General features: G+C 38.1%; 1 protein-coding gene across 4 annotated transcripts; it reads left to right on the top strand.

Annotated features, from left to right (window-relative positions):
- Positions 1–31,375: 31,375 nt before the first annotated feature.
- tnfaip8.S (TNF alpha induced protein 8 S homeolog) lies at positions 31,376–90,084 on the top strand. 4 transcript variants are annotated; one of them, XM_018236901.2, is made up of 2 exons: positions 31,376–31,790; positions 89,056–90,084. In XM_018236901.2, the coding sequence occupies exon 2, from the start codon at positions 89,121–89,123 to the stop codon at positions 89,622–89,624; it is 504 nt and encodes a 167-aa protein (XP_018092390.1). In that variant the 5' UTR covers positions 31,376–31,790; positions 89,056–89,120; the 3' UTR covers positions 89,625–90,084.
- The last annotated feature ends 29,235 nt before the right edge of the window (positions 90,085–119,319 follow it).

Below are 119,319 nucleotides of genomic sequence, written 5' to 3'. Positions count from 1 at the left end.
CAGAAATTCGAATCCACTCTCTCAACATACAGTATTATGCATTGGATACTGTAACTCTCTGTTAATGGGCCTTCGCCTCCATAGTTTGTCGTCACCATCTTCATTCCACAATGAATGCTGCTGCTAAGCTTATACACCTCAGCAACCCCTCCTACTCAGCAATACCACTTTTCCAGTCTTTGCACTGGCTTTCGCTATCATTCAGAATAAAATTCTAATGATGACCTTGATATTCAAAGCAGTTTTATAACTCTGTCCCACTTATGTTCAGGTACTCCCCAACTGTTACCTTTTCACATACTTGCATCCAAGACTTTTGGAATTTCCTCCCAGATTCTGTGACTTTCTCCAAGTTTCTCGGCATTTAAACAATCTTGGAAAAACACAGTTCTTTAGAGAAGATCTAGTTTAAAATAGCTTCAGTATACACTACATGCTGCTTAACACAATGCTCACCTTGCTGACCCTCCACCCTTTCTTATAACCCTTCTCATTTCAAATTGCAAGCTCTTTTGGGAAGGGCCCTCTTTAAATGTTATACAGATTATCGATTATTGTCTTTTGTATAGAATCTGTTTATTGTACAGTGATGCAAGATTTGTTGGTGCATTAAAAAGTATGTGTTAATAATCATAATAACAAATAAACTAATTAAGCAGTGCCTTATTTAAATTAGATTTATTTGATAAACTAACACAGTATGGGTAACTGGAAGGGTCATTATTTCAGATGTCTAAACTGATCTGTAACTGAGTGTAACTTCAGGAAACAGATTTTGATCTGCATTATCAGCATTGAAGAACAGGACTTCAGAACTGAAGAAAAAATTATGATAAGGAACTGGTTGGTTGCATCAAGTTTTTATTGCCTTTACATTGCTAATAATCTTGTTTAGACAAGCGTTTTGAGTTGAGAAACAGACAACAATAATTTCTTTAATATGCTTAGAACTGAGAAAAGCTCCTGAAAAGGGATGATCTAGCTAGATCATATACCATATTCATTTTTAAAGGTTATCTCTTTAAACATGCTTCATGTCCAACATCAATAGGGCAAAGCGCTGCATATACCCTATCATTTTCAAAGGTCAATAATGAGTTCAAATGTAATTATATGATAAGCCATCAGCACATTTACAAATGGAGGTAGAAACAACAATTCATTATTAGACAGCATATTGCTGGCTTGAAGAATACATTATCTTATAAAGACATGGTTTATAACTTGCAAGAAAATACATCTATACATTCAATATGTGAAACAGAAAATCGAATGTAATTTCAAATAGAAACAAAAAAAGGAACTTGCCAGTCCTCAAAGCACAGCGCTGGAAACGCTTTTCCAAACAGTAATGGTGATCTATGACCATCTCTCCCCTAATTAAAATCAAATTCACATCATATATTAATTTACATGCAGACCCCATTGGCTACAGAGCAGCAATACAGAATAACAAAATGCATAATACTTTCAGTATTTCCATATCTGGGTTTTCAAGCACTGCCAAATGCTTTTAAAGAAATGCTTATCTGCCCAAAAGAAGATTTGCCAAATAAAAAAAAGGCACCGTGCTGTGTCTTCATTTGTATATTCATTTATAATACACAAAAGCCATTAATAGCTTGTAAATTATATCCTTATAAACAGTGAGTACTGATGTTATCAGTTATAAACGGTGAGTAGTGATGTCATTTCTGTCACATGACTCACTGAAATTTGTGTATTATAATAAATAAAGTACCCCCTGTTGCAAAATATGAGGATATTAGAAGTTACCTCGGAGTTCCATGACCTGTATAAAAACACTCAGCACTCCACAGTAACTTATAATATCCTTATAATTTACAAGAGGGGGTACTTTATTCACTATATAAAACTCACCTACACTAAGCACAAAGGGTTTTCTGATCTGTTCTATTCTCTAGTGGAAACTCGGATAAGATACACATGGCTCCTTCCTCATCTGATAGAACATGCTCCACTTCCTGCTCCTCCATTTCTTTGTCTGAATCATTGTGCAAATCTCTTTCCAAGTTAATTTGCACTAGGCTTTAACCCTGTAGAATTCTCTTAAATTTTTTGTCCTGGATTCAGGTAGAAGACAATAAAAAGAAGTCACGTATTATAACACTGCATTTTCATAATAAAAAATAAAAAGAATGGATTCATTTCAAGTCAAAGCTACACTAACCTACCCAAGTCAACTGAAGACAGGGGTACACTACAAACGTGAAACAATACATAAATGTCCATGAAAATGTAAAAAACAAAACTTTGATAGTGATATTCTAAGACAATTTACAAATGCTCTTCTTTTTTGTTACTTTCCATGGCTTTTGAATTATCTAGATTTTTTTCAGCAGCTCTCCACTCCAACTTAAGCACTTATCTGGTTTCTAGGGTCCAATTTACCACTGGCAGTGGTTTGAATGAGCCACTTGAATATGAATAGGGAAGGCCTGAATGGAAAGGTAGGAAATAAAAAGTAACAATAATAATACAACTGCAGCCTCAGAGAACAATACTTTTTTGACTGTAGGTGGCAGTGCCCTGTATTAGAAAGGCAAATACAAAAATAAAAAAGGACCAATTGAAAAACTGCCAAGAAGCAGATGAACTACATCAAGTACAATTAATTTTTAGTATGTAATGATCACAACAACCGATGAACAGACTGACTGTGAGGTTTTAGTTTTGTCATTATCCTTATTTTCACCGTGTATCTTTCTATTTAGGTCATTTATTATTCATATTCAATTGTGACAATTTCTGCTGGGTTACTAAGTTCCAAGCCAAAGAGTTGCAGAACATAAAAAATATAATAATGAACAAATAAAAAGACAAAAAAAAAAAGAGTACTTGAGTATGTGTTGCTAATTACTGTCTAAAAGTTTTTTCAAAGTAAACTAACTTTTTAAAATAATCAACAAATGTTCTGTGTGTGTTTTTTTTAATTATGTTTAGTATTTGTTAGTATTTGAATGTTAGAGCTAAATATTCCCTGTGAGGGCTGATGCACAATAAATCATTTGTAAAACAACTGAATGTAGTTCTGGTGTGCCCTAAATTTGTAACTTACTTGTAACATTTGCCCTGTCTGATGTTTCTGATTAAAACTTTGAACCAACATTATATGCCAACTACTGTGGCCCACACAGCACTGTGGCACACTTTGTATGAACAACCCTCCCCCCAAGTTAGGGCTCTTAAACACAAGCTTTTTTATGCATTTATAACTGCATGCTGAGATCATAAACATTGCATATATAGCATTATATGTTAAGATAAGTGCGTTTTTGTCAGTTCCAGACGTAACCCTCTATTCTTTTGGTTTCTGAATGCACAACAAGCGCAAGAAAATGGCACATGCTGCGTCTAAACAAATGAGATGAAACGTGAATGGAGTAAACACAACTCTGAACACTCATGAGTACAACCAGGCAGAATATAAAGGAAGCAATTAGCTAATGCGTTTAGGTACATTAAAACCTGTCTTAAACACAAGTGAATTACACAAAAAAACACCCCTTTTAAGAGCCCACATTTACACAATAATGACAATTACTTGGATTATTACAATTCAAGCATTTTCAAATGACTGCGCATTTTCACTTGCCGTAGTACAGGTATGGGATCCGTTCCAAATTACACAAAGGCCATCTCCCATAGACTTTGTTTTATCAAAATAATCCAAACATTTAAGAATAATTAATTTTTTCTCTCTAATAATAAAACAGTACCTTGTACTTGATTCGGGTTAAGATAAATTTAATCCTTATTGGAAGCAAAACCAGCCTATTGGGTTTATTTAATGTTTACATGATTTTCTAGTAGGCTAAAAGTGTGAAGATCCGTACTGGTAAATGCTCCTACTGCGCATGCGCCAGAAGTTGCCGATTAATCCAGGAAGAAGACCGCTTGGGGGAAGATGGCGCCTGTGAGCTCCGTGGACAGGACCCGCGCAGACAGGTGAGTAACAAGTTAGGGGCATTTGCCCGGGGGGACAGGTAGCATCCCACATGATGCTGGTGTGGAAGCTGTACGCAAACTAATCACCAGAAATCCATTTTCCAAGGGGCCTCCAATTTAATTTTTGCTCACATTAATACAATTCATTTTGTATAAAAACTTTTTCAAATCACAGGGACAACGATTGGGGTAGAAAGTGGCCCCGGTATATGCAAATGCGTATATGTGCAAATTTGAAAATTATTATATATTTAGCCACCCTCTATTTAGACAATATGGTACCTTTTACAGAAGGTATATCGATGACCTGTTCTTCTTGTGGCTGGGTCCTTCCAGACACCTGGAGGAGTTTGTGGTGCAACTGAATACTTTGGAAAGCCCTGTGAAATTTACTGTAAAATATTACCTACAATGTATGAATTTTTTGGATGTTGAAGTGAATAAAGAGGGGTCTTTGCAAACATGCATCTACACGAAACCCACAGATAGAAACACCCTAGTACATTACCATAGTAACCATCTGAGAAACCTATTGAATTCTCTCCCCAAGTCACAGATGTTGAGGGTAGTAAGAATAGATAGCGATTCAGCCAAGAGAGAGAGAGAAGGACTTGATTGACATGCAGGATAAATTCTTGAAGGGGCTATCCAGAAAAATTACTATGAGATACCAAAGACTGGGCACTTTCCCTAGATCACACTGAGGTTATGTGTGAACAGTCGAGACTAAGAGGGTATAGTAAAACAAGTGGAAATAAAGACCTCTATTACGTTAGCCAATATGACGTGAACAGTATGTACACTAAAAAAAGTGTGATAAAACACTGGCCCATAGTAACCTCAGATGAGATTGTTTCTAAAAACACCTGTGAAACCGAAATTTAGTTTCAAAAGAGATAGAAACCTAAAGGAAGTCCTGAGCCCCTCGGACCCTGTGGATAAATATCAAAAGCTAAATGTACAGCATTTTTTATCTGAGCGGCCAGGAATGTATAAGTGCACAGGATGTGTGATGTGTGGGACTTTAATAAAGGGTACCCACTTCACTCATCCACAAAGTGGCAGAAAATATACTATCTGACAAAGGATGTCATGTGACTCAACAATGGTGATCTATATAATTAAATGTCCATGTGGACTTGGGTACTGCGGCAAAACCATCAGGCAATTGAAAGAGCGCATTGCAATGCACAGGTCAAGTATAAGAGCGGCCCTTGATCCAGATAGGTTACAGAAAATCAAAAACAAGAAACAGGACATGTCCCAGCAACCTGTAGCTAAGCATTGGGCGGAAGCAAGGCATAGTCCCGCGGCATTTAGATGCATGCCCATCAATCAGATATCCAAAAAACCAAGAGGGGGAGATTATGATGATATGTAATTAAAAAGCGTTCTGGATCCACAAACTGGATTGCTTGGTGCTTGAATGGACAATTACCGTATATACTCGAGTATAAGCCAAGTTTTTCAGCCCTCAAAATATGCTGAAAAACTCTACCTCGGCTTATACTCAGGTCAAGCGCACAAACGGTCGCCGGAGTCCAAGAATAGTTGCTGGAGTCCAAGAATAGTCGCCGGCATCCAAGAATAGTCTCTAAAAATATTCACCTGCGTCCAAGAATGGTCGCCGGCACCTCCAATGGGAGCAGAAACCCTCAATTTTTTGATTGAAACTTACCAGAAGCTGCTGCATTTCTCACCATAGGCTTATACTCGAGTCAATAAGCTTTCCCAGTTTTTGGAGGTAAAATTAGGTACTGTTTCCTAACTTAAAAATGTTTTCTCCTGTCTCAATTGGCAGCAATTATTAGAGAGAAACAAAACATGGTAAACATAGTAGCAAAATGTGCGACATAACTTATGTAGTAACATTGTTTATAATATTGGTTTGCATTCTTTTTTTTCTAGATGGTGATTTTAGTTCTGCTATGCTGAGACAAAGTTTGCAATAGATTTTTATATTGTTTTTAAACTCTTTTGTACACATTGTGTATATATTTTTTAAACCACAGATGATCACATAGGATTGTGAAAAATTCTCACAAAAATGGAAATCACAGTCATTATCATATACAAAAAAATGTAACAAAAATGGTACAATAGTGACACCTTGAGGTAAAATTCTAAATTGACACACATCATTTGTTTGACTATATAATGGCACTCATTTGCATTGATTGGTTGTTAATGACGTCATTTTGACGCCCATTTTGTTTGTATTTAAGTACCCACATAAGCACTTGCACTTATCCTTGATAAAAGCCCTAATGTGGGCCGAAACGTTGGACACATGAGTGATGTTTGAATAAACTTTTCTTTGATTGAAAATTTGGTGTGCTGGTCCACTTTGAAGATTATATGCCTTGATTGACCAAGCACCCACCGCTGACTAACAAGGAAGGAGTGCAGGTACTTTCAGAACTTTTATATATATATATATATATATATATATATATATATATATATATATATATATATATATATATATATATATACATACATACATATATAGATATATAGCTATATATATGCCTGCACTCCCTTCCAGGCAATCAGGACCGGGTGCTGCAGCAGCGCTTCACATACATCAAATCCACAGTTGTAAGCAGCGCACACCGGAGTTTAAAAAATATTTGTTTCTTTATTTATCAAAAGATTAAAACCATTGTCGCAAGGATCGACATTTCGGTCAGGAACTAACGGTCTTAGATCCTGACTGAAACGTCGATCCTTGCGACTATGGTTTTAATAAATAAAGAAACAAATATTTTTTTAAACTCCAGTGTGCGCTGCTTACAAATGTGGATTTGATATATATATATATATATATATATATATATATATATATATATATATATATATATATATATATATATATATATATATATATATATATATATATATATATATATATATATAGACAAATACAAGATTCCTCTGCACTCAACCCATTATCAATATATTTAAGACAGAGACATTTTGTGCATACTGCTACTAAAAATGCCTTACCCTTTAAACAAAACAGGGATTGTTTGTCCATATATTGCAATATATTTAAGCTGGCCAACTACGTCAAAGTCATCCCATATCTGGCCAGTCCTATGCTCAATTTTCATCTGATTCATTAAGAATTCTATGGTTTAATAGAACCCCCTCCAACTATAGTCAGGTGATCCCACTGGTGTCTAATAAAAGGGCAGCCAAGTTTGGGAGTTTTACTTTGAAAGCAGCTAGTAAGTTGCAGGTAAAACGTATTCGTCCCTTTTATAAAATGTATAATTAAACCATAGAATTCTTAATGAATCAGATGAAAATTGAGCATAGGACTGGCCAGATATGGGATGACTTTGACGTAGTTGGCCAGCTTAAATATATTGCAATATATGGACAAACAATCCCTGTTTTGTTTAAAGGGTAAGGCATTTTTCAGTAGCAGTATGCACAAAATGTCTCTGTCTTAAATATATTGATAATGGGTTGAGTGCAGAGGAATCTTGTATTTGTCTATATGTATTTTGTGGTCACACCCTCATTGCACCCCCGCCTAATGTTTTTAAAAACTAGTGGTGAGCACAACTTTCCCTTGTTTGTTATAGTTCTACAAGAGCAGTGACCAGCTCCATGTTGTAGCTCCCACCCCCTCCAACTATAGTCAGGTGATACCACTGGTGTCTAATAAAAGGACAGCCAAGTTTGGGAGTTTTACTTTGAAAGCAGCTAGTAAGTTGCAGGTAAAACGTATTCGTCCCTTTTATAAAATGTATAATTAAACCATAGAATTCTTAATGAATCAGATGAAAATTGAGCATAGGACTGGCCAGATATGGGATGACTTTGACGTAGTTGGCCAGCTTAAATATATTGCAATATATGGACAAACAATCCCTGTTTTGTTTAAAGGGTAAGGCATTTTTCAGTAGCAGTATGCACAAAATGTCTCTGTCTTAAATATATTGATAATGGGTTGAGTGCAGAGGAATCTTGTATTTGTCTATATGTATTTTGTGGTCACACCCTCATTGCACCCCCGCCTAATGTTTTTAAAAACTAGTGGTGAGCACAACTTTCCATTGTTTGTTATATATATATATATATATATATATATATATATATATATATATATATATATATATATATATATATATATATAGTAATTGGATAAGGACCCGCACTCCAATGTTTCGTGAAAAAAAGGGTTTTTATTTCAACTTGTGTATCCAACGTTTCGGCCCATGCCTGGGCCTTTATCAAGGATAAAATACAAGTGTTAGTAGGTGCATATTTATACACATGGCCCATCCCAAAAGGGGGCGCTCAATTATGACGTCATACATGTGAAACACATCTCATTAGAATAATTAGCTTAGTGAGCATATTAAATCAAATTGTGACACGTAATTAGCATTCTCACCACAAGATGCCACTACCGAGTGGAATAAGTGAAAATTCATAAAATAATCCATATTGCTGAGATTCCTTCCATGTATACCCTGCAAATACATACAAAGTATATATTGTAGTGTTGACAGTAGCGACAGATACACAATAAAGGCATTTTACCATAAACAATGTGTCATTTTTTCACTGACCACATAAACGATACATTTGTAACTTTGTTGCCTTTTCTGTCTGCTTAAGTGTCTTATATTTGCACATCGTGAAAACAAGTAAATGGCGGGGTAATTTGTCAGCAGCGGAGAGAGAAGGCATACGGTCCCTCAAAAACAATAATTCAATAATCATTAAGAAAGCTGACAAGGGAGGGGCAGTTGTCATCCTTGATTACAGCTACTACAGACATGAGATACTTACGCAATTGGAGGATATGACCAATTATGGTAAATTGACTTTCGCTCCCACGGACAAATTCCAGGATGAACTGAAGGACATATGGGACATTGCAGTTGCCAATGGGTGGGTGACGAAGGAAATGTTTGATTATTTTATGCCAAAACACCCAGTCAGACCGGTTATGTATACTCTGCCGAAAATACACAAAAGTTTGTCTAAGCCACCAGGGAGACCTATAATTTCTTCAAATGGGTCCCTGAATGAGGGCATTGCTGAATTTGTAGACACACTGCTGCAGCCATGTGTACAGGAAATTGGGAGTTATCTCAGAGATACAAATGATTTTCTTAAACTTTTGCGGAGTATAGATTTACCAGTGTCTGATATGATCTTGGTTACTATGGATGTTCAGAGTCTCTATACCTGCATTCCGCACGAAGCAGGTATAGAGGCTGTGAGGCAATTAATTACTGATAATTTGCTGTATACAGGCCCGCCGATTGAATTTACGCTGTCCCTACTGAGATTCATTTTGTTTAAAAATTACTTTAAGTTTGAAAAACAATTTTATTTACAACGCACTGGGACAGCGATGGGTTCAAAAGTGGCTCCTATGTATGCAAATGCTTACATGTTTGTATACGAACAAGAAAAGATATTGAGTGACCCGGTGTTTAGACAATTTGGCGCTTTCTACCGGCGCTATATCGATGATGTCTTTTTTCTATGGTTAGGTACTGCTGAGGACTTGGAAAATTTTGTCGCACGACTAAATAATGAGAATAGTCCAGTCAGATTCACCCTAAAATATCATAGAGACAATATCGAATTTCTTGATGTCAAAATATACAAGGAGGATGGCAGGTTGAATTCATGTATTTTTGTGAAGCCCACTGATAGAAACACCATTTTACACTACCATAGTAATCACCCGAGACACCTTTTGGACTCCTTACCGAAGTCCCAGATGCTTAGGGTGGTTCGTATTGACAGCGATTGGCAAAAAAGAAAAGAAGATTTAATGGTGATGTCAAAGAAATTCCTAGCGAGAGGATATCCACACAAATTGGTACATGACACAATGCAATGGGCCTTAGAGCTCGATAGGGAGGAAACGCTGCTTGAGCGAACAGATGAGATGTCTGTTAAGAAATACACTGATGATATGTACTATGTCAGTCGTTATGATGTAGCGGCTAACTATAGACGTAAATGTGTATTGAAACACTGGCCTCTGGTACAAAGTGATGGTGTGCTGACTAAAAAGCTCCCCAAAAGACCTAAGTTTAGTTACAGAAGAGGTCGAAGTCTGAAAGAGAATTTAAGCTCTGCAGATCCGGTATCTAAATACACTGAGCTCCAGCGACAGCATTTTGTAACGCCTCGTCCAGGCGTGTTTAAATGCACCGGTTGCAAATGGCTAGTGTCAGAGGGTTGATATTTGTCACCCCCGCCCTCTATGACGCTATAACGCTATAGGGCCCAAGGCAGGATGGACTATAAGGGCTAATGGTCTACTGTGGACAATGGTCACTCATATAGCTTATACTAGGCCATACAAACAAAAGATCATCACTCTGTTACTTAAATTCCAGAGTGTCAGCATAACGCCAGCCTGTCTGGTGGGGCCCCTTTTAGCAGAAGTGCTGCTGAAATTACTGGAAATACCACAATGGCCTTGGTTAGCCAATAGCTGATTGCGAGGTTGTGGACCGTTGGAGCTAGGCACAGTATGTTACAACATTCCTTTGATAACATGTAAGACTAAGTAAATCATTTAGACATTAATTGTACAAGGAGGAGTCAGACTATGTATGGTATTTCCGTGAACCCTTTTGTCACAATTACTGTAAATGCCTTCTGAAAGCTATATAACGCCTGGACCAAGAGGTGGGTCTTTGGTAAGTCCTTGGCTGACATTCTGTGTGTTACTCCAACAGCTTACCCAGACAAAACTGTTATGTTGTATTATGTATGAATAAATTGCCTGACTATTACTAAAGGTTTTCCTTTACTGAGTTTTGTCTTACACGAGGTCAAAATGGTACTACTAAAAATACCATCATATGGTGACCCCGACGTGATCCAGTTTTTTCCAGTCATTTTTTTCAGGCAATGGAGGGCTCCAGGCTGTGTGCTACTGGAGTGTACCCGAGGAGCTTTGCTCCCGGATGTCTGTAGTGTACCCGTGGATAGGGATGTAGCGAACTGCCGATTTGGTGTTCGCGAACGCCGTTCGCGAACACCGGCAAAAAATGCGAACGTTCGCGAACAGTTCGCGAACTTCGAACACCGCTAAAATCGTTCGATTCGAATGATCGAAGGATTTTAATCGTTCGATCGAAGGATTTTCATTCGAATCGAACGATCGAAGCCATTCGATCGAATGCTTTTCATTGGATCGAATGCTTACAATCGTTCGAACGAATGGAAATCGTTCGATTTTTAGCGGTCGAAGGAATTCGAAGGAATTCGAATGGTCGAATGGTCGAACGATCGAACGCGAACTCAAACTGCGAACGTTCCCAAACGTTCGCGAACATTCGGCGGACGCGAACGGTCGAAGTTCGCGCGAACTAGTTCGCGGGCGAACAGTTCGCTACATCCCTACCCGTGGATAATTTCTTCTCCCGGACGGTTTTCCTTGGAGCTTTACTCCCGGATGGTTGATTCACGCGCGTAAGTGCCCCTGGGTGGGGCATATATGTTTTTTCTAACTTTTTGCCTATTGTTTTGTTAATTGTTGTGTTAATCAGCTGAAATTATCTGCCATTCATGATAGGAATCCGTAGTTTCCTTCCTGTTTTTGTATTTTGTACGTCTCTTATTCCTTATCATGAAGTGTAGTCTAAAACATCTTGAAATAGAAATTACACGTGTACTGTATGTTGTTTGATGAATGCAAAAGGATCCATGAATGTTGAATGTTTGCCTAGCCGAGTGCGTGAATAACTTTAGTGTAACTGTCATCTGTGTGATGGTGTACATGAGAGAATTTGTGGCTCTATCTCAGAGTCTGCTTGCTGTTTAGGAGTTTTTCTGCGGTTCCTGTTTATGGGGCGACCTAGCAGGCCAGAAATACGGAAAACTAGGTTTTCTGAAGGAAATTCTGTAGAGTGTGAAGTGTGAATCACTTTCCTGTCCGTTTGAATTGTCAGATGAAAAACGAGAGCCCTACAAACATTTAGGTGTTGTCCATCTGCAACTTCAAACCTATTTTCTCCCTTTCCACTCAATTGTAAGCCTGTTCTAAATTACAGAGAAAAGTATAACATCATTTTTTCCTGCAGGTGACTCCAGTTTATATGTCTGTTTGTTTGCCCTGTTTGTTTCATAAACCAATGTTAATAGCTTGCTGCTAAGCTTTTTTGCATCCTACAGGTCTGTTAGAGCATATTTTGAATGTAATACTTGTGTGTATGTTAGAAAGAAAAGGACTTGACTTGACTTGACAGTTATATGACTTTGATGTGTCTGTAATGAATATGTTTACCTTACTGTTTTTGGTTCTCTTTAATGTTTATATGTTTTCATAGGTACCTCTTGTAATATAATATTTGTTCTATGTGTCTGTCACTAAAATATTGTCATTTTGTCTTAGACTATCATGTCACTATTCGTATCTTATCCTTACATTGTCTTCTTTGTTATTATTCTCGTAGTAACATTAGTTCTCTTGTGTATTTCTGTTTGTGAATGGGTTACTCGTGAATAAGGTTAATTCACTCCACTTGTCTTTCTTGTGTTAACAGAAATATTAGTGTTGTCTCTTTAAATGTTCTCTGTTATAGTTTTTTGTCTCAAACTAACCTTACTTCTCTTTTTTATCTTTATGTGTCAGATTGATAACTGTTTTCTAAGGGTATTATGTTTAATTTGTGATCTGAAGAAAAGAAAAAAAAAACATGTTCCATCAGTTTAGAATATCTAACAATCCTCCTAGATATGCTAGTTGAGTGCCCAAAACATTTTAAGTTTCAAAGCCTTTGTTAAGTGTTACAGTGGAGGGGACAAGACTGCGTTTTCCTGGCCAGAAGGCGATAGTATTCTTCCCTCACAACTTGAAATTCTACTGTGACAGATAAAGGATACGTGTAAGAGTAAATATTTTACTATACAAATTGCATGCCATTAGATCAGGGATCCCCAACCTTTTGAACCCGTGAGCAACATTCAGAAGTAAAAGGAGTTGGGGAGCAACGCTAGCATGAAAAATGTTCTTGGTGTGCCAAATGTGCTGTGATTGGCCATTTGGTGGCCCCTTTGTGGATTGTCAGCCTGCATTGAGACTCTGTTTGGCAGTGCGTCTGGATTTTATGCAATTAAAACTTGCCTCCAAGCCAGGAATTCAAAAATAAGCTCCTGTTTTAAGGCCACTGGGAGCAACATCCAAGGGGTTGGAGAGCAACATGTTGCTCACGAGCTACTGGTTGGGGATCACTGCATTAGATCTAGCAGGCTTATGCCAACCAATGGAAAATGATATTTCTCACATATACTTCAGCTGAGACATTACACCTATTCTCTGCTCCTTGCTCAGCAAACTTAGATCCAGTCCTTTATATGGATACTAAGGAGCAATTAAATGCCATTTAAATGTGCCTATTGGCAACCTTAGAGTGACACCGGGTTACACAATCCTAGAACTTTTGGTTCCACAGACGGCGCAGCCCCAGTAATGAAGATTCTTATTGAGCTAATGGTTCAGAATGTTTTAAGCTTATTAACAGTAGTACTTCCCCTGAATATTCTGAAGACAAACTTCCTGCCGACCAAATAAATCAGGATCAGTTGTTTCACACTGAAGTACTTAATGGTGCATTAGACTTCCAGCACCCTTTAGAGGAAATCTAATTCATAGTCCAAACAATAACAAGTAGGATTCTATTTGCTGGTACTGTCATAAAAACTACATTTACCAGAATCCTCCGTTGCACGATATTTCAGATGCTCAACTTCTCTCACTGTTTTGTAACTTCCTCTTTTGTCAGCCCGCTGGCTCAGGAACTTTTAACCACAGCAAATATTTTTAACTTTACCATTTCATACTCATCTGTATTTTTTTTTTCTGTATCTCCTGCATCTGGATCTTTTTCACCAACATGAAGGTAAACTTGATGCAGTTTGGATCTATACCCGATTCACTCATTGGTACAGGTTAAATTATTTTCATTATTCTCTAGACAGATGTGAATCTATTATTTCATATTATTGTACTGCATTTGCAGTACAACAAGAGGGGAGTATTATATTGTGGGTTATGTTGTTGTTACTATTTTTTCTAATTAAATAAGCTTCAGTTCATAAAAATGCAGCTTATGTGCTTGTGCCGCTGCTAAAAAAAAAAAAGAAAAAATTCTCCCGTAATCTTTGCACTTGTGTATCTTGCATCACAAGTCTGCAAGTGTAAGAAAATGCAGAAGTGACTTCGATTTATTGTTGATTTTGTCTGATAACCATTAATTTCACTACCAAATTTGTAGAAATAAATGATGCTACTAAAATGGGTCTATGTCATTCTCATTTAGGCTAAAAATATAAAAATATATAAATATATATAAAGGTACAAGAGAGAACTTGTTAAATGTTTTTCCTGGTTATGATTAATCAATATTATTTTGTTATAAGAAGGAAACAGTACAGGTTGTATTTGATAGTTTACACAATTACATTTTCAATTCTGTTACAAATTTGCAAATGACACTGATATTAAATGGAGTTGTGTCTTTGTACCATCCAACTTCCAACAACACAATTACTGGCAGCATTTGGTTGGATTTATTCCCAGCTGTCCTGTCAATTCTCCGTAACAATCCTATCAGGTGTTGTGAACTTTCTCCATTTGAATTAACCACAAGAAAACGAACGTCCTTCACTCATATCATAAATGTACAACCACTTCTCATTACTGACAGTTCATACAGTGGTTTCATTAGAGTTCTTTAGCTAGTACACTAGATTAGTCAGTATTATCAGATCACCAGATATTGTCACATTGTCTCTTTGTTTCCAGGTTGGTGATCTGAGCAAAATTCCATCAGTAGCTGTGAGATTATTCCAATCCATTCCAAATAGAACAACTATCATTGATCCCACCACTCATTGAAAGAAACTCTGCATGCATACAAAGAGCCATTTCAAAGTTTGCCATTCATATCTGTGATGCCTTTACATTTTTGCCTATCCTAATATCGAAACTATGGACGGATTATGAACTCTTAAAAAAAAAAACTGTACAGAGACTGCTGCATTGACTGAATACAAGTGACTGTTGAATATTTCTTCATATGCTTATCCACAGCCATGATGTCTCTTTGATTGGACTTTCCCTTATAATGAACTGATGGACTGATATTGAAACGGGTTAATTTTAAGTTTTCAATTCATACAGTATTGAAGGTGATATAGTTAAATTGTGTACAATTTATAAGAACAATGGGAATGTGATAATGTAACATTTTCTCTATATGTTTAGTTTTAGATTAGTTATGAAAACAACAAAGGTAAAATTGTATCTGTTTAAAAAAGTTTTTAGAAGGGAAGTTTCCTGTAATTACTTATTATTGTATTATTGCCCCAGGTCCTCAGCTCTATATGTAGCCGGTTGTGTGTAAACAGCACTGATGTAGAAAAAGAGAGAAAAAAATGATAGACCCCATAATAATAGAACTCTGTCATGTGCTAATATTAGTATTGAGTAGAGTCTAGATTCCAAGACTAGTCCCGCCCATAATGTTAAATCTATAAAAAAATATAAATCTTATCACCGTCATAAACTAAGCTCTATAGTTAGTATAGATATGGGTATATAGAATTTGTGTGACAGTAGGGAGGGGTGTGTGTATGGATGCTTGGTTTTCATTTGGAGGGGTTGAACTTGATGGACTTTGTCTTTTTTTCAACCCAATTTAACTATGTAACTATAAACATAGAGGTTGTTCAAATAAATAGAGTAGCTGACCAAAATAGTATGATTTTAGATTAGCATGTGTTTTGATAGGAAAAAGAAGGTTGTACTCATATTGTTTCTGAAATGTTTGTTGAATGTCATATAGTCAAAGTTTTAGAGCTGCAACAATAAGTGTAATCTTTTTATAGAACAGTTCAGTTATTCCAAATGATTAGGTAAATTTTATAGCTGGTTAAACAACTCCATTGGAAGTTTCATTAAGTCTATCCATGTCATCCTAGCATTAATACTTGCTCTATATTTCTCTGTTAGAATTTGTGATATAAGTACCTCCCCCCAACTTCTGCTCTCATTTGATTTACATCTATAAGATAAAGCTTTTCTCAGCCGTATGTGGGGAGGTTTGAAAGAAAGAAAGAATAATTTTTTACTTTTCAATAGTACTGAAATCGGTATTATTTTACAATATCAGTATTATCTTACTCAGGATGATTATTACTATGTCTCATTATCTCTATGCAATGATTTCCTTTTATTATCTCTCTGTAATTCTTTATTTTGCTTTATTTTGAAACCTAAGTTCACTATAATCATATATTTGCTTAAATCTTAGGCTACATGTTATATTCAGACAGCTCTTGCTTCATTGTGCGGTTCCAGCGGTCCCTAGTCAAGTTAGTTCCTCAAAAACAGGAAATACCTCTAGCCCCCTAGCTTCCTGTTTTCTTTGTTTTCACTCATTACAGCTTTTCAGCTGCACTTCTGTACTGGTGCTGCCATGACGTTGAACTGTAACTCACAGTAGCGCACACCACTGTCCCAATTATAATAGACCTCCCTTGTTCCTGGGGGTCCTCTTAGCACTCTTACTGTGCCTGTAATATACTAATGTGAAACATCTTTAAATGTTTCAAGAGAGGAATGTTTATATAATATATATCTGGAACGGTCTAAATCCTAAAACGGACGAATGGCTAGTGTCAGAGGGTTGATATTTGTCACCCCCGCCCTCTATGACGCCATAACGCTATAGGGCCCAAGGCAGGATGGACTATAAGGGCTAATGGTCTACTGTGGACAATGGTCACTCATATAGCTTATACTAGGCCATACAAACAAAAGATCATCACTCTGTTACTTAAATTCCAGAGTGTCAGCAATACGCCAGCCTGTCTGGTGGGGCCCCTTTTAGCAGAAGTGCTGCTGAAATTACTGGAAATACCACAATGGCCTTGGTTAGCCAATAGCTGATTGCAAGGTTGTGGACCGTTGGAGCTAGGCACAGTATGTTACAACATTCCTTTGATAACATGTTAGACTAAGTAAATCATTTAGACATTAATTGTACAAGGAGGAGTCAGACTATGTATGGTATTTCTGTGAACCCTTTTGTCACAATTACTGTAAATGCCTTCTGAAAGCTATATAACGCCTGGACCAAGAGGTGGGTCTTTGGTAAGTCCTTGGCTGACATTCTGTGTGTTACTCCAACAGCTTACCCTGACAAAACTGTTATGTTGTATTATGTATGAATAAATTGCCTGACTATTACTAAAGGTTTTCCTTTACTGAGTTTTGTCTTACACAAGGTCAAAATGGTACTACTAAAAATACCATCACAGTCTGATTTTGGGTTCAAGTTTTACTCACCCCCATACTGGTAAAAAATACGCGATTAAGCATCGGATGACGTGTACCACCACGATGGTAGTCTATATCATAAAATGCCCGTGTGGTCTCCTATATTGTGGGAAGACGATACGTCAACTAAAAGAGAGGATTGGGATGCATCGAGCCAGTATAAGGGCTGCACTAGATCCTGATAGGGACGATAAGAATAAGGGCAAGAAACAGGATATAGCACAGCAATTGGTGGCGAGACATTGGGCAGAGGCTAAACATAGCCCTGCAGCGTTCTGTTGCATGCCAATTGAGCATGTTCCAGAAAGGACACGGGGAGGAGATTCTGATAAGGCTTTACTCCAGAGGGAAGCCTATTGGACCTATGAGTTGGACTGTGTGGCACCGAAAGGGTTAAATGGCCAACTGGTGTTGAGCTGCTTTTTAAATTGAAGTATTAAACATTCTTGTTTTCACGATGTGCAAATATAAGACACTTAAGCAGACAGAAAAGGCAACAAAGTTACAAATGTATCGTTTATGTGGTCAGTTAAAAAATGACACATTGTTTATGGTAAAATGCCTTTATTGTGTATCTGTCGCTACTGTCAACACTACAATATATACTTTGTATGTATTTGCAGGGTATACATGGAAGGAATCTCAGCAATATGGATTATTTTATGAATTTTCACTTATTCCACTCGGTAGTGGCATCTTGTGGTGAGAATGCTAATTACGTGTCACAATTTGATTTAATATGCTCACTAAGCTAATTATTCTAATGAGATGTGTTTCACATGTATGACGTCATAATTGAGCGCCCCCTTTTGGGATGGGCCATGTGTATAAATATGCACCTACTAACACTTGTATTTTATCCTTGATAAAGGCCCAGGCATGGGCCGAAACGTTGGATACACAAGTTGAAATAAAAACCCTTTTTTTCACGAAACATTGGAGTGCGGGTCCTTATCCAATTACTGTATGCTAAAGCTTTGACCCAGCACCCACAGTAACTCCAAGACTGGATCAGAGTGCGAGCGTTTGTCTATATATATATATATATATATATATATATATATATATATATATATATAGTCAACTACAAGAGGTCCTCTGCACTCAACCCATTATCAATATATTTAAGACAGCGACATTTTGTGCATACTGCTACTAAAAAATGCCTTACCCTTTAAACAACACAGGGATTGTTTGTGTTGTTTAAAGGGTAAGGCATTTTTTAGTAGCAGTATGCACAAAATGTCGCTGTCTTAAATATATTGATAATGGGTTGAGTGCAGAGGACCTCTTGTAGTTGACTATATGTATTTTGTAGTCACACCCTCATTGCACCCCCGCCTAATGGTTTTAAAAAATAGTGGTGAGCACAACTTTCCCTTGTTTGTTATATATATATATATATATATATATATATATATATATATATATATATATATATATAAGGATTTAGGGATGCACCAAATCCACTATTTTGGATTTGGCCGAACCCCCTAATCCTTCGCAAAACATTCGGGTGAATACCAATCCGAATCCTAATTTGGAATTGGCGCATCCCTAATATGGTTATATTGAGGATACTGATGCCTTTCATACTGAAGTACTACAAGAACACTGCTTAGTGTACAATACACTCCATTAATAAAGGAAAATAATCAGATTTACAGTGGCTGTGATGGACACAGCGTGACAGTACCGAGCACAAAACCTCTCTCCGTTCCTATTCACTCTCACTGTTTTCAATGGACAGCCGGCAGCTGAGTCTGGCGTCACGAGGTAAGGGAAGTTGTTAGTGACCAATATGCACAACAGTGTAACCAGGGTACATTTGTATGTACAGTATGTATGTATGTATATTTTTATTCATATAGCGCTCCGTGAGGGCAAAGCACTGTACAGCAAAACAATAAATTAGTAGTAACAAACAAGGGGTCACTGCAATAATAAGTAACAATAAGTGCATTATTAGAAATACAATTTGCATAAATATAATTACAAAACTGTAATGTCAAGGATGGAGGCCCCTGTCACCTAGCCATAGGGCTTACAGTCTAAAGCGGAGGGTAACGTACAGACACAATTTATCGGGTAATAAGTGCTGTAGGTTACAGTATGTGACACTGCCTCATGAGTGCCTATGTGAGGAGTTGTCAAAATAAACATTTTCTAACAGACTTGCCTACTACTTATACAAATAGAAGTCATAGCCATTTTTTAAAGGGTTGTCAGTAATCCTGCAACATTCATTCATCTCATTTACTTACAAACACAGGACATTTTTTTGAGAATATCTGTCCCAGGCTATTTTGTTTCTGAAGAATTCTTAAAACTGCCTTACTTTCCAGAATATTATTCCAATATTTCAAGAGTGGTGTTTTCTTGTGTAAGATTCCAAATTTGCTAAAGTGGTGTTCTGGAGTGACAAATGTAGCTGCAAATTGTACAAATGGATTAAGGCTTTTTGAATTTGATGGTCTTTTAACTCTAGTTTAAAGGCAGTCTAACTTCAATAAACTGTTTTCCCCACCTGAGGTGTGATCTAACAGAGCCCCCACTACTGCTGGGAGTTTTTTTTTCCAAAAAAACCCCCTGTGAGCTCTAAACTCATCATGGTTGCCCACACTGAGAAGGAGCTCCTGGTGCAGGCAGCTATGATGGGGCACATGCATGCACATAATGAGTGAGCGCCCCAGCTAAAAAACATCTCCCAGATTACTTCAGTCAACAAGATTCTAAAAGTTATATTTTAGATGAACTCATTGATTGGAAAGTTTTTTCGAGACATTAGCATGCTTCTAAGTAAATTCAAAGACCATACCTCCCAACATTTTAGAAATAGAAGAGGGACAGAAAGATTTGGTGCATGGAGAGCTGTGAATTTTTTTTTTACCACGTCCACTTTTGTGGCCACACCCCCTAATTACCATGTTCATTTTACAAAATTTGGCAGGTTATGAAAGTTTGAACACATTTCTGTGGTTTTTATGTGTTATTACAGTTTCCCCAAGAGACCTGCTTATCTTAAATTGTTACAACTTTTTCTTTGCTTACCTTAAATTGTTACAAAAGTATCTAAGTGCCCCTGACACTATATTGGGTTCTTTAAGTTCGAAACATTGTATCTTTTTCTGGCTGTTCAGTGCAGGAAATCAAAGAGAAAGTTGGGACATTTCAGTAACAATCCGGAACTGCGGGTTGAGCTGTCGAAATCAGGACCGTCCTGTGAAAAATGGGACAGTTGGGAGGTATGAACGACTACTACTTGGAGCACATACATAACATTTGACCCATTTTGGCACATTTAATGCAATCATAACCACTGTAAACTGCAGCATATACAGTTCCTCCTATTTGCGGCTGTAAATTACATACTTAGATTGCAAGCTCTGTGACGGAAGGATCTCTTTTCTCTTGTCTTTTAACACATAGCTCTTACTGTTTAATGTAGCTATAGTTTGAATGCATTATTGTAATGACCCTGTTTGTTCTATTCATTTATTGCTCTGATGTACAGCACTGTGTGCATAAGTAGCACTACATAAATAAAAATATTCATACATGCATTCTTACTATGAGGACTGCAGCAGAAGTCCAGCAACTTATGTATAGAATATACAAGATAACAAAACAAAATTGTATTAACCCTAAACAAAAGTGGCAGCAGTATCTTGTTCTTTTGCTTTACGTATAAACGAAAGGCCTTTTTATTGCACAAATGAGGTAGAAACAGACTTTTTTTTCAACTTTATTTTCTGTACCTTTGTCTGAAGAAGGTCCATCATCATATGGTATATTTATCAAAGAGTGAAGTTAGAGATCGCCACAGTCCTCTCGAGGGAAATTCCGCCACTTCCATTAATTTCTATGCGATTTTTAAAATAGTATTTATCAATGGGTGAAAGTGAAAATCCCAAAGAAATTAATGGAGAGAGGTGAAATTTCACTCTACAGGACAGTGGCAATCTTTAACTTCACTCCTTGATAAATATACCCCTATGTGTCTGGGGGTAACATCAAATGCAAAATCCAAGCACATATAACAAAATCCAAATTAATATGATCAGGATCATGCACTGTACTTGAATTCATTAGTTAACGCAGCCACATTTTTTCCATTTGTACATTTTAACAGGCGGTTTGTTTAAGGACACAATTAAGAGCTTTTTTTGTGCTTTAAAACAATGAAAAACATTGTGTACACCAAGGTGATCATTGTAAAAGATATTGCATCAGGTTCTTCATGAGACTCATGCCCTGTATAATGAAAGACTCTATTACTTGGACACGGCTGATGTCTGGTAATAATTAAAATTGGGTCCAGAAAGCTACTTTCCATAGGGGTTAATATGTCAGAAGAAAGTAGCTGGATGGAGCTGGAACACTCATAGAAAAACTGGCAGTTAGTGATGGGCGAATTTATTCGCCAGGCGCGAATTTGCAGCGAATTTGCGCGATTCGCCGCAAAAAATTTTTTCCGAAAAAACGTATGCCTGCGTCAAAAACGCTAACGGGCAAAGATGCCCCAGTAGCTCCCCATCTTCTTTTCTGCTGATTTATTGCACATGCTCCGTGCTGCTGTCACTTACTGAGTTAGGGACAAACTGAGTTAGGGACAAACTCACAATATATTGTATATACAGAATAGAAATGTCACACTATAAGGTTGATTAGTACTTAATATAGATAATTACTACATGTCAGCCCAGAAACCAGTGCAATTTGCATTCAAATCAGTCTTGTAGCGTCAGCTTTGAGGCCAACCTAATTTTCCACTTGATAATTGTTATGTTTTGGGCAGCCGAGGATGAGTAGAGTATAACAGTGCTTTATTAGCAGAGTCATGCAGACATTACACAACAGTAACTTTCATTTTTAAGCTACCAGGAAGTATGCACAGTATAAGTATGAGCACAGTGACATCTACAGGTCATTTGCATAAACACCACCATAATTTGCGACAACCCCTAAGCTTAGCTTCTCAGCAGCTGCTCAGAGCCCACTGAGCATGTGAGTGTCGCAGACCCTTTCCAAGATGGTGACCCCCTGTGACAAGTTTTTCAGTCCTGGATCATTGCTGCTATCCAACCTTTTTTGAAACTAAAGTGAGAGACTGGCCACTATTGTTAGGCTTGTGTCATTGTCTTTTGAAGGTCCCATCAATTTGAATGGGAAAAGATTACAATTTTTATTCTCTAATACCTTTCAGTTATTTTTATGTATCACTCTAAAAAAATTACACAAGATTTCTGTTTCTCCTTTACAGCCTGGGTGCTGATTTTTCTCTTTATATTGTACTTGTCTTTTCCAGGCAGTGCTATACTTATGTCCAATGCTGCCCTAGAAAAAATAATTACTTTTTGTCAAATAAGTACTTCTGGCAATTGCTATAAATTGTTCATAATTGTCTGGTTCTTTTATAGTAAAACCTGGCACCTGCACAGCTCAGAGTTAGGACCAGAGTCAACGGGGAGTACATACGACGCAGGAGTTGGTGTCAGATATTCATTGACAGTTAGGTCCAATATATCTTATTAGGGGGCTTCCTTTCCTATCAGATGAATTAGAGTTCATTCAAAGAACAAACAAACAGGGTCAGACTGGGCCGATGGGACACCGGGAAAAATCCCATTCATCTTTTACTACTTTATGTGATCTGTATGGTTAGTGGCAGGTCGGGAGACAGCACCGAACGATCGTTAGTCCAATATGAAGGTAAATATGCACGTCTATGGCCAGCTTTAATTGTCCGACAGGAGTCAGGGAGCTGGACATTAAACTGTGTTGCAGGACGTTTAAGCAGTGATTCGGTGCTGCAGACTTAAACAAAATCGGGACTATTAGGTGGTATGTGGATGTTGCTAATTACTTAAGAGTTGAAGGAATATTATATATGCTGCTGGAATATGAAGCTTCTTTTCTTTTGCCAAAATGTAGATTAGCTAACTAAATGTTTGACCAAAATAGCAAGAGCACAAAGAGCTACACTTTTTTCTGCTCTCAAAAGTTTTTTTTTAGACATTAAAATGTATATTTTCATTACTGACGATGCGTAGTACAAGTATTATTGGTGAAACTAACTGTATAGCAGACATGATTTCTGTGTTCATATGGCAAAACACAAAATGGTTAAAAATAATTATGTGTAAGATCATAACATAGTAACAAAGGCTATCGGAGGCCATTGTCTGTTCCAGAACTTGGAACAGGGGCCCTATAGGTTAGTTTTCTATATAAAGTGATTCAAAGGAAAGCAGAATCTTGAAAAAAAATCAGTTTATACAGTTAAGGAGTTTGTAAAGAAGAACGAAGACACTGCTATTTTTTGGAACAACCTAATATTCCCTTTACTTCACTTACTGTAAAGGAGTAACACAAATTTGATAGATGTTTCTTCATGCTTTAATTTGGAATAAAATGTGCAGTGTTCCCAATGCATTTGTGTGTATGGAACTAAAAGCTATAATAAGGATTTTGAGCTTTATATACTTTTTTTAAACACACTGCTGTTATTCTGAAGACAACTGTATGTTTCCTGACCAAAGTATTGGGGATTATTGAGGAGAAATTTCCAGGTATGAGAAAGCTCCAAATTATGGAAACGGCCGTCTCCCATTGACTCCATTTTATCCAAATAACCAAAAATATAAACATTATTTCCTTTTCTCTCTAAGAATAAATAGTAACTTGTACATGATACAAACTAAGATACAATTAACCCTAGTTGGAAGCAGAACCAGCCTACTGGGTTTATTTACTGTTTACATGGTTTTCTTGTAGACTTAAGGCAGGAGTGCCCATACTTTACTAATGCAAGGTCTACTTTTAGTTATGTTGTCCCATTATGATCTACATCCATTATAGCATTGTTGGCCTTTTTCTATTACTTAAATTTAATATTGATTTATGGGAAAGGTTATATTACTATATTTATGAATTTAATCATTTAAAAACGTATTATTATGATTATATTATATGATATTATAATAAATATCAGAATGAAAAGAATGAAACAGGAGGATGATTTAGACAAGCTGTTTGTTGACGGAGTCTTGAGATCTACTGATCACCAGCTAAAGATCTACTGGTAGATCCCGATCTACCTTTTGTGCACCCCTGACTTAAGGTATGAAGGCCCCAGGTCCTGAGCATTCTGGATAACAGGTTCCATACCTGTATCAAGAGGTTGCATGAGTACTACAACAATATGGAATTTTGACCTGCCTTCTTGCCAAATACTCTGCTAAAACGCAAGTTAAGTGGTTGTGGTAGAACTCCAAGGGGGTTATGTAACAAACTGCACTAAGTTTGCCCAGTAACAGTAACTCATAGCAACTAATCAGCAGGAAGCATTTACTGGTCACCTGTTTAAAAGAAAACATCTTATTGGTTGCTATGGGTTACTGCCCTTGGGCAAACTTTGTGCCTTTTATTACATGAGGGTAAGGCTAATTAATATATACTTACCCCATATGTAATAAAAGGCACTAAGTTTTCCCAAGGGCAGTAACCCATAGCACCCAATAAGATGTTTGCTTTTAAACAGGTGACCAGTAAATGCTAGCTGCTAATTGGTTGCTATTAGTTACTGCTTCTAGGCAAACTCAGTGCCTTTTATTGCATAACCCCTTAAAGTTGTAATGGAATTTAGTAAAAAAAAAAAAAAATAACATGTACAAAATGTGTACAATGCTAGCCTAACAATAAACAAAGTAAAATGCTATCTGCTAATTGGTTGCTATTAGTTACTGCTTCTAGGCAAACTCAGTGCCTTTTATTGCATAACCCCTTAAAGTTGTAATGGAATTTAGTAAAAAAAAAAAAAAACATGTACAAAATGTGTACAATGCTAGCCTAACAATAAACAAAAACAAAAAAACAAGGACAGAATATGGTTTGTTTCTGCATATAATCTAATTTTAGATAAAATATCAAGGGGAAATGGAAAAACCCTTATTGGCCACAAGATGTCCTCATCACACCTCATAAAAATGTCATTTTTAAATGTCCAAATCCACTTAAAAATTAAGGTGAACAACAATGGCAACACATTTGGTGGTCTGTTTTCACAACTAATAACAGCAAAATGCAATGTTTCTCGAATAAATTCCTTATTTTGACAGACAGTAATTTAATAAGATGGCTAGGATTGCTGTGCAGGTTTCCTGATATGCCATGTCTTAGTGCATTTGTTCATATAATATTAGCACTTTTTTTAATACTCTGCACAGGTAGTTTATGGATTCTTCCAGATCAAACAAAACAACTGCACTGACCACGACTGGTAATCTGTAGATTCTGGCAAATGCCAGAGGGGCTGCTATAAGATGCCATAGACACTCACTATTTATTGGCCTGGTGAGGCCGTTTGGTCCTCTGTGGACTTGAAATGCCAGGGCCTATTTTTATTCTCAATCCTGATCCGCTGACCTTTACCAGTGTCGGACTGAAACACCAGGGGCCCACACAAAATACTTAGACCAGGGGTCTACTCTCAGTATAATTATTCTTCCTCTCCTCACTCAACTTCTATTTTCATAGTCTCTTTTTTTACATACTATAATCTATTATTCCATCTATCTAGCCTCTTTGTGCACTTTTAATAGAGAACCCTGCCACCATTTCTTTCTTTATACTCCAAGTCAGACCAAGAGCTAAATTATACATTTATTTAAATAACAAAAGGCAGCATGTCCAAAACTGAACACAAAGCATGCTCATAAAACAAACATACAATCCTGCCATTATTAATACAGAAATAGCGGCAATTTGATGAAAATATAGCCACGAAAACACTGAAGCCAGAGATTATAAGAAACAGTGTAAAACAGGTTTAGTTTCCCCAATATTATAACCAATAACAAATCATTAGTTAGCTTTTAATGACTTTTTAAATAGTGCTGACATTTGACAGAAATTAGAAATCATAAGCATTAACACTTGTGCAATGTCGGAGGATCAGGTTTGTTTCACGTTTGCAGGAAATACAACTGTAGCCTTGGTCCTTAGATGACCCTCCCTTAGAATTATTTTGCACCCAGATGAGATGACTAGAGTATTCAAATTATTTAGCCCCCAGAAGTGATGGCTCGATTTTTTAAAATGAAATTGTACCCAGATGAGATAACTAGAGTTTTAGAATTATTTAGGAGCCAGAAGACATATCTTTGCTACTACACTTAAATAATATGCAGTTGGTCACTTTCTTAGAATCAGCTGAAAAAGTTAATTGATAAAACAATAAAAATGCAATTGGTCATCTAGAAATGTAATGATAGGTCAGCAATGAGTTTGAAAAAAACAGAAAACAAACTGAACACACAAGAGAGAGTGGATTACTAAAGATGTCTGCCTGTTGTTCCTTAAAATCAGGGGAGTAACAGAGGAAGCAGACCCTGTGGCTGCAGGGGGCCCCAGAAGATATAGGTGCCCCAGGAAGCCCTAGTTCATATATCATTTCAATCAATATTGGCAGTGTCGGACTGGCCCGGCGGGATACCGGGAAAATACCCGGTGGGCCCCAACCCTAGTGGGCCCCGCCGGGCCAGTCCCCCTCTCCCAAACAGTTTTTTTAAAAATAATAAAAAAAAATTCGGCGCATAGCAGCGCCGTTTGCGCATGCGCGCCGAGCGCCGTTTTCTTTTGCGCATGCGCGCCGTTTGCGCATGCGCGATGCGCCGAGCAGGGATTCTCCGAACAAGTAGGTAGCGGGGGCCAGAGGGGGACCCTGGACACCAGTCCCGGTGGGCCCCGGACCCCCCCAGTCCGACCCTGAATATTGGTAAAAAAGGTCAACCTGTAGACATTGTGGGGCCCATTAATATCTAGTTTCATCACTGCTTAAAATACCTGTGTGAAATAAAATGCAAAGAGCAATGTTTCCATCAAATGTTAAATGTCAAAAATGGCCCCCTATGCACATATGGCACCAGCCCTTCCCACAACTTATTGAAGTTTCATGATGCGGGAGTGTTGGCTTGGCAGAAAGTCAAATTTTAAAGGGACAGGCACAAATTTATTTAGTTTGTTTAATCGACTTACTAAGGTGCTTTACAAACAACTCCCAGGTGCAGTACCTGCACCTGTTAAATAAGATACAACATAGTTGCAGATGAGGTTTTTGCTCATTCCATCATGCAGAACTGCTTTAACATTTGCAGGTTCCCAAGCATGACCATTGTCATGAAAATAATTGAAAGAATAAAGAACGTAGGAGAAGCAAGTATATTGAATACCAATCCTGAAAGCAAAAATTGCTACGGAATCTGCACAGGTATGAGGATTCTGTATGCAGCATATATTTATAACTTTGCAAAATTGAAAGGGCATGGAACAGTCTGTTAAAATCCAGAAGGGGAATATGTAATTTATATTCCATGACCAGGGTATGAATTTAGTGAGTGAAATCCATAAGGGATATAATAAGGATAGATGTGGTTATGCAATACATTATTACACCAAAAACACATAGTATGAATAATATATAACAGTTCATTCTCCAAATGGTAGATCTTCCAGCAAAGTATATGGGCGTTATAACTCAGCTCACCAGCTTACCACAATAAATTCTCAGATGTAATGTCATTTTATCTGCTGGCCTCTCTTCACTCTCAAATTCACACACAGTCCTAAGTGCCAAATCCCTCACTTCTATTTCAATATGAACGGCAAATAATGGGATAGAACAGTTTTCTACCTGCTGCTCCTCTCTCTCTTTCACTTATATTTATTGACATTTTTAAAATAAATATGCAGCTACATGTCAAAATATCAGTAAGATTTTTCAGTAAAAAAACAAAACAGATAAGGAAAGAAAGTAATACAATTTACTAGGGGGCAAAACATCATGGAAAATAATAAAATAATCTCTCTCACTCTCTGTGGAACCACAAAAACTAAATGCTGCTTAGCACTTTCTCGTAATAAATTGGTGTTAATGGATTCAAATAAACATTAGATCTTGGGCCAGTGTTGTACAATATTCATAGACTGTATCCCTTCCTTCAACATTATTAAATCTATGGCATCTCAGATGCTCAGATCCTTTATCCTGCACATATACATGGATTTACAGGTTGCTGCCATTATTAGCCTTATGGCAAGGTCATTCCATTCATTGTCTTTCCCTTGGCCATTTTTTTGTCTTGTGATAATCTGCTCCAGAGTTTAACTTGGACTTTTTAGTGATTTCAGAAGTCCTAGAACATATTCCAGACACTATCCTAGAACAGAACTTTTCTTGCTGTAGCTGGTGCTCTGTGTGAAGTGTTTGTGGCTTCCTGTACAGATATTCCTTGACTTGTTTCTTCTGTTCCTGTCATGTCAGATTTTCTTTCTATCTCCAAGTTTTCTTCCTACAATTTAAAGGTAATGTTAAATAATGTCTCAGACTGTTGATAGGGGAACTTTACTGGGGAACCAAGACTTTAGCAACATTGTTTAAAAAGTAACAAATAGTAGTTAAAGGGCATGTAAAGCCAAAAAAATAAAATCCCATTTTTATTTTCTTTAATGAAAAAGAAACCTATCTCCTATATACTTTAATTAAAAAAATGTGTACTATTTTATAAGAAACCTGACTGTATGCAGTGAAATTCTCCCTTCATTTACTGCTGTGGATAGAAATTGTCAGACGGTCCCTAACTGCTGAGCAGGGAAACAATCATACTTATGAACAGCCCCCGCCTTACTTACCAGCCATGCAGAACTCAAGTAGCTTTGTTTATGACGATCCCTAAGCAGCCCAGACCACACTGAGCATGTGCACTTAGTCTTAGTCTTGCAAAGATGTTTAACAAAGTTATAAGATGTAGCCAACTTTGAAAGCATAAATTATTTGTTTGATTAGGCTTGTGGTGCAGTAAGTTCATGTATCTATTTAGTATACAAAATACAGCATTTCTAGCCTTATTCTATTTTAGACTTTACATGCCCTTTAAAGGGTGCTTGTTGGGTAAAAATGTTATACCAACTAAAGGTGCAGGCTAATAGAGCCCGCTTCCGGTTGGGGATAATAGTAGTTTTATTTTTTTTAAAATGCCCCCCGCCAGAGACACACTGCCCACACCCGGAGGGAGCTCCCGGTGCGAACAGCCGTGACTGGTCACTCACATAATGAGCAATTCAGGGGCAGCTTTGTGCATGTGAGTGACCAGGCATGGCTGCTCGCACCAGGAGCTCCCTCCGGGTGCGGGCAGCGTATCGCTGGCGGGGGGCATTTAAAAAAATACTATAGTTATCCCCAACCTCTATTAGCCCGCACCTTTGGTTGGGGATAGCATTTTTACCCAACAGGTGCCCTTTAAGCAAATGCTGTTGTTTTTTTACAAGTAACTTTAAAAGCAATGAAAATGTTTAATAAATGTATATTGGAAAGTTGCTTAGATTTAGGTTTTCCTTACTAGGCAAATTTTATTTCGAGATTGACTTGCTGTGTTTGCCCTGGTTCTGACTTGTCTACATATGACTCCTATTCAGTTAACCTTACATAGGCTTAAGTACTTCCAGGGACTGTCTGCACAGCATAGACCTCAGCCTATTTATGAATATGACAACCTTTTCCCTATTAGCTAAGACTCTATTCAGTATAAGAACCTGCATGCTGTGACAGGTTTTTTTTAACTGAGTGCTTTTTCTGCTTCTCAGTCAACTCCTATCATCCAATAATCACTGAGGGGCCCAAATTGGCAGCTTAAATCTGCCCATGTACTGAGATAAACTACAAGGGAGATATAACATTTGGGTGGGGTTTTAAACAGCAAACTCAGTTAAACCATGGTCTAAATACAGTGTTCTCACCTATAAGCCATTAGGAATGTTGGGATCCAGTATAGTACACATACGTGTTGTGCTCCTACTTACCATGATAGAGTAAATGTTTTCTTACATGCCCTCGTTTAATCTAATGAATAATGTACATTGCAATATATTAAACAACTATTGCTGGCAATGATTGTACTCCTGAGGCTGCTGCTACAATATATGTCGGGAGGAACACCAAAGCTTCTTTGTATAGCTATTCCTATTTTGTTTTACACATTTTTCTTTTAATGCATATTTACTCCATCAGTTTATTCCAGTCGTCCAATACTTTTTAAATAATAGAAGATGATATTTATTCGTAGCATAAGTGAAATTTTGAACGCAAAAACTGTGTTGGCATTAAGGAGAAAAAGTTTGCCACATTTCCATTATTCGTCAATTAACAATGGTTAATGGTTCTAAAAGTTATTTGTATATATAATTGTAATGAAATCAGGATTTGCATATTCCTTTCTTAGTCGTTTCTGACTCGTGAAACAACATATTATTGCAGAAGTCAGTTTTATGCCACATCTGTTTATCGACTGGCTTCTGCTAAATTGTTTAAAGGAGAACTAAAGCCTAACTAAAGAAGTAGCTAGAAATTATGTTTTGGGTTTCTTTACCAGCCCAAGGCAAACACATCCCTTTAGCAGATAAGATCTGGGTCTCCAAAGATGCCCCAGAAGCCCCCCCAGTGCTGTATTTAGGTCAGATGCCGCCCTAGGCACCCCCAAAACCATGCCGCCCTAGGCTCAGGTCCTCGTTTAAATACTGCAACTAGCATTAGAATATAATAATGAGTCCTGTAGCATCAGCTTGTATTACAGGCCAACCTTATTTTCTGCTTGATAATCTGTGACAACCCCCTAAGCTTAGCTTCTCAACAGCTGCTCCGAGCCTACTGAGCATGTGAAAGGTTTGAAGTCCTGGTTCATTGCTGCTCTTGAAAAGCTGAAACTTTAGGCTGATACAATAAGGTCACTATATCAAATATTAGCCATATTAATTGTTAGGGTTTATTTCTCCTTTAAGAGCTAAGAGCAATAACATAGAAAATATAACAGACAGACAGACAGGCCTGGGGGCTACATCTACTGAATGTCTGTGCTGGTACAGTAAGTTCAGTGCATAAAATACAGTATTTCTAGCCTTTTTCCTTCTTAAGATTTAGTTGTCCTTTAAGGTGAGAGTGTCGGCTAGTGGTGAGTCTACTCCAAATGTGGAGAATGGAATGACAGAAGCAACACGACGGCAGCTGTGGGTACGGGGGTCACATGATGTTGATGTGAGGAAAGCTGGCTGCACACCCTGCATTTACGGGGAGTGGGAGGAAAAGGGGCGCAAGTCTCCCGCACTGGGATCAGTCCGGTATTAGCTGAGGGCAGCAGACACGCTCCCACACGCCGAGCTATGCGTTGCCTCCGGTATGTAGTGCCACGCCTCTCCCCGCCCACCTTCACGCCGGCCACGCCCTCCCAGAGCACCAACTTCGCTGAGTGAGTGAGTGAGTGAGTGTGACACGGTCCGGCGCCTCTTCTCTTATCGTGTCCTCTGGATGAGCAGAGCCCGAGCGCTGAGGAGTCTCAGGACTGGAGGAATAACCACTGCCTTTATTCCATCGCTACAAGTGCCGAGCGCTTTCTCCCGCCCCAGGCGCCGCTGAGCCAAGTAAGTGAAGGTGTGAGAGTTGCTCCCCCTGTGCTCCCAGCGGCTGCTCCCTCTTCCCCGAGCAGCTCGTTGTGTCCCGGGACTCCTTTCAGTCAGTCCGTGCTGTTGCCGGGGCTCTTAGCACTTGCCTCCGGGATTAGCTGCTAATTGTGCCTCCTGCTGCCCGGCAGCTGTTTGTGTTGTCAGGTGAAATGTAATTGGCTCCTGTCACACGTGTAGTTACTATATATGTCTATAATATATTTACTACAGGTAACAGTGCCCCCCACACGCCAGGGCTGGAACTGCAGCTTCCCCCGAGCCATTTAATCCCTGCAGGAAACTCACTGCTGGTGCCACAGGGACACTGCCAGCCTTACCCCCTGACCCACGTGATCAGCCTTCATGTCTTGCTATGGGTCAGTACCTGGCAGCTTCACCTGCACTGTAACAGCACTGCCCCTGGGTGTCATACCTTCTGATTGGTTAACCACAGTGCAAATGTGATTGGTGGAAATTAGTTTAAATACATGGTATGTGTGTAACGTATCAGTACTCTATGATTAAGTGTTGTGAGAAGACGAAACGCGTAAGGCTGTTATTTACACTTGTACCTAGGGTTTCCATCTTTTCTGGAAGCAAATTCCGGCCTTCCTATATATTTATCTTTCTTCCCTATTAATAACATTGGGATTAACCCACATTTTTACAAGCCAGACCGATAAAATACTAGCCTGATGGCAACCTTACTTTTACCTCAATAAAGACCTGTTTTTATTCCTACTGCCTTAAGGTAGAGTCCTGCAGCGGGTCGGGTACCTGCGGGTTACCTACAAAAAAAGCCTCACCCATCTGACTTCAGGCACAGCTCTCTTACATCACATGGTGCGCTTCTGTCCCTCTCGGCTATCGGCCGCGATTGATGATGTCACTTTCGGTTTGCAGCAACATCACTTCCAGTTTGATGGTGGTCGGCGGGTTGCAGATAAGGCAGTTGCGAGTCGAGTAGCGGTTCAAAGTGGGTAAATGTGCGGGTCACGATTTGGGTTGCTAGCTGCCTTGTCAGGTCTTAGAAATTGGTTCTGCGCAGGACTGTACCTGGAGGACTGCTTTTCGAGTGCCTACCCTACAAACAATACTGTGAATCCCAGTTCCACACTGCCTTTGTTTATAAGAAACTGCTGCTAGTTACCCTGTTGACTGTCAGTAGAACTAGTAGCTGAACTAGAGTCACAACAACTCTCAGTATCCCCTAACACAGTGATCCCCAACCAGTAGCTCCAACCCCTTGTATGTTGCTCTCAGTGTCCTCAAAGCAGGGCTTATTTTTTAATTCCAGGCTTGGAAGCAAGTTTTAATTGCATAAAAACTAAGTATAGTGCCAAGCAGAGCCTCCTGTAAGCCGTCAGTCCACATAGGGGCTACCAAATAGCCAATCACAGCCCTTATTTGGCATCCCCAATGTACTTTTTCATGCTTGTGTTGCTCCCCAACTCTTTTTACATTTGAATGTGGCTCACGGGTAAAAAAGGTTGGGGACCCCTGCCCTAACAGTTGCCACTAAGTACCTGTACTTTACATTTGTTAAAGTTCTTCAGTGAGGTCTAACCTGCAGGTTGCCAGGTCCTGTGAGATTGCAGTTTTTTAGCACTGGGGTCCCCAACCAGAACCAGGCCGCCGAACAATGAATGTGGTGTGCCAAATTGGACGCCGACCCCTCCGACAACCTCCCCGACCCCCTCTGACCCCCTTCCCAACCCGCTCCGACCCCTCCCTGGTCCTTGGAAAAAAAATTGGTCCCTGGGTCAAAAAAGGTTGGGGACCCCTGTTTTAGCACATCCAAATGGCTGGGAATTGCAGGTAAACCACAGCATTTTGGGCATTGTGATAGAATAGAATCTGTATGATTATGCATAGGGCATTCAGTGACTAGGGCTGCACACATAATATCGCAATATGAACCAACAAACAAAGTCACATACAATTGTATCAGTAGAAAGTCACTTCCTAAATGTTTGTTACAAATCTAACTGCTCCATTGTGGGAATGCAAAACAAACACTGGTTATTTTAGCATTCAACCTGTTCTGCAGGAACGATTGTGGCTTTGCTAAATAGTGTTTCAGCCTCCCTGCTTCACGGCATAACACAACCTGCCAGTGAATACAATGAAAGCAGTTATTGAGAATAATGAATACATACAGTATTTGCATGTGCTGGATTCTGTTTATAGTGTTCTTAATATAATTAATTGTCACTGTGTTCTAGCTGTATTTAGAATAGCTATGTTATTTGGGTTTTATTTTCTTGCACCGTTGGTCAAGTACAGAAGTAGACATGAGAAAGGTAGCAGCTACTGTACACAAAAGTATTTTTGTATTTAAATTCATACATAAAAGCTGACATATTGCTTGCCACTTTTATAAGACCTTATCCCTAGACTTTAATATGTTACAGCCTATAGTTCTGCTCTACTGATGTGTGTGTTAGTGACTCAACTAGAGGCAGGAGTAGAACTTTGGATCCCCGTCAATGCACCTCTGTGGGGAGGAGTGTGGTGGGGTTGTTTCTTGTTCTTAGTGGTCCCCCTCTCCTCACAGGCCTCCTGGTCTGCTCCCCCTTTAATTATGCCACTGACCAGAGGCCCATAAACTCTAATACAAAATTAAATTTTGCTGATGCCACTCCCCCAAAATTGTTGTGCCCCAATTTTCACCATTTTTGACCTGACCCCTGTTGTAATTATCAGTTATCTCCAGCATTAGGGATTGTGATTGCCCGCTTGATTCTACGGATTCTTGTTTCCTTGTGTGCCAGATGAAATTGGAGGTTCCAAGGGGAGGGTTCAAGGGTTAAATCTCAGCAAATTGCGGCAGAGTGAAACCTTTGCCTTTGCAGTAGTGATTACTTTTATATATGTTGATCTTTCTCTCTTTCTCTAACACTCTCTCTATCCCAGCACCAGTCATTTGGAAACTGAAAATCCCTTGTTCTGATTTTTTTTCCCCTTAATTTTCCTGGATGCTTGCCAGATGTAAGGGGCACCTAACCAGGAACCTTTCCATGCCTGCTTCTGCTCTTCTGGATTATTTCAAGTGGGTGAAAGTTTGCAAACTGACACGTAGATTGCAAATACTCCCTACCCAGGGAACTAGAGTGTGACTTTATTGAACTGAAAGCCACACTTGTTAAGATATACCATACCAATATTTATATTTTAATGTTCCTAATGGCGGTAGCAGGAAATTAACATTTGACACATGCTCAAAGAGTGATGAAGCAAAAAGTAATTGGTTAATATATTTCAGTAAGGAGGAAATGAGGCAATGTATACAGTTGGAACAGAAGGGTTAGGTAAGAGTAGGTTGCAACCCTAGTGTGTATTTAGTGATTTTCCACTCACTGTATTGGTATACCAGTGGTATTGTACCATACTAAACATATGAAGCTGATGGAAGATTTGGCAGATATGGGTTGGGTGTCACTGTGCCAAAATGGACTATACAGGGTTACTGAGCTAGGGTGGGATGAGGACTACATAAATGTTATGTAAAACTATATGCATTTTGCGATTTTTTTCACGCAGCAGCCAAATAACTGTGTTTAAAAGTTATTTGTGGCTCCAAGGGTCCATAAACATAAGTGTGTTTTTATTTTTTTATTTTAATCAGCAGAAAAAGCTGTTATAATTCTAAAGTTGGCATTAGGATAAAGGGGGGTCTTGGGCAACAGAGAATAGTATGTCCTCCCCTCCCCCAGAAGAATATGAGAAGTGTACAAATTGCTCTTGTTGCTTTCTGAGGATGCTGGGAATTGCAGTTCAAAAGCAGATTGAGGGTTACAAGTAGAATAGCTCTCTTGGAAATACTAGAGAATATAGTAACATAGTAAAAATGGAGCACATCCATCAAGTTCAGCCTTTTAACTCTGTTTTAACCTGCCTAAATGCTAGTTGATCCAGAGGAAGGCAAAAACCCTATAGCTAAGTTTTTGTACAACGTAATATGCCATTTGTACTTGTAGCACAAAGCTTTTCTGGCCATCAGTTTCACTTTTGGTCTGGGGTCCCAAACAAAAAGCTGCTCCGTATACCCCAAAAGTGCTAAGAACATGCCATGCTTCTGGTGGCAGATAGGGGTGCATATAAAATTGAAGATGACCTGTAATGCAAACCAATGCATATTCTGGCATTAAAAGTCCACTGTAGGTATACAAAGTGTATTTGTCCATCATTAGAAACACCGTGTACCCAGGCCCCAAACAGTCAATAGAAAATTGTTGAGTAGAAAATGTTGTTAATTGTAAATTTTTCACCTCTTTTTGTCAGCATAATAAAATATGACCAGTTAAATTGCTAGAGGAAATGAATGGTGTAACCACTACATCAAGACTTCTAGTAGTCGGCTTTATAGTTCTAGCACATACAGTTGTGCTCATAAGTTTACATACCCTGGCAGAATTTATGATTTCTTAACCATTTTTCAGAGAATATGAATGATAACACAAAAACTTTTCTTTCACTCATGGTTAGTGGTCGGCTGAAACCATTTTTTGTCAAACAACTGTGTTTAATCTTTTTAAATCATAATCACTACACAAACTACCCAAATTACCCTGATTAAAAGTTTACATACCCTGGTGATTTGGCCTGATAACATGCACACAACTTGACACAAAAGGGTTAGAATGGCTATTAAAGGTAACCATCTTCACCTGTGATCTGATGCTTGTAATTAGTGGGTGTGTATTAAAGGTCAATGACTTTCTGGACTTCTGACAGACCCTTGCATCTTTCATCCAGTGCTGCACTGATGTTTTTTGGATTCTAAGTCATTAGGAAAGCAAAAGAATTGTCAAAGGATCTGCGGGAAAAGTTAGTTAAACTCTATAAAACAGGAAAAGTATATAAGAAAAAGGAATTGAGTATGCCAATCAGCAGTGTTAAAACTCGAATTAAGAAGTGGAAAATTAGGGGTTTTGTTGAAACCCAATCACGGTCAGGTAGACCAACTAAAATTTCAGCCACAACTGCCAGAAATCTTTTTTCTGATGCAAGTAAAAGCCCACAAATAACTTCAGGTGGAATACAAAAGATACAGGAGAAAAATTTGCACTCATCAGCCCGGAAGCTGCGCATGGGACATACTTGGACATTCCAACATGACAATGATCCAAAACAGAAGGCCAAGTTGACCTGTCATTGGCTACACAAAAATAAAGTGAAGGTTCTGGAGTGGCCATCTCGGTCTCCTGACCTCAATATCATTGAGACACTTTGGGGAGACTTCAAACTTGCAGTTCATGCAAGACAGGAACTGGAGGCTTTTTGCCAGGAAGAATGGGCAGCTTTACCATCTGAGAAGATAAAGAGCCTCATCCACAACTACCACAAAAGACTTCAACTGTCATTGATGTTAAAGGGGGCAATACACGGTATTAACTGGGGTATGTAAACTTTTGATCAGGGTAATTTGGGTAGTTTGTGTAGTGATTATGATTTGAAAAGAGTAAACACAGTTGTTTGATAATAAATGGCTTCAGCCAACCACTAACCATGAGTGAAAAAAGTTTTTGTGTTATCATTCATATTCTCTGAAAAATGGTTAAGAAATCATAAATTCTGACAGGGTATGTAAACTTATGAGCACACCATGGGAAATGTTTAAAACAAACTTGAGCTTTCATTCTGAACCAACCACTTCCTCTTGTGATGCTGATGAAGAGGGTGCTGTCGCATGGCTAAGAGTAGTCACAGGGGCAGGGAACGCCAAAAAAGGCAGACTTTTGTTCTTTCAGTAAAGCATTTGGGCACTATAACTTGTATATCTCAGCTAGAAGCAAGGGATCATAATAACAAAAAGTCATTCTCTAGTCTAAACTATAAAAAAGCGGGTTGGTCACATGTCTCATGTTTCATATCTCATAAGCCCCAGGCCAATATCTGTTAAAATTCTTTCTTTTGTGCTGAAGCCCATAAATCCTTCTCGGTGCTACTGTTTCCATGAATACGCAGGCGGTAATGTCCCCTGCTACAAAGCCAGTAACAAAAGTAAGGGCAATATTTGTGTTACATAAACTGGCATACAAAACATCAAACTGTTAACCCGTCTAAATATTTACAAAAAGAATACTGGGTGCCCCTGGAAAGGCAGAGAATACAGAATGCATCTAAACATGTATTAGCCCTGTATAAAAAACTATCCTTGCAAATATAATGTTTTTTTTTTTTTTACATTTTGATTTCTTTCTTATTTTGAGGGGAAAATTAAAACTGTATTAAACTGATTATTTGTTCAGTTATATAATCATATTTAACTTAAATAACAATACATACAGAGTACACATATGTGAAAAAGTTAGTACAGGTATAAGATCAGTTATCCGGAAACCGTTATCCAGAAAGCTCCGAATTACGGAAAGGCCGTCTCCCATAGACAATTTTATCAAAATGTTTTAAAATTATTTATTTTTTTCTCTATATAATAATAAAACAGTACATTGTACTTGATCTAAACTACGATATAATTAATCCTTATTGGAAGAAAAACCAACATATTGGGTTTATTTAATGTTTAAATGATTTTCTAGTAGACTTATAGTACAAAGATCAAAATTACGCAAGGATCAGTTATCTGGAAACCCCCAGGTCCCAAGCATTCTGGATAACAGGTCCCATACCTGTGCGTTACAATCCATGGTAATTTTTTTTACTTTTTCAGTATACAGATATTTTTACATTGCATCAGTATTATCAGTATCACTATTGTATCACTATTTCATGTCAGCAATACTGATACATAAGGGCAGTGACACACCAGGAGATTAATCGCTAGCGATAAATTGCTGCTTCTCTGGGCAACTAATCTCCTGCACTCTCCAGTAAAAAGCTTTCCCATAGGCAATAATGTGAATCGCTGGTGGGAAAACAGGTGTCGCTACAGTTTCCCAAAATCGCTTGAAGTTTCCTCTTGTATCGATTTTGGGAGACACGTGTTTTACCACCAGCGATTCACATTATTGCCTATGGGAAAGCTTTTTACTGGAGAGCGCAGGTGATTAGTTGCCCAGAGAAGCAGCGATTTATCGCTAGCGATTAATCTCCTGGTGTGTCACTGCCCTTATTAAAGTGAAGTAATATAACAATATCATGTATAATTCACATTTTGTTGACTATTGTGTAATCTAAATAATCATAAATGCAAATTCCCCACCCCGATTGCATTTTTCCCTAGGTCAGATACGTAAAATCTGGCACTCCAGATTAGAAGTAAATGATCATTATCACAATTCCATTAGAGAGGATAGTTTCATGGCTAATTTGAGTTGAAGAGACAACAGTCTATCAAGTTCAACCCCTCCAGATGACCCGGTGTGTTTATATATGCACATACCTAGATCTTGAGATCGTTATAGCCTTCGATGCAAGTCTTCGAGGCATTAATAGAATATTCCATAATTTTATCACTTGGCAGGGCATTTTACAGCCTCACTGCCCCTCACCATGAAGGACCATTTCACAGTTTAAAATGAAATTTTAGTTCCTCAACACTAAAGGGGTTTTCTTGTTCTTTGAACTTTTCTATGTGTAAAAAAATTCCCTGCTAGTTGTTTATTATTTTCCTCTAATGTACTTGTAGTACAGTAACCTAGTGACCTTAGAATCTTTTCTCCAGAAAAACATTCATAGGAGTCTGTTTACTAAAGTGCGGTAAATCTGACTTTAAGTTTCCGCATGTTATCGCTGAGAATATTTTTACGCCAGAATATTCACAGCGACTAAGTTTACTAAACAGCGATATGCTCAGAAGTCATTGCGATCACTTGCGGTAACTACGTTAAGGAACCAGCTTACGTTAGCGGTAATTTTAGCGAGTTGCGAATTTTCTGGCGAAAAATTAAGTTTTTGCGAATATTTATGCTATAAAATAGTCTTGTTTTATGGCGGTTATTATGGCAATTTTTACTGTGACATTTATGGCCAGAAATGCACCTTCAAAACTCATAAACTTTATTGACTGATGATTATACCATCCAACAACATCACCAGAGTAACACCAATCAAACATGTCTGCATCATATAAACCCTTCTGCCAATAGAATCATATGAACAAGAAATGATACCAGTCAATCTCTTTGCTTCATAGAAATGCACAGTTTAATGTAGCCAATCACAAAGAAACCAAAAACGTGTAGAGGCTGTCGAATCCTTGGACTGTGATGCCGCTGCCAATAATACGCCTCTGAGCTGAAACTGCTGCTGTTGCAACAGATAGAAGCAGAAGCCAAAACATCCTGTCAGCAATAGCTACTGATCTGTCTCCTGTCAGCAAAGAATGATGGGTAAAAAAAAACAGTATTATGGGATATTTCCTGCCCCTTGAGTATTTTCAGGCGAAAAAAATACTTTTACGCCACTACATAGGTGGCTGTCTATATATTGTGCGAATATTTTTAACGCACTTTAGTAAACGGACCCCTAAGTCTTTCTTCATAATGTAATTCTGCCATCCCTTTTACCAGTTTAGTTGCGCTGCACTCTTTTCAGCTCCATTATCGTATCCTTAAAGGAACAGTAACGTCAAAAAATGAAAGTGTTTTAAAGTAATGAAAATATGTAGTGTTGCCCTGCACTAGTAAAACTGATATGTGTGCTTCAGAAACACTACTATAGTTCATATAAACAAGCTGCTGTGGAGCAATGGCGGAAATTGAAAAACGGCTATATGGCACAGGTTAACTAATGGATAACAGATAACACCATTAGACAGACAGAGCTTATCTGCTATCTGATGTGTAACCTGAGCCTTTTCTCCTTTGAATGGCTGCCCCCATTACTACACAGCAGCTTATTTATATAAACAATAGTAGTGTTTCTTAAGCAAACACAGCAGTTTTACCAATGCAGGGCAATACTACATGATATTTTCATTACTTTAAAACACTTTCATTTTTTGACGTTACTGTTCCTTTAAGGACTTGGACCAAGGGACCTATAAAGAGGTAAAATTCCCTCAAATAAAGTCTCTCTCTCTATATTAAAGCAAGACAGTACCTCATTTGAACCTCATTTGCCAATTTGCTGCAAAGTTCTCCGATTTAGTCAAATCTGCAAAGTAACAACATCCTGCGCAGTAGTTTTGTACAACCATCATCCGCAAAAACAGAGAAAGTATTTATAATGCTAACTCCAAATAAATAACTAAGCATATTAAAAAGCAAAGATGCAAGCACAGACCCGAGGTAATGTAACACTAATTTAATTTTAACCACTCTTTGTAATCTATCCTTCAGCCACTTCTTAATCCATGTACAAATATGTTCTAGTCCAATATTCCTTAATTTAATCAGTAACTTTGTGCAGTACTGTATTAAATGCAAAATCGAAGTCAATCACATCCACTGCCACTCCGTTTGTCAACGTTGTCTTAGACAAGTAGCTCATGCCATTATTGATGTAAAAGTGCATGTCCAACGTTAGAAAGAGGCTGCAGATTATATTTGAGTTGTGCTGTCTGGAAAGAACATCAGGATAAGACTAAAGCTTACCCATGAACACCCAGGTGAAGACCAGTACTTCTGGAACAATGTGGACAGACGATGCAAAGATAGATATCTTGTCACAGTACCAGAAGACCTAATTTTTAATACCAACTGTAAAGCATGGTGGTGGAAATGTTGCGTTGTGGGGCTGCTTTGCCACACATCTGGGAAATCCATCATCATAGCTTCATCTTTGAACCAACAATGACCAGTTCAAAGCTGGAATCTAAATCCCATTGAGTTGCTGTGGAGGGATTGGAACTGGACTGATCTTGTAGGAAGTTCCAGAAAATGTGAAAAAAAAAAATATATATATTCCAATTGGAACAATATATATGTTTCCTTGTAGAACAGCGCCTAAAGCAAACGGAGAGAGCAAAAAAACGGGCATAATATGGTGTAGTATTTTCAATTTGTTAGAACACCCTGTGGTGAAAAAGTATAGAAATTAAAAAGTGAAAAAATAAAAAGTAAAAAAATTTTTTTTTTAAAAAATAAAAATCAGAAAGGGATTAAAATATATTATTTTCCCTTTAAAGTGATCTTCCTTTCCCAAGATGTGTAGAAGCAAAAATAGTGACTTCTGAATCCTTCACCAAAGTTTAGTAAAATTGCCTACTTACAAGACAGTGGCAGTTTTATCGCATGTAGTTTTGGTTTCCTGTATTCTCCCCTCCTGTCAGTCACCATTGGGCTCCCAGATAGGAATACAAAGGGTACATAGTGCAATAGCGTTTTATTAAAAAAATTTTTAAAAAGCATTAAAAGATTTACACTCACATTTGTTTGCAAGGTTTTGTCACATATAAGCAAGTCCTTTTTTGGAGATGTCACCAGTTGTAAAACAAAGGAGGATATTGTGCCGGCGTCTCTCTCCCTCGTGGTGTTTGCTCCGTGTTCTGCTTGTGACGTCACTTCCGCCTGCCGCGTTTCACCGACCAATCGGATGCCTCTGAGGAAGCCGATTATAAATTCAACTGGTCCTACAGATGTAGCCACTTTGGCTTGTGTGTGTTTGACACAGAATAACTAAATCCAGATATCCCACTTATCCCATTTAACACAGAAAATTGTGTCACAGCATCCCATCTAATTAAAGCATTCATCATTGTAAACAATGGTCCTTTATTATGCTAATGAAAAGGTTAAATTAGGTAAACGGACTTTAGATAACACAGTTTCTTCAATTAATCGCGAGTTATGACTCATTTAACACACAAATCCAAGTGGCTTCATCTGTATGTCGTGTAGCACAAAGTACTTTTGATCTACACCTCTTACAGGGAAGTACCTGCAACCCTGCCTGTCTAACATCTCATTCCCAAAGCAAGGGTATTGGTCCTAAATGAAGGTGGTCCTTGTTTTGATGCCATTATTCTTCTGGTAAGGCACAATGTTTGTGGGATTTGCTTTCATTCAGGCACAAGAGCATAAATTAAGTTGGACACTAAAGTTGGGGGTCAGGCATGGCTTCCAGTTGGCTTTCTATTTCATGCCACAGGTGCTCAGTTAGGTTGAGATCAGGCCAGTCCTACAGAGAACCCTGGAATTGAGCAAGCCAGTCCTGTACATATGTCACTTTGTGCATAGGCTCATAAAAATGCTGAAGCAGGAATGGACCTTCCCAATCTGTTGTCACAAAGCAGCTAGGGCTTTTCCTGGCCTCTTGTCCTAACCTTTTTTGTATGTGGTTCATTGTTCTTTGTATATTTGGTGACGCTTGCATGATGTCCAGAGTGACTAAACCAGCGCAACTACAATTCCATTGTAAACCTGGATGGACAGCTTTGGTCTCTGTGTTCCCAACAACCAGGCAGCATTTTAATTATCTGGCTTGGAAAAGAAATACAAAAATGTATTTTAAAAAAGTACAAAATAATTTAATGAAGACCAACTGAAACATACAATAGTTCAAGTCAATCTTTAACATACTAACAATGTGTTGGGGGTGTTTCAAATTTAGTTAACTTTTAGTATGTTATAGAATGGAAAATTCTAAACAACTCTTCAATTGGTGTTCATTATTTATTTTTTATAGGTTTTGAATCATGTGCCTTTTATCTTCTGACTCTTTCCTGTTTCCTGTAAGCCTACAAACGTATTGTTAGTGCTACTTTTTATTACTCATCTTTCTATTCAGGCCTCTCCTATTCATATTCCAGTCTCTTATTCATATAAATGCTTGGTTGCTAGGGAAATTTAGAGCCTAGCAACCAGATTGGTGAAATTTCAAACGGAGAGTTGCTTAATATAAAGCTAAATAACTCTAAAACCACAAATAATAAAAAATGAAAACCAATTGCAAATTCCCTCAGAATATCACTCTCTACATCATACTAAAGTTAATTTAAAGGAGAACAACCCCTTTTAAAGGTGTTCAAAGTTATTGATGTTCCTGGCTGAAATTAAATGAAACCTGCCTCTTGGAAATCTGAAACACCATTTTTCTTCTCTTCATAGTCAGAATTTCATTTCCTTTTAGAATGACAGCATATATTTAGTTGATTTACTTAGATCAAAGCCCAGAGGAATGATGCAGACTTAAGACTTTAAACCTTTTCTTCTGACTTAGAGAGCTTTATATACATGTTTCTGACTAAATTGTAACATTGCAGGACAAAAGACTCTTATTATACTTGTTTGCTACAGAAATTAACAGTCAGTCATAATGTTGTAACTGAATCAGAATGCTGACTTATACTTTGTATTGTCAGCTGAACTGCGGGAAAAGGCAAGCTGGAATCCTGTGTGTGTGAATAGCAAATGTACTTGCACAAATAAACTCCCTTTAAAATGGCATTGCGAATATGTACATATTTTATTAATGTCTATATCATGTCTTAGTTCTGTGCAGGTGCCCAGCAACAAAAGTGATTGCTGTTGTTGGAGAACATTTTGGGCATTTGCTGTAGCTGCTCTTATTTTTTTTTGTTACTCCCAAGTATTGACACAAAAGTCTGACACTTTTCTGTCCTATACACTTGCACATAAGAAAAAGGGAATGAAAAGCACTTAATCAAAAGTATAATTGCAAACTGTTATGAAAATGAACAGTTCAGGGTATATATCGCATTCGGGTTGGACTGGGTTGGTGGGAAACCAAGAAAAAACCTGGTGGGACATGGCCCTCGTGAGCCTCACTGACCCAGACCTGCTCCTCATCCCCATCTAAAGGCGCTCTCCTTGGTCTTTCTCAATTGGTTTGTGGAGGACCTCTACGACTTGGCCTGTGGGCCCAGCACATGTGTGGGGGCCTCTGGCCACCCAGCCCGACACTGCATCACATAAAAGCCTGTATGTAAAATGCTTTCATACAAATAAAGCCTTTTCTTGAAAGATACTTTAGTAGTAGTATGTCATTGGATAATTCCATATAGAAAAACTGCCTTTAAAGGACCAATCTCCTATCTTTATACAAGAGGGAAGGGAGATTGCTAATCTCCCTGATGTGGATAAATAGAAGTAAAAATGAGTGTTTGTTTGCCCTCTTTATAAGGTGACTGGAATGTAGGTATTGGTCTTTTTCACCCTCCCCCACCCCACAGCGACCATATTTAAGGGTGGGCAGTGTGTAGATGTATCACAGTGCAGTTGCTTATAGAGTGGCCACTGTTCTGGACAAGCTGCTTCTGTGTCTGCCAGACAGCACATAAACAAGCCCATAAATAAATTGAGAGGTGGGACCTTGTAATAACTAACAATACTGAACTCATCTCTAACATTTGTGTGGGTGAGCATTTAGGGAATAGTGATCATAACATGGTCTCCTTTGAGATTCTGTTGCAGAAGCAACTCTATAAGGGAGTAACTAAAACACTAAATTTCAGACGTGCAAACTTTGACAGTATAAGGGCATCTCTGCAACATATTAAGTGGGAAATGCTTTTCACAGGGTTAAACACAGAACAAAAATGGGAAGTCTTTAAAATGCTGCTTAATAAATATACTTGTCAGTATATTCCACTTGTAAGCAAGGAACGTCGTTGCAAAGCAAAACCTTTTTGGTTCAATAGAAGCGTTGGTGTTGAGGTGGGTAAGAAAAGACGTGCTTTTAAGGCTTTCAAGTTAGCTGGTACAGCCGAAACATTTATAAGGTACAAGGAGGCCAATAAATCATGCAAAGAAGCTATAAGGCAAGCTAAAATTGCTATAGAAAAGGATATTGCAGCAAGCAGTAAAAATAATCCAAAATTATTTTTTAAATATGTCAATAGTAAAAAAATGAAGCAGGAAGGGGTGGGACCCTTACTATCAGAGGGGGGTCAGCTGGTTGATGAAAACAAAATAAAAGCGCAGATTCTGAACTCGTATTTTTCATCTGTCTACACAAATGAAGAACCAGTAAGTGAAGGTTTCCTTCTTAACACTCCCAATTCTAGTAATACAACTAATGATGCATGGTTCACACATGAAGAAATTCAAAAGAGACTTGAACATGTTAAGATTAACAAAGGTCCAGGGCCAGATGGTATTCATCCCAGGGTAATTAGCAAGCTTAGCTCTGTGATTGCCAAACCTCTTTACTTAATTTTTCAGGATTCATTGAGATCTGGCATTGTGCCGAGAGACTGGCGAATTGCTAATGTGGTGCCTCTATTCAAAAAAGGATCCCGTTCTCAGCCTCAAAACTATAGGCCAGTTAGTCTGACGTCAGTATTAGGAAAGCTTTTCGAAGGGTTAATAAAGGATAAGATACTGGACTTCATAGCAAATCATAATACTATGAGTTTGTGCCAGCATGGTTTTATGCGTAATATATCTTGCCAGACTAACTTAATTTCTTTTTACGAGAATGTAAGTAGAGACCTAGATTCTGGGATGGCAGTGGATGTGATTTACTTAGACTTTGCTAAAGCATTTGATACAGTGCCACACAAAAGGTTACTGGTTAAATTAAGGAATGTTGGCCTGGAACATAGTATTTGTACCTGGATAGAGAACTGGCTAAAAGATAGACTACAAAGAGTGGTGGTAAATGGAACATTTTCTAATTGGACCAGTGTTGTTAGTGGAGTACCGCAGGGCTCTGTACTAGGTCCCTTGCTTTTCAACTTGTTTATTAATGACCTGGAGGTGGGCATTGAAAGTACTGTTTCTATTTTCGCAGATGATACTAAATTGTGCAGAACTATAGGTTCCATGCAGGATGCTGCCACTTTGCAAAGTGATCTGTCTAAACTGGAAAACTGGGCAGCAAACTGGAAAATGAGGTTCAATGTTGATAAATGCAAGGTTATGCACTTTGGCAAAAATAATATAAATGCAAGTTATACACTAAATAGCAATGTGTTGGGAGTTTCCTTAAATGAAAAGGATCTAGGGGTCTTTGTAGATAACACGTTGTCTAATTCTGGGCAGTGTCATTCTGTGGCTACTAAAGCAAATAAAGTTCTGTCTTGCATAAAGGGCATTAACTCAAGGGATGAAAACATAATTGTGCCTCTTTATAGGTCCCTGGTAAGGCCTCATCTGGAGTATGCAGTTCAGTTTTGGACTCTAGTCCTTAAGAGGGATATAAATGAGCTGGAGAGAGTGCAGAGACGTGCAACTAAATTGGTTAGAGGGACGGAAGACTTAAATTATGAGGGTAGACTGTCAAGGTTGGGGTTATTTTCTCTGGAAAAAAGGCGCTTGCGAGGGGACATGATTACACTTTACAAGTACATTAGAGGACATTATAGACAAATGGCAGGGGACCTTTTTACCCATAAAGTGGATCACCGTACCAGAGGCCACCCCTTTAGACTAGAAGAAAAGAACTTTCATTTGAAGCAACGTAGAGGGTTCTTCACAGTCAGGACAGTGAGGTTGTGGAATGCACTGCCGGGTGATGTTGTGATGGCTGATTCAGTTAATGCCTTTAAGAATGGCTTGGATGATTTTTTGGACAGACATAATATCAAAGGCTATTGTGATACTAAACTCTATAGTTAGTATAGGTATGGGTATATAGAATTTTAATTAAAAGTAGGGAGGGGTGTGTGTATGGATGCTGGGTTTTCATTTGGAGGGGTTGAACTTGATGGACTTTGTCTTTTTTCAACCCAATTTAACTATGTAACTATGTAACTATGGGGACTTTCTTTTTTTAGTTTTTTTAAACACCAATAATTAATCTCTCACATTTTGAGATTATTCCTAGAACCATTCATTATGTCTCAATCTGCTTATGGATGTTGTAGCTATTGTAAACCAATTAGATTGCTGCTAGATTTAGCACCTTTCCCCACTTTTCTCCAAAGTCAAATGTTTTTTCATTCTTTTAAAACATTTCACAGGCATTTGCAAGTTTAGAAAAAAGATTGGCAAGCAATCATTTATGAAAGCTTTACTGCACTCCACTGCCCTTGGTTTGTTTTCTTGTTTACGCTAAAAACATATATTTGTCAGTTTTAAGCAGGTAAACATTTTTGTATCCAGCGGGCCAAAAAGTCTGCTTCATATTGAATTATGTGTGGCATGGGGATGCAATGGTTAGCAAACAAAGCCTTCTCATCCTGGAATTTGTATGATCTCCCTGTTTCTGCATGTATTTCCTTGAGTTATGCTGGTTTCCCCTCAGTCCTAAAAAAGTGGTTAACGGGATCCGGCTAATTTTGACACAAATGTTTGTTAGTGGGCATGGGCACTATGTTGGACACTGTTGCTTTAGCTGCAAATCATTTCTGTAAAACCCTGTATAATTAATTATATTCTATATAGCTAAAGTATAAGAAGATATAATGCAGCATAGGATCAATTCAGGTTGTGGACTAATTTTCAGCGCCCTACTGCCTTTGTTTCTCAAATGCTGTTCATTGATGTACCACTTTCAAATACATATATTCCAGCCAGTTCTAGTCAAAGATAACTTAGAAAATAAGAATTATTCCAACGCTGGAATTTACATTGACCTGGCAGAGTGTGCCTTGTAGGGCTTCTCCAGTCCACATGATGCCCCCCCCCCAAAAAAAAAACTACTAATGAAACCAGAATCTTCTGTGAAGCTGAAGAGCTGTTTATGGAACAATAAACTGACTATATAAAATAACGGTACTGCATTAGAACAGATGTATAGGGAAAGAACTCTTCTAGCTGCAGTCATTCTTAGTTAATAACGGCAAAGTGTAATTTGCATATTTGATGCAAAGAAATAGGCTTGTGCCATCAAAAAAGTAATGAAGTGGAAACAATGCAAATGTTTTTGCTTTTGTTTTAATTTTTCTTTTTTCACCACTTATGCTAACATATGCAAATCAATTGCTCCAGTTATTGCTCATTTTTGTGTTGATACTGTTTGCTTTAATCCCCCCTAAGGTACTTTGGTGTTGCATTAAATATATCAAACCTAAATTTTTGTGAAGGAACAGGTCACTCCAAACACATTTTGCTTGGAGACACTTTTATGTCATGCCCAGTGATGTCCTGGAAATTAAAGTGATGTTAGAAGCATTTATAATAATGGATAACAGAAATTGCAGGTAGTAAATACATATAAGTTCCACATAGCAATGGCCGATATATTTCTGGGCAAAATAATCAGCTATTATGAAGGAGTTGGGACTTGTAGTATATAATGCGGTGGAGCAGGTTCTTCTAGAATTTTGAGCCTCTGCAGAAGAAAGAGTAATAAGGCACTTCATTCTTGGAAGCTGATATTATAAATTGATAATAGATGAGAACAGTATTGTTGCTTTATCTGGGATTAACTGAGTTTGAAGGGCTAGTGTTGTGTAGTTTGCTTGTGAGAACATGGGCTTGCTGTGTTTTTACACTGAATTAATTTCACAATATGCTGGATACGATCAGTTGTGTTTTTTTGATGGCTGTGAGTATGCTCAAGCACTTTCATTTCTTTCATCCATTATACAGAAATTTCTGAATTACAGGAATGCCATCTCTCATAGAGTCCATATTAATCAAATAATTCAAAATTTCCCTGTAATTGTACTATAATGTTTACAATGTATATAATGTGACAAAACTTAGGGAAAAGAGAGAACAAGCAAAGAACATAGTGCAAGATGAACATGGAAAGAACAAGTAGAACAGAAAAGGAAAAGCAGTTATAAGATGATGCCACACGGAGGATTGTTCTCAGCAGGGATAAAGATAAGAAATATATCAACTAATGTATCAATTCAAAACAGTTTACTGAGTCGACGACCCCTCCCCCCGATCCTCATTCTCTGCTTAATAATTTGCGAAGATCCCTAAGCTTAGCTTCTCAGTAGCTGCTCCAAGCCCACTGAGCATGTGAGTGTTTCAGACACTTTCCAAGATGGTGACCCCTTGTGACAAGTTTGAAGTCCTGGATCATTGCTGCTATTGACAAGCCTAAACTTTAGGCTGGGGCAGTAAGTTCACTATTTAAAATAAGGCATTTCCGGAACATTTTTACCTAACCCTTGCCCTTTAAAGGCAGCTGTTAGAGTTGATACAATAGTTGCTAATATTTCACAGATACTGCTGAGAAACTTATCAACTAATTTAACTAATTGTTACAGTTCCGAATCTGCACTTGTATCCGTGAGTTTCCAGACTGAAACATCACAAACAGTAAAACTTTACACTTCAATTTTGGGAAAACGGTAAAAAATAAAAGACGGAAAGCACCTGAAAAAAAGGCTTTATTTCTGGGGAACAACCCAGCTGAAAAAAACAACCCCTTTAAAATCTACTGGTATGGAGCGAGCAGGCCTAGTGACCCCGGGGTGACAGTCTCTGATAGTCGGTGGAAGGTTAGACAAGTGTTTAGTTACAAGTTTACTATGAGTACAGATGATTGTGTTAGTTCCTGAATGACCTTCAACCACAGCTTCCTTCCTCAATACAAAAAGCAGCACACAGCAGCCTTGCACCCTCTTTGCCTTCCTCTGACAACTAGATATTCCGTCAGTCACATTTGCACCTTATAATGTGACTATACTAGACACGTCTGTTTCTTATTTTCCTCTTCCGGTCATTTTATTCCATTTTCCTTATCCCAGATTAAAGAGTTGGTTGCATTTCCTTTGAGTTTGCAAATAAATTAATTAATCTTTAAAAAAAAAAATCACTTCAGTTAGAATGTGTTTCCAGGGAGCCTTCTGGCTACAGACTCATTAGTTCTATTAAAGCAAGAATGTAAAGAGAGCATCATGTGGAAGGGTGGGTTTATTGCCTAATGGTGTTATGCCTTGGGGCAGTCAGTGGGAGCTAGGAACTACTTCCAGATGATTTTTTTACTTGTTTTTCATCACATTCATCTGTCTGCTGGGTGAGCCTTTTAACTCTCAGCGATTGCCAATTTACATTTTTTAGAATTGGCGGAAACAAGTGAACAGTGTGTGTGAGAGCAAGACACCTGCCCTACTAATGAACTACTGTCATTCCTTTTACTGTTTATAAGAAAGTATTACAATTGAAATAAAGCTGTTTTGTAATTTGCTGCATAATTAGAAATGTACTGGGCACTGCACAAAGTAAAACGTTTTTGTGCTTAATAATTCGAACCTGTTTAACTTATATGGGCAAAAAAATAGGCATGCATTTTTCCTTATTTTTGTTCTTATGTTTATTAATTGTGGACTTTCTATCCCTGCTTTAGGCTTGGTGCAAAACTACCTATATATCATATTATTTTCCCCAGATACACTTCCCATTAAAGGAACAGTAACATTAAAAAAATGAAAGTGCTTTTGAGTTATGAATACTGCTGTAGTAAAACTGGTGTGCTTGCTTCAGAAACATTACTATAGTTTATATAAAAAAGCTGCTTTGTAGCCATTGGGGCAGCCAATCAAGCACAGGATACACAATGGATAACAGAAAAGCACTGCAGAATCCCATGTATACTACAGAGCTTATCTGTTATCTGCTGTGTATCCAGTGCCTTTTCTTCTTTTCAGCTTTGAATAACTGTCCCATGGCTACACAGCAGCTTGTTTATATAAGCAAAAGTATAGTTTCAGAGTCCACTGAGCATGTGAGTATCGCAGACATTTTCCAAGATTGTGACCCCCTGTGACAAGTTTGAAGTGCTGGATCATTGCTGCTTTTGAGATGCTGAAACTTTAGGCTGGTGCAATAAGTTCAGTATATAAAATATGGCATTTTTGCCAGTCATTTTTAGGGTTTAGTTCTCCTTTAAGGCTCCACTTTAAGTTGCTCTAAAAGAATTATTCAATAGAAATACCTGGTATGTTGAAACACATACCTTACAAAATCCTTCTCATGACCTTCAAACCTCTTTCTTTAGCCACATCCCACTGCATTTCCTTATTTGTGTGTTAATGAATTCCTTAAAGTCTCCTTCATTTCTCATACAGCTGCTGCACTTCTACTGCTATGTTGCACTTGATACCACTGCTGCTCTTTACCTTCATTCTTCCTTATGAGAGCAGAGAAGGAAGAATTCAATTCCAACATTATTTTCCCTGCCAAACAACACCTCCACCTTGAGGTGCTTTAATAAAATGCATAATGTGTAAAGAAAAAAGTTGCTGTAGATTACATTTGATTTGTCTGGCTGCTTTCAAAACTTAAAAAACCTTTTATATACTTTATGTAACCACTATTATATATTCATTAAACAATTCATTAACCATTTTCAGTTGTTTTAAAGTTATAGTAGTTGCTATAAAAAACAGTATCTGCCAGGCTGCTTACTGTATATTCTCTTGGCTTCGACTGAAACAATTATTCTTTTATTATTAACATGTATTTATATAGCGCCAACATATTGCGTAGCACTGTAAAGTAAATGTGATTAACTAAATCACATGAATTCTATACATAGAACATATGGAATTACATACAATATGGAATTATACAATCAATGTAGCAGAAGCCAGCTGATTAACAGACCTGGAGAAGAACTGATCTGTTACAAATATATATATATATATATATATATATATATATATATATATATATATATATATATATATATATATATATATATATATATATATATATATATATATATATATATGAAAGCAGTGCTTGTTTATCCTGTATATATATATATATATATATATATATATATATATATATATATATATATATATATATATATATATATACAGGATAGACAAGCACTGCTTTCAGTAGTATCAAATATTTAATGACAATATATTGCAAAGTTGCTTAGCATTAGTTTTCTTTCAGTATACAAAAAGGTATTGGTTCATTTGTTTTTAAAATAATGTTTGCTGTAATCATTACAGTAATTTATTTTTGTTTAAATACGACTGTATAGCAAGTTTGTTGTATATATAATAAGTGTCTGTACTTACTTGGTTAATGGGTTTATGTAGAAGAACCAATACTCCAGTTCTGTGATTAATTGAACTTTATCTTTATTTTACTTAAAGGGGACCAAACATAAAAAGCTACCCAAACATAAAAATAACAACATAAAAAACATAAAAAAAAAAGTTACCTAAACATAAAACGCTGTAATATAAAAGTCCTCTTAAAATTAAACATGAAACTAAAAATATTTTTTTTCATTAAAACATCTCTACCTGTTATATAGTCGTTATAAAATCATATATTGCTTGTCCCTTCTCTATGCCTTAAGCATAGAGGCGGGGCAGGCAATTACTTTCACTTTACATTCTGCACTTCCTAGATGTCACTGCACTCCTCGCATCCCCCCTCCTCCTCACCATCTAATGAAGTAGCCAGAGCATGGGTATGGGCATCAGGTCCCCCATTCTGGTGTATAAACAAGATTTTGGCATGATTTAAAGCTTGACTTAATAACAGTGTCCACAAAATGGCTGCTGCCTATTTCAAGGGATTGGGAATTCCAAGACCAAAAGAAACAAGATTTATATAATTTATATAGTGCGAGTAAAGTTTATTTTGCTAGACTAAGGTCATAAAATAGGATTTAGAATTATTTCTTAGGGTGACAGGTCCCCTTTAATATCAAATGGTACAGAAATGAGGAGAGCACTCAATAGGCATATTAATGCTGTGGTTGTTTTTACATTTGCCGACTACTAGTACACAACATGTTTCAGGCCTGTGTGCCCTTTATCAAGTGTCACATACAATCTGAACGTTGCGGCTTTTTAAAACACACCCCTACGTTCTTCCACCAGTGTTAAAGTGAGTGATTGGACCCAAAAACAGGGGAAGTATGTGTAGAGTCCATTTTTTCAGTCCATAAAGTTAAATGTCCTTGTGTCAGTGTCCATTTTGCAGACACACAATTGTGACATAGTAATAATTCAGTGTTCAAGAGTGTTTTTAATACATTGTTGTGTTCAATCTGCTAAAAAAGGAACGGCTACCATATGTTAATGTGCACTCGTGTACTAGTAGTAGGCAAATATAAAAATAACCACGCCTATTGAGTGCTCTCCTCATTTCTCTATAATTTGATATACATACAATATATCAGGATTTTAGTGACCTGACTGAGGAAAGTTGCACTCCTATCTTGAATTAAATTGAGTTGTCAGTGCATTTTTGGACATCTTACTACTTAGGTCCCCTTTAATGCTGCATCCAACATTTTGGGTCCACTTGGTACCTTTATGGAACCTGATTTGTGTTTACCAAAAAATAAATTTTTTTCATTAATTTTTAAGTTACAGGTATGGAACCTGTTATTCAGAACTCATATAAACATTAAATAAACCCAATATGGTGGTTTTGCTTCCAATAAGGATTACGGTAATTATATCTTAGTTTGGATCAAGTGCAAGGTACTGTTTTATTATTGCAGGAAAAAAAGTCCATTTTGAAAGTCTGGATTATTTGATTATAATGGAGTCTGTGGGAGACGGCCTTTGTGTAAATCGTAGCTTTTTGGATAACAGGTTTCCAGATAAAAGATCCCGTACTATTTTTACCGTATACTTTTTTTTTTTAAACTTACAAAATTATTTGGTTTTATTTTCCTCTTTCTATGTTTCCCAGTAGATGGCTCAGTAAGCCATCTCCATTAAATTGTCTCCATTAAATACATTGCGTAGTAGTTGCTCCTATTGAGCATGGTTTCCTAGCATTAATAATGTCAGTAGCAAAGAAACTGTTATATTTGCTTCATTAGTTGCTGATGTGTTGCTGCAGTGAAATAGATATTATTGTATCACATTGTTAGCTTAGAACTGTGTTCCTGATCCTAAATGGAGTTGTCCCCAGAGCACCTTTGCAATTTTTGGTTTCTGAGATATTAGACTGCTTATAGCAGGATTTCTGCTCAGCTTCTCTATTTAAAAGTGAGTCTGTGCTGTGCTTTCTATGCACTTCCTATATAGTCCTTTAACCCTATGGTTGCTGACTCTAAGAGATTGTTGTCGAGCCAAATGCCTGCTATTTATAGTCTAAATGGTATATTTATTATACTGTGTAAATTTAAATTCGGCAAAAAAAAAACTGTGCCAAATAAATGGTGAATTTATCAAGGTGTGTGTAATTTTGCGCCACACAAACTCCAGATTTGACACCGTTATTTTTAGGGATGCACCGAATCTAAGATTCGGTTCCTTCTGCCCAGCCAAACCGAATCCTAATTTGCATATTCAAATTAGGGACGGGAGGGAAATCACGTGACTTTTCGTCAGAAAACGAGGAAGTACATTTTTTTCCCCTTCACACCCCTATTTTGCATATGCAAATTAGGATTCGGTTTGGTATTCCGCCGAATCTTTCGGGAAGGATTCGGGGGTTCGGCCAGATCCAAAATAGTGGATTCAGAGCATCCCTAGTTTTCTTTCTGGCAGAAGAAAGAACATGTAAAAAATTTACTCTGTTTTTTATGCTGTTGTTTACATATAATAAATATCCCCTTAAATTTTAATCAGGTTAATCAGGTAAGCAACTTTTACTTACCCTGGTATATATACTGGTAAGGACTGGCTAAAAACTGACTTTTCCTACCTTGTTTCAGCTCCAGTTAGAAACACAAAAAAGGGTAAACTAATAATGCTTTCAATTGCAATTATACTTTATTTAGGCATAAATACAGTTTTTGGATGAAGATTCAGTTTACCTTTTAAATTCATTTTAGCATAATGTAGGTAGGGATATTTTAGGACCCTTTTCTATTATTTATTTTTTGACGATTTTTTTAATTCCTTAGCTTGTTTTTAACATTTTGGAATTGTAACAGCTACATTTTTAGCTGTAGTTTATCCTAGCAACCAGGTAGTGGTTTGAATAAGAGACTGCAAGATGAACAGAAGAGGCACCAAACAGGAGGTAATGTTAAAGTGTTACAGAGCAATAGAGGGAGGCAAACAACTGAAAATAATTATTACAGTTCATTCTGTACATATTTAGTGGTAATACTCATGACCATGAAAATGAATAAATCAGCCTGTCATGCTTTTTTTCCCACTTGATTATGATTTTTTTTTCTTCTGTGATTTCTACGAAATGAATCTTAATAGTAATTTAGGTGATACGATTTTTATTTTTCATGATTTTGTTGTGAAAAGTGTTTGCATCAATTTATGCAAATTTCCCTAAAAGTTAACATTAAAGGTAAACTACCACTTAAAATTAACTTTATCCATCCATGTGTAGTTTATATGTTTGTTAAATTGCACTGAAAAGACAAGCCAACAATGTCACAAAACAAGATAGTAAGCAGTGCAATATTCTATAAAATGACTACAGCCGGTAGGAAAAACACACTGGGGCTCATTTATTAACGCAGCGCAGCGCTAAAAAGAGCGCAGTGGCCAGACATTTGCCCAGCGCATGCGAGTATTTAATAATGTAGCGCACGATACCTTAACAGTGCGATTTGTGCGCTAATGTAGACACAAGACAGGTGCGACGTGTGAAACTGCGTATCAGCTGTCGCAGTGCTTATAATAAATTGTGCGCACAGGAAGATACCGCAAAGGTAAGGATTAGTTGTGCTCATGTATGAATGCGCTGCTTTAATTAGTTGCGTCACATATTGCGCATATTGCGTTCACTTAGACGCATCTGCATTTGTTTCTGTGCTAATATTTGTTTGGTTGCAAAGGTGTTTAGCCTACCTGATACCCTTAAAGGAACCTTGGTCAATATAAACATGTTGGGTGGAAGGCGTGGTTAATATGCACTTTACAAGGGTTGTTCATCTTGAATATACTAGCGCAGCTGGGCAGGAATGCGCATTTTGAAGAGCGTTACTATTACGCCACGAAGAGGCAGGCGTAAAAATTGTGGTGCTGTTGACCGGGTGCAGTTTTGCACATATACAGACGCAAATCTGCGACGGCCGCAGTGCAAGCGCATTGTAGCCACGCCCACAGCCACGCCCCTAACAACCACGGTATCGTTTGCGACATAAATGCCCAATCTTTTGCGCAATGCGCATAAACAAAACCATCGCAAAAGCTCTGTGTTATGCGCAATATCACGCAAATATATTAGCGATCACGCTTGTGATGGCGCAGACAACCTTTTGCGTCCACTTATGCGCTGCGCTGCTTTAATAAATGAGCCCCACTGTCTCTGTAGGGTTGGTGAATTGCTACTTCTGCCAGTGACTCTGCAGGAATGTGCTACAGGTTATAGTTCAGCAATGACTAGATAAGCAAACCAGACCAGTTTATAAATACTTACAGAAGTTTCCCATTAACTGATTGGTTTCAAACATCTATTCATTGTTGCTTGATATAGAACTGATAAGTGTGTATTTACAGTTGTGTAGTTGATTTATCCATTTAGTACACAAGACATTTTCAGGCTCCCTATCCCCACACTAATGCATTTAAATTTAGAACATTTAGGCAACTTAATCTACTATACTGTATGTTTATTGTAAGCGGCTGTGGCTGCCTTTTTTTTTCTTTCCTGCTCTTGTTGGCACAGAATTAAAGGACTGTCAGAGAGCAGAGAAACGCTTCATTGTTTCCTGTCATAACCTTTGATTATATTAAATTTAAGCAGAATATCTATTACAACAAAGCCACATATTATTATTTAAGAACTATAAATACATAGAACTGCAATGTTGGCTGCAGCATTGGATGCTCTTACAAATAGAAAATAAAGCCTTGTGTGGGTTTCAGCTGAAGCCAGCTTGCACATTAGCTTTGGTGCATGACTGAATGTCTACAATCTCCTTCACTTCTCCTTTTTTTTTTTCTTTTTTTTTTTGTCAATTCACTCGAAAATGACCAGTTCCTCCACAAATAAAGTGTAAATTGCAAATAAGTACACAAGGCTCCTTAAGGTGTTTTTCATACATGGCTTGCATTTCTTTTGTCTCCACGTCTGTTGACTTTATATAAAACTGCGTGAGATCATCAATATGATATAATCTGGCCCACTAAGAGGAAAGAATGAACCGTGCATATTTTAAGATATTTTGTTACAATCTCTGCATTCCGTGTGAAGCCTTAACTACTCAATTAAATATAATATTGCAGAATTCGAAAACAATACTAATGTGCATAATTATCAAAGATTGCAACAAAAAAAGTACTGTTTAAATTTGTGTCCCAAAATCACAGAAAGAAAAAAAGTTTTCAAGTTGCCAATTGACTTCTATGGCATCTTGCTCTGAGCTCTGTAATATATATTATGCCTAAAATAAAACCGTGAAATGCTAATGGCATAATGTTTTTCTAACAAAGTATTTCAGTACGAAGCAAAGCACCAGATACCACTCCAATGACCACCAATGCCTTTTTATCACTGAGAAGCAAAAAGCTCAAAGGCCTGATTGGCAGGTACCAAGCGATTCTTCAACAGCTGAAATAAGGTAGCACAGAAACCAAAACATCATGGGGCCTATTTATGAGTCCTCAAATATTTATGGTTGAGTGTTAAAGGGGAAAAAACTGATTTATTATGCTCCAAAGCTGCTAAAAATTAGAATTAAGCTAGCCATAGACACAAAGATCCGATCGTACGAATCCTCGCCTCGTACGATTTTCGGACCGTGTGAAGAGTCCCATTTTTCTATCCACGGAGATTGGTCGTTTGGTCGGACAGGTTAAAAGATTTCTGTCGGCTGCCGATAATATCTCTGCATGTATTGCTGATCGTACGATTTTCAGTGGGAGACTGTCACCAGCTTTGTCGGACATAACTTTTGTACAATCGCTGTCAGGGGCAGAACATCGGCTGATCTGTTCGTTTACTACTTTATTTGATCTGAATGGTTAGTGGCAGGTCGGGAGATGGGGAAGTCCGATCATTTGAGGATTCAAACGATCAGATCATTGCATCTGTGGCCAGCTTTAGAAAATTACCAAAACCTGTAAGAGTCACTGGTTTTGATATCCAATCGTTTGATAATTCAAGTTTTACAAGTGACAAGTCTCACAAATTTGTGAAGACTTTTCCTGCACAGACAATTTTTAATTGGAATTGTTAGTAAATGTAACCAAATCGTAGAAATGAGTTTGGTGGATTTTTTTTATTTTTAGAATGTGAAAAAATCAAGTTTTAATAAATAGCCCCTATGTGTGGCATTAGGCTAAAAGTTAGTGTAAAATTGTCTCATTTAAACTAGATCATGATGTCTAGTTTTCCTTTCACTCAGTATATATAACAGGAATAAAAGTTAGAAAGATATACAGTGAAACGTAAATTTTCTGGATTTTACACCTTTGTTTTGTCCCCTGAAAAAAATGTATAACGGGGGTTCTGCTGTAATTCAGTTATGAATTCATTTTTTACAGACATTTCCAAAAGCGCTCCAAACTCTAATTCACTTGGAAATGCTTTTGGGTCCCATAGCATATGGTCTCAACATACAGATTTTCCTAGGCCCATGCAGGATTTATTCACTGCTTCTGAACTGCTTTCTGAATTAAAATTTCTATTTTTCTGAAGTTTCTGACAATCTGTTTTGTAAAATGCTTAAGAATGGACTTAAGGTTACATTTTATTTGTGAAAGGTAATAAAATAGAGGTTTAAAAAAGCCTACTTCAGGGATTCTTAGATATCTTCAGTCTTAAAAGTCGTATAAGCTGAACATTAGCTATCTGGGCCATCCAATTATTACATTTATTTGCCAGCAACCTGTAGGGCTGATCGTTTGGATCCCTCACAAACTGCCGGTCATTGACAGTTTGGCATGTGTTGCCAAATTCATGTGCAGCTTGTGGCTTTCAGTTCCTCTCACAAATGAATCAACCGGATGCCCATCACTGTTAGGAAAGCACTTGTTTTTTTTTTTTTTTGCATTAGTCCATAGTTGTTTATGTATTTTGATTATGGGTTTACTGCTGCTGTGATTTTAAAATGTCCTCAAATAGTGGAAGATTTTTCAGGGCAATGGCACACTAGGGAATCGCTAGTGGCCGACACAGAGATTTGTCTTCCATGATTATTTATTGCCACCTCCTGAGGCAACTTCAGAAGAACGAAGCAATGCCTTGGATTTAGCTGCCGACAACTTTAATTATTTCCAATGGAGATGCATTTTCCGGACATATGTAGCCCGCAGTTGTGCATTTTTATCTCTGGCCATAAGGGCCATGCCTCCCAACTGCCCTGCTTTCTGTCAGACAGTCACGATTTTGACAGCTTAGTCCTGAGTTTCTTACTGAAATGTACAACGTTTTGAAACTTAATTAAAATAAGTTGTTTTTTTTGTCAGAGAGCCCACAACACTGAGCAGCTGCACTTTGATACATTTGTAATAATTTAAGATAACCAGGTCTCTTGAGATAACCGAGACTCACAGCTTAAAGGGCAATTTCAACGTCAGTAGCAAAACTGTAACACATAAACATGACCCCAAAACTCCCAGAAATGTGTTCAAACTTTTAAAAGCTGCCAAATTTTGTAAAAGGGACATGGTAATTAGGGGATGTGTCCATATGTCATGTAGGGAATTTATTTTGGCCCAAGGGCAACAAATTGGCATTGTGCTTAGGAGACCAAGGTCAGGGTTTTCCAATAAATAAACTATCTGGACTGAACAACCCTCTGTGAGTTATATTTAGCTTAAATAAAGATGCTTATCTCGTGTATTGTAAACAGAAAACAATGGCGGTTTCTGCTCATCAGTTATGACACAGAAAAGGTCATATAAATATCATATTTCATGTTCATTATTTTACTCCTTTTACTCATTATTTTACTCCTTACATTCCACTCTTTGCTGATAGTTTGCTGTTAAATACTGGACCTGCTAAAAAATTGTTGGCACTTTTACTTTTATATTGTTAAAAACGGCATATAGGAGTGTAAATGACTATTGTGCTGCTCATGACAAACGCAGTATGCCAAAGCGACACGGCCCCTCTAACTTGCATAAGTGAGGAGGAGACTTTGTTTAAAGGAAAGGCAAGCTACACTTGGGGGAGGGAAAAAGTTATGCACCTCCAAGTGATTGAATTTACTAACTTGAAACCCCTATCTGCAAAAAACTGCACTGGCCGGGGTTCTTCCAGTGAGCACCACGGATCGATCGTCTTCCGGCTTTTTTCTTTTTGGTAGAGCAAAAAGCCGAACTTTAACGAAAAAAGCCGACTATTTAGTTCTACTGCGCATGAGTCTGCCCGGGAAATTTGAACAAAGAAGAACCCGGAAGAGGATCTCTCCGTTTCTACTGATAGGAGCACTGGCCCGGGGTGTCAGGTAAGAAAATGCAATCACTTGGGGGTGCCTAGCTTTTGGCCTTTCCTTCTACTTTAAAATGGACAGAAAATAACAAAACAGCACTTACAAAGTAATTAATTTTCACTGAATATATGAGTGAAGCCTCACTAAGGGTTCCTTGCTAATCTCATGAGGGGTGTGTGGTCTCTACCTGAAGAGAGGCCTAAAGTGCCTACTTGTACTGAAATGCCTGGTTGAAATATTTACTTATACATTTCTTAGATAAAACATTGCATTCCAGTTGTTCTGGCACTATAAAAATAATGTAGTACAAAGTTTCATGGTTTGAGTAACTCAGATTCTCTGAATTTTGTTGAGACTTGTTCTGCACTGTCAGTCATATTAAGCCTTTATGAAAAAAGTTTGAAAAGCAGTCGACTGAAGAGAGAGGCTTTCTTTGATAATAACCAATATTTCAGTTCCGATATTTATCATTGATCTGTGTGCAGCGCATTACCGAGATCATTGCTATCACCAGGCGGTGGGCTAAATTTTGTTGATGTGGACCGCTAAAGTGAGAGGAAAACTATATTGATAAGAGATACACAACCTGGAAAGCTCCAAATGTGAAACTGATGCCAACCCTCAGCAATTTGATATTACTTATTAAAGAAATCTTTTTATAATTGTAATTAGTCTATATTGTTTACAAGGACATTTCCTGCCCAGGAGGTACCAACTAAGGCTGGTAAAAAAGATTTGGTTAATGAATATAAACAAAATAATCTTAAATGAAAAAAAAATTGAAGGCAAAATGCACTCCTTGGCACAGGTCAATTGTTTTGGCACTATGATAATATATGGTACATGTAAGATAAAAAAAACATACATAAAAAAAAAAACTCACTACCTGTATTCGTCTCTAAGCCCATGTTCATTTCTGCTGGAAATAAAAAAGCAAGCAGGAAAAGAAATGTTCGTGTTCGGCAGGTTTTGAAATAAAACACCCAACATAACAAGCTGTGTTGCTTTATTCTTTGTTTATCAAACAACACTGACTGTTTGCTGTGGGAGGTATATGTTGGATCCTTTCCCTTTGCACACTGGTTTGGGTACTGGGAACAAATAGATCATTCACATAACAAACTGGGAAAGCAAATTTGCCCTTAAACCAAAAGGCTGTACCGGGTTTTACTAAAGCAACTTGATCTAGTGCTGGCAGTATTAGCGAGCACAATGCTGAAATCAGGTGAGTACAATGCCCCCCAAAGATGTGCAGCCTGTGCTGAATAGAATCTTAAAGAACAATTTGTTTCTAATATTAAATCCTGGACAGCATAGCCTTGGGAAAGATTTAAAGTATTAGTCACTGAGTGTGGCTGGTGTTGTTGTATTAACATTTCTTTCCTCCTGTGTTAGCTATAGTGATTATATCCTATCCTTCTGACCGTTGTTTCTTCTCTACCTCTATATTGCTTTGATTTGTCACTTATTCTTTACTTCGACTGTGTAAAATTAATATTTATCTGCACTTCTGTGCCCCTCTTTTGTGAAATAAGGTTTGACAGCAACATTCCATACGTTCCAAGTTGCCTTGGCTAAAGCATTCTCTGTAGATGTGAGCATTCTGTTAAACCTATCTTTTCTATGACTTCGTAAAATAGAGGTACCTCTGTGTCATGAGGGATGCTTTGTTCAAATTGTATTATTTTGTCATCCCAAATGCTTTACTTTTATGAAAATGTAGATCCCAGGGGTCACTCCTTCATTGGAGTCTTTGATGATTTTTTTTTAAATTATTTTATTTTGGGCATATTTTGATTTAAAGCACAATAATTAAAGGTTACGTTTTATTTAAAACTGGCGTATCCAACAACCATGTGACCAGTGTAATGGTGATGTTCTTTGGGGAGTCTTTTCTGTGGCCACATATAATTTGTGATCACACCAATTTGTATGTAAACAGGATATGGTCTGCCTTTAATGAAGTTTCTTAGATGTCTGTGAAGATTGTAGCTGAATTATTTAATCATTCATTTCATGACTTCTGTGTGCAATGGGGGTTAATTGAATGTAATGCTGTACATTTTTGGTGAAAGGAACAGGAATGCGGAAGGAAGGTTTGCTGTTATGATAGGCCATACCCCGGTATTTACCAATATACATGTAAAAAGTTACACAACTAGTTAGAAGAGAAGATTTATGGAGTCAGTACCGTCTTTTCTTTAAACACACAAATAAGATTTGTGACTTTTTTGTTTGAGTTTAGAGATATGATTTGGGGCGTTCTACTTACCGGTTAGGTTTAATGGCACAAAAGTAAAATATCTATGTGGCCCATACACAGAGTTCAAGTATGCACAGTGTATTTAAATGATAGTCAGCCCATTCTTCTCTCTGTACCATACCCATCTGTTTAATATTTGTGTTATACTATTGAAGATGTGCCACTTAGAAAGGCCTGCCTAAGTTTCTATGGAATTGCTTTATCTTGATTGGGGCTAGCGAGGACCTGCTGAAGCCGGTGAATAAGTTGTAGGTTAAAGCTGAAAACCGTGATATTGTTTCGTTTTGCTAAAGAATTGTCTTTGTACAAAAACAGCCACATAGCTACTATCATTTGACTCTCAAGATTGTATTGATGTTGTGCTGGTTTGCAGGAGAGTCTATACTTGTTTTTTTTCTTCTGCTCTTAAAATTGCCTTCTCAAAAACTATCCCTTAGAAAGATAAACCCATGTTTATAATGAAGTTGGGGTGACCTAGTACTGGAGCTCAGAGTTGGCACTAATCAGTGCAATGTACATGGTATACATATGTTATTTACATGCACAGCTTGTAGATGAATTTGAGTATTGTGCATCTTTCTGTATTGCTAGTTTCAGGTTCAAGGTTAAAGGCAAAAAGTTTGAGCTGGGTGGACCCAGTAGCATCGTGGGCCTGTATTTCTGGTTCAGGTTTCAGGAAAGAAAATGACTTCACTTTAAACTCTTCTGGTTACTCTCTGGCAATGACTGCAGCTGTTAATTATCAGATGGATTGTAGGTTATATAATATACACCAGGGAACGTACCTAGCTGCAGTACAGTTGTAACTACTTTTCGATCATGCTTGGAATGTCCCATGCAGCAGCCAAACTTCTGAAGAATGTGTCATTGCCCTAAAAACTGTTGATATTACTGTTATTTTAAAAGCATTGTTTCCTAAGAAATCCTCATTAGATGTTACATTTTCATGATCAGAGCCTGGTGGAACAAATATAACATAATTACATTTCATTTGTTCAACTGTGACTGTTCAAGTTTATACCTTCACTTCCAGAATTATCGATTTACATTTGGCCCCCAAAAAATTGCAAGCCGTACCCCTCTCTAGGAAATACATACAGTTACACAGATATAGTGACAACAATGAACCTAACAAAGTCTCTTTCCAAGAGTTTTAATACTCAAGGAAGAGCTACCAGTAACAGATTTAAATAAGAAAAATCTCGATTGTTGCCTAGGACCTTTGATTCTAATCATACCCAGCACAGGGGATAGGGAGATGGGGCTCAGTAGGATTGGGTTTGGACCTGGGGTAACTCTACTCACCAAAAGACAGTTGCTTCCACATAGCAGTTACAACACAAAACCTGTCCTTTAAAATATTGCCAGTATTCACCCATTGATGGTCTGCTTACAGTTATGTTCACTTGGAAAAGCTCACTGACGTTCACAGGCAACTTTTCAAAACTGACTCTTCTTAATGAGGTCACGTTCTAGGCATATTGTAAATTGGCAAGTAGTGACTTAATCGTACTGCTGTAACTCCATGCCTCCCAATTCCAATCATTGTTGCTTTTTCTGTATTTGGCCACAGTATGACTCATACATATTGCCATGGAATCTAAGAGCAGAGACACACGTGGAGATTCGGTGAGATTAGTCACCCGGCGACAAATCGCCTCTTCTTCAGGCGACTAATCTCCCCGAACTGCCTTCGATTTCGATTCTAGCTGGCTATTTGTCAGAGATTTGTCACCCATGATAAAACTGCACAACTGTGATGCATAGGTCGTGTTGCATAGGTTGTACCACCGGTGATTTTAGTTATTACCAATGTAGAAACATTTTCAGAAGATTTGTCACCTGCAGTTGTGCATTTAAATCACGGACAACAAATCTCCCCATCAGCCATGGCCCTAAAGCGGGGGTCCCCAACCATTATTACCTGTGAGCTACATTCAGATGCAAAACGAGTTGGGGAGCAATGCAAGCAAATATTCCTGATTAGTGCAAAATATGTTCTGTTATTGGCCATATGGTAGGCTCTGTTTGGCAGAACACCTGTTATTTATTCAACTGAAAGCCTGGAATTCAAAAATGAGTACCTGCTTTGAAGCAGAAGAATCATAGAAAAGGAGAGAGGTGCTGTTCATTCACATACTCACCTGCTTTGAGGCTACTGGGAGCAACTTCCATGGCGTTGGTGAGTAACATGTTGCTCATGAACCACTTGTTGGGGATCACTGCCCTAAAGGCTACAGCACACATATTGTTGTGGCCATTTAAGGAGCTTTTTGTTCAATCACTGCTTGTAGCTTGATTACAGCGGTGACTGCATTCTCTAGAGCTACTCTAAAGTATCTTGCTTTTATTGATGTTTAGGATTAGCTCCTAGGAGAACATTGGAAAACAAGTCCAGGTATAGGATCTGGGGTTTTCCAGATGACAAATTTTTCCATAATTTGGATCTTCATACCTTAAGTATATCTTAGTTTGGATCATGCACAAGGTACTATTTTATTATTATAGGGACCCATAGGGTTAATATTCCCCTATGGTTTTAAATCCCCACTTCATGATCTCCCTAGTTGCTGGGCAGATGCAGCTAGTTGTAATTTACATATCACAGTTATTGGCCAAGAGGTGCACACCAAGGCCCAGTAAAGCCAAGTTGCCCTAGAGGAACCAGTACCTCTCTCGAGAGAGATATGTCTGGGAGCAGGGACCCCGTGAACGAGGCCAGCTAGATACAGGATTTAAGATCTGTTATAGTACTCTCTAGGAGTGTAAGATAGTGAGGGAAGAGAGGAAGAGCAGCTTTGTGCTCCAACAAGGAGGTGTAGCAGGGAGTAGCTTCCCAGGCTGTAAGATTAGGACACAGTGGATAGGGTGTCAGGCTTTAGGTTCTCCTCCCTGACCACTCCACTGGGTGAGATCCAGACCATGTGTGCGGTATTTCTGCCTAGAGGTATGCTGTACTGCTTGACTACATCCTCAGGGGATTCATATACAGTTGGCTCTGATGTACTGTCCTAGCCTGGGAATATATTCTGCAAATGCTTGTGTACACTGTAAGTAACCCTGTGGATCATTTTTCTCTGACAAATAAAATATTCTGTTCTGTTGATTTGCAAGAACCTCCTGGAGGCCACTTCTTTATTCAGTTTATACACAGTAGCCTGTGGGAGTTGTAGTTGTACTTCTTCCACTTTCTTCCACTTTACGAAGGCCCAGCTTTAAGTGGTATAGTCAAATGTAATCCATGCTGTAATATACTAGATGGTTTTTAACCCCGTTGGCCTGTATAGCCCAGTCGTGTTATATTATTATAGAGAAAAGGAAACATTTTTAAAAAATTTGATTATTTGATTAAAATGAGTCTATGGGAGATGACCTTTCCATAATTCAGAGGTTTCTGGATAACATGTTTCCAGATAATGGATCCCATTCGATCTAGTTGCCTGTAAATGGCTCTCAACAGGGTCGGACTGCAGCCTTGGGGGCCCCACCGGGGTTTGCAAAAGGGAGCGCCCTCCTGGCAGTCCCTAGGGCCCACCTCCCGACCTCCAATTCCCGTCCCGGGCACGCGAAGGTGGCACGTGCAGGCCCGCCATCGGGGGCACAGGGGGTACAAGTGTACTGGGCCTGAAGGGGGGCCCCGGCAGTGCTGAACTTTTGAATGAGCCTGGCCCCCTTGACAGCACCAAAGCCGTGCTGCCTCCTTCCAAAGTACTGAATGCGGAAGTGCCGAAAAGCCGAAGTCTCGAAGCGGAAATGCCAAACAGCCGAAGTCCCAAAGCACCGAAAAGATCTGAAGCCAAAGTCCTGAAACGATGAAAAGACCCGAAGTCACGAAAACAGCTGAAGCCGAAATTTAAGTCTTGAAGTGACGAAAAGACCCAAAGTCATGAAAGGAGGTGAAGTTGAAGTCCTAAAGCCACAAGTTCAATTCCTCTGAACACCAATGTGTGTGTGTGTGTGTTTTTTTTAATCCCCTGGCCACCAATGTATTATCTAAATACTATAGGCCCCTGCCTCCAATGTTTTTTTAAAAAATATTCTTTGGGGCCCCAATTTTTTTTTAACTTGAAAGGAGGGCCCTGGCACCAATGCTTTTTTTTTTTTTTTTACTTATAGGGGGGCCCTGTTCACCAATAGCTTTTTATAACTTGTGATGTCTGTGTGGTCTTTTAACTGTGATGTAGAGTGGGCGGGATCTGGGGTGGGGCCTTGGGTTTGGAAAATTTTGTTGTACAGGGCCCCGTGATGTAAATTTGAGATTGCTGGGTGCTAAAAAAAAGTGTTAAACTGTACCTTTTAAACACAGCATAGTTGTGCCTTGCTACGCTAACACTGAGTGCCAATGTACTGGTTGCATATACTTCGGTAAGGCAGCAAGGACAGGGCTCCCTTTGTGTCTACAGGTTTTAGAGGTTATACCAGTTGAGTAACACGCAATTTAATAAGTGCACACCCATGTTCTGCTGCCAATCCACATATGATTTGTAGATGCACATTGTGCCCATTTGGTTACTCTTTCACAATTGCGGCGGGCACAATTACGCTGGAATTCTGAGAGGGAATGTTTCATTGCAGGTTAAATTAAAATAACACCGTAACCTCCTTCATTAAATGAGGACTTCGGTGTTTTAAGAGAGAGAAAGAGAAATGTGCTTTTTTTTCATCTTTTTATATTACATGTTCCAGATGCATTAAATTTTTATTATATTCTTGGAACAGAGTACAAAGTACAGCTCTACTGTACTGAAATTAAGTAGTGAATGTCTGTAGAGAGGATTTCCTCATAGCCAGAATCCTAATATTCATCACAGTCTGTAAAAACTGGCAAGACATAGCTACCATAAGTCTGAGTAGCGGCTGGCGGCATCTTTAGGGGACAGCCTTTGTGTAATCGGCATCCTATGTGAAATCTTACAATGGGAGACCTAGGACAGTGGCCTTTAAAAGTTGGTCTGGTTAGTAATTCGTGCACTATTACACCCTTTATAAAATTTCAGAGCACAGGAACTTAACATACAGAGAAACCTTGATTTTAAGTACCCTAGTTTTAAGTTTTCCCACTTTTTACATTTTTTATTTGTGGTCCCACCAATTTATAATGCATTTCAATGGGAACATTTGGCCTGATTTTATTATTATTTATGTTTTCTGGATTTTACATCAAAATTTTGTCCTGATGTTCCCAAAAGCTGCTTTGTTTTCCTCTATGAATTTGATTATTTGTGAAATAAAGAGGTTTAAAATACTAATCAGGTGTTAATTTTGCCATGATTCTGTCTGTAAATGGTCAATTCCAATTAGTCTGCCCCTTATACAGTCCTGCACCAATCACTTATTGCTTTAGGTTGTGTATCTGACTGACAGATGCCTTGCACATGCCCCCCCCCCCATAGTGTAACATTAATGCTGTAATGTTTAACCCTTGTTATTAAAGGAGAAGGAAAGGCTAAAATTAAGTAAGCTTTATCAGAAAGGTCTATGTAAATACAACAGTAAACCCTCAAAGTAATTCTGCTCTGAGTCCTCTGTCAAAAGAAACTACAAAATGTTTTCTTCTATTGTGTATACATGGGCTTCTGTAATAGACTTCCTGTTTTCATCTTAAACCTCCAGGGCTAGGGCTTGATCATGCTCAGTTTGCTCCTCTCCCCCTCCCTGCTGTAATCTGATCCCAGAGCTATGAGTGAGCAGGGAAACTCAGGCCAGATGTGATGTCACACCAAGTGAATATGGCAGCTGCTAGAGAGCTTCTAGAGAGCTTCTAGAGCTGTTTACTCAGGTATCGTAAAGCATTCTACAGAATAAATAGTGTTATATCTTGCACTATTGTGGCTAATCTATTGACCATTATCTGTTTCTGTACCATTCCTTCTTCTTTAACACAGTAAATATTGTATCTTAAAGTAAAACGGACTCCTGTACTTATATCCTTTCGGAACTTGAAGAAAAATTTCCTTTATTTTGAACACATTTCCTTGATTTTCCCAGATTTTAAATTTTTTCCTGGTCCCCTGAAAAATGTAAAATGGGGGTTCTACTGTATGTGTTATTTACAATATGCCTAGCTAGTGTTAGGTTAAATGTACAAAGATTCATTGTGCCTAGGTGCAGGGGCATTTCTGGGTTTGCTACGACATGGCACCTGCATTGGCACCTACAGGTTGTGCTAATAATGGTAAATAAAATTTTGGCAGGTAGAGCCTGAAAATGTTGTGTTAGTACTAAAAGCATTGAGAGATGGGGGGGGGGTGCAATTTTGTTGCGGCAATAAAAGGCCTTTTCTTTTTCATTGTGGGTAGTAAGAATCACTGCAGAATTGCTTAAATAGCATAATTTTACAAACATGCATAAGAAGGCTTTGTCACACTATTTGTGTTTTACCTGCAGTTATCTATTTTCCAAGGTACATTTGAAAGTGATATACTTTTTTTTTTTTTTTTACAATCTATGCACTTTTGTAGGGGTGAGTTCCTCTTTTCAGTTCTGTAATGATTGCAATGGTGTTTTAGTTCTGTATAAAAAGAAATAATCCGGAAGCCCCTGTCTGTCTCTAACCCATCCTTACCATAGAACTCGTAACTACTACTGCATTCTCAATAAAATCTGCCAGCCTACTGATTCCGTTGTAGTGGGTACTAGTAGCAAAATAAACCTAAAGAAACACTGTAGATAATGATGTAAATTCATACTTTAGGAAGTTACTATTTGGCAAAAAGGCCTGCTTAGACACTTTCTCAGGAAGGCCAATTACTTGGTTAAAAACTGAGTGCCACTTTCTGTTTCTGGCTGTTATTGCAGTGACTGTGGAACATGTAGCTTTGAGCCATCACAAGGTTCAGCAAAGGTAGCATGTGGGTTCAATCACAAAGTGAAACTCTGCATAGGAATTCTTTATTTGGGTTTCTAAACCTTGTTCTATTCCAGTAGTAGGGCTGGCTGGTAAAAACCTTGCAGTTGGTTTGCACCATTAGGTCAAGCTAGAAATTAGGCAGGAATTACATAAGCAAATGTTGGAAATGAATGGACGTGGGTCTCCTTTTTTTCTTTCTCAGTGGCAGCATTTGGTGTTTTGAAAGGATAAAAAAAAAAAAAAACAGCTTTAGCCATTGGCAACATGGGTTTCGACAGCGCTACATGTAAAACAGAAATGCACTATTTACTTCTGGTATCCGTTACATTCCCATTTAGTATGCTGTGAGTTGATGTTATCTAAGCAACTCTGCAATTGCCATACGTTTTAAAAGGTCTTTGTGGGTTTTATATTACAGGGCAAAACTTAACAAAAATAACAAAGTGGTTATCAACAACTTTGCATGGGTTTTATATTGAGACAAAGCTGCTTAAGATACTAGCTGGTTGCTAGAGTCACTGACCCCAGGGTACAGTAGATTATAGATTGTTAGGCTAAATGTCTATAAAAGTTCTATAAGTGTGTATGGTACAATACTGGATTGTTCTGTGCAGTCCTTCTTGCTATGGTTAAAAGCAAGAATATCCACTTGCTATCACTGGCTTTGTAGCTGTTGAGCATTTATTTATTCATGCCCAGTTTTTCCAGACCCAGCCCTGCCAGTTTTATGGCATGTTGCAGACTCAGGCAATTCCTTTAATTGATCTGTGCTGTTCTAACATGAGCAGTCTGCTGCTGTCCTGGGGGCAAGGAGCTCTTACAATCATTTTAAAGAGAAAGTTCAGCCTATACTGTAATCAGTGGGAGTCTCTCTGCTGGAAGCTGGTTAGGTCCTAGCAAGGAACACTGCACCCTTAACTAAAAAAAAATCATGTGTGTATTGTAAAGCAACACTGCTAAGTAAGTGTGTGTGTATGAAGGTACCGTTGCTTCCAGACAGTAGCTTAGAAGGGGGTGGGCTGCTTTCATCATTACTGCTCTTTGATTGGTTCACATTTGCAGAACTTTCCTCCTGATTTTCTTTCTCCCTTTGGTTGAGAAGTTAGTAACTAGCTGCAGCCTCTGGGAGAGCACGTCGGCTGTATTCTGCTCTCCAGTGACACACACTGGCACCATGAGCTCAGAAAGCGATGAATCAAAAGACGGTACGTTGCCTCCTCCCTCCGTTCTCTCTCTTCATAAACTTCTACTCTGCTTTTTCCCTTCATTTCTTGTACAGCGTGTGGGGAGGAAGAGGGTGACAATGGCTGTCGAAGAGAAGTTTTATTGTGCTGATCAATCGTATGTATCTGGAAAAAAGAACTTGGCACAGGCACCCAGGGACTGTTGTTCCGTTTTCTAGATGGCCGTTTGCTTGTGTTTAGCTGTGGTGGTCATATCAGGCTAGAAGACCATGGGTTGGGTGTGAAAGCAGTATATTTAACAATCTAAAGTATAAATACTAATCTCTGCAAACAAATATTGGCAATTAACTATTTTATATTTTGGAGTAGAATGACCAGCTTGTGACCCTTGAAGGACCATTCCCAGCCCTTGTCATGTTGGGTGGGGGGGGAGATTGTGGGAACTGTAGATCAGCTGCAACTGAAGGGCCTGCTAAAAAGTTGGACTTCTCTGTTTTAAAGGAAATAATCTGTGCTGAAGATTCGGGCCAGCTGCTGCTGCTTCCCTTATTCCTCCCTGTGCTTCAGTTTCACACAGAGCGTATGGCTGATGGAGGGGAAGCAGCAATGAAAAGCTTTCATTTACTTCTTTTGCTGCGGAAAACTGGAGCCTGGCCAATAAAAGCATCAGAATTAGAGTAATCCCTTCCACTTTGCTTGCTGCAGGATCAAATTTAAGATATTTTGGGAAAAAATAGTTTAAATACAATTTTTTTTGTTGTTTTTTTCTTAATGTAGGTATAAAATATATATATTTTAGATTTGTTTAGGAAGGCTAGAAGATCTGGCTGTGAGTAATGAGTGCAGCAGATAATGTGCCATTCAGAAGTGGCAGTTGCAGGCAGAGCATAGCACAAGTAGTGAGCAGTTTGGCACATGCACAGTTTCTTCAAGGACACACTGGGTCTCTTTCTAAGTACAGGGTGAAGTGCTGGAGGACTGAATATCACTTGGGAGCTTTTCCTGTTGGGGATGTTTTGACAGAGCACATTCCTGCCCACTATTAAAGCTCTGCAGCTACACATGCCTCCAACACTCCCTGCATTGCTCTCGGGACTCCCTGACACTTCATACGTTTTCTGCAGGACCCTCCCAACATGTTTATAGTCTTACAGAAGACTGCAGCAACTCCTACAGCTTTTCAACTTTTCTCTGGTTTCCCTGTGCTAATTGGCTAAAATAATAAAAAAAGGTTTGAGCTTGAACACACAAAACAAAGACGTATGATCTGTTGGTTGATCAGGTGGTCATGTGTATTCTTGGAAATGTGTAGGGGGTTCTCTGTAGGACAGACATATCATACATTTCTAGCCACATATGTTATGGCTATATGTCCTGCTGGAGCATGGCAGCATTCCCATGGGTTTTATATAGCTGGCAGGGTTAACATATGCAAAGTATTAGTAAACTGAGCTCAAATTGGGTTTCTTTTCAGTTGAAAATTATATTTTCCTTTTTTTTTGTAAAAGCACCAACACACACACACAAACAACATACTTGCACTAATTGCACTAATATCTGCCCACCCCCCAGTCCATGGGTGGTCTTTTTATTAGAGGGGAGCCACAAAGTGAGAGTTAAAGGGAAAATATTCTCTATTTTGGGATTTTTGCTTTTTAAATTTCCTGTAAATAAATTAATTCAAATTATGCTGCCTAAAGAACCTTATTTATTTTAATATATTTATAGATTCAAATTTGTCTAACATTGTTCTTAGTAGACGTCACAGCCTTTTACCCTTACAAAGCAATTTTCTTTCTTACATGTGCCATTTATTTTATCTGCAGCACTGAATACACAGCCGTCGCACTGAGTTAAGTGAGGGCAGTACAAAATAATGATGTTTTCTCCAGCCTGTTGGATATTTGCACTCTGCCCCATGCATGTTGTGAGGGCTGCATGCTTACAAGCCTGAGATTTAATGTAAATGTATACACTCCTGTATAAATGAGAGTGACAGTATATTTTGTTTTCTGGATCATTGTTTTGTCAATTGAAATTGTCTATTTCCTATGCAATCCAATTGTCAACAGTTCGATCAAGTTACGTTAAAGGGGTAGTTCACCTTTAAATTAGCATTTAATATAATGTCGTGAGTGTTCTTTTAAGACAATTTGCAAGTGATTTTCATTTTTTATTATTTGTGGTTATTGTGCAGTTATTTAGCTTTTATTCAGCAGCTCTCCAGTTTGTAATTTCAGCTGTATGGGTCCAAATGACTCTAGCAACCATGCATCAACTTGAACAAAAGGCTGGAATATGAATAGGAGAGGCCTGAATAGAAAGATGAGTAATAAAAAGTAATAAAAAGCAATAACAATACATTTGTAGCTTGATGTAGTGATTACTGTGCAATGACAATTCCCACACTGATCACAATGACTGGGTTAGTGAGCAGTCAACTAGCTGCTCCCTGACCAATACTGACTAAATCAGACCAAAAGTTACTGTGCTGCAATATGACTTTCTTGCTCACTAACTTGACCCGACATAATGCAAGTCATGATTATTTTAGTTTCTGTAGAAATATTATTGTCCTGTATCAGGAGATTAGACCAAAACACAGAACAGGTTACAGTGCAGAAAAAAATACTCAAGAAATACATGCTGGTGTTGGTTCTCATTAAACTTGGTGAACTTTCAATGTCATAAATATGTATTTTTTGTAATATAAAACAGCTCACTCATCCTGTTACTTTATAAACACCATCCATTTTGCACTAATGTGTGTTTATGATTTCTTTTATATATTTGGCAGAAACATTGCAAGTATATTCAACACCATTATCCCAGCAACCAACAGCACACTGTGTTGGTGGTATTTCCATAGCAAAGCTGTCCATTCTCTTATCAATGGGTCAGTCAAATATAAAGATATGTTTGTTGGCCACGGATATAGGTGATCAGTTTTCTTTGTGAATCTTTTATATGATCATCAGCCAAAACGAGTGTCTGGCTTTCTTGCCAGGTTATTTGGGCTAACGCTGACTGCATCAGAGCCAGTGTTGGCCCACTTGTCAATGAGCTGCCTGTTCATTTAACAAGCCAAAGAGGCACATCTGTCCCAGTGTATTGGCCTTTACTGAATTTCTCATTTTGAATGTTGTGCAAATTGTTCCCATCTGGCTAAATAGTAGGTAGCATGTGAAAATATGAGGAAACTGTGGCTGTGTGAACTGTCCTATAGAGAGAGTTATCATCTCTGATACCTTTTTTTTTTGAGAGACCGCAAAACCCTGGGGCATCAATTTGTTAGGCACCCTGTGACTCTAATTGCTAGCTTTAGGCTCCAGGCCCCATCCTTTTCTCTAAAAGAAATTCTCCAGCCTGGGGTAGATTTTCTTTACAGCACCTCCATCTTACCCAGAAATGACTTACAATGTCCTGGACTGGTGCATATTCAGTATAGTAGTGGTGGAAACTATACAGTACATGTGCCTTTAGCCCAAGGAGTCCCAGGGCAAATGAAAGATGAGGGCATTACTGTATTATAGACACTAAAAATTTTTAAAAAAAACAACAAATTGGGATTGCCCTTTAATAGTTGATAACAGCTGAAGTAGCCCAATTGAAATTGCCCTTTATTCTTATGGAAGGGTATAGAATACAATGTACTTTGCCAAAACCATCACAACTACCAACCTCCTCCTCTGGTTGTACTGTATGTCGATGGGAGCTCTATTCCATTTTTGGCAGGAGGAGTTCAGTTGCATTTCATTCTTTAACCCAGACATGTATCTTCAGATAGTAAAATGCACATTGTCGGTATACCTACAGCACATGGAAACCATATTGTTCTGACAGGTCCCGAGAGGCTCTCCATCTTGTACCCACTTCACAAGTAGCACTAGCTCAGAGTATTGCACCCTATGAACCTTGGGCACACCTTCTGTTTAGTTTTGCAGACAGATTGTTATTCAAATTCTTTGAAACTGTTCTTTTTATGGCTAGGATCCATTTTCTTTTAAAAACTTGTTTTCAAATTGAACCCAACATATAATGGCTCTTTGATTTTCATTATACATATATATTATATATATATGTTTTCTGATATGTAGGTTTTAATAATAAATTTGTTTTGTTTCCCTTCCATCCATATAAGGTTGGTGCCCTATCATACCCAGTTTACAAACTTAGCTACATTAGTTGATCAATTTCTTAGAGGCACCAGGGCAATGCCGGCAATAACGTATATCTTGTAGCAGTTACTCTGTGAGTCTTTAGTAGAATTAAAGAGGTTGCTCACTATAAAAATCTTTTTTTCAGTTCACTTGGTTTCAAACAGTTCACCAGAAATAAAGACGTATTCCAATCACTTTCTATTTTCTATTTGTTTTCTTTGTCCCTGCTGAGCAGAATCCCAGAGGCAGCTGTTAAAATTGATACAATAGTTGCTAATATTCCACAGAATATGGAAATGTATCAACTAAATATATGAACTAAATGTAGCAAATTGTAACAGTTCAGATGCTCCTGCAGTAGTACTTGTTTTGGATTTTGTCATATGAACTATATTCATATTGGGGCCCCTTCGTGCCACCTACTTTGGTAAACCTAGTTATAGTGGGCACCAAATTGCTCATTAGACCCCTGGCATTCATATTTAGTATGTTTTATGTTGGAGATTTCTGGAACTGTGATTTAGTAGTGTATTCTGGGAGTTTTTGATGTACACATGTCAGAAATCACCATGGAAATTTGTATACTTACTTGCATACATAATTGGTACTGGCATATTCAAAAAACATGGGACTTTCCAAATCAGTTGTATTATTGTGTTTAAAATAAAATCTGTTTTTGATATATGTATATATAAGGGGAAAAAAATGATTTTTTGTAACCCCCTCGGAAATGCCCCTAAAGTAAGTGTAACTGAAATGTGAAAATTTTCTGGCAGTGACCGGGTTAAAGAACTGTTTTATTAACAGGAGAGACATTTGGCATCCTGAATTCTAATTTGAGGTGAAAATCACCTCTGTAGAATTTACTTCCAGAATACCCATTCTAATAATTAGAATATATAGTTTAAGTAGAATTAATTATAGAGTATCTTAATGACCAGAGAGGGAGATCATACAGGGGTTTTGGATCAGTCCTGTACAGAATGAAAATATTTTTCTTTAAAATGTCACCTTTTGGAGAGTTGGGGAGCTGTTGCAAAGTGCTTAAAGTGCTTCCAGAAGGCAGATTAGTGTAGAAATAGTAGATTGCTTTGCCAAGGAGTTTTGTTTATCCAAAGCTTTCCAAAGACAGAGAAGCCTTGTTGTCATAAGAAAAACAGCCATTCTCAATGTTTGTTTTTAAAATACATAATTGGTCAGCACACTGCCCCTTTAAAAACACGTGGTGCCTTCCATTGATTGATATGTAAACTTGCAGTCTTTGGAGGTGAGCAAACAGAAATGTTTATATAATCTGAAACAGCTGGGGGACTCTGGGGACCTGAGTGAATAAAAACCTCACTTCACCTGTGTATTTGTCTGCTCTATGCCCCACTCTTGCCTTTCCTAAGGCTGATCCATGTAGTAACTCTAAGATAATTATTTAAAAGTTCTCTGTGGTACTGCAAGAACATTCCTTCATTGTTAATACTCCTAACAAGCAACTAGATATATGGACTTTGAGAAGCAATGCTATACATTATGATAAAATCTGTCTTTTTGTTGGGCTGCATGCAATGGCAAATACCTCAGGCTTTAATCTTTGCGGTGCAATTTAGATGTGTGTTTCCATTAGATATAAGGACTTTGAGAAGCAATGCTATACATTATGATAAGATCTGTATTTTTGTTGGGCTGCATGCAATGGCAAATACCTCAGGCTTTAATCTTTGGGGCTAGTCCACACGAGGAGATTCCGGGAGATTTTGTCGCCTGGCGACTAATCGCCTACTGGCAACTTTGGGCGACTATTGAAAACGCATCGCCGCATGTGCATTAGCGGAGGCGACTTGGCTTTGTAGCCTATGGGGAAAAACGCAGAGGCAGTTCGGGGAGATAGTCACTCAAAAGACGAGGCGATTAGTCGCCAGGCAAAATCTCCACGAATCTCCTCGTGTGGCCATACCCTTGTGAAGATCGCGTGAAAGAAGATGGTGCCTGTGAACTCCGTGGACTGGACCTGTGCAGAAGGGTAAGTAACAAGTTAGGGGCATTTGCCCAGTGGGACAGGTAGGCCAGGGGGGAGGAGGGAGGGTGGGCAATACCCGGGAGGGGGGGAGGATTTTTGCGCCGACTGGGTTTTCTTCTCCTTTAAAGAGATACTGACACCAGAAATTAAACTCTTTTTTTACATCTATCATAATATTGTCTTTGAAAGTTACTTATAACTTTGCCATAAAGTATTTGCACAATGCTTTTACATTACCTGTCTGATGGCCCATGTTCCTGTATGAGGGATCTGCCACAAACTTTAACTGACAGAATGAGATGGGACAGTCATGTTTGCAAAACAGTCAGGTTTAGAAACCTCAACTAACAATTGCTTACAAAAACAAACCTCTCAGAAAAAAACGATCAACATGACCTATAGGTAATTTTTAATGTACATTCTTATTTTAAAAAGTAGTTTTTTAGTGTTCGTATCACTTTAAGACCTGTAAACTTCACTCTACTTTTTAATTCCTTCTCATTTATTTATTTTGCAAGTTGAATAGTTACATTATTTTCCATCACCAGTGTCTCTTCTAATTCTCCCTCATCATTCCCTTTACTCTGTTAATAGTCCCCTGTGCTTGACGACCTTTTATGTCCAGTTTAGCCAAAAAGTCTACCACTGCTTGTAGTATCAGCAGCATGGGTACACCATACAAGCACAAATAGCCTGGGCTGTTCTATTAAATAAACTTGGCACTGCCTCACTAGGCCTTTACCTGTACAGAGATTCTGCACATTTTAAGTATCACAATAGGAACATTTACACTTACAACGTTGGCGTTTCATTTTAATGCAAATTATTCCCAAGAAACCATTTATAGATTATAATTATAGAGCAAAGCTATTAAACTCGATTGTTCTTTGCAGCAATGTAGCATCAGTCCTGCTTCTCTATTTTGTAACCACACTCATGAAGACTCATGTACAGTAAATGACTTTTCTGCAAAGAGGAGCTGTGGTGTGTTTTATTCTTCCAGTAAACACACTCCATCATACGGGCCAAGCCGAGAAATGGCAATTCATTCTGTCATTAGAATGGTTATTGTGTGCAGTGCTGGAAATGAGCTCAACTGCTGCACTGGAATGATTGTGGTGAAATGAAAATGATTCCTTATTATCCTTTTAATTCATTTTTATGATTATATTGATAGATTATTTTGAGAATTTTGCGTTTACAGAAGTGTGTCTGTGGTAGTTAGTGTCTGGCGCTTTTGCTTCGCGTACGCTTGCCTGATGTGCTCTCATATAAACAACAAATGGCCACATCTTTTTACATCAATATTCAGCAAGACAGGAGCTCATTCTGGGAAGCTTCCCTAATAACCATGAACTTGCTGCTACTGCTGCTTTTCATTAAGACAGAAAAGATCATTATACTAAAGAAAGTAACTGTCCTTAAAAAGCAGTGTTGCTGAATGAAATAAGACACTGTATGTGGCTTCTAGCATATTTGGGGTATGTAGTCTAGAGGGTGGAGGAATTCAGGGACATACATTTTTTATACAGGTTGGAAACACAGAGTGAGGGAAATTAAGAAAATTTGATTAACTTTCCATGGGTGAGATAACTGTTGTTGAGTACAAATCGACACAAGGCCATTGCTAAAAAAAAACAAAAAACACCCACATTTGTAACACAAAACCATCGCCATGCCTTGACTTCAGAGGACAAGGTTATATGTATTGTTTGCTGACCATTACCATAACTGCTAGGATAGATTGCATCTGTGTGAGATGGGTGATGTAGAATTATTGGTGTAAGGACATCTAAATCTCAGATACTTTAGTGCAGTATATTATGCTCAATATAAATAATGTTTGTAATGCTCTAGTAGTCCAAGGACTATCAGGACAATGCACATGTCAGCACTTGGACTGTTGTGCAAACATATGTCTATTGAATATCTCCATTAAGTTATTTTGATCAAGATATTATTGATCAAGGTATTACTTATTATTGTACTGTGTTTTGGTTTAACGGGTCAAACTTGCCCATCCCTAAATATACTGGGGTCATAATGTCAAGAGCTGTGTTCACTTTGGCAAAGTGTCATGGGGTCACAGTATAATAAACTGACAGGACCACTGTGTTATGCAGCAATGGGACCTAGTGTGGGCCCTAAATGTGGGCCACTAGGATCACTGTCTTGAAATGCTGGGACCACAGTGTCATACATATATTGCTAGTAATAATATACACCTGTGCTTCTCCTTCTTCTGGTGCACAGCTTTGCTATACATTGCATGGGGTCACATATTGTGACCATTGTATTCTGAAATGCTGGGGTCACTGTCAGGGAATCAGAATTGTTCTATGCTCAGCTTTATAGTGCTATCCTTTGCTGGAGTTTGTTGGGAGTCACTGAGCCCTTTAATGCTGGAGGGGTCACTGGTTTTGATTTCTGGGAGTCACTGTGTTCCTGATTAAGACAGGAGAAGGCAAGGTTAAAATGTGACTTATCTAGGAAGTCACATGAAGATTCAAAAGTAGCAGCGGTCTGTTATGGCACTAATTAAAAAAATTTTAATTGAAAAGTGAAACTTATTATTAACAAACATTTGTTTATTTATATTCCTTCTTTGTAGCTGACTGAATTGCCCTGTGTAATACATTGCAGCAGCAGAATATAGATTTCATACTAAAATCAATATTAATTATCTAAATAGTTGTACCTTTTCTACACTTTTTTTGTGTGCTTTTAGTTTCATCCCACAACATCAATTTATATATTCACATTGTATTGCATAGCCTCGACTTGAATGGATCTGTTTTTTTTTTTTTTTGTCTCATCCAAAATTCCATGCCATGCATTCCAATATTCTGTTGTACTCCACACCAGGCCTGGACTGACAATCTGTGGGTTCTGGCAAATGCCAGAGGGGCTTCTGTAAGATGCCAGTGACGAACACTATATAGTGGGCTGGTTGGGGGCTTATTTGGAATGCCAAGGCCTATTTGGACTCCCAGTCCAGTGCTGCTTCAAACACCCTGGTTTTACAGGCCAATATATTTACAGAGGTCACATTCCTCTGGCACAGCCACCCATCTGCTTTCTAACATATATATGGCTTTAAAGCTCTCCTTCTGCATAAGCCAAGTGTCATGGAAAATGTATGTATATAAGTGCAATATGTATGACTTGTATCTCTGATCTCTTTATTATACTGATGGAGGCACACATAAACATGGTCTTTGTGATTGATAAAGCTGATTGGTGGATGCAATGTTCATGTTTCTGTAGTGTAACACATTGATGGTAGCATATGAGGGTTTAACCAGCAGAGTTATGAGACCGATAAAGGAAATGTAGAGTCATAACCACTAAATAGAACTGGGGATGAGAAATAAGATAACTGGAACAGGATGCCACCCGCTCATTTACAGCTGTGGGACATTTGTGAGTAACAGAAAACCAATATTGCTTTTAGAAAGGGCATTTTTGTGGTATCCAAGTGCAAAAAATACAGAATATGGTGTTTTCTCAATATTTTGAATGTTCCTCTTATTTATAGTTAAAAAAAATAAAAAACCTTTTTGACATCTCGTTCAGTTCAGGGCTAATCTAAAAAGATGAATACACAATGTCTACTATATATATTTTTTCATACATTACTCTTCAGAGTGAGAGGAAACCATGAATCATTTGTCAAGTGTCTGCAGTCAGACACATTTGACTTGATTTGTTTATTTTGTCATATTATTTGTTTTTTCCCACTGTTAATGCATCATTGGCAGCGGCGATTCCGGTGAAAAAGCTGCCTGAGGCGGGTCCTCAAAGTGCTGCCCCCCTCGCCGGCTTACCCATCTGCAGGGGAGGCATCAGAGGCAGGAACACTAGTGTGGAGAGCGAAACTGCGCTCTCTCGCTCTAGTAAAGCTGAATTTCCGGTTCGAAACGGGAAATTCAGCTCTTAAAAGTACAGGAGCGTCTTTTTGCCGCCCCTGGAAATGTATCTGGCGCTGCCGCCTGAGGCCGAGCGTCCCTGATCATTGGGTATTCCTCTATGAAAGGATTTAGTATTTCTGCAGTAACATATACCTGAGGATATATGAATATATATAAGAACATGACAATATTTCAGCCAATGATTAACAATTGTATTATTTATTTACTGCCTTTGATCTTGACAACTGTGCAGCCTTTTAAGCTCCTGCATATTACATATCACATGTACTAGTGAGTGAGACTGCTGTGTATATGCATGTACTGTATGTTTAATGTGTGCTACAAGTTTCTTTGTATTCTATTTGAGACCACACCACTGGAAACAGAAACAAAAGTGTTGTGTAGTTTGTATCTTGTGACACATGGATGGTTGAAGTAGCCGAAGAACAGCTGCAAATAACACATGGCTGCAGATCCATTGATGTGTACAGAGGCCCACATTGATCTGAATGCTATAAGGGCATTTCACTCATTTGATCATATTCTCTGGCTGATGCTTGCGCTGTACATAAGCATGGCAGAGCCCATTACTGCTAGGATGTTGGCATGAAACACATTCTATCCACAAAATAAATGCCTTCAGCAAGTCACAACATGTAGGGATACGTTTTTCATTATAATGAGCTTTCCTTTCTTAACATTCCAAACAATAATTGCAAATACTGTAGATGCCTCCGTTCATTTGAACATTCTTGATGTTAATATCTTAGATCGTGTTTCTGTCCAGCTCTGGTTTATGTATATTCTTAGCAATATTAAAACAACTGTGTTTAATCCTATTTATTTCTTATGTAAAACCAATAAGTACATTCTAGATAGGAATGGCTAATCCTACATGAAGCAAATCCAACCATCAGTACTTGCAAGCATGGACCCGTGACATAGACAGTATGTATTATATGGAAGGTTTAACGGGGTTACAAGCTGGTTGTTATTATGATTTAGGTAAAACTATACTATTTGCTGAATACCTTTACAGAAATGATTTGTTCAAGTTGTGTATTTTTCCATGCAGTTTGGCCGCAAAGCTGACATGCCACATACCAGAGAAAAATATTAACATGTCGGAGAAACCTGTGGAATTCTTGAGAAGGCTGGGTACATAAAAATGGTCTTGGCTCAATGGCATTTACTGGACAGAAGGGGTTTAGAGTAAAGCCAAAAACTGAATATACACAGATCACTATGATTGCCTTGAACAACAGGCTGCAGGCTGGATTATATACTAAAAGCATCAAGCATTTGTTCTAAAATGATGTCTATTGTATTTTTTTGGGGGGTGCAACTTAAAGCCAGTTCTCAATTGATCATAAATACACTGGGGCGACATTTACTATCCGGCTGACATGATGGCTAGACTCTTCTTTGTAATATTAGCTGTGTGTAAATGAATGTACAGAATCCCCATCCTTTGGCTCTTTCTTAGTACCTTATCAGATGTAGATTTGACAAATGATCAGACACGGCAGTGACTGTTATGTTTATTCCTAAAACAAATCTGTATTTTGTTACATTGTCTGTATATAAAGAGCATATAATAGTGCAGGGTGCTGCTTCTGGGACCCGTTCCACTAGTTAAATAGAGGGGAGGAATTCACACTTTGGGTCAGGAGGCAGAAGAAGAGGCCAGAGTGGAACTTCACACCGACTTGTTCCACTGACATAATGAGACATAACTTTCCATTGTCCCACAGAAGTAAAGTATTGAGCCCTTAGGATTCTCGAAGAAAGCTGGGACTGCTGAGTTGTATGCGTGGGACAGACAGACAAACAGATGCTGCAGTGCAGTTTCACTTCTTGAAAAGAAAGCGCAGGAAATTGCTGAGCTGAGTAAGCTGTTTGGCAGCTGCTGTACACAGGCCCAGGCAAGTGATAGGGGACAGGTTTAGTTCATTTATTAGGAAACATTTGCTAGAAAATACACTTGCAATACAGATGTCGTTTTGCCCTACTGTGCAGCAGACTGATCATTTCTAAAGGGAGTGTTTCCAGCTGATTTCATTCATATTTGACACTTCATTGTGAAATTTATATACAGTAGACGTGTATGTGCCTACAGTTGCTGGAAAATGCTATTCTATATTAAAGCAAGCTAGTAATTGCTGAGAGGCCCCCTATATACTATTAACTGCTGTGCACTGGAAAATCTGAATCAAACCATGCAGATCTTATTACTGATCAGTATTTCTTCATTAGGCCCTCAGTGGGCTCCTAATAGTGGTTAGGCCCCAAGATTCCTCTTAATTTCTTGTAGGCTGTATGCAGAAATAAGTTTTGTGCATGTGCAAGCTGTGTGGCACCATGTAAGTGCAGAGTAGTGGGTGCAGTTTGTTGTGAGGGATCACTGCTTGAATTCACTGATGGTACATCTACACATGTATTTCATTAACTGTGCTCATTCGGGTTACTTCGGAAACTTCTTCTGTTTAAGGGCTTTCATTGTTAATCAGAGAGAGTGTTGAAGTAACAACTGATCGATATCTCGATCGGGCATGTTAACAAATCCCGTCAGATCACAGCTGCATCTATGCGGTCCCGTGATCCGACCACCCTTATTGGGTCCATCATGATCAGATCGTTGGGTCCACTTCAATGTGGGTACATCGGGGAGAGATACGCTCATTTGGCTATCTATCTATCTATCTATCTATCTATCTATCTATCTATCTATTTATTTCCTTATCTATCTATCTATCTATCTATCTATCTATCTATCTATCTATTTATTTATCTATCTATCTATCTATCTATATATCTATCTATCTATCATATATCTCATTTGTTGTAGACAGTTTTAAATATTTTGGGGATCTAAAAGTTGAAATAATGGCATTGGAATCATTACTTCCCTGACCCTCAGTGGTGATGGGCCTCACAACTGACTGACACTGTGGCAATGCAGTGGCAGAAGCATCTGACCCCTAGAGAGAGTTATAAGATGTGGGTGCCAGTTGCAGCTTATAGTAATTTGGGAAGTTGAATAACCAGGAAATGTTGTAGTGCCTGCTTCCTTATTTTGGGATTCACCAGAATCCAGGGACAATTCAGTGTAGATAGCAGCAAATATTTGTGCTTCCAAGTTAACGTTTCCTTAGTGCTAGCCTCCACAGAATCATTGTCCATTGTCACCAACAGAGAAGCATCACTAGCCGACATATATAGACTGCACGGATCTGTTGCATTCCTGAGGTGAGGCAAGTGTTATTGCAGCTGTCACTCATGTATAAATGCATATATCCACATAAGGAATACTTCACACTGTGAGTCCTGACCTCCTATTTTATAGCCCTTTAAGGGGGGCATCCAAAGATAAGCTTACCCATACAAATAGGGTATGAATTGTCTTTAGTCTGAATTTTTGGGGTTCTGAAACAAGAAGGTACAAACTGGAGCCATGGTTTGGGAGTTAAGATGGCCATAGACGCAAAGATCCAATCGTACGAATCATCGTACGATCGGACTTCCCCATCCCCCGACCTGTCACTAACCATTCAGATCAAATAAAGTACAAAAGAACAGATGAGCCGATGTTCTGTCCCTGACAGCAATCATACGATAGTTATGTCTGACAAAAGCTGGTGACAGTCTCCCACTGAAAATCATACGATCTGCAATACATGCAGATTTATTACCCGCAGCCGACAGAAATCTTTTAACCTGTCCAATCAACCAAACGAGCGATCTCCGACGGACAAAAATGCCGGGACTCTCCACACGTGGTCCGAAATTCGTACAAATCCTCAATTCAGATCTTTGCGTCTATGGCCAGCTTAAGTGGTAGGAGTTGTGTCTGTGCAAATAAGCTTTACTGGTGATACTGTCTTTCTGCCCTTGCTGTAGTTCTTATTTGCAGATACAAAGTGCTGAAAGCCAGAAGCCGATGCTGTAGTAGAATATAATTAGGGAGTAGCATATGGTGCACATTTAAATGCAAAACATTGCAAAGCATTGCACAATATGAAGCTCCTTGGTGTTTTTAAATGTGAATGCTTACTTAATGTTGAAGGTTCGGTTTATGTTGCATTTTAAGAAGCAGGCTGGTATATATGGGAATACACATCCTTAAAGGTACCAACGTGAAATGTCATTGCTGTTCTGGGTGTCACTCCACTAAAAATGTCATTTATTTTTCAGCAGAAAATAATTTTGTATGTTGGAACAACTGCAAGTATTATATTGAATTCAAATGTGCTATGTAATATAAATGAAAAATATATTGTTGGGAATTACTGGACAGTAATATTGCCTTTGTCAGAACAAATGAAGACAGACTGCAGCTGATGTTAAATTGTAATGTACCCGTCTTGCTTGCATTAATGTAAAATTGAAAAAATTAAGTATATTTATTTATATTACTCCCACTTTTTCACAGGTCAATGGCAGGCCAGTCAGGGAACATGTGGATGCAGCAGGAGTAGATAAAAGTACCTTGGACAGATATTGTAGTGCAGTGAAAGCACTGGGAAACTGGGATTTTTATTCAAAATGTAATGGAATTCTTAGACAGGGATTCCCCAACCCAGGGGTCTCCAACCTATTTTACCCTTGAGCCAAATGTAAAGAGTTGGGGAGCAACACAAAATCGTTCCGGGGATGCTTGGTAAGTGCTGTGATTGGATTTGGTAGCCACTATATGGACTGACAGCCTACAAGAGGTTCTGTTTAGCAATACACCTGCATTTTATGCAACTAAAACTTGGCTCCAAGGAATTCAAAAAAGGCCCCTGCTTTGAGGCCACTGGGAGCAACATCCCATGGGTTGGAGAGCAACATGTCACTCATGAACCACCGGTGGGGGATCACTGCCTTAACATATGGGTCTAGTGTTCATCGCTAACTGTAATCCCAAACTGTAATATTGCAGCACTGATGTAAATACTTGTTTATAAATGAGGACAACACTGTCATTGTGCAGCCCTCCTGCAGGTCTGAGTGGGACTCTTGGCTTGTGTTGTGGCTTCTGGCACTTCCACAATGGAAGTCCATGGAATTGGCATGTAGAGTGTATACTTATTATATTTGCTCTCCTTAGCTATTTAGGTATGCTGGAAGTTGTAGTTCAGCAGCAGATTACTGAAGCTTAGCCTGCTGGGTCTCTGCATATTTGCGGGCAGTTGTCTCATACTCTGGCAGGAAAAGTAGAAGCTTGTGGAACAGTGATGGAATGTCTTTTCACCCAGGCCTCACATACTTATCATAGTCAGCACCCAGGCCTCACCCATTTGAGAGCTCACTAATGAAGTTACATTAGGGCTGCATGTGTCATCATGGGTTTCTTTCAGATAATTGTTTACATTCTCTGCACAGCTATATCTAGAACAACTGGAATGCTGTGTTTTGACATTTGGTAGGAGCAGCAACTTCCATGTATGGGGGCAGTAAGTGAGCCTTACAAGTGAGCCTGGCTGGTTGTAATGGTCACAATAACAGAAGGTCGGGTGCTTCCCTGCTGACTTCTGCATAGAGATGGCCTTGAAATCATACAGGTTTAATATTGTGGATTGACACACCTCCTTGCCTCGCCTATGTTTCCTGCTTGGTGTTGCAGATCCCTCTAGACCGTCAGCACACATCAATCACATGTATTGGATGTAGGAAAAGAGTCGCCAGTAAACACCAGTATTTTCGCCCCCCATGAAATGTTGATGCACATGAGGTGGCAATAAAAGGGGCAGGCTCCCCACCTGTGAAAATACTGGTGTTGTGCGACTCTTTTCCTACATCCAATACTCTAAATCATACACTCAGCACTTACAGCAGACTCTCTTCATCTCATCTATAGCTTAAATACATTGCAAATAGATGCTCAGTGCTCTCCATACCCATTTATGCCAGTAATAGTCGCTCCTGTTCTCCTCACTTCCCACTCCAGTTTATTGTCCAGCTCATTCCTCCAGAGTGTTTCATCATAGAGCTGCTTGTAAACTGCCTGCATTGCAACATCACTCTTGCACCTTGTCCTTCCTTTGTAGCCTTCCCTTACTCATTTTTTATAATCAATTAATGCAGCAACGTTGGTACCAAAAAGGAAAGCCATACCTGCTTTATAATGATTTTGTAACTGCAAGTAAAACAAATAGCTTGGGGATCAATAAAAAAAAAGTGTAGGGACATGTTTTTGGCATAAATATAGAGTTGACACCTTTTGCGGTGGAAAACGTCAAGCAGGGAACAGATGATGTCAGGGGTGGGACATCAGGTGAAAACCGGACAGGTACTGTAGCAACCCTACATAAATCCCCATACCGTATTAATGGTATGGGGACCCTTTATCTGGAAACCCATGATCTAGAAAGCTCAGAATTACAGGCCATCTCCCATAGATTCAATTTGAATCAAGTAATGATTTCCAAACAGTTCTTTGGACTTGATCCTAGCTTAGCTGCATGAATCATATTGGTGGGAAATAATAATATAGAGTTTATTTAATGTTGTGTTTATTTTAGGTTGGATTTTAGCTGGATATTAGATCCTATGCCTGTATATGGATTTTAGATGAAAGTGCAACTAATTAGAAGATATTGAAACAGGGCACCCCACTGTAATAAGCTCCTATTCTTCTCTTTGTGAGCTCATCATAATAATCATTATCATTATCACGTTAATATAATATATAATATCAGTGTCTCAGAAATTCAATTGTTTCAAAAACTCAGAAACTCGTGTGAGTTATTGTCACACAAGCCAGTGATGATGAGCCTAATAAAGAAGACTAGCAACCCTCCAATGGCAGGTACTGTACACAGAGCAATGGAATGTTTAATTTCAGGCAAGTTCCTGAAAGGGTTTCCCTCAAGTTGGTATCTGTAAACATGACCTATTACACTGGCAACTAATTACTGGCATTTTAAGTGCCAGTATTTCTAGCCACACACTGTTTCTTCAAGGTCTTTTGACCACCTTTGTGCTGTAGAAGAAAACAGTGGTAGTCACCACTTCCCATAGCAAAGCATGGGAAACAGACACAGGCAGTGACAGGTGGGTGCTACATAGAAATCTTGCTTCAGCCTTTCTAAGAGGTTCCCATCTGTCACCACCTGTCTCAGTCATGGGTACAGCATTTCCCATGTTCTCTGCTAGGGCACCATGAAGGTCATGCAGGACCAACAGATTTGTATTCCTTCAAGGCCATGTTTTCATGCAGTGTTTGATCGCAATATTTCAGGCCAACACTCAACCATTTCTTAAGCAAGCCAATAGCTGCATTCCTGATTAGGTTTCTGCAGGTCTATCAATGTACCAGTGAAATCCAGACCATTCACTCTTATTGGCATAAAATCTCTATACTATTGTGTTGTTCGTAAAGTGACCAAGTTACCCTCAAGCAGAACCACCAGATGAATGCAGTTCCACACGGGGATAACCCCATGTCATACATGGTCAAAAAGTGATTACACAACATTTGGGGGGGAGGGCAGCATTTGGTTAGTTAATTTAAAGGGGCTGGTGATTCCCTCAAGCACTAGCTAAGTCATCAGGGAGTGCCTGTGCATCATACTCCTGTGTATTGTACCTCGCTTATGCCAACATCTGCTAAATGAATCATTTATTCCCATCCTGTGCATTGTCACCCACTTAGCAGTTGGCTAAATTGTGATATAATTTGGATAAACAAACTCTTTTATAGATGTGTCTGACAATGAGTGTTACTAAGGTTTATTGTGAAAGACATCTCCCAGTATCCTCTGACAACCTTCTGCCAGTGGACCCAAGTTTACTCATAAATCAACTTTTGACTTTGCTGAAAGGGAAATAAATTGGCTTTGTATATACTGCTTATTGGCATTGATTGATATGTGTTTTTTTCCTTACAGTGGCAACCGATATCTTCAATTCCAAAAACCTGGCTGTACAAGCCCAGAAGAAGATTCTTGGCAAGATGGCTTCATCTAAATACATAGCAACGTCCCTGATTGATGATACAAGTGGCGAAGTTCTAGATGAACTCTACCAAGTGACTAGGGAGTACACCCAGAACAAGAAGGATGCCGAGAAAATCACAAAGAACCTCATCAAAACAGTCATCAAGCTGGCAGTCTTGTACCGAAACAACCAGTTTAACGAGGAAGAGATTGGTCTTATGGAGAAGTTTAAGAGAAAGGTCCATCAGCTGGCCATGACTGTGGTCAGCTTCTATCAGGTGGAATATACCTTTGACCGAAACGTGCTTTCCAAATTGTTAAACGAGTGCAGGGAGCTGCTTCACCAGGTCATACAGCGCCATCTCACGGCAAAGTCTCACGGACGTGTTAATAACGTGTTTGACCACTTTTCAAATTGTGAATTTTTAGCTGCTCTGTACAATCCCTTTGGACCTTACAAAAAACACCTTCAGAGACTCTGTAACGGAGTCAACAAAATGCTGGATGAAGACAATATTTAAACATTTTACTAACGTTCAGAGGCAACGGTGTTACTGAACCAGCAGCGACTGGGAGTTACGAAGGGCCGAGGGGCCGATCAGAAAAGAGGATTTTGTTTGCTGATACGGAAAACGTGTACTGGACTGACCCTGTGTAGGTTGCTCTTTTCAGGCCTTTACAGAAGTGGTGTATCGGTTTCCAGTTAGAATAACGCAGATTCATCCAGTTAATGTTGTGTATCCAGTGGCTTATACATGAAACAAAGCAAACTTTTAGAACTTGATTCCCAAGGCAATGCACGGAAATGGAACATTTCCCTGAGATTCTAAATGAATGAGTTTATTTATGGTCTTATAAAAGGTACCTTGATTGGATCCTGTTCCCTTTATGTATATAAAATGTGCATTCTGATACCTTTTGCATTTATACAATCCTAATATGGAAATGAATAAAAGGCAGCTTTCTTTGCTTCTTCTAAAAGCTTTTTGTTCTCTGGACAATATCTATAAAAAAATAGAAAATTGGTAAGTGCTGTTCAAGGCATGTAGGCTTTGTTTTACAGCAATACTGTTTGCAAGTAGCAGAAAACCGATCGCTTCACTATTTCTAGTGAAAGTAATTTGACTTTTGTAAACACACTGCTATTATTCTGAATACAACTGTACCATTGCCCATATCCTACTAGTATATACCACAGCCCTGTGCAACTAATGAGACGATTATGTGATCCCTTCTTTTCTTTTACCATTGTGTCAGCTCTCCATTTGTTGCTTGATGTCTATGGGAAACGCATGGAAGCAAAGTTGTGGAGGTTGTTGGTGTATTAGTGCAAGTGCCATACTTAAAGGAGAAGGAAAGGCTAAAATTTAGTAAGCTTTATCAGAAAGGTCTATATAAATACACCAGTAAACCCTCAAAGGAATGCTGCTCTGAGTCCTCTGTCAAACAAAACACAGCATTTCTTTCCTTCTATTGTGTACACATGGGCTTCTGTATCAGGCTTCCTGTTTTCAGTATAAACCTCCAGGGCTAGGGCTTGAGCATGCTCAGTTTATGCCTCTCTCCTCCCCCCTCCCTTCCCTGATGTAATCTGAGCTCTGAGTGAGAAGGGAAAGACTCAGGCAGGAAGTGATGTCACACAAAGCTAATATGGCAGCTGCTATCCTAAACAAACAGAGCTTCTAGAGCTGTTTACCAAGTATGGTAAAATATTCTGCAGAATAAATATAGTGTTCTAACTTGCACTATTGTGGCTAGTCTATTGGCAATAAACTGCTTTGGTAGCTTTCTTTCTCCTTTAAGGCACATACTGTCCATGGCTATATAAGTTGCACAAGAGGGGGGAGCCTGATCAGATACACTGATGAGAAGGAGAAAGTAATATGTAAGAAAGGACTGCTGAAGTTGGTGCACAGGGTTGCTGTAAAATACCCTAACACACATATGTATATCCCACTGCCACTATATGAAAACAGTGGGCCTCATTATGAAATGAATGCTTATCAAACAAATGTAAAAAAAAAAATCCAATTCTGCAAATGAAAAAACTTTGAGACAGGTATAACAAAATATCCTGGATATTCTTTATAATTTATATTCAAAACAAAAGGCAGCAATTCTGTAGTTCTCCCCCAAGACTAAGCAAATGCATACCATACAGTTAGAGTTGCCTCTTACTGGGATTTAATCATCAACATCATCTCTTTATATGTCATGCAGTTATGTCTTCTTGATATTTTTATTCCTCCTGCCTGTAACGGTAAGAGATATGCCTCAGTAATTCTCAGGTTTAATTCTTATTGCTGATCTCTAGTTCTCTTTTCAGCTTCATTCAATTTCCATGGCTACAAATTGGCCTAATAAATCCAGTAACTATTCTCTTATGAGCAGATGTAGGAATCTAAGCAAATCCAAAATGAATCTGTGTAGAGGCTGTGCTGAAATGCTGACCCATAGCAACCTCCATGTATTTATGATATATGGGTTTATTTTACTTCTGAGAGACTCTATTGACTCTTATACAAACACTTTCCTTATGTCTGGCTGAACAGAGAGTTTTGTTTACCCCACAGAGCAATATAGCAGCCCCATGTGATCCGAAAATATTGAAACGACACATTCCCCAGAATTTGCTACTGCTGTTACTGAAAATCTGATTCTCTCCTTAACTGCTTCCTTTCCACTCCATTGTCACTGCATTCTTCATTTTACAAAACACATGATTTGGACATTTTGTTCCCTCTCATATAAAGATATTATTTCTTGCAACTGGGAAAATGGTTGATCATTTGTGGGAAGTTTAAAAGTGAGGATGATTTGTTGTTGGAGGCAGCACCCTGGCTATGACATAAAAAAAATAGAACACGCCAAGACAGCTGCACAGGAGGCAAGTCAAAAAAGTTGGTGTTGTTGTGGCTAAAAAACTAAAACTGGGAAATATATAGACTGAATAGGCACCTTATTGGCCTGTGTATGGATCCTGTCAATGTATATTCACTAAAAGTATAAAAGATCTTGTTGTGAGAGAACTGCATTGGCCCATTGATGCTGATGGTTCTGCATAGACCTACAGTATGATCCACTCTCAACTTGGTTTGACTCTGCACATACATAGTCAAATTGAACAAAGATTGTTACTTGTATGGCCTACTTTAGACTTAAAAAGGTTTTGCCCATTACAGTGTATATTTATATTAGTAGAAAAACATTACATCAAGCAAAAGCTTTAGGGGTTTTGTGCCATAGATATATGGATAAATACACTGTTGCATATACAATATTTCTACTGAATCAGTTCATATTGATGGTCCAGTTTTTGTACCAGCCCGGTAGCTACAAAGTCTAAATTTCTTGGAAAACTCATTAAAGCTGAAGGTCTGGGGCAGGTGCACCTGGACCCCCCCATGTAGGACCCCCCATGTATGACCCCCCAGTCATATGAAAAAGTCCCCTCTCAGCCTGCATAATAATTTACTCCACTTTCAACAAAAAAGATAACATGGTATGTCTTGGGATGTACTGGGGTGTTTTCTGAACAAAGATTTTTAGTCAAGCAGTATTCAGTTGTATGAAATTAAATCAAATGTGGAAAACTGGCTGTGCAAAAATGTGGGTACCCTTGTAATTTTCCTAATTTGAATGCATGTAACTGCTCAATACTGATTACTGGCAACACCAAATTGGTTGAATTAGCTCATTAAGCCTTGAACTTCATAGGCAGGTGTTTCCAATCGTGAGAAAAGGCATTTAAGGTGGCCAATTGCAAGCTGTGCTTCTGTTTGACTCTCCTCTGAAGAGTGACAGCATGGGATCCTCAAAGCAACTCTCAGAAGATCTGAAAACAAAGATTGTTCAGTATCATGGTTTAGGGGAAGGCTACAAAAAGCTATCTCAGAGGTTTAAACCGTCAGTTTCAACTGTAAGGAATGTAATCAGGAAATGGAAGGCCACAGGCAAAGTTGCTGTAAAACCCAGGTCTAGTAGGCCAAGAAAAATACAGGAGCGGAAAATGCGGAGGATTGTGAGAATGGTTACAGACAACCTAAAGATCCCCTCCAAAGACCTGCAAAAACATCTTGCTGCAGATGGTGTATCTGTACATCGTTCTACAATTCAGTGCAAATTGCATAAATAAAATCTGTATGGCACGGTGATGAGAAAGAAGCCCTTTCTGCACTCACGCCACAAACAGAGTCGATTGTTGTATGCAAAAGCTCATTTAGACAAGCCACAGTCATTTTGGAACAAAGTGCTTTGGACTGATGAGACAACAATGTAGTTATTTGGTCATAACAAAAAGCAATTTGCATGGCAGAAGAAGAACACCACATTCCAAGAAAAACACCTGCTACCTACTGTCAAATTTGGTGGAGGTTCCATCATGTTGTGGGGCTGTGTGGCTAGTTCAGGGGCTGGGGCCCTTGTTAAAGTCGAGGGTCAGATGAATTCAACCCAATATCAACAAATTCTTCAGGATAATGTTCAAGCATCAGTCACAAAGTTGAAGTTACGCAGGGGTTGGATATTCCAACAAGACAATGATCCTAAACACACTTTGAAATCTACAAAGTCATTTATGCAGAGGGAGAAGTACAATATTCTGGAATAGCCGTCACAGTCCCCCGATTGATTATCATTGAATATCTATGGGATGATTTGAAGCAGACTGTCCATGCTTGGCAGCCATCAAAGATTTTGTATGGACGAATGGTCAAAAATACCACCATCCAGAATCCAGACACTCATTAAAGGCTATAGGAGGCTTCTAGAGGCTGTTACATTTGCAAAAGGAGGCTCAACTAAATATTGATGTAATATCTCTGTTGGGGTGCCCACATTTATACACCTGTCTAATTTTGTTATGATGCATATTGCATATTTTCTGTTAATTCAATAAAATTAAGAGGGGTTCCCAAACTTTTCCTGTATTTTTGATTGTATTTTGGTAAGTTCATCCCATTAACTGGGTGCAGAGTTTTGGAATAAACTAGGATGGGCAGTATGCTCTGTAGATAAATAATGAATATATACAGTCAAAACTGGTGCAAGGACAGGAATGTAATGGTCTGATAACACTAGATACTGATTCTGTGTAGGTTCCCTTTTGGTTGTCTTCTGCCCAACACATATACCTTATAAGCTAACAATCATTGCAGTTCAATAATTGCAAATACTGGAGCCTGGTGACAATCATTCATTAATTGCAATATTTTTTTACTGCAATGTATTACTTATATGCTTAGCCAAAACATATACAGGTATATATGTATATTTAATCTGATGACACTTAAACACAGGGCCTGTAGCTACTTTTGCTTTATTATTATTATTGTTTTCCCTTCTGTTCTGCTGTGATGCATTTTATTCAATTACTCTGTATTCTTGTGGGAGGAAGAAATCCAAAGCCATAGTTTCCTGCCCCAAGGTGACTGGACTGTGAGTATACATTGATAGAAAGGATGTCATACCTTATAGGAAATGTTTTTTTTTTTTTGCTATATCTTCCTATTTGTATGGAATTGTTTTCTTTCAGAAATAGCTATTGTTTGAGAAAATATTTATCTCTTCAATCTTTTGACTCTCCTGGCTTTGGATTTTCAGTTATGTCTTGTTTACTTCTAAGCTTCAGTAGGGTAGTTGTAAAAACGATGTATCCGCCCACTCCAAATAATATCCAAATATGATCATAGGAGTCTACCAATGAGAGAAGTCAAAGAGCGAGTCTTCTGTGAAAGCCAACAGATGCAGTCATGCCAATTTATTAGTCATACCCTTGATGATCAGTTGCACATAATTCATGTGATACCCAAACACACAATATGGTTATATTTTACCTGTTTATAGAAGTGTGAGATAACTTACTACTGATATACTAGATAGCGCTAAGATTTCCGTTCAAGGGCAATTACTGAATAATGGTATTGTATGTATGTTTGTGTGTATATTTTTATTTGCATAGCGCTCCTTGAAGGCAAAGCACTGTACAGCACAACAATTAGGGATGCACCAAATCCACTATTTTGGATTTGGCCGAACCTCCGAATCCTTCACGAACGTTTCGGCCGAAAACATTTTTTACTTCCTTGTTTTGTGACAAAAGTCATACGATTTTCCTCCTTGCCCCTAATTTGCATATGCAAATTAGGATTCGGTTCGGCCAGGCAGAAGGATTCGGCCGAATCCGAATCCTGCTGAAAAAGGCAGAATCCTGGCCGAATCCTGAACCGAATTCTGGAATCGGTTGCATCCCTAAAAACAATAAATTGGTAGAACATGGGGTCATTACAATAAGTACAAATAAGTATAAAATACAATACACAAATATAAAATATAATTACAATACATATTAAGTGCTTATTGTCAAGGAGACAAAAGGATGGAGGGCCCTGCCCCATAGAGCTTACAGTCTAGTATTAGCAGGAAATTGAGACGTTGAACTACATAATTTTTGTTATAAAGGGAATTAAAAATAATTTTTGGCAATCCTTATATCTTGCTTCAAAGTTGCTGTTGGAGCTCTTCATTATTTCCTGTTGAGAAGACAACTCCCTACCAAGTCTCCCTGCAGCTCTTGGGCTTTTCAATTCTCACTGGGCTCTAGGTTGCTGTGGGGCCTTAAGTAACTAGACAATAAAGGCTGTACACACTAGCACTAGCACTTCAAAGAGAACCTAACTCTAAACATGAATATTTATAGAAATGCCTTACTAAATGTATACAGTACATACTGAATTTATTGACTCAAAGGTTCAGCATCTCTATAATAGTAATGATCCAGGCCCATATTTGATTATGTTAGAGGTGTCAGAGACATGCACATACTCAGTGGGCTTTGAGCAGCTGTTGAGAAGCTAAGCTTAGGGGGTCTTTGCAAATCATAAAGCAGAAAATGAGGTTCACGTCATATACTTAAAGGGCATGTAAAGTCTAAAATAGAATAAGGCTAGAAATGCTGTATTTTGTATACTAAATATAAACATGAACTTACTGCACCACAAGCCTAATCAAACAAATAATTTATGCTTTCAAAGTTGGCTACAGGGGGTCACCATCTTATAACTTTGTTAAACATCTTTGCAAGACTAAGTGCACATGCTCAGTGTGGTCTGGGCTGCTTAGGGATCGTCATAAACAAAGCTGCTTGAGTTCTGCATGGCTGGTAAGTAAGGCGGGGGCTCCCCCTGCTGTTCATAAGTAGGATTGTTTCCCTGCTCAGCAGTTAGGGACCGTCTGACAATTCCTATCCACAGCAGTAAATGAAGGGAGAATTTCACTGCATACAGTCATGTAACGGTACACATGTTTTAATTAAAGTATATTGGAGATTGGTTTCTTTTTCATTAAAGAAAGTAAAATTGGGATTTTATTTTTTTGGCTTTACATGCCTTTTAAAATGGTGCTACAGGGCTGATGCTGATGCTAATTGTGCTGGTGTACTTATCTGAATTATCCACTAGTCACGATTATATTGTGACTTATATATATACATGCATATATAGCAGCCCCATTAAAATCTGGAATCTCTTTGTTAAATTCGGGTGCAGGGTCCAAAGTTTTGTGTATATAATTATTGAATAGACCCGCACTCCATTTTGTGCAAAATTCAAACTCCTTTTATTGTGTACAAAAAAGGATAACAGTGTACAAACAAAATGTGCTTGATATACTCACCCCCAGTTCAAATTTGGCGCCAAGGATGACGTCATACATTCCTAAAATTTCCATCACCAACAGTATCATTGCTTTTTACGTCAAAACACAATTATTCTCTTTAACCACACGGTGTCACTGGTGTCCATTGAACCAGTCATAGGATATGTGAAATGTATACAAGTTACATACTTAGGGGCACATTTACTAAGCTCGAGTGAAGGATTCAATGAAAAAAACTTCGAATTTAGAATTTTTTTTTTGGGTACTTCTACCAATGAATAGGCTACAACGAAACTAAAAATCGTTCGACTATTCCACCATTCACTAGTCAAAGTACTGTCTCTTTAAAAAAAAACTTTGACTACATACTTCAGCAGTTTAAACCTACCGAGGTACAATGTTAGCCTATGGGGACCTTCCCCGTCACTTTTCTAACCTTTTTTTGATCGAAGAAAAATCCTTCGATCGATCACTTAAAATCGTTTGATTCAAAGGATTTTATCGTTCGATTGAAGGATTTTTCCTTTGATCAATCGATCATAGGAGTTGCGGTAAATCCTTCGAATTCGGTATTCGAATTCGTAGGATTTTACTTTGCGGGTCGAATTCGAGGGTTTATTAACCCTCGATATTCAACCCTTAGTAAATGTGCCCCCCGGTGTCAAAGATCTGTTACATAGTGTCATTAAATATAGTTTGTTAAAAACATTGCATCAATAAAACAAATTGTAACCTTGTTTTTCTCTTTGTTGCCTAGGATTTTGGTTTCACTGATGCGGGAGTCTATTACTTGCACTGATGCGGGAGTGCTAGCTGCCCATTTAAACCTCTTGGAGCAACGCAGTATAGCTCGTATATCCAAAATGCTTCCCTTTTCAACAGGGCTTTGTCATAGTCACCTCCCCTTACAGGTGACTTTTTCTCCTATATATATATATATATATATTTGGTATATTGTGCATCGGTTTTAAAGCTGAGTAAGTGACTGCACAGAGCATCAGTAGAGTACAAGATGGGGAGCGTTGGAGGCACAAATATTTACTGTCCTACTTTTTTAGCTAAGCTTTAGTTCCCCTTTTTGTTTCCCTTTTCTCTACAGTTTTGCAGTACATAACCTCATTGTAAAGTTGCCACATCCTGTTTTGCAGCAAGTTTTGTCTTTTATCATTAAAATGGTATGATTTATTGATAATGTTTTCGACATACACTAGTTAAGTGCAAACATCATGCAAGTAATCAATGAAATGTCCGGCTCTGTCCTAACAGGCTGTTTAAACACTGTCTGTAATTTGGATTCATGATGCTTTCCAACGCTGACCTTTATATAAACTGCTTTATATTCTGGGGGGGGGGGGTATTTACTAAACTTTCTCACAATTAAAAAAAAAAAAATATATGACCAAACTCCCAAATCCCCTTAATTTACCAATAAAACTGGTTAAAAAGTCAGTGCAGGAAATAGTTGCGTCAAAAGAGTCTGTCAAATCAAATTGTGTGACTTTTTCGAGTCGTTACCTGAAAAACTTGGTTATTTCAGATTATCGAATGAGAACCAGCACAAAACCCATGAAGATCATGGAGGCAAGAAACATCTTCAAATTATCAAAGGGATATCTACCACTGACTTTTACATCATTTTGTCAGGTTTTAGTTGGAGTGTTTTCGGATCCAGATTCAGTTTTTCATTTGACTAAATATTCAAGATATTGGGATTAACTAGAGTTCTATCTGCAACTGAGATTTAACTGTCCCTAAATCTGCAATGGCTGGATCAATTTCATTAAGCTAAATAGCCTATTCCCGTGATTAAATGAATGCCTGACATATTCTAAGTTTAGAAACCAAACAAAAATATACTACAATGAGAAGGGCTGTCTTGTTTATTTATCTGCTGAATGTAAGGGCATGGACACACTGGAAGATTTGGGAGATGTAGTCGTCCGGCATTTCCTCGTGAGCCGACTTCGGAAAATGAAGGGCTCCAGTGCCATCCCGCAAGCGATTTCGATTCTAGCTGACGGGAAGGCTTTTCAGGGAGATTAATCGCCCGAAGAAAGGCGATTTGTTGCCAGGCGACAAAATCCCCCCGAATCTTATTGTGTGCCCTTTTAGAGAAATCTAGAACAGATTATTTTCACATTAAACACACACATAAAATACACAAAAGCCATGAATATCCTGTAAATTATATCCTTATAAATGGCTCTTAGTGATGTCATCAGTTACAAATGGAGCTTAGAGATGTCATTTTTTTGTCACATTACTCACTAGAAATTGTGTATTATAATAAAGTGCCCCTTGTTGGAAAATTTGAGGATATTAGAAGTAACCTCTGAGTTCCATGACCTGTATAAAAGTTTTTATATGGTCATGGAACTCCTCGGTGACTTAAAATATTCTTATATTTTACAAAAGGGGCTTTATTCACTATATATACTTAGCCAACATGTTTCATTGGTTCACAAAATAGTATTTAGTAAGAAACAATATAGATGCATTCAACATGCAAAAACAATTATATAGGGTAGGGAAAATGGAAGCTCTACTGGGTAGGGACCTCCCATTCTCTCATTGTACCTGTATTTGTATATGTATTTATTGCAATTTTTGCCTCCTTCTCTGTGCTATTTATTGAATTGTAAAAATAAACAAAGCTGCATATATAAGTAGCTCTATATAAGGACATACACACTGTAAGAGATGTGATTGAAAAGATCATGATTACATGTATTTCCACCAGTGTTGGACCAGGCAAACCATTAACTCCAGAGAGAATGTATAGTGTTGCAGCAGGTAAGGTCATGTGATTTTACTGGCTCCGGATAAATGGGTCCCTGGAGTGAATGGAGGAGAATTCCGTTTTACACAGCATAATAAATATGCCCCATAATGTAAATAACCCATGAGGCTTGGTTAAAGCTAGCATTGAGAGCTGAAGACTTGGGAGGAATGCTGGCTACCTCTAGATTTAGAACTAGCCATTTTTAACATATACACATTTATATTTAAATGGTTTTGCAGCAGTGTGTGTTTGTGGTACCATAAATATTTTCTAACCTGACAATCCAAGTTTTAATATCTAATTTTCTCACTTCAAATCAAATGTTAATAGAATATTCACAAAACATTAAAATCCACTGTGATGCCATTGTAGGATCCAAATTCTTGGGGGTGATATTTTGTTTTCAGGACGTCCGTTTTTGGTGCCTGATCCTAAGGGGCAGATTTACTAAGGTTCGAGTGAATTTTCGAAGTTAAAAAAGTTCAAATTTCAAAGTAATTTTTTGAATACTTCGACCATCGAATAGGATACTACAACTTCGAATTTACTTCGACTTCGATTCGAAGTAAAAATCGTTCGACTATTCGATAATCGAAGTACTGTCTCTTTAGAAAAAACTTCGACTTCAATACTTCGCCAAATTAAACCTGCCGAAGTGCTATGTTAGCCTATGGGGACCTTCTACAACCATTTTCTAAGTCTTTAGAGGTCGAAGGAAAATCCTTTCGATCAATCGCTAAAATCGTTCGAATCGAACGCTAAATTTGGTGAAAAATCCTTTGACTTCGAATATTTCAATTCAAGGGTTGAATTTCGAAGTTTTTTCAACTTCGAAATTCGACCATTAGTAAATCTGCCCCTAAATGTCTACAGAGAATTTCATAAGTCACTCCCCTGCCTACTTTGGCTTATGATAGGGTGCAGCACCCAGCCCAGCGAATTTAAGCACTTGTACTGCCAAAAACCTTGCTTTTTTTTTTTTTAAAAAAATGAAATCCCCAGGGATTAGATTCCGATAATTTAAACACGTTTCAATTTCCATTTAACTATTTCTAACAAAACATGACTACGTGGAGAAATCTGGAAACAATTTGCTTTCATCCTTAAATTTAAAAGTGAATAGCTCAGGACAATGGAACACTTCTGGCATAACTGATATTCTGATTTGTAACTAGTGAGCTTCAACCTTGTCCAATAATGTCAAACTCAGTAAATCACTTAAACAAGGAAACAGTGGCCTCTAGTGTTAATGAAATTTTAGTGCAGGAATAATATTCCAGTAATGTCTTAGCTGAACTGCACAGGTGCTTTTACATGCGTTCTCATGTGGTGGCTTTATTATGCGTTCCACAGCATAGGAGCACTTGAGTTAACAGGGATGTGAGTAGTGGGGTCAGTATAGGATAAAATGGGGTCTGTTAACTGATGTTTCCCATGCAATGAAAAACATAATAAATAGTGATGGGCGAATGTATTCACCAGGCGCAAATTGGCGGCGAATTCCCACGATTCACTGCCGGCGAATAAATTCGAGAAACCACCGGTGTAAAACAAACAGATGCCTGCGTAAAAAACGGACGACAGCGTCAGAAATGAATTTTTTGCAGTTTTGCGAATTTCACAGGAAATTTGCGAATATTTCGGAGAAACTAATTGCTCCAAATTCGCCCATCGCTAATAATAAAGCAACAGCACAGGAATGCATCAAGTCTGTGTAACTATTGGCTACTAACATTTTCCCTGGTTGGTTCTGCTTGGCATTATAGCTTTAACTTGTATTGCTAAAGCAACAACTTGTGTTTTGGTTTGATGTAGAGGGATATTCTGAGACAATTTGCAATTGGTTTTAAATTTTTTACTATTTGTGTTTTTTGAGTTATTTAGCTTTTTATTCAGCAGCTCTCCAGTTTGCAATTTCAGCAATCTGGTTGCTAGGGTCCAAATTGCCCTAGCAACCATGCATTGATTTAAATAAGAGACTGGAATATGAATAGTAGAGGCATAAATCCAAAGACGAGTAATAAAAAGTAGCAATAACAATAAATGTGTAGCCTACAGAGCATTTGTTTTTAGAAGGGGTCTGTAATCCTGGAAAGAGTCGGAAGAGGAAGGCAAATAATTCAAAAACTATATAAAAAAAAAATAATGAAGGCCAATTGAAAAGTTAATTAGTATTGGTCATTCTATAACATACTAATACTTAACTTAAAGGTGAACAACCCCTTTAAAGAAAAACAATACCCCAAACAATGTAGGTCTCTATAAAAAGATATTGCATAAAACAGCTCATATGTAAAACCCTGCTTCATGTAAATAAACCATTTTCATAATAAAATACTTTTCTAGTAGTATGTGCCATTGGGTAATCATAAATAGAAAATTGCCATTTTAAAAAATAAGGGCCACCCCCTGGGATCGTACAATTCACAGTGCACACAAACAAACCAAACAAACTATACTTGTTAGGTCACATGAGCCAATTAAAAGACAGAGTTCTGTCTTTTGCTTCCACACTTCTTCCTGTTACAGTTAGAGCTGCAGTATTTCTGGTCAGGTGATCTCTGAGGCAGCACACAGACCATCACAAAATGGTGGTTCAAGGCAAGAGATGTAAAAGGCCAATATTTACTTAAATATATATTCCCGTTTGATAAGATTCTTTAATATGCCACTTAATATGATATAAACTATCTGTTGCTTAAGTATTCATTTTGGGAGTATAATTTTCCTTTAAGATACTTTGTGTGCTCTCAGGGTGATGTGTTCTTTATATATAAATTCCACCACTGGCTCTGGAATAAACTTTACAAAGGGGCTGGAGAGTTAAGGTTGTTTAAATGGTGATCAAAATATCTTAGAGGCTTAGAAATAATTATATATTTTAAAATGATACTTTTTCTTCAGATTATTATTCTAATTACATATACAGTATGCGACAACCATATGAGCACAGCAACTAACATTGTACATCTCACTGCTGGTAACATCGAGGCATCCTGGGGTCAGTGGCAAAAAAAAAGGAATATGAGCAATTGGTCTTCATTATTTTTTTCATAGTTTTTTTTTTTAATTATTATTTCAAATGGGGGGTAACCGACCCCATCTAAAAAAAAACAAATACTCTGTAAGGCTAAAAATATATTGTTATTGCTGCATTTTATTACTCATCTTTCTAGTCGGGCCTCTCCTTATCCTATTCCAGTCTCTTATTCAAATCAATGTAGGGTTGCTAGGTGAATTTGAACCCTAGCAACCAGATTGCTAAAATTGCAGACTAGAGAGCTGCTTTTTCATTGTGCTACAAGTTGACTCAAAGGTATACAATCCCTAGACACACATTTTGCTGATCTGTCTAATTAGGTAATGTGTATGGTTTTTGTTATTTCTTACATTAAAGGGCATGTAAAGCCACAAAAATAAAATCCCATTTTTACTTATTTAATGAAAAAGAAACCTATCTCCAATATACTTTAATAAAAAAAGTGTACGGTTTTTATAAGAAACCTGACTGTATGCAGTGAAATTCTCCCTTCATTTACTGCTGTGGATAGGAATTGTCAGATGGTCCCTAACTGCTGAGCAGGGAAACAATCATACTTATGAACAGCAGAGGGAGCCCCTGCCTTACTTGACTTACTTGATGCTTGAGAAGCATCTGTTTTAGGAAGTTGTCATGATGGCAAGAATGGCATAATTCCTAAATAACACACTGGCATCAAAAGGAGGGTGCACACCTCCTCCCACTGTAGCTCCACTATATTACTGCAAGGCAAGTCGCCTTGTAACCATATAATCCTTCCACGGCGTCCAAATTTCAAGAAAATTGTCCATATTATCTTGTATACGAGCAGTAAGCTCTTCCATTGCATAAATTGCATTTATTTCGTGTACAATTTGTTGCCAAGGTATATCTGGAGATAACCAGCTTATTGCCAGGTTCCACTTAGCAGTGGAGAGAACATGTTTAGTTAAATGCCTAGCTGATCTATTAAGCGATGTAATTGGAAGATTATGCAATAATTCCCATGGATATAACAGAGTTCCTGTATCAAAGCATGCACTTTATGCCAATGATGTTGTGCCTTGGGACAATCCCACCATGTATGAACTAAAGAGCCAATATTATTGCAGCCACGGAAGCAGAGAGGCGAAATTGCGAAATTTCGCGAAATTCTATGTTTTCATATACCATCTGGTCATAAGCTTATACGAAATTTCTTTTATCGCTACATTCTCAGACGCTTTCATAGTAGCCATCCAAATTTTTTTCCAGCCATTGCAAGGAAGCATTATCGGTAAATCTCGTTCCCATGCGGTGCAATAAGCTGGGTTAGCTTGAAAAGTAGTTGAAAGCATCGGAGTACTGTATAAAGTGCTGAAATCATACCTCTAGTAAGTGGGGAGATTTTGCATAAAGCTTCAAAAATGGTGTTGTCCTGGGATGTCATATTATGAATGAGACCCTGTACAAAATGTCGCACTTGAGCATAGACATAAACTTCAGAATCAGGGAAGTCAAAAAAAAATTTGTAAAAGTTAAAAAGACTTCATGTGGTAAGGACCTAAAAGAGATTGTACGGTATTTAAACCATTTTGTGTCCATTTTTCAAAAAGTTGTGTTAGCAACCCTGACGGTTTACTTTATCTTTTAATGCAATAACCCCCACAGGAGTAGTAACCTATATCAACCAATAAGATGCATGCATTTAAAATTCTGATTAGTTGCTATAGGTTGATGCACAGAGGCAAATTTGGTGCTTTACATAACTCCTTAAAGGAAAACTATACCCCCGAACAATGTAGGTCTCTATAAAAAGATATTGCAGAAAACAACTCCTATGTAAAACCCAACTTCATGTTAATAAACCATTCTCATAATAATATACTTTTTTAGTAGTATGTGTGATTGGATAATCCTAAATAGAAAATTGCCTTTTTAAAAAATAAGGGCCGCCCCGGGGATCGTACGATTCACTGTGCACACAAACATACCAACACACCATACTTGTTAGGTCACATGAGCCAATTAACAGACAGATTTCAGTCTTTTGCTTCCACACTTATTGCCACAGAGATGGCCTCAAAACACAGACAGACATTAAGGGGCAGATTTATCAAACGTCGAGGTGAATTTTCGAATGAAAGAAATTCTAATTTCGGGCTATTTTTTGTGTACTTTGACTAGGGAATAGTCCAAATTCAATTTGAAAAAAAATGAAAATTCGAATATCAAAATTTATCATGTACTGTCTTTTAAAAAATTTGACTTCGACCATTCGCCATCTATAACCTGCTGAATTGCTGTTTTAGCCTAAGGGGGAGTCAATTGGCGGACTTTGAAAAATCAGAGTTCTTTTTGGGAAAAACATTGAATCGAATTAGATCAAATTCAGTATTCCTTCGATTTGTACGATTCAAATTCGGCCGAATATGGACCTCTTCGATCGAAAACGGACCTTTTTGACCATATAAAAAAAATTCAACTTAATTTCGGTTGGTCTTTTTGAATTCGAATTTCGAAGTTTTTTCAATTCGAAATCCGACCCTTAATAAATTTGCCACTAACTGAGACAAAGTATAAATACAGACACATACTCCAATAGATTGATATAAACTAAGACACATGTAGAAACCTTTGCACAAAAGTATCTAAAATGTTTGAAAGAGTATTATGATAAGTGTCTGCCTGTGGAACCACCAACCCAGCAATAGACAGTGTTTAGAGGAACCCATACCTTTATATAACGTGGAAATTAAAGAAGTGATAGGTAGGAATTTATACTGTCAAATTAAAGGGTTATTAACCCCAGCTAACTGAGCCTTAAACTATTACAAATTACATTTTTAAAATCCTGTCCCAGGTTCTAAGGCCACTCTTTTAATGCATAACAGGCTGTGGATGAGAGTATTTTGACATTGAGAATAAAGTTATGTTTTAAGTTATGTTGCAAGTCTTTCCTATTGGTGTGCCATACATAGTGTGATTACACAGTTCTGACAGTTTTACGACATGCACAGAAAGACTGAGGGAGCTGATGCCATTTATATGTGCTCTGGGTAAGGGAGCACTTGCCCTTGACATATGTTATTTAACTGTCCAATGCAAAGTCAGTATTGGATAAGATGGATAATTGAGAATGTTATTTCAGAATATGAAGCTCATAGTCATTTTTTGTTATCCGGATAGTTTCCCTTTAAGATTCCTCTCATCTTGTGCTGTCATTATCCTTATTCACCTTTTATTGCATGTTGAGGAATATCCAGCTAAGTGAGCAGATCTCTCCGATATTTTATTCATTATTCTGTTTTGAAAGAATGCACGTTGTGTGAGGTCTGGAGGTTAATGTCATAGTACGACCTACTGTATGAATGAATGTATATTTAATCATGTATGTATAAAATATCTCTTGTTAAAACCTTTACACTTTCTCCTTTATACCCCCCCCCCAACACCATGATTCAGAAAGACATAAGGACTTAATGAGTATTTTACCATCAGCTAAATTAAAGAAGGGAGCTTTAGAAATTGATGGCTACATCTCTGACACTGGTAACAGCAGGCGGCACTAGCTATAAATCTGAATGAAATTTAATTAAAATTGACTTCAGATTCATGTGCCCTTCATTGTATATAAGAAGCCCTTTCCTTCACTTACTGCTGTGAGGTCAGTATATAGACTTTTTTTTACTTGCTAGATGCCTGACTATTCTCCAATTGTCTCTGTTCTCAACATTTTAAGATGACCATAATCTGCCTGCCATGACTGCAATCGTCTGATCCATATGGTTCTTAATCACAGAACAAAACCAGATTTTGTAACATTGTTAAACAGCAGTCCCACTGCAGATAATTTCACATCTGTTTGGATTTTCTATATCAGATTGCATCCCCTTTCTATTTGATGAACTCCTTTTGGAAGAAAAAAGTTTTATTATTTAGGGGCCGATTCACTAAATTCGAGTGAAGGATTCGAAGTAAAAAAACTTCGAATTTCTGTGTAATTTTTGGGCTACTTCGACCATCGAATGGGCTACTTCGACCTTCGACTACGACTTCGAATCGAAGGATTCAAACTAAAAATCATTTGACTATTCGACCATTCGATAGTCGAAGTACTGTCTCTTTAAAAAAAACTTCGACCCCCTAGTTCGGCAGATAAAAGCTACCGAAGTCAATGTTAGCCTATGGGGAAGGTCCCCATAGGCTTTCCTAAGTTTTTTTGATCGAAGGATATTCCTTCGATCGTTGGATTAAAATCCTTTGAATCGTTCGATTCGAAGGATTTAATCGTTCGATCGAAGGAATAATCCTTCGATCATACGATCGCAGTATTTGCGCTAAATCCTTCGACTTCGATATTCGAAGTCGAACGATTTCAATTCCTAGTTGAATATCGAGGGTTAATTAACCCTCTATATTCGACCCTTAATGAATCAGCCCCTAAGAGTGCTTAAAATAGATGGTTTCACCCTGAATTGACAGAATTGTACTTTAGTTCTGTTTTTATGGGCTACAGTGTACAAATACCGTTGTCAACAGCAACCAATCAGGTCCTTGTTTTTATTTTCCAACTTGTGGTACACTGTTTAATTCTGTCTAATTGCTGATTGGTTGCTATGTAATACTGCCTTTTCAGTTTATGTTATTGTAAATCAGCCCAATTATCCACTTGTCTGTGCAAGGCACCTATTGCATTTCTGGTTCATTTCACTATAATATAATCTGCAGCACAAAGTATGAATTTTGACTGCTTCCTTCTTAAACTTTTCTGTGTGATTCGACGCAATGAGCAAAAACGCAGGCGTCAAGTCGGTTGTGACGGAATATATATATATATCATGTCGCGTCGGATCAACGCTGCGACACCATCCAACAAAGCTATTACTTACCTTATTTCTGTTGCATCCGACTTGATGCCTGCGTTTTTGCGCAGCCCGTTTGATTACACAGAAAACGCTTGTGTAGCCCTACCCTATTATAGATGTAGTAATGGAAAACAACCCTACACTAATAAGAAATGCATAGAAATAAATAAATAAGATTTAAGGTGGCCGTATACACACTAATATTATCTTACGAAACACGTTTGTACGATATTCGGTGCGTGTACGGTGGGAGATGAACCGAACAATAAGGGCAGAAGACTAGAATATTGGCTTATCAATCAGGCTGGCTGGAAAATTTTGATTTGCCGCCTTTGAAGGGACCTGTCATTGGTCGCTGTGTTAGAGCGGAATCGTCAGAAACAGGTAAAATTATATTGTTTCTACCTGTATATCTGATGATTCAGCTCTAAATGTGTATTGAAACAAACAATCTTTCCTGGATCGGGACAGTCCCTCCTGGAGCGGGACAAGTCCCTCTTTTGACAGCTCAACTCGCAGTCCTGCGTTTGTACTGGAAAGTCCTGATTTCTCTACACTGAACAGCCAAAAAATGCAATGTTTCTAACTTAATTGGCTCTTGGCAGAAAGCTCAGATTAGGTACTTGAGATACATTTGTAACAGTTTTGTCCCTTGGGAGAAGTTATACTCATAGCTTAAAGGACAATTTCCCTTCATTAGTAAAACTTTCATAACCTGGCAAATTTTGTAAAATGGGCATGGTAATTTAGGGGGTGTGGCTGCAAAAAGGGGTGTGGTCAACAAATGTTTTGTCCCTCTTTCCGTTTCCAGAATGTTGGGAGGTACAGGTTGGACTCTATTGCTATATGACCTGTTACAAGCATGAAATAGTGAGCAGTTTAAAATGATGTAACACAGTGCTTACACTATACATTTTTTGTTTGCTTCAGATTCAATAGGGAAAAGCCAGATACATTTCACATTGACTAGAGATAATTGTTTTACAGGTCATGTTGCTCCATCATTTTGTGAGCCTCGCTGTCACATTCATTGCTATCCATTGAATTCATTGGAAGGCAGCATTATTTTCTGAATATGTGCAGTGCATTTGTTCCTATTAAGTCTGTCCAGGAAAGTTCTAATATAGTCATTGGGATATGAAGCCACACGGGGGAGCTCTTGGGTTATTCTTTGAAATAGTAAATATATTCTGTGGAGAAACTGCACACATTTCTTTTAAACATCACTTTCATGCTTTGCAGCCTTTTGTAGACTTATTTATTTATTACATCTGTCTTCCCACAAACTCCCTTTCAAGTTATTGATTACTCATATTTTGTTGATCGTTAATTCATAAAACTGGGAAATATGGTGCTTAATACATTTTAGTTGAATGCTGAGTGGAAGTAACATTGCTAATACAGGTACCTGCATATTTATTTTACAGTGCTGCATCAAGTACGAATTAGCATTAGCCAAAGGAAAAAGTAGCAGACAGGCTTCACCACTGGTAATGTAGTAAACACTTGCAATGCTTCGACACATTACAGATATGGGACCTGACCTGTTATCCAGAATGCATGGGACCTGAGGTTTTCCAGATAACTGAGCTTTACGTACTTCAGATCTTAATCATTTAAGTCTACTTAAAGAATTATTTAAACATTAATTCAACCCAACAGGACTGTTTTGCCTCCAATAAAGATTCATTATATTTTAGTTTGGCTCAAGTACATGTACTTTATTCTAATATTGCAGAGAAAAAGGAAATCATTTTTAAAAATTGTAATTATTTGGATAAATTAGAGTCTATAGGAGATAGCCTTCCTGTAGTTTGGATCTCTTTGAGCATCTCCCTCTTATATTTACTGCAAGTCTCTCTTAAGCTCGGTTATCTTTCTTAGTTTTGCAGCATTAGAGAATTCAATCAAAAGGTATCCATAATGTAGAGCTGTGTCATCATTAGATATTAGCTCAGATATAGATAGAATATTCATGATTTTCAAGAAACTTCCAGCAGGTGTTGACTGATGAATATTTTGAACACCAACAAATGGAAGGCTGTGCCCCACATCCTAGGAGGACCTATGTCTTCTAGGTCTGGGTCTTCTACATAAAGGGATTTATTTACCAAAATCCAAAAAGTTCTCACAATTTTCACAAGACTACTCTGCCCAAATCTGTGCTGACTTCCCCCCCTATTTACCAATACATTTTTCAGAAAATGTCTTCTGTGGGCAATGACTTGAATAAAATCGTCAAGTAATCCAAATTGTACAAATTTTACTACGAAAACTGCAACTTTTTCAGATTTGTCCCCCAAAAACTTTGGATTATTGCACGAAACCCAGTGCAGATCAGGATATCTACGGGACATCTGCCATTGAATTCTGAGCTGGAGTGTTTTTTATTCAGACTTTCTACGAAAAAATGGTGGTTTTCTCCTTTAAAAATCAGACCAGAGAAAAATTGAACTTTGATAAATAACCCCATTAATGTGGTCTTGCCTAATAGTTCTTAGAACATACATTAAAGATTGTGAACTTACTTAAGGGTATGTTCCCTTTTGTGCTTGGCCTGGTTTTTCACATTTTCAGCCACTTTTAGCTGGTCACCTTTCAGCTATATCATGACATTGCTCAGTTTTGCTTGCCAGACCGGCAAACCCTCATATGAATGCAAAGGACCAGTGGGAAGGTTTGACTGGCACAAGAGTAGTGTTGCCCTGTTCCATAGTAGAGTGTTGCTTCCATAAAAATAATTGCATGAATTGCAATTAAAGAATCATCAGGAGGAAGCCGTACCAGCATTCTTAACACAAATATCACCATCAAAGTATTGCAAAACAGCATGTCCAGAATGCAGGAGCAATTTTACAGATAAAGTAAATGTGGAATCCTTTGTCCAAAATCACCGAAGGTTTGTTTGGAGGAAGAAAGGAGCAGCAGTTGAAGAAAACAAAAATCCCCTTGCCAACTATTAAAAGTGGTGTTGAATTGATTAAGCTTTGGGTATGCGAGGCAGCCATTGTATACATAGAGGGAACAATGGATTCCTCTAAATATCAGCAAATTCTTAATTCTTCAAAAATGCCTGCAACGATCAAAAGAGGCGAGATCTGCGGCAAAGGGACGTTACTAAAACTGACCTTTTGCACACTCCACATTTACTATTGTCTTGGTTCCTATATTTTAACATTCATTCGCTTAAAATATAACCGAGCATTAACTGTGGATTTGTCTGCTTTTTTTTAACAAACTGATTTCTGCAGTAGTTGGTTACTGTTTTGCACTTGCAAAATTAAATATGTAATTTGGCCTGGGGCACCCATTCCTTTGCTTCCAGCTGTACTTTTTGCCAGTTTTAATAAGGTAAAACGTATGTTTTAAATTCTTTCAGCTAAACAGAGCAGGGGAACTGAGGTTACTTGCTGGGAAATTTGTAATTCCTTGTTGTTATTCCTTGTTCCACCTCAAGTCTGCCTCCTTGTTCCCCTTCCATCTTGCCTCTTCACAATTCTCTGTCTGCTTTGGCCTTGGTTATCAAGATATGTCATGTTATGGATTTGCCACCTTATGTTCCCACCCTCCACTCCTAGTTCAATTGGTAAAAAGCTGGCAACCCTACTTATAGGGAAGGAAGAATTCCATTATATCTGTCCATTGGAAATCTAGTTCATCTTGCGCACTAGAAATTTCACTTTCCCTATTTGCCCTGTTTAACTAAAAAAAAAAAAAAAGATTTTTTTGTGATTAAATCAATAGACAAGAAATATGTTCAGCACAAACTCTATTAACTGAACTCATATTGAACAAGCAGGTATACTGTCCCTTTAAATCTGTTGTTGAACTTCTACCCCTTCTCCTTTGGCCAGCTGCATTATATTTATACATGTGTATGGGAGCAATTAATGTACTTTTGGAAAATACTGTAATTTGACCTAAATTTAGTTTTAATGTGCTGTAGGTTTTATTCTCATTACTGTTTTTTTGTGCTTTGAAATTGATTTTGCTTTTGTTTCGTTTTATTACGTATTCCACTCTACTAAATTGCTCAATTAAATGTTGTCGGTTACAGCACTAATGAGAACAATAGAATCCCTACAGTTTTCATCTATTGCCTGAAGGTTGCACTAAGCATATCCTTGCTTAAACTCAAGTAGTACAATAAGCAGAGCGCTTGAGATAAAAAGCTATGGGAATGCAGCTGCCACATCTTCAATCGTTTTTTGTGATTATAAACATAATATGATTCTAAAGAAAGGCTAAATGAAGTAGCAGATATAACAACACAGCACTTTTTAATCATAAATAGCAATTGAAGGGGCAGTTATGAGATGTTAGAATCTCCTATAGCACTCCTGGGCTGTTAGGGGAAATGTGGAGAACACATTATCCTGTCAAATATATTGTTTTTTTCCTGTGATAATCTTGTCAAACATAATGAGAATAAGTGGGACTACAATATGGGACAGGAGTGGTGTTAATGCAGATGTGTGTAAGATAATAGGAATGTTGGCAGGTAAGTGGTATCCATAAGGGGATACTTTATATACGGCTAAGTTGTTTTTCAAGTTTTTACACTTTTCAATAGGAACACTGAAATAAGCACTTTATGGAACATTGTATCAATACATACGTTTTATTGGGTAGTTTGTAGATATGTGATATTCAGTAGCATATGTTTGCACACATACAGTTTTTCAGCCATACAAAGGCGTTAATTACGCACATGATGTCACAGACACTGTCACGTGAACCCTGCTTCAAGTAAATAAACTATTTTCAGAATAATATACTTTTTTAGTAGTATGTGCCATTGGGTAATCCTAAATAGAAAATTGCCATTTTAAAAAATAAGGCTAACCCCCTGAGATCATATGATTCACAGTGCACACAAACAAACCAAACAAACCATACTTGTTAGGTCACATGAGCCAATTAACAGACAGAGTTCTGTCTTTTGCTTCCACACTTCTTCCTGTTACAGTTAGAGCTGCAGTATTTCTGGTCAGGTGATCTCTGAGGCAGCACACAGACCATCACAAAATGGTTGTTCAAGGTAAGAGATGTAAAAGGGCAATATTTACTTAAATATATATTCCAGTTTGGTAAGATTCTTTATTATGCCACTTAATTTGATATAAACTATCTGTTGCTTAAGTGTTAATTTTGGGGGTATAGTTTTCCTTTAAAGGAAAACTCTGTATGTATTAGTACCTTAAGATATATATAGAGCGAGAGAGAGAGAGAGAGACAGAGAGACAGAGAGACAGAGAGAGAGAAAGAGAGACAGAGAGAGAGAGAAAATGAAAGCCAATTGAAAATATGTTTAGAGTTAGGCATTCTATAACATACTAGGAGTTAATTCTAAGGTGAACCACCCTTTACAGTAGTTTTTGCAGCCTTGGTGCTGCTGCAGTTGGGCCTTGCCCTTTTTAAATAGGCCCTTAAAGGAGAAGGAAAACTACTGAAGCAGTATTTTGCCAATAGATTAGCCACAACAGTGCAGGGAGTCTCTCCCTGCTCACGCATAGCTCTGGGCTAAGATTACAGCAGGGAGGAGAGGAGGGAGGAAGGAAAAGGGAGGGAGAGAGGAGCAAACTGAGCATGCTCAAACCCTAACCCTGGAGGTTTATGCTAAAAACAGAAAGTGTGATACAGAAGCCCATGTGTACACAATAGAAGGAATGAAATGCAGTGTTTCTTTTGACAGAGGACTCATTACTATGAGGGTTTACTGTTATATTTATATAGACCTTTCTGATAAAGCTTACTTCATTTTAGCCTTTCCTTTTTTTTAAGTCTGTCCAACAGTGCTGCTGCAATATATGCTGCTAGCCGAAAGCACAGCAAAAGTATAATTAAGTGTAAAATTTCCTGTCCTTCATTCTATTAATTGTGCTGGAAAAGATACTATCGCATATAATGAAGGTTACCAGGTTAACAAGCCATTTCACATGAAATCATATGAGGCAGCATCCACAGATTTTAAACTCACTTGGCAGTGCAACATTTCTAATGTACAGTATGCAGCAGAGCTTTTAACCAGTTAAGACTGCTACCTTTTCTTATTTTTGTCTTTCTTTATTAATAACATTAATATCAGATATCAGTTTAACCTCCCAAGTGGCAGCCCTACAACCAATCAGAGCTACATGTTTGTGGCTTTAATTTCACACCATATAACAAATCCACATGTATAATTGTTGTGTAATTGCGTCACTATCACTTTAAAGAGCTTTTTGGCACTAACTTACTGTTCTAAAGCTAAAACCTTTCAAAACCACAACGTCCTGGTTGTAAAGAAACACTCTGACAAAAAGAGCTTGTCATTTGGCACACTAGCCCTTAATGCCATTTTCATTAAAAAGATAATAGGGGTAACTTCACTTTTATCCACCAACTTCAATATATCAGTATCAAAATGCACCAATTCAAATCCCAATTCCACTGGCGTAACTAGAGTGCCCCAGGCCTCCCTGCAAAAAAAACTCGGTGCACTCCGATCCCTATCCTTCTGCCACTTCCTGCCCCACTTCCACCCCACCCATGTACTGCCCCTGCCCTGCCCATGTCCCGCCTTCAACCTGTCCATGCCCCACCTCCACCCCACCCACTCCGCACGACTCCACCCAATCCCACCCAACTTGTGTCCCAGGTAAGAGAGCAGCTGGGGAGGAGGTTTTTTTAATTACTTTAGAGGAAGCAGACCCCACAGTCCGGGCTCCCCTCCGACTTCGGGGTCTGCTTTAAAACGTTCCCAGTTCATACAACCAAATTATTCTTGAGTCATAAAGATACATACCAGTCTCAGTGTCTGGACAAAGGTATTGTAATTCAACATTTAAAAAAAAAATTAGAGAAAAGGAGGTTATGTGTGTGGTATAACGTCCTATGAATCCCAGTTCCTGCTGTGGCTCAATACATCTTTATGGCTTTGTTTTATGGAAGTTCTGGCACAATTGGGGTGTCTGAGTTGGCACCATCTTTTCTACAATAGCACAAGGGGTTAAAGAAGGAGCTGCTGAAAAAATTGGCTTTGTTGCTACGGGGTGATTATATGTATACAGGTATGGTATCTGTTATCCAGAAAGATCAGAATTAGGGAAAGGCTGTCTCCCATAGACTCCATTTTATCCAAATAATCTAAATTTTTAAAATCGATTTCCTTTTTCTCTGTAATAATAAAACAGATACTTTATCCCAACTAAGATATAATTAATCCTTACTGGAAGCAAACCCAGCCTGTTGGCTTTATTTGTTTACATTATTTTCTAGTAAACTTATGAAGATCCAAATTACGGAAAAATCCATTATCTGGAAAACCCCAGGTCCCGAGCATTCTGAATAACAGGTCCCATACCTGTACATATATATTGTGTGTACTTTTAAGGGCAGATTTATCAAGGGTCGAATTGAAAATTCGAATTTCAGATTCAAATTTTGGAGTTTTTTTATGGCCAAAACTGCCAAATTCGACTAGGGAATTGTTAAAATTGGATCAGAGTTTTTTTTTTAAAAAGAATTGTTTTAGAAATTCGACCCTTAATAAATCTGCCCCTAAATGTGTATCCTAAACAACATTTTCTTTGCTCAGTTTAACGTCCCTTATGACTTTGGGAGAAAAGATCATTTTCCTTAGCATATTCCATTTCAGCTTCTGGCTGCTATTAGAAAACATCTCAACGTATTTACTCAAATGTCACCTTTAAACTTTTGGCTGTCCATACACAATACACCAATGACATTTGCACTGAAACAGTCTAATCCCTTCCAGCACAGTTTGGTAAGCTCTTTAATGTGCATTCACAATTTGAGCATCCTTCCTAATATATGTAAAACAAATTTCCAAGGGTAATGCTGGCCTCTGATTTTGTTAGAAAGATGGAGCATAGCCTAATCCTCCAAGTAAATGTGCCAGACTGCAACAGGCACCAGCATCTCGCTCTGTGCAGCACCAGGACATCTATCACTGCAAACAGCATCTGTCACATCATTAGCTGCACAAACATAACAGGGTAAATTATGAATCCCCTACTAAGAAAGCTTCACATTTTAACCCCTTTATTAACCAAAGCCGATGAATTGTTGGTCTGTAAAATCAAGTGCTTTCTTGTTAACTGTTTCAACAAATGATGACTCCTGTTAGACCAGGCTGAATGGTAAGAGCAGTAAATTCAGAAATGTCATGGTCCTTTGGCATCCTATGCATATGGAAATATAGTAGTACCAGGTATGGGATCTCTTATCCAGAATGGTCGGGACCTGAGGTTTTCCAGATAACAGATCTTTCTGTAATTTGTATTTATATTTTCTGTATTTGTACTAGAAAATCATATAAACATGAAATACACCCAATAAGCTAATTTTGCTTCCAGTAAGGCTTAATTGTATCTTAGTTTGGATCAAGTACAAACAACTGTTTTATTATTACAGAGATAAGGTAAATCATTTTTAAAAAATTTGGATTATTTGGATAAAATGGAGTCTATGCGAGACGGCCTGTCCGTAATTCGGAGCTTTCTGGCTAATGGGTTTCTGGATAACGGATCCCATACCTGTAGTTTATAATAATATAAACTGGTAACACGTAACGGGAAGGTTTTAATTATTTAATTACTGTTTTGGTTTGCATTGCTAATTAGCCTGCAGTAATCAAGTAAATTAACAGCTTGTATATTTACATGTATTCTCTCTCTCTCTCTCTCTCTCTCTCTCTCTCTCTCTCTCTCTCTCTCTCTCTCTCTCTCTATATGTGTGTGTGTGAGATTTCAATGACATTTTCATATACCTTTGCTTGAATGTATATTTATAAACCAAATCACAGCACCATACTCCAGTGCCTGTATGCATATTTGTAGTCACAATGACATAAATATTCTTATATTCTGTACAGAGAAAACCAAGTCTATACTAATATAGATATTCCCCTGCACTACTGGATAATTTGAGGAAATAGGAGCCCTTAATTGAAATGCTTTTTCACAAGTGATTGCAGTATATGAATTATTGTCATAATCAGAGGGAAAATAGGAACAGTAGAACTGCACAGGTATACAGAATGCTTGGGACCTGAGGTTTTCCCAAAAAGGGATCTTTCTAGAATTGAAGTGAACTACAAAAATAAACCTGATACATTAGGATTGTCTCAAATACGTATTAGTATATTAGTTGGGATCAAGTACAAGCTACTGATTTATTATTACAGAGAAAAATGAAATTATTCTTATTTCCTTTATTTATTATTTGTTTAAAATGGAGTGTATAGAACATAGCCATCCCATATTTCAGAGATTTCTGGATAAAGGTTTTTGTGATCCCATACCTACATTGTACACTAAGTTAAGTTAAAAAAAGACACACGTTCATCATTTAAGATATATATAACCTGCCTAACTACTAGTTGATCCAGAGGAAGGCAAAAAAAAAAAAAAACATTTGAAGCCTCTCCAATTGGCCTCCATTTTTAGAGGCTGGGTTGCCTTCGAAACCCTCATGCAGAATTGTTGTGTGCATCCATATCTCCATTGGCCCTATGCATTTCGTTCCCCCAAGGGCACTTAAGGTGGCCATAGACGTAACAATTACAATCTTTCTTGGAAAAGATCTTTCCAAGAAGGATCGTTTGTTTCAATACACACGTGTGTAGCTGAATTGTCAGATATACAGGTAGATATACAGGTAGAAACAATAGAATTCTACCTGTATCTGACGATTCAGCACTAACAATGGGCGATGTTTGGGTGCCTTCAAAGGCACCCGATCGAAATTTTAAGTCCATCCCGATCGACGAGCCGAACGATATCCAAGTCTTCTGCCGATATCGGTCGTCTCTTTTTCCACCATACACGCACTGAATATCGGACGAAAATTTGTTTCGTACGATATTATCTGTGCGTCTTTGGCCACCTTAAGTCATGGGCCAATGGAGATTAATTTTTTTAATGATTAATGAATCTACAATATAAATCAAAATTTTAACCTTATTTTTGGCATCCCTTGTGGAGTTTTTCTGGCATCCCTTGTGGAGTTTTTCTGGGTGCCCTTGTATTGTGCTGCTTTATCTGCTCCCTAAGCTGAGGGGCTGGTGCACCTGGACTACCTGTTCCACGTGGTGCTTGCTCTACATATTTTTTGTCCTGTGACCCCTTTTTTGGTGGTTTAATATTAGTGAGCCCCCATTTGTCACACACAAATGCATGCACATTGAAAAAGTCTTTTTGCTATATATCATTTGTGCATGTGTAAATTCCAAGACCATTCTGAAAAGGATGAGAAGACAATATGTTCTGATTTGTAGTGTCTCTGAATATCGGGTTGCTCAGGAATCAGCAGGCAAATTAGTTAAAAGGGAAAGAAGTCACATACCATTCCGTGTCTAAGATTGTCCTTGTCCAGATATTATTTCTCTTGGCATAAAATGTGATTGAAAGTCTGCTGAGCTTACATTATAGATACCAGGTCAGCTTACACAAACTCTTACTCGCCAATCGTTTTTTTTTTACCCTCTCTTGTCTGTTTTTAAAGTGGAACCGATAAGGATTATTTTTTATTTTACTTTACATGGAGTATGTGCTGCTGAGGTTTTGGAATGCCTGAGGATTGTGCAGTGGCTATTTTTTTTTATTGTCTGATTGGCATCAGAAAAACCTGGTATTAGATTTGACAGGTCAAGAATTGTTGGCTGCCAACCCCTCTGCACTGCATTAATGATTGTTTTGGGGCAGGGTTTGGGGGAGGAACTGCACAAAGAGAATACTGGATTGTGAGTGTCAAATTCAGTTGGTTGATCCATGCAGTGATGGCTGTTACATACTATTGTAACACTGTACTGCTGTTACCAATAAAAGATTGTTATTAAGCTGTTGCCATCAACTACCGGAAACTATTTGATCTTCCTTTTTTTGGTTCTTCTTTGCTAACTACAGATAATGGTTCATTTAATAATTTTTTGCATTGCATGGCCTTTTAATAATTTTCATGGCACAGTCAAAAATTCCAAGGTGCCCTAAAGTGCTTAAAGAGGTGCGTGTGTGTTTGTCTGTGCGTGTGTGTGTGTCTTTCTACCTGTGTTTGCTTGTTGTAGATTGCTTTTTTTTGTGTGGATAGCGGCACTGCATCTATATAAAATAAGCTTTGTTTGTATTTATCGCCCACTATATAAAAGGACATTTTTGTGTGTAACTTTATGAATCTTTAAATTTACTTAGACAGAGGAACATAAAGCATGAAATATAAAATGCTGCAAGCAGGAATGAACAAGTATGCCCATTTATTCATCATCGTTTTTTGTGTCTTGAGTTTATGATACAGATGCCTTTGTTAGGGATAATTGATCATTTCTTACTGTGCACTTACAGTATCATCCAACTGTTCTGTTTGGCGATACAGTAAAGCATAATCATTTTCTTTAGCCCCTCTACTCCTCACCAGAATAGTTTTAGAATATAATTAATATTGCTAGAGCCTGCTTATTAGGTAAGCAGCCAATCATACAGTATGTACTTTAAACATGTGGTCACAGTGATGTCTCTACACACCGTATATTATACTCAGGGCTCTGTAATATATTTCTGGGGCCTCTTTGTTTGGAAATGCTGGGTAGTTTCAAAGGGTTGTGTAGCTCCTCTATTTGCCAGGCAATCTTTAAACTGGTCTGTGGGGAAAACTTAGGGAAACAACTTTTTTATTTGGGCATAAATTAGTTTGAAATGTGAAGTGGTAGGACATGCAGACATCATTATTGCGAGCATCCTGTGAGATAGATTTAAGCAGTCACTCTAAATAGACTGCACTTTACAAGCTTTTTTTTTTCTCCCGCAAGAGAGACTTTGATTTATTACTCAATTCAGATTAAATTCCACCCTGTTGAAGCAGTGTTGGAAAAGAAAATTGATGCTTCTACAAGTTGTTTTATACTCCATTTCCAAGAA

Source organism: Xenopus laevis, chromosome 1S (assembly GCF_017654675.1).
Source record: "Xenopus laevis strain J_2021 chromosome 1S, Xenopus_laevis_v10.1, whole genome shotgun sequence".
Classification (NCBI taxonomy): Eukaryota; Metazoa; Chordata; class Amphibia; order Anura; family Pipidae; genus Xenopus; species Xenopus laevis.
This window is presented reverse-complemented; position numbering and strand designations above follow the sequence as displayed.

Excerpts from the sequence above, each read along its gene's own strand:
- tnfaip8.S (XM_018236887.2), top strand. The coding sequence starts at position 71,093 with ATGAGCTCAGAAAGCGATGAATCAAAAGACG. Across the intron at positions 71,124-89,055 it reads AAGCGATGAATCAAAAGACG|TGGCAACCGATATCTTCAAT; the intron begins GTACGTTGCCTC and ends TTTTCCTTACAG.